Consider the following 143622-nt stretch of genomic DNA (forward strand, 5'->3'; position numbering starts at 1 on the left):
GGAAAAGCTTCAGACCTGGGGAGGGGGCGGCGGGCGAGGGAGGGAGGGGGCCCTGCTGGAAGCTGAGCAGGCCGCTGGAGGGAAAGCGGGCGAGTGGGATTTCCAATCCGTCTCCCAGCCCCCCAGATCCTTCCTAGCTGGGTCCCCGGCTGTTGAGGGATTTGGGGTGGGGGAGTCTCTCTCCTCCTTTTCCTGAAGACCCCCGGGGGTCGTACATCGACACGAAATTTTACGAATTTGGCAAGGAATGGGATCCTTCCTTGCACCTTTTAAAATAAAAATAACATTTTTGCTGTAGCTTTTTAACGGTAACGTTTAGCCACCATATAAAACGTCGATGGTGGTTTGTGAGCCCCTCAATCAGCCAGATGTGGAGACTGGATGGGACCTTTTGTATCCAACCGCTGGACCCGGGAGAGGCAGAGAGGGTCGCGCGGTGGTCTCGTGGAGGATACAAGGGTGGCCCCAAGGACAGCTGGAGGTTTAGACTGGAATTATGGGCGTTTTTAATTATTATGTTCGTTCCATTTCATTTTCGTGAGTTCATTTCACAAATAATAAATATTATGTGCCTGGTGGATGTTTTTATTGCTTTCGTGTGTGTGTGTGTGTGTGTGTGTGTGTGTGTGTGTGTGTTTTAAAAAATGTGTTCTAATTTTAGAATGATCAGGCCGCCTGGAGTCCCTCCGTGGAATTGGGTGGCTCTAGAAATAAAATGAAAATAATAAATAAAATGAAATAAAATGAAACAGAGAATAAGATAAAATAGAGAATACAATAAAATAAAATAAAACCAAATATAATAGAGAATACAGTAAAATGGAGCATACAATAAAAGAGAATAAAATAAACGAAACAAAATATAAATAAAATATAATAATGAAATAATATAATATAATTGAAATGAAATAAGTATAAAATAAATGAAATGAAATAAGTATAAAATAAATGAAATGAAATAAATATAAAATAAATGAAATGAAATAAATATAAAATAAATGAAATGAAACAAAATTGAATAATCCTCTCTCTTCTTTCTCTTTCTCTCTCTTTCCATCTCTCACCCCCTCTTTCTCTCTCTTCCTCTCTCTTCCCGTCTCTCTTTCACCCCTCTCTTTCTCTTTCTCTCTCTTTCTCGCTCTCTTTTCTCCTTCTCTTTCTCTCTCTCTCTCTCTCTCGCCCTCCCTTTAAAAAAATTAGTTCCCCCCCCCCCCCGTTGGCAGAAAATCCGGCGAAAAAAAATAGATAAAAACAGTTCCTATGATGCAAAGAGGCAAGAAAAGTCGGGGCGAAAACAGCTCACCGGGCTGGGTCGCCCCCTGAAAGAAACAGCCATCGCTTACAACACCCCCCTTTCCCCCAGCCACGCTTCTGAGCTGCTATTAAAGCCGGGGGTCCCTCCCCCCGGGGGGGTCTTTACTGGCGAGGAAACCGCCGGCTTTCTACGCCCCTCTCCTCTTCCCCCTCCTTGGGGGTCTCAGGTGCTTCCCAAAGCCACCTGAGTGGGGGTCCCACCGTTTTCCTGAGCTGAAATGCAACCCCCCCCCTCCTCCCCTTTGCAGGCTTAAATTGCAACGGGAGGAAAATGCACCAAGAAGCCATTTACGAGGGGGGGGGAGGCGAAGGGGGGGGGCGTGCAGAAACTCAGGCCGAAACTTCAAAGTAAAAGAGGTGTATTTTTTTTTCCTGTCCGTTTCTATTAGCTTTTTGGGGGGGGATTCCAAAGAGGGGATGTAACTGACCTTCTCTTCGAAAACCAGAACGTTTCGGCTAGTTAGGATACTGACATCAATAAAGATTAACGGCGCGAAACCTGGATATTTTAGTGTGCATTGAAGCGCCCGGTGAGGTTTTGCTTCACCCTCTTTACTAAATTCCAGAACTACATTTTAGAAACGATTAAATTTCGGAAAGAGAAACAAAACGGAGTCCTACATTTTTTTAAAAAAAAGAAACCTGGAAAATTCGGCGCCTTTTCAAGAGACAAGAGAATTTCTGTAGACAAAACACGTTCCGTTCTATATTTATTTTTTAAAATAAATGTTATTTATTTATTTATTTATTTATTTATTTATTTATTTATTTATTTATTACATTTATTCGCTGTCTATCTCGCATCCATAAAAAAACATTTTTAAAAACACATTGAAATCATCAAATGTAATGTGACCAAGCCATAAAAAATATTTTAAGAATGTTGCCTTCTATGATTTCTATGTATTTTACCTGGGACAAGAATTAACTGATCTGTTGGAGGCTAAGGATCCATTTACCCTTCAAATGATCCTTCAAATGATTGCTTAGCCTTTCGAATTATTAAAAGATAAATTATCTTTTAGTCTGTAGTTTAAGGATCATTGTAAAAAAGCGAGGCTCTCTTTCCTTGTATGTCAAAATTCGAAATTTTAACGTTTGCAATTGCAAAGTTAAACGAGAGCAAAGATTTTCAGCAGAAAAAAAATTGTGTACGCACATACACACACACACATACAAACACACACACACACACACACACACACACACACAGGGATTAGGATATCCCTCTGGATCTGGTGATGCTGCCAATAACAAAGTAAACCCCGAGTATGTACAGGATGTTTTTAGATTCCCACATTTAGCTTAAATTCTTTTTCCGTGAACGATAGCCACAAACAACCGTTGCTTTTGGCTGAAAACCACGTAAAGGAGGTTAAGGTTAAACAAAGGTTAAAGCAATTTGGGTTGTTTGGATAGAAGGCTGTAAACCCAGGTTTGTCGAGCGAGGTCTGATTCACACAACCTGTTATGACGATGGTGGATTTCCCCCCCCCCCCCGGGTCATTCTGAAATTTCTTTGTATCCAGCTAGCTTTCTATGGGCTGTATTTTCTTGGCAGGATAGCAAATACGTTTGCCACTGTTTCCGGAATTGTTGTTGTTGTTGTTAGTCACACAGCCAGATGTTCAGATCGGATTTGGCACTTTGGTCCACCTACCGAGCCCTTCCCAAATACCTGGGATCGCCAGATGTTGTTTGATGGGGTTAAAAGGATCCTTGCAGGATGCCAGCTGCTCCCAGTCCAGCTGCCTTCTGCAATTGACTGCAATTATCTTGTCAATGCTGATACTGTGGTTGGTGGCGCAGTCAGCCAGATGTTTGGACTGGATCTGGCATTTTGAGTCCCTCCCAAGGACCTGGCATAGGCAGATGTTCCTGTTTAATCATATGAAAGGTATGCAGGTTGTCAGCTCTTCCAAGCCCAGCTGCCTTCCGCAATTGACCGATGGGGAATTTGGCCAATCGGTGTTCCAAGTGGGGCTCCAGATGTTTTTGAGCTTGTTCCACTCAAGGCGCCTATGAGACTCTTGGGACTATCTGTGCTTTCTTCTGCCACGGCTGTTCTAGTCCTATCAGAAGGTCTTCGTTCTTCCTCTTCTCTTCTGCTGTCTCCATATTGTCATTTCCTCTTTCTCTGCTTCTGACAAGCAGATCGAGAAGGGTTGAAATGTTCAGATCTCCAATTTTGTTAACTGCCCATCTGTCTGCTTGCTCCAATTCTAAACCTCTAGTCGGAATGGAATGGGACAGAAATAGAATAGAAACAGGAATAGAATAGAATAAATAGAACAGAATAATAATAGTCAAACTATTCTCCAAAACACCTGAGGGCAGAACAAGAAGCAATGGGTGGAAACTAATCAAGGAGAGAAGCAACTTAGAACTGAGGAGAAATTTCCAGACGGTTAGAACAATTAATCAGAGGAACAGAAGTTGTCTCCAGAAGTTGTGAATGCCCCAACACTGGAAGCCTTTAAGAAGATGTTGGATAGCCATTTGTCTGAAACGGTGTAGGGTTTCCTGCCTAGGCCCCAGGGGGCTGGACTAGAAGACCTCCAAGGTCCCTTCCAACTCTGCTATTGTATTGTATTGTATTCTATCTATCTCTATCTATCTATGTATCATCTATCTATGTATCATCTATCTATCTATCTATCTATCTATCTATCTATCTATCTATCTATCTATCTATCATCTATCTATCTATCTATCTATCTATCTATCTATCTATCTATCATCTATCTATCTATCTATCTATCTATCATTATCTATCTATCTATCTATCTATCTATCTATCTATCTATCTATCTATCTACCTACCTACCTACCTACCTACCTACCTACCTATCTATCATCTATCTATCTATCTATCTATCTATCTATCTATCTATCTATCTATCTATCTATCATCTATCTATCTAAATTAATCAGTGGAACAGAAGTTGCCTTCAGAAGTTGTGGATGCCCCAACACTGGAAGTCTTTAAGAAGATGTTGGAGAGCCATTTGTCTGGAACGGTATAGGGTTTCCTGCCTAGGCAGGGGGTTGGACTAGAAGACCTCCAAGGTCCCTTCCAACTCTGTTATTCTATTCTATTTTATTCTATGGATGGATGGATGGATGGAAGGAAGGAAGGAAGGAAGGAAGGAAGGAAGGAAGGAGCAAGGGAGGGAGGCATTCTCCAAGGCACCTGAGGGTAGAACAAGAAGCAATGGGTGGAAACTAATCAAGGAGAGAAGCAACTTAGAACTGAGGAGGAATTTCCTGACAGTGAGAACAATTAATCAGTGGAACAGAAGTTGCCTTCAGAAGTTGTGAATGCCCCAACACTGGAAGTCTTTAAGAAGATGTTGGAGAGCCATTTGTCTGAAACGGTATAGGGTTTCCTTCCTAGGCAGGGGGTTGGACTAGAAGACCTCCAAGGTCCCTTCCAACTCTGCTATTGTATTGTATTGTATTCTATCCTATCTATCTATCTATCTATCTATCTATCTATCTATCTATCTATCTATCTATCATCTATCTATCTATCTATCTATCTATCTATCTATCTATCTATCATCTATCTATCTATCTATCTATCTATCTATCATCTATCTATCTATCTATCTATCTATCATCTATCTATCTATCTATCTATCATCTATCTATCTATCTATCTATCATCTATCTATCTATCTATCTATCTATCATCTATCTATCTATCTATCTATCTATCATCTATCTATCTATCATCTATCTATCTATCTATCTATCTATCATCTATCTATCTATCTATCTATCTATCTATCTATCTATCTATCATCTATCTATCTATCTATCTATCTATCATCTATCTATCTATCTATCTATCTATCTATCTATCTATCTATCATCTATCTATCTATCTATCTATCTATCTATCTATCTATCTATCTATCTATCATCTATCTATCTATCTATCTATCTATCTATCTATCTATCTATCTATCTACCTACCTACCTACCTACCTACCTACCTACCTACCTACCTACCTACCTAAATTAATCAATCAGTGGAAGAGAAGTTGCCTTCTTAAAGACTTCCTTCCTAGGCAGGGGGCTGGACTAGAAGACCTCCAAGGTCCCTTCCAACTCTGCTATTGTATTGTATTGTATTCTATCTATCTCTATCTATCTATGTATCATCTATCTATGTATCATCTATCTATCTATCTATCTATCTATCTATCTATCTATCTATCTATCTATCTATCTATCTATCATCTATCTATCTATCTATCTATCTATCTATCTATCTATCTATCATCTATCTATCTATCTATCTATCTATCTATCTATCTATCTATCTATCTATCTATCTACCTACCTACCTACCTACCTACCTACCTACCTACCTACCTACCTACCTACCTAAATTAATCAATCAGTGGAAGAGAAGTTGCCTCCAGAAGTTGTGAATGCCCCAACACTGGAAGTCTTTAAGAAGATGTTGGATAGCCATTTGTCTGAAACGGTATAGGGTTTCCTGCCTAGACAAGGGGGGTGGACTAGAAGACCTCCAAGGTCCCTTCCAACTCTGCTATTGTATATTGTATAAAATATAGAACAGAACAGGACATTAGAATTGGATAGGACAGGAGAGGACACGACAGGACAGAATAGAACAGAACAGATTAACAGAGTCGGAAGGGACTTTATAGGTCATCTAGTCCACCCCCACCCCCCACAAATAGGAGACCCTACATCCTTTCTGACGGAGGGCAGTGCAGTCTCCTCTTGGAAGCCTCCAGGGATGAAGCTCCCACAACCTCTGAAGGCAACTTCTGTTCCATGGGTCGATTGTTCTCACGGTCAGGAAACTCCTCCTTATTTCCCGGTTGAATCTCTCCTGGATCAGTTTTCCATCCATTCCTCCTTGTCCGTCTTCATGGATTTGAATAAATGTATTTCACTTATTCCCCTTCTATTTCTATTCCTGCTCCAAATTATATCGTCCTCAAGTTCTGCTATTTTCTGAGCTGGCTTGGACAATCAGATGAACAGAAATCAGTTCTACGGAGGCCTGAAGTGGGCAGTGGAGATTCCCCTTCTTGGAATTAATCTGATTTCATTCCTCGTATTTTCCAAAGGAAAAGAAACATTATTTTTTTCCTTTATTTTTCTCTTCCCTCATTTCTTCTTTTCCATACCCTTTTCTTCCCTCCCCCCCTTACTTCCTTCTCCCCTGCCTTCCCTCCTTTCTTTTCTCCTTTCCTCCTTTCCTTCCCCCTCCTTTCCCTCCCTCGATCCCCCCTCCTTCTCACATACCTTCCCTCCTTCCCTTCCTCTTTCCCTCCTCCTTCCTTTTCTCTTAATCTCCCTCCTTTCCTCCCTCCTTCCTTCCTTCCTTTCAACTCTCCTTCTCTCTTTCTTTCCCTCCCTCTTTCCCTCTTTACTACCCTCTCTTCTTCCCTCCCTCCTTCCTCCCCCAGTTTCTTCTCTTTCTTCTCTCCTTCTTTCTTCCCACCTCCTTTCCCTTCTCTTCTTTCTCTTCCTCCTCTTTATCCCTCCCCCCTTCTTCTGCCTTTCCTTGAAAAGAAACATTATTATATAGCAAGGAAGGTACATCAAATAAAGTGTGAGATTCTTGCAGGTGGGTCGCACAGGGAAGCCTCAACATAGGACTGCAATTGAGCCCCAAATATCTGTTGCTAAGCGAGGCAGCTGTTAAGCGAGTTTTGCCCCATTTTACCACCTTCCTTGCCGCCGTTGTTAAGCGAATCCCCGCAGCTGAGAAGTTAGTAACACGGTCGTTGAGTGAATTGGGCTCCCCTGTTGACTTCTGCTTGACAGAAGGGGATGACGTGATCCTGGGACACTCTTGACCGTCACGAATATGAGTCAGTTCCCAACTGCCTGGATTTTGATCACATGATCACAGGGACGCCACTTACGACACCGTCGTAAGTGTGACAAAACGGTCCTAAGTCACTTTTTTTCAGTGTTCACTGTAACATTGGTCACTAAATGAATGATTGTAAGTCAAGGATTAACTGCAATTCACTTTGCAAAAAGGGGGATGGCTTCAGTTATATGGCCGTGGACGCCATTTTGACTTTTTTGCCTCTTATGGACACACCCGGCAGACGGGAACCCAGGGAGCAGGTTTTACCAGGGTCTTTTGACCCTGGTACTGAAGACTGCGCAGTAACAAAGACTTGGAGAGAATGCAGCCACCGCCTGGGTCCGACAATGTGGACTAGTCTCTTGGCTCCAGGAGTCAAATTTAGAGGCAGCAGGCTGCTGGGAAAATAGGGCTGGTTTCCCCCCGCTCTCCATCCCCAGAAATAGAAACAGAGTAAATGGAAACATCGGTGTCTTTTTCCAGAAATGCGGCTTTTTCATCCCCTATTAAGCCCCTGATAGACTGCTCCTGTACATGGAGGCTCTCCTGAGCAGAGTGCCCCGAACACAGTGTCCCCCCTCGTGTCCTGCTTAAAACAACCCAAAATTTCCCCAATTTTGCCCATCCTGAAAACTGCTATCCCAACCCACATCTACAGATAGTCCTCAACTTACGACCATTCATTTAGTGACCATTCCAAGTTACAACGGCCCTGGGGGAAAAAAGCGACTCAGGACCGTTCTTCACGCTTACGACCTCGGCAGCGTGCCCCTACGATGATGTGATCCAAATTCAGATGCTGGGCCACTGACTCGTAGCTACGACCGTCGCTGATTCGTCACATGATTCCCTTTTAGCGACCGTCCGACATGCAAAATCAAAGCAGGAAGCCAGATTCGCTTAACAGCCAACTCGTCAACTGCAGTTTTATCTAACAACCGCAGAGATTCATTAAACGACTGTGGCGAGGAAGAGTCATTAAACGGGGCAAAACTCACTTAACCCTTGCCTCGCTTAGCAACAAATATTTGGGGCTGAATGGCGGTTGTACGTCGAGGATCACCTCTGCAATCCGCCTGCAAGACGGTGGCGAGAAAAAGCCGTAAAGTCTCACATCGCAACAGAAATTCTGGGCTCCGTGACGGTCGTAAGTCGAGGACCGCACCGTACAGAGGAACAATTTCAGGCAGTGGAAATTATTCGAGTTATTATTTTTCTCCCATTTCTTTGCTTCCTGAAATTAGATCGGAGCCTCAAAATAGGGGCTGGAAGGAAGATGACGGACAGCTTCATCCCTTGCTGTACATCCGGCAGGTTGCATTCTCTGCCCCCCTCACCCCCCCCACAACCCTCACTCCCACCCCTGCAAGACCTCCCCCCTCTTTCTGGGATAATGTTACTGCAATCCTCCAGCTTCCTGCTCCCTTGGCGAGGCCGATGGCAGATGTCGCAGGGGAAGCATTGAGAGCCAGGGAAGGGAAGAGGGGGGGGGGGGAGGCAGGGAATTGACCGCCTTCCAGATTATGGTTTTCTCCTAAGCCATGGTTTGCTTTAAAGGGAGAGGAGCTGGTTGGGGAAGGGGGGGCTTCAACTGCCAGCGTGGATAAGATGGGAATGTCAGAGGTCTCATCCCACCAAGCGGAGAGGATGGGGACATATGGCAAAACCAGGGTCTTCTTGGTGATGCCAGGATAATTCTAGGGTTGGAGAGCTTTGCAGGAGAGCTGGGGGGGATGAAAATTAAGAATATGGTAGTGCTTCCCCCCCCCCCCCGACTCAACGTTTTTATTCAAACAAAGGGGATTAATTGTTCTCCCTGTTAGGAAATCCCTCCTTAATTCTAAGTTGCTTCTCTCCTTCGTTAGTTTCCATCCTTTGTTTCTTGTCCTGCCTTCAGCGGCTTTGGAGAATAGCTTCCCCCCCCCCTCTTCTTTATAGTCTTCTGCTTTTCTGGATTAGAATAGGAATAGCAGAGTTAGAAGAGACCTTGGAGGTCTTCTAGCCCAACCCCCTGCTCAGGCAGGAAACCCTGCACCATTTCAGACAAATGGTTATCCAGCATCTTCTTAAAAACTTCCAGTGTTGGAGCCTTCACAACTTCTGGAGGCAAGGAGTTCCACTGGTTAATTGTTCTAATTGTCAGGAAATTTATCCTTAGTTCTAAGTTGCTTCTCTCCTAGATTAGGAATAGAATAGAATAGAATAGAATAGTTGAAAGGGACCTTGGAGGTCTTCTAGTCCAACCCCCTGCCTAGGCAGGAAACCTTATACTGTTTCAGACAAATGGTTATCCAGCATCTTCTTAAAGACTTCCAGTGTTGGAGCATTCACAACTTCTGGAGGCAAGGAGTTCCACTGGTTAATTGTTCTCACTGTAAGGAAATCTCTCCTTAATTCTAGATTGCTTCTCTCCTTGATAGGTTTCCATCCATTGCTTCTTGTCCTGCCTTTGGAGAAAAGCTTGACCCCCCCCCCTCTTCTTTGCAAATATTGGAAGGCTGTCTCCCCTGTTAGGAAGTTTCTCTTGAAATTCCCAGTTTTCGGCGGCTAAGCAGAGCAGCTCAGAGTGAAGTTATTTCAGCTGCTGCATTTTGGGGTCTCCTGCCCGTCCCCCTCATCCCATCTGACTCCTTCCTCCCGGGGAGCCTCCCAGCCTCTCTCTGCAAAGCGAAGCGAGATAAATATTTCACGATTGCAAGACTATCAGCTGGAGGAGAGAAAGCTAAGATGTTGATCTTCTTTGGTGACAGCTGGGTGGCTGTGGCATCACATCTCCCAGAGAGAGAGAGGGAGGGGGAGAGATAGAGAGGAGAGATAGAGAGATGAAAGACAGACAGACAGACACACAAACACACACATATATATGTTAGCTAGATATGAACGAGTGAGAGATGAAAGAATGATAGATAATAGATATAGACAGATAGAAAGGCAGACAGACAGACATAGATAGATATCTATGTCTACCTATCTGTCTGTCTTTCTATCTGTCTATCTATCTATCTATCTATCTATCTATCTATCTATCTATCTATCTGAAAGAATGGTAGATAGATAGATAGATAGATAGATAGATAGATAGATAGATAGATAGATAGATAGATAGATAGACAGACAGAGAGAGATGAAAGAGAGAGATGAAAGAATGATAGATAATAAATAGATGGATAGACAGACAGACAGATAGGTAGATATAGACAGAGAGAGAAAGAGATATGAAAGAGATAGACAGATAGAGAGAGAGATGAGAAAGAGATGAGAAATAGATAAATAGACAGAGAGAGAAAGAGAGATGATAGAGAGATATGAGAGATTAGAGATAGTATATATATAGAGAGAGAGATTAGAGAGAGGGGGAGAGGGAGATAGAGATTAAAGGAAGATGAGAAAGAGAAGAAAGGGGGGTAGGAAGGAGGGAAGGAGGGAGGGAAGCAAGGAGGGAAGCAAGGAGGGAAGGAAGGAGAGAAGGAGAGAAGAAAGGAGGGAAGGAAGGAGGGAAGGAAGAAGAGAAGGAGAGAAGAAAGGAGGGAAGGAAGGAGGGAATGTAGGAGAGAAGGAAGGGGGGAAGGAAGGAGGAAAGGAAGGGGGAAAGGAAGGAGGGAAGGAAGGAAGGAAGGAGGGAAGGAAGTAGGGAAGGAGAGAAGGAGGGAAGGGGAAGGAGGGAGGAAAGGAAGGGGAGTAGGAGAGAAGAAACGAGGGAAGGAAAGAGGGAGGGAAGAAGAAGTAGGACCGTTGTAAGATAAGATGGATCTATGGGATGTTAAAAAAGCAATCTTCAAGTATATTGTTAACAGTAGGGAAAAATTGTTATAAATACATATTATTAATAACAGTTATGAGATCATATAATTGTGAATGTATATATGTAATTGATAAAATAAAATAAATTTTTTTAAAAAAAAGGAAGATGAGAAAGAGATGTGTGATAGATAGATAAATAGATAGAGACAGAGAGAGAGAGAAAGAAAGAGATGAGAGATTAGAGATAGTTTGTTTATATATATATATATATATATATATATATATATATATATAGATAGATAGATAGATAGATAGATATAGATAGATAGACAGACAGACAGAGCACAAATAAAAACACACACACACACACACACACACACACACACACACACACACACACACACACATATATATATATATATATATATATATATATATATATATATATATAGAGAGAGAGAGAGAGAGAGAGAGAGATTAGAGAGGGGGGGAGAGGGAGAGAGAGAGGTATGGGAGAGGGGGAAATAGCGCAAATTCACATGTTCCAGCCATCTGTCAAGGAAGTCTTCATTTTGAACCTTGCTCTCGAAAAGCAGCTGAGGGTGGACTGGATGGCCTCACAGGCCCCTTCCAGCTCTATGGTTCTCTCTATGCTGTGTCCAGTGCAGGAGGCTTTGGACTTTGCTTGTCAGAAGGTCCCAAAAGGGGATCGCACGATGACCCAAGGACATTTCAACCGTCACAAGTATGAGTCAGTGGCCGGGGGTGTCTGAACTTCGACGACGTGACTCACGGGGGTGCTGCGACGGTCATTAAATGTGAAAAACAAGTGTGGCAAGGAAATTCATACAAGGGGGCCAAAGCTCACTTCACCAGGGTCTCCCCCAGCAACATAAATTTGGTCCTCCCTTGTGGTTGTATCTCGAGGACTCCCTGCATCGTAAATTGCGGGGGGCGGGGGGGAGGTGTTTGTCAAAAAAACACCAACCGGAAGGGACTTTTATCTCACTTTGTGAAACTTTTTGTCTAAATCGGAGCCTGCCCAGGGATCCACACTTGGGGAAGGGGCCTGAGCTGGCCAGATGGCACGGCTAAACCCCCCCTCCTCTTCCCCAGCGACACCCCTCCCTCCCGGCTGCTGGCATCCATCTAAGCCTCATCCATTAATCATGGCCACCGATCTGCTCCTCTCATTTTCCAGCTAGGCGAAAGGTTACTCAGCGTAACCTGAACTCGTGGCACTGAGCCTTGTTTGACTATCACGGAACGGTCTCGGGTTCCTGGCGGGGTTTGAATGGGAGAGGCTCGGCATCCAACCCGAGACTTGCATTTCGGCAGCTGCCAGCCTTGGCAGGGAGAAACTTGCAGGCCCGAATCAGGTGTCTTCAGGGTATATATTAAAACAGGCCCCGGGAAGTGGACACCCCACAGATGTCCTGGGGTTCGGTTTTGTGGGGTGAAGTAGCCTTCCAGTATTGGGGAGGGGGCTGCTCCAAAGAAGAGGGGGTCAATTATTTTCCAAAGCACCCGGAGGCAGGACAAGGAGCAACGGACGGAAACTAATCAAGGAGAGAAGCAACTTAGAACTAAGGAGAAACTTGCTAACAGTGAGGACAATTAACCAGTGGAACTCCTTGCCTCCAGAAGTTGTGGGTTCTCCATCCCTGGAGGTTTTTAAGAAGAGGCTGGAATGGAAAAATGGGCAAATCCACATGTTCCAGCCATCTGTCATTTGTGTGAAATGGCACAGGGCAGGGGTGAAATCCAGCAGGTTCTGACAGGTTCTGGAGAACCGGTGGCGGAAATTTTGAGTAGTTCGGAGAACCAGCAAATGCCACCTCCGGCTGGCCCCAGGAGTGGGGAGGGAGTGGGGATTGTGCAGTATCCTCCCCCTGCCACGCCCACCAAGCCACGCCCACAGAACCAGTGGTAAAAAAAATCTGAATTTCAGCACTGATCTAGGGTTTCTTGCTTGAGCAGGGGGTTGGACTAGAAGATCTCCAAGGTCCCTTCCAGCCCAAGGTCTCTATGATTCTATCAGACAGATAAGATACATATGATAGATGGATGGATGGGTGGGTGGATGGATGGAAAGGTAGGTAGGTAGGTAGGTAGGTAGATAGATAGATAGATAGATAGATAGATAGATAGATAGATAGATAGATGGATAGATGGATAGATGGATAGATGGATAGATGGATAGATGGATAGATGGATAGATGGATAGATGGATAGATGGATAGATGGATAGATGGATAGATGGATAGATGGATAGATGGATAGATGGATAGATGGATAGATGGATAGATGGATAGATGGATAGATGGATGGATGGATAGATGGATGGATGATATAGTTATGGGATAGATAGATAGATAGATAGATAGATAGATAGATAGATGGATGGATGGATGGATGGATGGATGGATGGATGGATGGATGGATGGATGGATGGATGGATAGATAGATAGATAGATAGATAGATAGATAGATAGATAGATAGATAGATACGAGAGAGAGAAAGAGGGATAAGAAACACAGACAGACAGATACATGGATAGATGGAATAGAAGTTGCAGAAGAAGAAACCATGGGGGCTCCATCACTGGAGGTTTTCAAGAAGAGGCTGGACATTTGTCTGGAGTGGTAGAGGGTCTCCTGATTGAGGAGGGGGTTGGACTAGAAGACCTCCAAGGCCCCTTCCTGCTCATTCTCTGTGTGTGGGGGTTCCCACATCTTCCTCTCTTCAGCCTTCTCCATCAAGGGACTCCACCGGGGGGAACTTAGAGGGCGTCCGAATGAGACAATGACAGAGTTGGAAGGGACCTTGGAGGTCTTCTAGTCCAACCCCACTGCTCTAGAAGGAGATCCTGTATATCATTTCAAACAGATAGTTGTCTGTTCTGGTTCTGGTTCCTGTTCCGAATCCGTCCTTGTTCTGTTCCTGTTCTGTTCTGTTCTGTTCTTGTTCTTGTTCTTTTTCTGTCCTTGTTCTTGTTCTTGTTCCTATTCTTGTTCCATTCCAATCCATTCCATATTTTATTATTCTATTCTATTCTACTCTATTCTATTCTGTAGAAAGAGTTGGAAGGGACCTTGGAGGTCTTCTAGTCCAACCCCTGCTCAGGCAGGAGACCCTAGACCCGTGATGGCGAATCTATGGCACGTGTGCCAGAGATGAGACACAGAGCACATGTGCCATCGCCAACTGCTCTTTTAGTTTCTGGCACATAAATGCACCCTGGCAAGCTGGTCTTCGCGGGCACTGGAACACCAGAAAAAGGGCCTGAGAACGGCCTGAAAAACAGCCTAGAAACAACCTGAAAAACAGTCTGGAAATGCCCCCCGAATGCCCCAAAACTAGGCTTGGTTTGGGGGTTGTTTTCACGCCTTTTTCGGGCTGTTTTAAGGCTGTTTTCGGGCCACTTTTCAAGCCAAAAACTGTCTGAAAATGGGCAAAAAAGATGGGCATAAAACAGGCCTGCAGGGGTGCCAGCCAGCTAGACTTCAGGTTTCTGGCACTCCGGCACATGCACGGTGTGGCACTCGGTGCCGAAAAGGTTTGCCATCAGTGCCCTGGAGCATTTCAGACGGAGGACTGTCCAATCCCTCCCGGGATTGAGCCTCCACAAGGTCTAGTGGCAAGCAGTTCCGCTGATTAATTTTCTTAGCAATAGCAGTTAGACTTATATACCGCTTCATAGGGCTTTCAGCCCTCTCTAAGCGGTTTACAGAGAGTCAGCATATCGCCCCCAACAATCTGGGTCCTCATTTTACCCACCTCGGAAGGATGGAAGGCTGAGTCAACCTTGAGCCGGTGAGATTTGAACCGCTGACCTGCTGATCTAGCAGTAGCCTGCAGTGCTGCATTTAACCACTGCGCCACCTTTTTCCACTATCAGAGTTCCTCCTTAGTTCTCGACTTATAACAGCTCCTTTAGTGACTGAAGTTACAAAAGCATGTGGGAAAAATAGACTCATAACTGTTTTCCACACTTAACGACCATTGCCACCACCCGTGCTCATGCGATCCAAATCCAGAACTCTTGGGAACGGACTCACCTTTGTGACGGTTGCAACGTCCCGGGGTCAACCTTCCGACAAGCAAAGTCAATGGGGGGGGGAGCCAGATTAACTTACCGACCGCCTGACTCACTTAACAACAGCGGCGATTCGCTTAGCCACCGTGGCAAGAAAGGTCGTCAAACAGAGCAAAAAATTCACCTACCAACCCTTCGGGCTCCATGGCGGTCGTACGTCGAGGACCGGCTGCGTCGGGCCACAGGTCAAGTCACTGTCTTCCCCTCTTGATGACCCCCGAGGTGGCTTCACCTGACCCCCCCCCCCCTGAGTCCCCATAAGCCACCTCCACACCACCTGTTCGTCATTAGGACGCCGGATTGAGCAAGGAACCAGGTTAATCTCCTATCCTGGCATGGGTGTGGCTACACACACACACACACACACACACACACAACGCAAGCCCATGGCTGTCATTTTCTGCAGGAGGCTAATTGGTACCTTTTGGCCTCAATCTTCCCAATGCGGCGACCCTTTAATACAGTTCCTCGTGTTGTGGCGATCCCCAGCCATCAAATTGGTGCCTCGGTTTCTAAGACCATCGAAAATATGTGTTTTCCTTAGGCGACCCCTGTGAAAGGGTCGTTCGACCCCCAAAGGGGTCCCAACTCACAGGTTGAGAACCGCTGCAATGGGGGCTTCGGCTGAAGTGACCTGGACATACCCCCCCCCCAAAAAAAGATTTCTGGGGAATCTTAACATTTTTAGCCAGCTTGGGAAGTTGCAAATATATATATATATATATATTTAAAGTCACAACCCCCAGTATGCCCAAATATGGGAGGAAATTCACTACTTCCATTCTCTGTCTATCGGCTCGTCACAAGAAACCATCCAGACAGAAACCCAATATTTTTACTGTTGCCTTTTGTTACATTTGTGTTGTATTTGTGCTGATAAGTAAATAAAGGGAGACTAGTATAGATCTATTTCAAGCTATTTAGCTCTCGTCAGCTAGCCATACCCTTACTGGGATTCGAATCTGGGCTGTATTACATATTAGGCAGATGTGTTAACCACTAAGCCACAAGGTTCTCCTCCTTTATCAGCTGAGCCAGAGAAATAGGTATGTATTTAGTGTCACAACCCCTGGTATGCCCAAATATGGGAGGAAGCCTACTGCTTCCTTTCTCTGTCCATCGGCTCGTCACAAGAGACCATCCAGACAGAAACCCAATATTTTTACTGTTGCCTTTTGTTACATTTGTGTTGTATTTGTGCTGATAAATAAATAAAGGGAGACTAGCATAGATCTATTTCAAGCTATTTAGCTCTCATCAGCTAGCCATACCCTTACTGGGATTCGAACCTGGGCTGTATTGCATCTTAGGCAGATGTGTTAACCATTAAGCCACAGAGTTCCTCTCCTTATCAGCTGAGCCAGGGTGATAGGTATCTATTTAAAGTCACAACCCCTGGTATGCCCAAATATGGGAGGAAGTTCACTACTTCCATTCTCTGTCCATCGGCTCGTCACAAGAGACCATCCAGACAGAAACCCATCAGAGAATGGAAGTAGTGAACTTTGGAAAAAGGCCTGGAGACCAAAATATATGAAGAACGGCTGCAGGAATTGGATATAGCTAATCTAGAGAAAAGAAGGACTGGGGGGGGGGGGCATGATAGCAGTATCCTATTATTTGAGTGGCTCCCACAAAGAAGAGGGAGGTTAACTTATTTTCCAAAGCACCAGAAGGTAAGACGAGAAACAATGGATGGAAACTAATCGAGGTTAGAAGCAACCTGGAATTAAAGAGAAACTTCCTATCGATGAGGACAATTAACCAGTGGAACAGAAGTTGCCTCCAGATGTTGGGGATGCTTCAAGAGTGAAGGTTTTAAAGAGAAAAAAAATGGACATTTGTCTGAAATGGTATCTGGTCTCCTGCTTGAGCAGGGGGTTGGACTAGAAGACCTCCAAGGTCCCCGCTGTTATTTTGTTATCCTTTAATCTCGTATCAATTACAGTTACAATTATACAATAGCAGAGTTGGAAGGGACTTTGGAGGTCTTCTAGTCCAACCCCTTGCCTAGGCAGGAAACCCTATACCGTTTCAGACAAATGGCTATCCAACATCTTCTTAAAGACTTCCAGTGTTGAGGCATTCGCAACTTCTGGAGTCAAATTGTTTCACTGATTCATTGTTCTCACTGTCAGGAAATTCCTCCTCAGTTCTAAGTTGCTTCTCTCCTTGATTAGTTTCCACCCATTGCTTCTTCTTCTGCCCTCAGGTGCCTAGGAGAATAGTTTGACTCCCTCTTCTTTGGGGCAGCCCCTGAGATATTGGAAGACTGCTATCATGTCTCCCCTGGTCCATCTTTTCATTAAACTAGACATGCCCAATTCCAGCAACCGTTTTTCATATGTTTTAGCCTTCAGTCCCCTAATCCTCTTTGTTGCTCTTCTCTGCACTCTTTCCAGAGTCTCCACATCTTTTCTACATTGTGGCCACCAAAACTGGATGCAAATATTCCAAGTGTGGCCTTACCAAGGCCTTGTAAAGTGGTATTAACCCTTCACGTGATCTTGATTCTATCCCTCTGTTGATGCAGCCTAGAACTGTGTTGGCTTTTTTGGCAGCTGCTGCACACAGCTGGCTCCTATTTAAGTGGTTGTCCACTAGGACTCCAAGATCCCTTTTCACAGTTACTACAGTTGAGTAAGGTGCCACCTATACTGGACCTGTGCATCGCTGTGTTGCCTCCAGATGTTGTGAGTGCTCCAACACTTGGGAGTTTTTAAAGAAGAGATTGACAACCATTTGTCTGAAATGGTATTAGGTCTCCTGCTTGGGCCGGGTTCCACCACAAAATCGCGGAGGACAAAATCGCGCTCGACGAAAGCGCACATTTGACGTCATCACAGCGCGACGAAAACATCGCGCTGTGATCGAAAAATGTAAAAATAAAGCGAAAACCTTACCCTAACCCCCCCCAAACCTAACCCTAAACCTAACCCTTAACCTAACCCTAAATCTAACCCTAAACCTAACCCTTAACCTAACGCTAAACCTAACGCTAACCCTTAACCTAACGCTAAACCTAATGCTAACGCTCTAAACCTAACCCTAACCCTTAACCTAACCCTAACCCTAACCCTAACCCTAACCTTTATGTGAATCGGCTTGCTTTAATTTTAATTTTATTTCAATTTTTAATTTTTTTCGTCGTGCTGTGATGACGTCACATGCGCGCTTTCGTCGAGCGCGATTTTGTCCTCCGCGCTTTTGACAGGTCACGCTTGGGCCGAGGGTTGGACTAGAAGACCTCCAAGGTCCCTTCCAGCTCTGTTCTGATGGAGTCGTTGAAGCTGCTCTGAATCCCATCTGTTCGCCAGAAAAGATGCTAGCTACCGTGTCATTCTTGATTCATGCTCCGTGCACGCCACCTGTCGACCACTCTGAATATTGCTGGCATTCATTAGTGGAGAGGAAAAAACGTTGTTTTCTGGAATTAGCCTTGCTGGGCTCCAGCCCAGCCCAGCTTTTATTTAAATTTATTATTATTTACAACCTTTCGTTGAGTGACCGTTCAAAATAACGATGCCACTCATAGCGGTGTTCCAATATTGGAAGGGCAGCCAGAAGGAGGAGGCGGTCAACCCATTCCCCAAAGGACCAAAGCCCTTGATTTCTATGTGTGCAGCTTCTCTCAATGACCGAAAACCCTGTTGTCCGCCCACCTTGCATAGAATGAGTCAGAATAGAGCTGCAAGGGACCTTGGAGGTCTTCTAGTCCAACCCCCTGCTCAAGCAGGGGACCTGATACCATTCCAGACAGGGGCCTGTCACATCTCTTCTTGAAAACCTCCAGTGTTGGGAGCAGTGACAACTTCTGGTGGCAACTTCTGTTCCATCCAGTCATGTATCTCTGTCTAATATATCTTATCACTCTTTCACTTTCTGTCCTATCTATCTATCTATCTATCTATCTATCTATCTATCTATCTATCTATCTATCTATCATCTATCTATCTATCTATCAATCATCTATCTCTATCTACTATTTTCTATCTACTATTTATTTATCTATCTAATCTATCTTCTATGTAATCTATTTTCTATTTATCTACCTACCAACTACCTATCATCTATCTATCTATCTATCTATCTATCTATCTATCTATCTATCTATCTATCTATCTATCTATCATCTATCTCTATCTACTATTTTCTATCTACTATTTATTTATCTATCTATCTTCTATGTAATCTATTTTCTATTTATCTACCTACCAACTACCTATCATCTATCTATCTATCTATCTATCTATCTATCTATCTATCTATCTATCTATCTATCTATCATCTACCTACCTACCTACCTACCTATTTTCTATCTACTATCTATTTATCTATCTTCTATGTAATCTATTTTCTATATCTATCTATCTATCTATCTATCTATCTATCTATCTATCTATCTATCTATCTATCTATCTATCTATCTATCTATCTATTATTTTCTATCTATTATTTATCTAATCTATCTTCTATCTATCTATCTATCTATCTATCTATCTATCTATCTATCTATCTATCTATCTATCTATCTATCATCTATCTATATCTATCTACCTACCTACCATCCATCTTATTTATCTATTATTTTCTTTCTTTCTATTTTCTATCTACTATCTATTGATCTAATCCATCCATCTATCCATCCATCCATCCATCCATCCACCCACCCACCCACCTACCATCTATAACATATCTATCATCTATATATCATCTCTCTCTCTCATATATATCCCTCCCTCCCTCCTATATGTCTTATGCAATCATAGAGACCTAGGCCTGGAAGGGATCTTGGAGGTCATCTAGTCCAACCCCTTGCTCCAGCAAGAGAACCTAGACCATTTCAGACAAGTGGTTGCCCAGTCTCTTTCTAAAAACCTCCAGTGATGAAGTCCATGCAACTTCTGGTGGCAAGCTGTTCCACTGGTTAATAGTTCTCACCGTTAGGACATTTTTCCCAAATTCCAGGTTGCTCCTCTCCTTGATGAGTTTCCACCCGGTGCTTCTTGTCCTGCCCTTCAGGTGCTTTGGGGAATAAGTTGACCCCCTCCTCTTTGTGGCAGCCCCTCAAAATATTGGAAGACTTCCTTTCTATTCCTTTTTTTCTAGAAAAGATTTTTTTCTTAGCTTCCTTCGTAGCATCTTGATGAATCAGCGGTTCACGCAACTGATTTAAGGTAAAAACCAAATGAATTGCATTAAAGCTCATCGCCAGCTTAATCCCGGAATTGCAGGGGGTCTCCATGGATTTCTGTCCCCCTAAGATTAAGACTGTTGAAATCCATTTTGACCTGGTTTCGTTATTTCGCTGCCGAAAGCTGGCTTCTTAAGCCTCCGCGAGATCTTTTTAAGCCTATTTTCCCAGCCAAACGTTTCTTCTCATAAATAAATATTCCTAAATATTTAGTTCTGCCTGCTTCAAATTGAAAACCAGCCTGCCTCTTTCAAGGCCTGGCTTGCTTCTAATAATAATAAAAATCACCCCAAAAGGTATTCGTCTGCAGAAAAGATTATTTAAACCCTGCTTCAGGCAATGCACGAACCCCACCAATCAATAATCCCCGAAAACGCACCCACCTCCTCAAACATAGAACCACAGTGGCAGCTGCTAGTAAATCCGGAGTATCCGTGTTTGTATGTTACGTTTTAGGAAAACTGTAGTCCTCCACTTAAGACCAGTATGGCAACCAGAATTTCCACAATGAAGCGAAGTGGCTGTTAAGGGACTCGTCCCATGTGTTATGGTCGTTTTGCCCCAGTTGTTAAGTGAATCCCTGCAGTTGTTAAGTGAATCAGGCGGTCGCTAAACGAATCCAGTTTCCCCCATTAACACTAATTGTCAGAAATTATCTGGGTAAGGTCCCCAATAGTGATTACGTGACCCCCCTGGGATACTGCCGTCATTTGTAAAGATGTGCCGATTACTATGCACCCCAAATTTTTTGATTCCATGAACGTCGGGATGAGCCAAGAGTCCGTAAGTGCGAGGACTTGTAAGCCTCTTTTTTCGTTATAAACCGAGGACCCTTTTTTTAAAAAAAAAAAAAGCAGAAAAGTACTCAAGGTTTTAATCCCGCTCGCAGGAATTACTACCAGTCCAAAGGGGCCAAGGTATATACATATTTTATTTTTTAAAAAGTTTACAGTTTCTTTAATTATACACAACTATTCTGAGAGGTTATAATCCTTAGAAGAGGCATTCGCCACGGGGGTGTGTGTGTGTTTCTGCCCACCCACCACCCTCAACGCCGCCGCCAGCCGCATCATCGCAATGCCAAGAAGGGGAAGAGGGCAGAGGAGAGTTGGGCAGCCAAGGGGAAGGGCCCAGGCATCCCATTTGACCTCTTCAAGTATTCACACAATGTACCAAATACACTCCGGGAAATTAAGCAAAAACTTAAAAAAAAAACAAACACCTGGCAATTTTTAAGGGGGCATCCGTTCCCCCCCACCCCCACACACGCAAGAAGGCGACGCCCCAGATCCCAAACTGGAATGGCACACGATGCGGCAACCACCCCTCGTTCCCAAATCTGAGCTGAAGGACACCCAAAGCTGAAATATTTTCCATTTGTCTCGTCCAAATCTCCTCTTCACTGCGAAAGACACCAATCAACCAACCAAACAATCATCCAGGAGAACTTCTCTGAAGTTCTCAAACCATCCAGAACTTCATTGAAGTTCTCAAAGCATCCAGGAGACCTTCACTGATGTTCTCAAACCATCCAGGAGAACTTCTCTGAAGTTCTCAAACCATCCAGGAGGACCCACTGAAGTTCTCAAACAATCCAGGAGAACCTCACTGAAGTTCTCAAAGCTCCAGGAGAACCTCACTGAAGTTCTCAAACCATCCAGGAGAACTCACTGAAGTTCTCAAACCATCCAGGAGAACCTCACTGAAGTTCTCAAAACATCCAGGAGACCTTCACTGAAGTTCTCAGGAAGACCCATCTCTCCTCCGAACCACAAAATACAAAATCTCCAACTTGAATCAAAGGCTCATCTAGTCAGTGTGACTTGTGGCGTCGCATTATTTTTAACTTGCTAAAGTCAAGAGCGGCTTGAGAAGGTTGCTCGACAGATGAATCGGGGAAGGTGGTGAAGAGATGGATAAAAGTTTGGTGGCCTCCAGAAAATAGTCCCCGGTCCCCCTGAAGACAGGTCTAGTTTGCAATTCGAAAAGGATGCGGGAAGCGTCCCAGACGGAAAGCAAGACATTCCGAGGAATTCGTTCAGTCACGGTCAACTATGGATCGTCATCTCAACAAGGCCGTCTGAAGAGGGATGTCAGCTCCGCCGACGGTTGGCGGTTTGGATGACGGTGTCGTGAAATGAAGACAATGTTGGCGATTAAACCACCCGGAGAAAGGAAATGGAGAAGGTGCCAACTTGTCTCAAGATCAAGGATGGGAAGGAGACTGAGCTGAAACCTTCTCCGTTCTAAGTCAAAGCTGCTGAGATGTTTCCTCACCAAGTGTCTCCTTTAAGCTCCCTCTCACCAACCTTTGGCCAACCCTAATCGCTGGGTCAACTCAACGCTACGCCAAGGGACGTCGGAAAGGTTTGCCACGGGGTGCGTGCGTCCCTGCATCCGCGTGGGATATCTACCTCCAAGAACTAAATTTCAGAAAGGAGGACCACCTTCAACCTTCATCCCAGCCATGAATGTTCAAGAGAGGAGATGCCCCAAAAGGACCTTCGCGAATCAAGAGAGTTGGCAGGGCTAATTTCGGGAGGTGGCAGGGGGGCAGACAATGGCGAGTCATCTTTCTATCGGAAATGTGGGTTAGTTTTCGCTCCTTAATTAAAACCAGAATTGTGGTTTCTGCTTGGGCGGAGGTAGGGGGTTTAAAAAAAAATAATAATTTATGAGCGGTCAAAAATCTCAAAATATCACACTTTATTGTTTCGGGGGGGGGGGGGAGAGAAAAGGTTTGCCTTCGTGAAGGGAAATTAGAACACTAGCGTATTAATATATCTATCTATCTCTATATATGTACAATCTCGGAGGGGAGGGGAGGAGGAGAATGGTTTATTTTTGCTCAAAAGTGGTAGTCCTACCATGATAGATAGCTTGGCACTCAAAATCTAGAGATCATTGCACAGGTCAACCAATTAGCAGCACATTTAAGGCAGACCAAGCCCATCGTGCACTCCTCCCTGCCGGCTGGGGAGGATGGGGATGGGGGTGGCGAATTCAGGAGGGCGCCAGGAGAGGGACAGGAGGTCAAAATTCAGTTTTCCTCCATTTGGGCCGCTTTGAAGATGGGGGGGGGGGAGAGGACTTCAACTCCCCAGAATTCCCCGCTGGGGAATTCTGGGAGTTGAAGTCCTCTCCCCCCCCCATCTTCAAAGCGGCCCAAATGGAGAAACGCGGAGTTTTAAAGATCCTTCTCATCTTCCATCAAGATCGAGAGTGACAAAAAACAAAGAACCCCCCGAGGGTCTCGTATTCCACTGTCGGTTCAGCTGCTCACCACAATTCCAATATCACGGCTTCCCCCCCCCCCCTGACATTTTCAAGGAAAAAAAGAGACGACTGTGAATAATTTTTGAGGGTCATTGGATTTCCCCCCCCCTCGCTCTCCACCCCCAAGATGCAATCAAGCTTTTTGCTTTAATCGAGTGAAAATCATCGTGCCGATTCAATATCTACTTTACAGCTCTTTTTCCACGTGGGGAAGGAAGGAAGGAAGATGGGGAAGGAAGGAAGGAAGGAGATGGGAAAGGAAGATGGGAAAGGAAGGAAGGAGATGGGAAAGGAAGAAAGGAAGGAGATGGGAAAGGAAGATGGGAAAGGAAGAAAGGAAGGAGATGGGAAAGGAAGGAGATGGGAAAGGAAGGAAGGAAGGAGATGGGAAAGGAAGGAAGTGAAGGGATTGCGGTTGACGATCCGATTCGTTCCATCAGCTTGCCATCCCCAACACACACACACACACACACCTACGCACCCACAAACTCCCCAATTTCAAACTCCGATGGCATTTAAGAAGGAACGGGTGGAAAGGAAGAGAAGGACGCCATTCTCTCGACAGTCAACGTTCTTCTTGATTCACCCAAGTTCTGATGACGCTACTAGAAGATGCACCAAGGCCTCAACTCAATCATCGTCCCCAACCCCCCCGCCCCTAAATCTCTAGAAATCCAGAGGAAGCAACATCCATCTCAAGGGGACAACCTCGCCAGGGTGGAAGCTCCATCTCAAGGGGACCTTCTCGCTATCAACCATAGACAACCATCATCATTTCTGGCCGAAGGCTCTTGACCCTCCCCTGTCGAAGGGGAAGGGCGGTACGGAGCTGTCAGGAAGTCAATTCGTCAAGGAAAGGAGGAAATCTGGAGGCCCTCGGACGCCTCCTTCGATATTAATCCCCCACCCCACCTTCTTCAAAAGGCGCGCGGCGTCCCGCCCAGCGTGGTGGAAATTTCTGGCCAGCTCACGGCGAAACAGAGAGGAAGGGATGGCGAGAGGTGAGTGAGGTGGTGAGGAGAGCGTTACCAACCAAGTGCCTTTTTCAGCTGCTCGGACAGCACTTTGGTCAAATCCACCTGGAGCCGAAAGCTCTTCCAGATGTTCACCTGGACGGTGTTTGCAGAGGGTCTCAAGAGAGCGAGAGGGAGTGAGAGAGTTGTATGTAGAACCCCTACTGCTGGTGGTTTGGATAAAGAGGACCAGAATGGACTGGGTTCAAGGTAGTCTGAGTTAAGAGACCATCTCACCGCCCCTTGGGACAGGACTGGCTCGCTTCCTCGAACCCTCGGAAAAGAGAAGACCAAGACTCCAGAGGAAGACGAACGGCTGCCTTTGACTTCCCACGCTGGTCCTTCCAACCTTTCTCCCCCCCTTCCTCCCCTCCCCTGGCCAAACTTTTTTTAAAAAAAAAAAAAACCACACACACCAGTAGCATCATCACCGCCATCACCAGTTCTAAGCAGACAGGAAGTCCGTTAAGGGAAATTTCACAGCTGCTTCGTAAACAAAAAAAAAATCGGACACGTCAAGAAGAAACTCCATGCATTCGATTGGTGGCTCCGGTTGGGGGGTCTTGCTCTTTGAAAGACCACACCAAAAAAAAGGGGAGGGGGAAGAAGAAGAATGAAAAATTGAAAAGGTGAACTCCATCCAAAAAAGGCTTTTTCGAATAAAGCAGCCAGGCTGAAAAAAATAAAATAAACAAACAACGAAGCACCGTTGACTTCACGGCCTTATCATTTTCCATCGATTAAATCGCACGCGTCCCCCCTCCCTTCCCCGCCCCTCCCCCCCCCAAAAAACCTTCTACTTTTACATTCTCAAAGTGCTGTTCCGCGTTTGCATCCAAGGGTGTCTTTGCTTGTCTTTGGAACGCTCGACTTGGGAAAAAAAAAAAGAAAAGAAAGAAAGGAGGAAAAAAAGGGGAAAAAAAACAGAGAGCGAAGTTTAAAAATTAAAAAATTGGGGAGGGGGGAGGCATTATCCGGTTTCCCTCCCGAGCGAAGCAACGGATTTTGGGGGGTGGGGTGGGGAAGGGCAGGGGGGGGAAAGGGGAGGTTTGAACTCAGCTGAAATGGAATCACGAAGATAAGATGCAAGCATGCACCGGGGGGGGGGGGTGTTCATATTGCTACCAAGTGGAATGTCGGAAACGCACCGCGATGCATTTTTTTTTTTTGGGAGGGGTGGGGAAGGGGAGGCTCTCAAGAAATGACCAAAAAAGAAAAAAAAAGAAAAATCAAGATCTAAAGGGTGATATATATATATGTATATATATCTGAATGCTATTATTCATAAAAACCTTGTTTAGTAATAAAAAATTGCTTTGTTTAAATATGAATGTTATAAGTCTGCTTCTTCCTCAGCGCATGGTTAGGAAGCCAAGTCTCTCCGAGGAAGCAGGAGGCAGCTCCTACTACAATTCCATGTCCTGGGCCTCATCCTCTGAAAAGTCAGACATGGAGCTCTCCGAAGAGCTGTCGCCGGTCCCTTCTTCCTGCTCTTTGAGGGCTTCCTCTGTTGCATATTTCTGAATGTATTCTGGAGGAAGAGGAGGAGGAAGGAGAAAACAGAGGTAAACGTCAACTCCGATGGTCCAAGATCTTACAAAATCCATCTGTCCATCCATCCATTTCTATCATCTATCTCTCAATCTCTCTATCTTCTCGATTTTTCTTTCTCTCTCTCTCTCTCTCTACCTCTCTTTGTCATCTCTCTACCTACCTACCTACCTTCCTACCCATCCACCCAGCTCTCTCTCTCATCTCTCTCTTCATCCATCCATCCATCCATCTCTATCATCTCTCTTTCCATCCATCCATCTATCCATCATCCATCCATCTTTATCATCTCTTTCCATCCATCCATCCATTTCTATCTGTTATCTGCAGTTCAGTGGTTCAAATCTCACCGGCTCAGGGTTGACTCAGCCTTCCATCCTTCGGAGGTGGGTGAAATGAGGACCCGGATTGTTGTTGGGGGCGATATGCTGACTCTGTAAACCGCTTAGAGAGGGCTGAAAGCCCCATGAAGCGCTATATAAGTCTAACTGCTATTGCTATCTCTCTCTTTCCATCCATCCATCCATCCATCCATTTCTATCATCTTTCCCTCTCATCTCTCTATTCATTCATCCATCTATCCTCCATCCACACACAAACATCCATCAATCTCTCTCATCTCTCTCTTCATCCATCCATCCATCTATCCATCTTTATCATCTCTTTCCATCCATCCATCCATTTCTATCATCTTTCTTTCTCATCTCTCTTCATCCATCCATCTATCTATCCATCCATCCATCCATCTCTATCATCTCTTTCCATCCATCCATTTCTATCATCTCTCTCTCTCATCTTTCTCTTCATCCATCCATCTATCCTCCATCCACACCTACTCCAATCCATCCGTCTCTATCATCTCTCTCTCTTCATCAACCCATCCATTCCTATCATCTCTCTCTCTCGACCTACCCACTCACCCATCCATCTATCCGTCTGTCATCTCCGTCCTTCCCTCTTCTATCTATGTGATCTCTCTCTTTCTCTCTCTCTCTCTCTCTCTCTTTCAAATGTATTGGTTTACCAGAGATTTAACTCTGGGCAGGTTTACAATATTAAAAGATAAAACTATATACATGCAACACTACAAAAACATAAAAGTGCAAAAGACAATAGCTTAAATGGGGGTATTTTTACAGGAATGTCGTTCAAAGACTCAACTTACAACTCTTTGACTAGCGACCGGCCCTGGAAAAAGGTGACTTATGACATCTTTTCACACTTAACGACCGTTGCGGCATCCCTGATCAAAATTCGGACGCTTGGCAAATATGGCTCATATTTATGATCCTCTTTTGCGACCTTCTGATCAGCAAAGTCAACGGGAGGGGAGGGGATTTGGATTCGCTTAACGACCCTGTGATTCACTTAACAGCTGCAGTGATTCGCTTAACAATTGTGGCAAGAACGTAAGTTGTAAAATGAGGCAGGACACACACCGCTGCCTTGCTTCGCAACTGAAATCTGGGCCTCGCCCGTGGTCGTTAAGTCGAGGACTACCTGCCGTTCAGTCATAAACTGAGGGCCACCTGTCGATGTTCCTCCTAAGCGTCCTTACCTTTAATTTTCTGCTTGTATTCTTCTGGTCGGTGAAGGTACATGGCTGCGGCGTCTCCATTGAGGGGGTCTATGGGGTTGGGATAGGCCAACAACTGGGGCAGGAACGACTCAAATATATTGGTAAGATCTGGAAAAGTGGACAGAAAACGAAGCCTTAGGCTCTGACAGTTCGGGAGGCTTAGAGGGCACAGAAAGGGCTTGAAACGCAGCGCAGAGACGGTGCCACGCTTTCCAATATTTTACTCCCCTGAGGAAAGTTGGGAGTTGAACCTTTTTCTCTTTCTTACTTTATGAACCTCTTTTGGCATTTTCCCTTCTCTTTCTCCAACTTTCTCCCTCTTCGCTTGTACCTGTATTTAATTCTACGATAATCTTTTTTTTAAAGGGGGAAACCCCCACCCCACCCCAAGAAAGGATGCGGAATACGGCTTATGGTGTGTCCCCCTTCCCATCTTGGAATTCCCAGGACTTGAATTCCCAGGTGGGTGGGAAAACTTTCCCCCTTTTGTGTTTGTATTTAATTTTACAATCTTCTTCCTATCTATCTATCTATCTATCTATCTATCTATCTATCTATCTATCTATCTATCATCTATCTATCTATCTATCTATCTATCTATCTATCTATCTATCTCTATTCATCCGTATCTATTATCTATCTATCTATCTATCTATCTATCTATCTATCTATCTATCTATCTATCTATCTCTATTCATCTGTATCTATCTATCTCTATTCATCCGTATCTATCTATCTCTATTCATCCGTATCTATCTATCTATCTATCTATCTATCTATCTATCTATCTATCTATCTATCTATATTCATCCGTATCTATCTATCTATTCATCCGTATCTATCATCTATCTATCTATCTATCTATCTATCTATCATCTATCTATCTATCTATCTATCTATCTATCTATCTATCTATCTATCTATCTATCATCTCTATTCATCCATATCTCTCTCTCTATTCATCCGTATCTATCTATCTATCTATCTGTCTGTCTGTCTGTCTGTCTGTCTGTCTGTCTGTCTGTCTGTCTGTATAGTGCAATAATAATGCAGTATCAGAGGTTTTCAATTCAGTTGTGTGGATAGTGAGGGATGCGTGCTTGTGTTTTCTTTTTATAGTTTTCTTTAAAAAAAATATATTGTACATTTTCCTTTATTCTACATCACGATTTCATTTCTACATCCCCTCGTAGCCTCCAGGCACTGAGATAAGATGGTCATGGAATTGCTTAATTTACCATGGATACACAATTAAGTATCACAAGGATTATCCGAGGTGGGTGAAATGGATTATCAAATCCTTTTTAAATATACATGATGTTACACACCCCAATCACTGCCAATATTCTCTTAAGTCATATAGTATTGTCTCTTTTTAAATACATAATATTGCACATCATAATTGTGTCCATTGTTTCCACGGTTATAACTTAACACTCTATACATTTATCACTATACATTTTAATTTACAGTTGTGTACAGTCCGATAATGACATTACTTGCAATATATATTCTTCTATGCAGCATTATACCTGTATTTGGTTCTAGTTTGTTAATCTTCTTTCATTATTAACTTTCTAATCTCTGCATCTATTATCTAGCCAGTTATACCATAAGTCCCCGTTTCTCCTTTATCTTTTCCATTTTTAACCTGTCCATTTCGGCACACTCTTAATATTTTCTTTGTTATCACTTCATCTGTAGGTCTGCTTGCGTTTTGCCAACTTTGTGCATACGTAATTCCAGCTGCCGTTGTTACGTGTAACATTAAATATATAATTATTTTATTGTGTTTTCCCGGTTATGTGTGATGCACCCTGAAGAGGGCGCATTTAACTTCGTTGTACCAGGTGCAACGACAATAAAATAAATGAAACTTTAGTGTGAAGATGGTAGGCACAAGGGCGCACACCAAGCCCTTTTCTGCGCCGTGTTGTGTGTGTGTGTGTGTTGTTTGATTCCATCCTTGTGGCTGTCATCTTGACTTTCTAAAGGCAAGGGAGGGATACACTTTACTGCTACATTTTACAAACCAGCCACAATTTCTCGTTTTAAAAAAACTCACCGTAGAGAGCTGTCCAAGTCTGATTAATTACATCTAGACATACAGTTCCTGACCTGGAAAAAAAAATCAAATAAGAATAGTTGAATGGCAGCTCAACCCTGCCCTTTGCCCCATGGTAGTTAAGAGCAGCAGCTGGCCTGATCACGCAGTTGGAAGGGACCTTGGAGGTCTTCTAGTCCAACCCCATATAGAATTAGAGAATCACACAGTGATTCCCTATAAATAAATACCCACGGATTGCTGGGTTATCGGATAGTTTAAAATAAAGCAGGGTGCAGATTAAGCGAGGTTTCTATCCTAAATACCACCAAACATAGTGGATTTGGGAGAAAAAAAAATTGCACAGCTGTTCCTGAATTCCAGATGCGGGCTAGGTTGAAATTTGGGAGGTGTGGGTTTTTTTTTTGGCCTAAATAGGCATTGTATAAAAACGGCTAGTTGCAGGCCCCGATTTTCAGAAAGGAAACTGGTTCCTTTCCTCCGGGAAAACTATCTCCCACCACGGCTAAGCTGCGATTTTTAAATTTTTAAAAAAATTTGCAATTAAGACATCTGGGCGTAAAGATGACGCCAGAGGAAAGGGAAGCTGGCATGGCTCTCCTTGATGCCAAATTCCGGCCCTTCGTATCCGACAGAGCTGCGGGCGCCAGGAGACTGCCTTTAAAATCAACTCAAGGTGAGTTAATAGGTTGTGACAGCTGCGCTCCCAGTTGGCATTTTAAAAATAACTCATAAGCCAAGTCACTTCCGGTATCTGTCTAAGACTAGCAAGGTTTATCCGAAGCCAAGATCCCGTATTTCACGAAGTTGGGAGATCAGTTTAGCTCCTTGAATAAAAAAAATATGCTTAAAATCTCTTTTAAGTCAGTGTTTCTCAACCTTGGGGACGTTAAGATGGGGGGGACTTCAGCTCCCAGAATTCCCCAGCCAGCATAGCTGGCTGGGGAATTCTGGGAGCTCAAGTCCCCCCCATCTTAAGGTCCCCAAGGTTGAAAACTACGCCTTTACATATATTTTTACACCTCCTGTTGTAGGCCTGGAGAAATTTAGGAACCAAACTTCATTCCCACCTCCAACAAAACACCATGTCAACGCAAACGAAAGTCACTTACGCTTCGTCGATGTTGGGATGAAAAATTTTATTCATGAATCCTAAAGAGGAGAGAAAACGCAAGGGGTGTTAAGACGGCTTCACATTCAAACAAAAATTCAGCATTTGCCGAAAGGAGATAGAAAGGGGGGGGGAAAATATCATCTTGAATCCTGTTCTCTAAATCAGGGATCTCCCAGCTTGATAACTTTTAAGATTTGTGAACTTTTAACTCCCAGAATTCCTCAAGATAAGAGAGTGGGAAGGGACCTTGGAGGTCTTCTAGTCCAACCCCTGTACAGAATTAAGAGAATCACACAGTTGGAAGGGACCTTGGAGGTCTTCTAGTCCAACCCCTGTACAGAATTAAGAGAATCACACAGTTGGAAGGGACCTTAGAGGTCTTCTAGTCCAACCCCGTACAGAATTAAGAGAATCACACAGTTGGAAGGGACCTTTGAGGTCTTCTAGTCCAACCCCCTTACAGAATTAGAGAATCACACAGTTGGAAGGGACCTTTGAGGTCTTCTAGTCCAACCCCCGTACAGAATTAGAGACTCACACAGTTGGAAGGGATCTTTGAGGTCTTCTAGTCCAACCCCCTTACAGAATTAGAGAATCACACAGATGGAAGGGGCCTTGGAGGTCTTCTAGTCCAACCCCGTACAGAATTAAGAGAATCACACAGTTGGAAGGGACCTTGGAGGTCTTCTAGTCCAACCCCCTTACAGAATTAGAGAATCACACAGTTGGAAGGGACCTTGGAGGCCTTCTAGTCCAACCCCCGTACAGAATTAGAGACTCACACAGTTGGAAGGGACCTTGGAGGTCTTCTAGTCCAACCCCTGTACAGAATTAGAGACTCACACAGTTGGAAGGGACCTTGGAGGTCTTCTAGTCCAACCCCCTTACAGAATTAGAGAATCACACAGTTGGAAGGGGACTTGGAGGTCTTCTAGTCCAACCCCGTACAGAATTAAGAGAATCACACAGTTGGAAGGGGCCTTGGAGGTCTTCTAGTCCAACCCCCTTACAAGTCTTAAAATTGCCATGTTTGGAGACCTCTGCTAAGTGACTCTCTCTCACCTTTTTTTCATAGCCATCATCCTTATTTCTGGAGTCAACCCATTCCTCTATTTCTCCAGTTCTTGAAACCACGAGATTTTAGGAAATCCTCGACTTACAACAATCTGTTTAGCGACGGGTCTGGAGTTACAACAGACGGCTGCAAAAGGCGACTTACAACCAGTCCTTGCACTTACGACCCCTGCAGCATCCCCACGGCCACGTGGTTAAAATTCAGGCCGCTTTTTGGCCACTGGCATGTACTTACGACGGGTTGCAGGATCCTGGGATCATGTGATTTCCCCCTTCTGCAGCCCATCAGTTTCGGGCCAGCAAAGTCGACGGGGAAAAGCCAGATTCGCTTAAGAACGGTGTGCGAGAAAGGTCGTAACCTGGAGCGAAACCCGCTTAACAACGGCTTTCCTGAACGATGGAAATCTGGAGCTTAATTTATGGTCTTAAGTCGAGGACTTCCACCAAAAGAACCGGCAGTAGATTCCAGAGGTGAATTGCCGGGTTAAGGAGAAACTGTTCAGAAAACAGACTCCAGCATTAATGACTGAATATATCTAAATAAGCTTTTTATTTTATTTTTTAAAGCAAATTATCTGAGATTTCCAACAGCGAAGGAAGTAACACTCCAGTTGGTTGAGCCATACACTCCTGGGGATGAGGCCGGGCCCTGGAGCTCAGCAGATGGTCAAATATCTTGAAATTAAAACACGGGGCGGAAGAGTGGGATCAAAAGACTCGCTAAGGTACCCGGATCGAATCTCTTACACCTGAATAATAATTTTAAAAAAAACCTGAAATGGTTAAAGCCGGTTTGGTATAATGGTAAAAAGGGGATTGCCGAGGAAGCAGGCGAGGGTGAGTTCTAGTCCCGCCTTAGGCACCGAAGCTGAATGGGTGACTTTGGGCCGATCGCCAGGAGATGGCGAGTTCTAGTCCTGCCTTAAGAGATGAAAGTCAACTGGGTAACTTTAGGCCAATCATGAGGAGATGGTGAGTTCTAGTACCGCCTTAGCCATGAAAGCCGGTTGGCCAATCACCAGGAGACAGGGAGTTCCAGTCCCAACTTAGGCCTGAGAGCTGGCTAGTGGCTTTGGGCCAATCACCAGGAGATGGTGAGTTCTAGTTTCACCTTAGCCATGAAAGCTGGCTGGCTGGGCCAATCACTAGGACAGTGTTTCTCAACCTTGGCGACTTTCAGTCCTTTGGACTTCAACTCCCAGAATCCCCCAGCCAGCATAGCTGGCTGGGGGAATTCTGGGAGTTGAAGTCCACAGGACTGAAAGTCGCCAAGGTTGAGAAACACTGCACGAGGAGATGGGTGAATTCTAGTCCTGCCTTAGCCTAGAAATCTGGCTAGGTCACTTCAGGCCTATCGCCAGGAGACGGTGAGTTCCAGTCCCAATTTAGGCACAGAAGCTGGCTAGTGACTTCGGGCCAATCACCAGGAGATGGTGAGTTCTAGTTCCACCTTAGCCATGAAATCTGGCTGGCTGACTCTGGGCCAATCACTGGGAGATGGTGAATTCTAGTCCTGCCTTAGCCTAGAAATCTGGCTAGGTCACTTCAGGCCTATCGCCAGGAGACGCTGAGTTCCAGTCCCAATTTAGGCACAGAAGCTGGCTAGTGACTTCGGGCCAATCACCAGGAGATGGCGAGTTCTAGTTCCACCTTAGCCATGAAAGCCAGCTAGCTGACTTTGGGCCGATCACCAGGAGATGGTGAGTTCTAGTCCCATCTTAGGCCTGAGAGCTGGCTGGGAGACTTTTAGGCTGGTCTCTTTTTTCACAGCCCAATCCACTTCACAGGACCGTTGTTGTGGGAAAAGTAGGAGGAGGAAGGAGTATTAAGTACTGTTGCCAACTAAAGTACAAAAGGCAAGATTAAGAAAAAAAAAACATATAATAAATAAAGCCCTTTTTAAATCGCTGCTCCCTAAAGCTTGTAAAGAGCAGCAGAATCAACATTCAGAGGGAGGCCATGCTAAATGCCTTCTTTGTGACATTGGGGGCACACTTAAGTTTAAGTTAAGTTAAGTTTATTTTGTTTATATGCCGCCCTTTTCCCCCAAAGGGGACTCAGGGCGGCTCACAACTCAACTAAGGGAGGGGGAATAGCAAAGCAATATCGATCAAAATAAGTGTGAACAAGAAATGCAACAAGATATGTTCTCGTGGCCCCTTCCCCAGCTCCGTTTCTGCTGGCAGAGGCACCGGGGGGCCAGATTTAAGCACCCTGCAAGCCGGATGTTCTGACCGAGACTTCCCATGGAGCAAACTCCTGGTCCCGACAAAAAAACAACAACCTTTTATCAATTTGCTGTGAATTCTGCTCCTTCACATCCAGCAAAGTCTTTCAAAGGAGGATTTACGGTCACAGACCTTATCTGGCTTGGAGAGCTGCCAGGCCGAGATCTGCAAAACTTGGCCAGGAGCCTCGGAGAGTCACGAACCGAACTAATGGTCTCCTGCAAACTCCACTCCCCTGTCGCTCCTCTTATATCCTCTGGGAGGGGCCATTCATCGTCCACCTGTGGCCTCACTCCCAAGTCGACCCCTGTTCTTTAGCTGTTCATCTGGCAACTCTATGTATGCGCACACTGGGAACAGGCTCCAGTTGTTCTTCTGCCTCACTGATGTCCGACTCCGAAGGCAGCTGATAACTGTCCGACGGCCCTGGCCCCCTCTCTGCCTCCGACACAGAGCCCTCCTCAGAGCCCTTCCCAGACTCCAGGACTGACCCAGGTTCCTCCCCAACCCTCCTCACTGTCCGAATCTGCTGCTCTAAAGCAGCCTTTTCTCCATCACCGCACCCGTGTGGACTTCAACTCCCAGGATGCCTCAGCTGAGCCCTGCCTGGAAACGCAACCCCAGCTGTGTCCTGATTCCAGTTCAAATGTTTTTAAGGGTGTGATGTGCAGGTCACATATATATCTAAGCCGCTTCCCTAAGCGAATAAAGAGAACCTTCTTCACGTCTCTGCAGATTAGGGTTCGATTTGGGTGATTTAACAGGAAGGCGTCTTTATAAGCCTCTCAAAACCGTTCCGTCAGGATTTGAACAGGCTGAACTCAAAAGACAGCAGGAGCTGCGTTGGGTCAAGAGGGGAGATTTGGGTAAATTTTGGAAGTTTGCCTCCTTGCAAGATTAAAAGGTTATTTTTTTTAATTAAAAAAAGCGATTTAGCAGAGTGCGGGAATCCAATACAGCTACTCCTCAACTTACGACCACAACTGGGCCCAAATGTTTTTTCTTTTTTTGGGGGGGGGGGGCACGGTTCTCGAGCAAATCGCTGCGGTCGTTAAGGGGATCCCATGGTTGTTAAGCAAATCCTGCTGAACTTGGCTTGTCGGGAGCTGGCTGGGAAGGCTCCCGCAAAGGGCGATCATTCGGACCCAGGACTCTGCAACCAAGTCGTCCTCGGCTTACGACTGCAACCGAGTCCACAATTTCCGTTGCTAAGCGAGGCATTAGTTCTCAAGTCCACATTGCCCCATTTTTTTACCACCTTTCTCGCCACCGTTGTGAAGGGAATCGGTGCAGTTGTTAAGTGGGGAGCATGGTCGTTAAGTGAATCTGGCTTCCCCATGGACGAAAAGAGGGGTGATGTGAAACACCCCCGGGGACGTTGCGACCGTCATAAATACGAGCCAGTTGCCAAGCGGGTGAGTTTTGATCACGTGACCTGGGGATGCTGCAATGGTTATAAAAGGGTCACAAGTCACTTTTCCCCCCCAGTGTTGTCGTAACTTCAGACGGTCATTAAAAGTACTGTTGTAAGTCGAGGACTACCTTGAGGAGCCGAGGTGGCGCAGTGATTAAATGCAGCACTGCAGGCTACTTCAGCTGACTGCAGTTCTGCAGTTCGGCTGTTCAAATCTCACTGGCTCAAGGTTGACTCAGCCTTCCATCCTTCCGAGGTGGGTAAAATGAGGACCCAGATTGTTGTTGGGGGAAAATATGCTGACTCTGTAAACCGCTTAGAGAGGGCTGGAAGCCCTAGGAAGCGGTATATAAGTCTAATTGCTATTGCTATTGCTACCTACCCAAAGATTTATATCGAGCCATCTAACATGGTCAACATTCCCCCGATCGGATTAGTTTCCTGGGGACAGAAAAGCTTTTTCCTTGCTCAGGTTTAACTCTGACGTTCCCAAGCAAAAAATTATTCCATCAAATCAGTGGGGGTTTTCCCCCTCCCAAACTTGGCAAGGTTAAGACGGGTGGACTTCAACTCCCAGAATTCCTCAACCAACGTGAAAAACACGGCTTCAGATTTTAACAAAATACCAGAGCTGGAAGGGACCTTGGAGGTCTTCCACTCCAACCCCCTGCTCAGGCAGGAGAGCTTACGCCACTTCAGAAAAATGATTATCCAACATCTTCTTAAAGACTTCCAGTGTTGGAGCATTCACAACTTCTGGAGGCAACTTCTGTTCCACTGATTCATTGTCCTCACTGTCAGGAATTTTCTCCTCAGTTCTAAGTTGCTTCTCTCCTTGATTAGTTTCCACCCATTGCTTCTCGTTCTGCCCTCAGGTGCCTTGGAGAATGCCTCCCTCCCTTGCTCCTTCCTTCCTTCCTTCCTTCCTTCCTTCCTTCCTTCCTTCCATCCATCCATCCATCCATAGAATAAAATAGAATAGAATAACAGAGTTGGAAGGGACCTTGGAGGCCTTCTAGTCCAACCCCCTGCCTAGGCAGGAAACCCTATACCGTTTCAGACAAATGGCTCTCCAACATCTTCTTAAAGACTTCCAGTGTTGGGGCATTCACAACTTCTGGAGGCAAATTCTGTTCCACTGATTAATTGTTCTAACTGTCAGGAAATTCCTCCTCAGTTCCAAGTTGCTTCTCTCCTTGATTAGTTTCCACCCATTGCTTCTCGTTCTACCCTCAGGTGCCTTGGAGAATAGCTTGACTCCCTCTTCTTTGGGGCAGCCCCTGAGATATTGGAAGACTGCTATCATGTCTCCCCTAGTCCTTCTTTTCATTAAACGAGACATACCCAGTTCCTGCAACTGTTCTTCGTATGTTTTAGTCTCCAGTCCCCTAATCTTCTTTCTTGCTCTTCTCTGCACTTTTTCTAGAGTCTCCACATCTTTTCTACATCGTGGCCACCAAAACTGGATGCAAATATTCCAAGTGTGGCCTTATCAAGGCCTTATAAAGTGGTATTAACCCTTTACGTGATCTTGATTCTCTCTCTCTGTTGATGCAGCCTAGAACTGTGTTGGCTTTTTTGGCAGCTGCTGCACACGGCTGGCTCCTATTTAAGTCATAAGCATTTTAAAAAAAGTTTTTAAGTGGGTTCCTCATAAACTGAACTCTAAACTTGCTCTTGTTGGCCTTTCAAATTTGTCTTAGATGGATCTTCTTTTCTTTTTTTTTAAAAAAATGACAGTTTTTCATCTCTTACCTATAGATGGGGATTTGAAAGGGTATTTGTCAGGAAGGTCCACGCGAACTTTCCACACGCCACCTTCGTACGGTGCTGTAATTTTGAAAGATTTTAAAAAAGGAAGGTTAGTTGTATATTTCCTTGACGCTTTGCAATATAAGATTATTTAATTAGACGTACAAGACAAGACACCCAATTCTCACAAACAGGGTGGAAAGAAAGAGCTTCCATTACTAGTTTAGCATTTTTCTAGTTTAGCATTTTACTAGTTTAGCATTTTAGAGCCGAGGTGGCGCAGTGGTTAGGGTGCAGTACTGCAGGCCACTTCAGCTGACTGTTATCTGCAGTTCAGCGGTTCTAATCTCACCGGCTCAAGGGTCAAGGTTGACTCAGCCTTCCATCCTTCCGAGGTGGGTGAAATGAGGACCCAGACTGTGGGGGCGATTTGCTGACTCTGTAAACCGCTTAGAGAGGGCTGAAAGCCCTATGAAGCGGTATATAAGTCTAACTGCTATTGCTATTGCTATTCTCAACCTTGGCAACTTTAAGATGGAGGGATGTCAACTCCCAGAATTCCCCAGCCAGCCATGCTGGCTTGGGAATTCTGGGAGTTGAAATCCATCCATCTTAAATCTGCCAAAGATTGAGAAACATTGCACTAACTACATATAAATTGCAAATCTCAGGATTAAGAATTACTGTAAATAAATGTAAAGCATCAAAATAGTAACACTGCATGGGGATATTAAGACAGTAAAACCTTATCAGACCTAAACACCTTATCAACAAAGATAGTTATAGATTATCAATTTTGGAAGCCCTAAATCTAGTTTAAATTAAAAACAAAAACCACCTACTATTCTCAATTTTCTATAATTGCAGGGGGTTGGACTAGAAGACCTTTAAGGTTCTTCCTTCCAACTCTGGTACTCCGTGAATCCGCCTCCATTTAATATTTTTCCCTCCTTCTTAAATTTTGCTGTTTTGAAACCTGCTGTGAAAGAATCAAACAAGCCACTACTTTTTTTTGGTGCGTCTGTAGATAGATGGGATTTGATTATTGTTCCTAATAAATGGATTTGAAAAGGAAGATGGATGCCTTGGACTTTATTTTTTGGGACATGTTACTTGGAGGCTTGGCGATAGATAGATAGATAGATAGATAGATAGATAGATAGATAGATAGATAGATAGATAGATAGATAGATAAGATAGATAGATAAGATAGATGGATGGATGGATGGATGGATGGATGGATGATAGATGGATGATATATATATATAGATAATAGATGATAGATGGTAGATAGATAGAAGATGATGGATAGAAAGAAGATGGATGGATAGATAGATAATTGGGATAAAGAAATAGATAGATAGATAGATAGATAGATAGATAGATAGATAGATAGACAGATGATAGATGGATGATATATATAGATAATAGATGATAGATGGTAGATAGATAGAAGATGGATGGATAGAAAGAAGATGGATGAATAGATAGATAATTGGGATAAAAAATAGATAGATAGATAGATAGATGATAGATAGATAGATGATAGATGGATGATATATATAGATAATAGATGATAGATGGTAGGTAGATAGAAGATGGATGGATAGATAGATAATTGGGATAAAGAAATAGATAGATAGATAGATAGATAGATAGATAGATAGATAGATAGATAGATAGATAGATATAGATAGATAGATAGCTAGATGATAGCTAGATGGATGATATATAGATGATAGATGGTAGATAGATAGAAGATGGATGGATAGAAAGAAGATGGATGGATAGATAGATAATTGGGATAAAGAAATAGATAGATAGATAGATAGATAGATAGATGATAGATAGATGGATGATATATAGATAGATGATAGATGATAGATAGAAGATGGATGGATAGAAAGAAGATGGATGGATAGATAGATAATTGGGGTAAAGAAATAGATAGATAGATAGATAGATAGATAGATAGATAGATAGCTAGATAGATAGATAGATATAGATAGGTAGGATAGATAGAAAATGGATGGATAGAAAGAAGATGGATGGATAGATAGATAATTGGGATAAAGAAATATAGATAGATAGATAGATAGATAGATAGATAGATAGATAGATAGATAGATAGATAGATAGATAGATAGATGATGGATGGATAGATGATAGATAGATGGATGATACATTTATAGATGATCGATAGATAGATGATAGATAGATGGATGATAGATAGAAAAGCTATACTGTCTTTCCACTTGCATTTCAAGAAATTTGCAAAAAAAAATTAAAGTTGTGTATGTATGTATGTATGTATGTATGTATGTATGTATATACACATACATACACACATAAACATATATCTTAAAGAAACTTTTTAATAATAACAACAGATTAACAGAGTTGGAAGGGACCTTGTAGGTCATCTAGTCCAACCCCCTGCCCAAGCAGGAGACCCTACACCATTTCTGACAGAGGACAGTCTGGTCTATCCTTGAAAGCCTCCAGTGATGAAGCTCCCACAACCTCTGAAGGCAACTTCTGTTCCGTCGGTCGATTGTTCTCCCTGTCAGAAAATTTCTCCTCATTTCCAGGTTGAATCTCTTTGCAAAAGCTTCTTCAAATGCAAATGGAAAGAGGGCAGAGCTGAATGAGAAAACAAAGGTTTTCTATGAAGAAGATCACAGGAGCTTTTGCAGTAAAACTGGATTTCCAAGGTTGCAGAACACTTTTAAGGTTCAAGAATTTTGACAGCTACTGGCAGCCAGAGAAGGCAATGGCCACTTCAAGGGATTTGAGGCTTAACCCAGCCTAAAATACATAAAATATATCTCCTGTGTCTTAAAAGGCACACGGAACACAGCTATTAATCTTTTCCCCAAATTATCTTTCATTTTCCCCAGTTCTTCCCTCTAGCCCCCAGCCCACCCCCTCACCCCCAAAACCAATCAGCAAGGAAAAGGGCTTCCTTCCAACACCTTTAGGCGACCCAGGAGTATACCTACTTCCTTGTGGTCCATAAAACTTCACTACAAATTCGTTGAGTCCTCCGAGGATTGTGACTTCGTGTTTGCTCTCGATACTGGAGGCGTCGGAGTCAAGGAAAAGGTTGGAAGCGCAGAAGGATTAAGAAACCTGCTCACTTAAGATAAGCCAGCGGTCCAGGAACGGAATTCGTTCAGATACTTCACAGTCAGCCCGAAATAATTACTGAAAACCAATAATATTTAAAAATATCTGCCTGCCTGTCTAGAATATTTGTAGTTCAGGATTGAACGGTGGCACCCTTGGTGCTCTTTGAGCTTGGCTGTTTTCTTGCAGACATTTCATTACCAAACTAGGCAATGTCATCAGTGCTAGAAAGGAGTAGGGTTTGCTCTCTGTTTACCATATTATCTATCTAATCATGTTCTCTCTCTCTCTGTATCACACTATTTGTCTGTGTCTATCTATATCATATTATCTATCTATCTATCTATCTATCTATCTATCTATCTATCTATCTATCTATCATCTATCCATCCATCCATCCATCTCATACTGTCTGTCTGTATCTATCTATCTATATATTATGTATGTATGTATGTATGTACCTACCTACCTACCTATCTATATCATACTGTCTGTCTGTATCTATCTATATCATGTATGTATGTATGTATATATGTATGTGTGTATGATGTATGCATGTATCTAATCTATCTATATCATACTATCTGTCTGTGTCTATCTATCTATATCATATTAACTATCTATCTATCTATCTATCTATCTATCTATCTATCTATCTATCTATCTATCGATATCTATCTATTTATCTAATCTATCTATCTATCTATCTTATTTATATCTGTCTCTCTGTGTCTATCTCATATTATCTATCTACTCATATTATCTATCTATCTATCTATCTATCTATCTATCTATCTATCTATCTATCTATCTATCTATATCATACTATCTATCTGTTTGTCTTTCTATTTATGTATCTATCTATCCATCCATCCATCCATCCATCCATCCATCCATCCATCCATCCATCCATCCATCTTGTCTGTGTGTCTATCTATATTGCATTTTCTATCTGTCTGTCTGTCTGTCCATCATTTATCATGTCTGGGCCCAGAGTCAGACCCTACTTAGTGACTGAAAAACAACAACAGGTAATGTTGAGAATTCCATCCAGAGAAGACCACGTTTCTAAACTTTTTTCTTCTAAGCTGGAGTTCTCGTGTCTCTTCAATTGCAGCATCTCATTCTAGAACCGAGGCCAAGGGAGGAAACTGTTGCTTTAACGTCTCCAAGACTTGGTGGGGCAAATTATAAGCTTGAGTCACAAGAGTTGGAGGGTTGGTAGAACTTTGGCAAAGATCTCCAGATATGATGCCTCACTGCTCAGGGGTTGAAGTGTTTAAACTGATGAATCCTACCCCTTCATCAAAAGGAGGGAGGGCCATCTCAACGAGAGCTGGGAGAGTCGGAAAAATTCTATGTTGCCACGAAACATCCATTTGCAGAAGAAATGCTCAGAAGAAGCCAACCGGGGTAGATTTTACCAAGGCAAAACAAAGTGGGAGAAGGACGTGGAGGAGAAGAGAGGGAGAAGAATGAAGAAGGCCAACTGCAGAAGGCTCAACCGGGGCCCAGAAACCACTGAGCAAAATGGCCAAAAAAACCCAGAGTCATTGGAAATGGGTCATCGAGACAGGACCTCCGTTTCCCATCAAACTCACAATCCTGGCTTGGAAACCACCAAGCCATAATAAAGAGACAATTTGGCCTCGTTCACACAGTCGAGACATCCATGTTTCTCAAACTTGGCAACTTCCAAGAGGGATAAGCTCCGACTCCCAGAATTCCCCCCCCCCCCATTCACCATGCCCATTGGGAAATTCTGGGAATGGAAGGCCACACATCTGAAAAGCATTCTGGGAGTCGAAGTCCATGAATTATTAAGCATACCGGCTGAGGAATTCTGGGAATCAAAGGCCATATATCTTAAAGCATTCTGGGAATTGAAGTCCACACATTGTTAAGCATGTTGGCTGAGGAGTTCTGGGAACTGAAGTCCACCCCTCTTAAAACTTGCTGCCTGGGGAATTCTGGGAGTCGAAGTCCAGCCGGTTTAAAGCCCGCTGGCTGTGGAATTGTGGGAGTTGATGCCCACAGATCTCAAAGTTACCAAGGTTGAAAAATGCTGCTCTATACAGTAAATAAGTCGGGTAAATTGAATTTGGCATTCTAACCTGGATTGGGGGTGTGTGTGTGATATATTGGACAACTGCAGAAAAGCTAAGATGACATGCAGTACTGTTCTCTGAAGGGTGCAGATTTCAGCATTTCGGAAGGTCTTGGCTTACTTCCATCTTACTCCAAGCAATTCCAAATATTTAAAGAATCTCCACTTGCTGATACTGGTAATTCCCTACCTGATATTCATTTTCCTAGGGCCTCCTATTCATAAGAGCCAAGGTGGCGCAGTGGTTAAATGCAGCACTGCAGGCTACTGCTAGATCAGCAGTTCAGCGGTTCAAATCCCACCGGCTCAGGGTTGACTCAGCCTTCCATCCTTCCGAGGTGGGTAAAATGAGGACCCAGATTGTTGTTGGGGGCAATATGCTGACTCTCTGTAAACCGCTTAGAGAGGGCTGAAAGCCCTATGAAGCGGTATATAAGTCTACTGCTATTGCTATTGCTATTTTCCCAACTGATCCGTCTTCTATTTCAGCAAACGACTCACTGCCCGATAAATGAGTTTTCTTCTGCAAGAGCTATCAAGACTTCATGCGGAAAATCTGAACTGGAAAATACAAAAACATTTGCAAATCTCTCTCTCCCCCCCCCCCTCCCCATTACCCAGAGGAAAATGTGATGTAAAAGCCCAGTTACAAAAAAGAAAGAAAGAAAACAAGCTTGTTTCTGAGTCTAAAATATTCCTTTGGCCTCAAATAACCTACTGAAAGAAACATCTCCCGAAGCTCGGATTGTGCCAAATCTGAAACTGGGCCCTAGACAATAGACGTGTTATTTTCAGAGAGGGCAGCTGCTGATTTCAGTTTTCTTGAGACAATTTGGGAGGGAGGGGGGGTTAGGAGGAGAATGCAGAAGGGCTGTTTTTCTAAAAAAAAGTGCTGTAAAAAGACTGGCTTTCAGGGACAGGATTGAAAACAACAAAGGCAAAAAAGGAGACCAAAAAAACAACACCTTTCTTTTTATCCCTAAAATTCTTCATAGCAATTTAACCTGGAAATAGAGAATTTAATCTGGATCAGAATGAGCAAGCTCCTTCGAGCACTGATGGTATTACCTAGCTGGGTCTTGAAATGTCTGCAAGAAAACTATCATACTCAGAAAGCACCAAGGACCTCACAGTCTTCCTCCTCCTCTTCCCCTCCACCTTCTTTTCCACTTCCCAAATCCCCTCCCTTCCAGCACTGATAATGTTACCTAGTTGGGTCATGAAACGTCTGCAAGAAAATTATCATACTCAGAAAGCACCAAGGACCTCAGTCTTCCTCCTCCTCTTCCCCTCCTCCTTCTTTTCCACTTCCCCTCCCTTCTAGCACTGATGATGTTACCTAGCTGGGTCTTGAAACGTCTGCAAGAAAACTATCATATTCAGAAAGCACCAAGGACCTCACAGTCTTCCTCCTCCTCTTCCCCTCCTCCTTCTTTTCCACTTCCCAAATCCCCTCCCTTCCAGCACTGATAATGTTACCTAGTCGGGTCATGAAACGTCTGCAAGAAAACCACCAAGCTCAGAGAGCACCAAGGACCCCCACAGTCTTCCTTTCTTCCTCTCCTTCATTCCATGTTCCTTTTCCTCTTCTCCTCCCCCCCCTCCCACAAATCCCCCTCCCTTCCAGCACGGATGATGTTACCTAGTTGGGTCATGAAACGTCTGCAAGAAAACAAGCTCAGGGGGCACCGAGAACCCCACAGTCCTTCTCCAAATGCCACCACTCTGCAAACCCTTCTAATACTGATGATGTTCCCTAGCTGGGTTATGAAACGTCTGCAAGAAAACCACCAAGCTCAGAGAGCACCAAGGACCCCACAGTCTTCCTTCCCCCTCTTCCTTTCTTCCTCTCCTTCATTCCACGTTCCTTTTACCCTTCTCCTCCCCTCTCCCACAAATCCCCCTCCTTTCCAGCACGGATGATGTTACCTAGTTGGGTCATGAAACGTCTGCAAGAAAACAAGCACAGGGGGCACCGAGAACCCCACAGTCCTTCTCCAAATACCACCACTCCGCAAACCTCCACACCCTTCTAATACTGATGATGCTCAAACAGAGCAACAAAGACCCTACAATTCCCCCCCCCCCCCCCACTCCTCCAATAGAAGCACCGCAGCTCTTTTGGGGTTCCTCCCCAACTATAAGTCAGAAATGTGCAAATTGCTATCCCCCCCAAATACCAATGGACACCACACTGCCATTCCAATCTCTTTCCGTTCAGACAAAAATGTCAGGTTTTACTCTTAGTTTAATTGAACTCTGATGCATTGATTTGTTCAGCGTTTGTCCTGCGGAACCAACATCCAGCTGGCAAAGTGCCGAAGCTTGGAAGCGGCATCTCCCGTTAAAACGTTCACAGAGAAAAGGTCAGTCGGAATAGAGCTGGAAGGGACCTTGGAGGTCTTCTAGTCCAACCCCCTGCTCAAGCAGGAGACCCGATAACATTTCAGGCAAGTGACCATCCAGTCTTTTCTTGAAAACCTCAGAATAACAGAGTCGGAAGGGACCTTGGGGGTCTCCTAGCAGGCATAATTCTCAAGCAGGAGATGTTAGACTATTCTGGAGAAATTCTGGTGCCAAGCTGTTCCATTGATTAATTGTTCTCACTGTTAGGAAATTCCTCCTCAGTTCTAAGTTGCTTCTCTCCTTGATTGGTTTCCATCCATTGCTTCTGGTCCTGCCCTCAGGTGCTTTGGAGAATAGCTTGACTCCCTCTTCTTTGTGGCAACCCCTGAGATATTGGACTAATGCTCTCATGTCTCCCCTAGTCCTTCTTTTCATTAAACTAGACATACCCAGTTCCTGCAACCGTTCTTCATATGTTTTAGTCTCCAGGCCTTTAATCATCCCAGTTTCTCTTCTCTGAGCTTTTTCCAAAGTCTCAACATCTTTTTTTACAATGTGAGATCTTACAGACCCACCAAAGGTCTAACACAGGGGTGTCCAAACCTGGGGACAATTAACCAGTGGAACAACTTGCCTCCAGAAGTTGTAAATGCTCCAACACTGGAAGTTTTTAAGAAGAGAATGTCTGGAATGGGAGCAGATCTAGTCCACCCCCTGCCTAGGCAGGAAACCCTACACCACTTCAGACAAATGGCTATCCAACATCTTCCTAAAACTTTCCAGTGTTGGGGCATTCACAACTTCTGGAGGAAAATTCTGTTCCACTGATTAATTGTTCTCACTGTCAGGAAATTCCTCCTTCCTTCTAAGTTGCTTCTCTCCTTGATTAGTTTCCACCCATTGCTTCTTGTTCTACCCTCAGGTGCTTTGGAGAATAGTTTGACTCCCTCTTCTTTGTGGCAGCCCCTCAAATATTGGAAGGCTGCTATCATGTCTCCCCTGGTCCTTCTTTTCATCAAACTAGACATTCCCAGTTCCTGCAACCGTTCTTCGTATGTTTGAGCCTCCAGTCCCCTAATCCTCTTTCTTGCTCTTCTCTGCACTCTTTCCAGAGTCTCCACATCTTTTCTACATTGTGGCCACCAAAACTGGATGCAAATATTCCAAGTGTGGCCTTTCCAAGGCCTTATAAAGTGGTATTAACACTTCAGGTGATCTTGAGTCTATCCCTCTGTTGATGCAGCCTAGAACTGTGTTGGCTTTTTTGGCAGCTGCTGCACACGGCTGGCTCCTATTTAAGTGGTCGTCCACTAGGATTCCAAGATCCCTTTTCACAGTTACTACTGTTGAGCAAGGTACCACCTATACTGTACCTGTGCATTTCGTCTTTCTTGCCTAAATGTAGAATCTGACTCTTTTCACCATTGAATTAACCATTAACCCAGTGTTTCTCAACCTTGGCAACTTGAAGATGTCCGGACTTCAACTCCCAGAATTCCCCAGCCGTCTGGACATCTTCAAGTTGCCAAGGTTGAGAAACACTGCATTAACCTATCCATTACAGTGATTCACTTAACAACTGTGGCAAGGCAGGTCATAAAATGGGGCCTTCACAAATGGTTCACTTAGCACCAGAAACGTTGAGCTCAATTTTAGTCGTAAGTCGACTTACAACAGTTCATTTAGTGACCGTTCGAAGTTACAACGTCCCTGAAAAAAGCGACTTGAAAATGTTGCCTTGGCTTTAGTACATCTAGTCTTCAACTTACAACGGTCTGTTTAGCGGCGGTTCAGAGTCACAGCAGCACTGAAAAAGTAACTTACGACCGTTTTTCACACTTACGACCGTTGCAGCGTCCCCATGGTCACGTGATCCCAATGCAGACGCTCGGCAACTGACTCATATTTATGACGGTTGCAGTGGTCTCTGATCCCCTTTTGCGACCTTCGGACAAGCAAAACCAATGGGGAAGCCAGATTCACTTAACGACCAGGCTTGCTAATTCACCAACTGCAGTGACTCGCTTAGCAACTCTGGCAAGAAAAGTGGAGCAAACGTAACAGATGTTTTCACTTAACAACCAAAACTTTGGCCTCCATTATGGACGTTACGTCAAGTACTACAGCTCAAACCAGCAAAGTCTTGGCCCAGCCTTGGTGAATTTTATCCAATTCTTCCGATCCAAAAGGATGATTTTTTAAAAGCCTCACATGGTTTGGGGCTAATTGCTTTTGCAAAATGCCCTTTCCACCACCACAAAACAGATTTTTCCATAAGGCACCACAACAGCAACACACACACACACACACACACACGCCCTTTGGCAAGATGAGAAATCTGACCAAGCTGGCGTGTCGGTGACTCCCGTCTTAAAGAGTAAAAAACAAAAAAACCCATAGGCCCAGTTCAAATATCCTAAGATGAATTCAAAGGCAGTAAAAGGCCAGCTGAGAGCCACATCTGGAACTTCTCCAGATACCTTGTGGCCCAGAAACGGGACATGAGTTCCTAAAATTGTGAAATGTTTACTCAGGCTGGTGCAGCCCTAGGAAATATGGCTTCAGGTTGGAGGAACAACTATTTATGCTGCCGTATGGAAGTGAAAAACAGGAAGCCTGAATAATTAAGATGAGGTTTGCAGCAAGATTCCCCCTTTGCTGTTCCAATTTAAGGCCTGCGCTTAAAAAATTGTTATTTCTACTCCTGGAAAAATTCCCTGCCCCCCCCTCTCTCTCCCCCCGCCCTCCCCAATTTGGCCATTTTAAGATGCGTGGACTTCAACTCCCAGAATTCCCCAGCCAGCCTATTTAGATGGGTGGATTTCCAACATGCCAGCTGGGGACTTCTGGGAGTTTGAAGTCCACCTCTCTTGAAGTTGCGATCCATTTTCTAAGGCAGTGGGGCCCAATCTTGGCAACTTTTAAGAGCAGTGGACTTCAACTCCCAGAATTCCTCAGCTACAGAATGTTGGAAGTCCATTCATCTTCAAATAATGGCTGGGGAATTCTGGGAGTTGAAGTCCACCGCTCTTAAAATTGCTATCCACTTTCTAAGTCAGTCTGGTGCCAATCTTGGCAAATTTTAAGAGCAGTGGACTTCAACTCCCAGAGTTCCCCAGCCAGTGTTTAAAAATAGGGGGACTTCAAGATGCTAGCTGGAGGAATTCTGGGAGTTGAAGTCCACCCTCTTAAAATTGCTACCCACCTTATAAGTCGGTATGGACCAATTTTGATTACTTTAAGAGGGGTGGACTTCAACTCCCAGAATCCCCCCAGCCAGCCTTTTAAGATGGATGGACTTCTATATGCTGGCTGGGGGAACTCTGGGAGTTGAAGTCCGTCCACCACTCTTAAATTTGCTATCCACTTTCTAAGTCTGTATAGACCAATTTTGGCTGCTTTTAAAAACAGTGGACTTCAACTCCCAGAATTCCCCAGCCAGTCTTTTAAGATGGATGGACTTCTACATGCTGGCTGGGGGAATTCTGGGAATTGAAGTCCACCCCTCTTAAAAGTTTCCAAGTTCGGATCCCAGGGCTTTGGAAAGTGGACAGATTCACGTTTTTTTGCTTCCTTTGCAAGCAGCCTTGTTGTACCGAAGGGAGAATTAACACTCACGTCGCCTGCACCAGTGGCTTTTTATGGAAACACCCGGGTGGCTGATCTCTCTCAGGTCTCAAAGCACATTTTGTTCAAGGAGGCAAGAAAGGTTTACAGCCAGAGTGAAACCATCTCTCAAAACCCCCGGCCGTATTTCTTCCCCAAAGAAAAGTAACTGAAGTTAAAATGAGATTGCAATTAAGGATGTGGAAGCTACTGGCCTTCGGTATTTTGAGCTCAGCTCGCGTAACTAGGAAGCAACAGCGTGGAAAGATCACAAATGATCCGGATCCCATTTGAAAGGTCTCTAGAAAGTGGGGACAATCTAGAAAGAGTGCAGAGAAGAGCCAGAAAGATGATTAGGGGACTGGAGACTAAAACATACGATGAACGGTTGCAGGAACTGGGAATGTCTCGTTTAATGAAAAGAAGGACTAGGGGAGACATGATAGCATCTTCCAATGTCTCAGGGGTTGCCCCAAAGAAGAGGCAGTCAAGCTATTCTCCAAGGCACCTGAAGGCAGGACAAGAAGCAATGGATGGAAACCAACCAGGGAAAGAAGAAACTTAGAAATTTCCTGAAAGTGAGGACAATTAATCAGACAATTAATCAACCACACAACTTGCCACCAGAAGTTGCAAATCCTCCAACACTGGAAATTTTTCAGAAGAGAATGTCTGGAATGGGAGAAAATCTGCTCGATCTTCTCCCATTCCAGGGGGTGGGGTTGGACTAGAAGACCTCCAAGGTCCCTTCCAACTCTGTTACTCTATTCTATTTCCAGGATCAGAACAAGCCAACTTGTCAAATAACTCAGGGGGATCTGCTGACTTCCCGCAGGCTTCCCCAGTGACAACTCGACTTACGACCACAATTGAGGCCAAAATTGATCTTGGTAACTTGTCTAAGTGAGTTTTCCCCAGAACAAGCCAACTTGTCAAATAACTCAGGGGGATCCGCTGACTTCCCGCAGGCTTCCCCAGTGACAACTCGACTTACGACCACAACTGAGGCCAAAATTGATCTTGCTAACTTGTCTAAGTGAGTTTCTCCCCCTCCCTCCATGTTACGATTTTTCCCGTCGCGTTTGTTAACCGAGTACACTGTCAAAACCGTAATATAAAAAGCGAAAGTTAGAATATTTCGGACATCGATGTGACACACGGAACAATACGCCACCCTTCACTTAATCCTCCAAGGAAAAATTGAAAACAAACAAGATTCCAGGCAGAAGAACATCATGGCTTCCCAATCTAAAGGACCGTTTTGGGCAAAACTCAGTGGCACTTTTTCATGCGGCTGTGGATAAAAAAGATTGGCAGCATGATCGCCAATGTCCGGTGACGGATATGGCACAAGAAGAAGTGTGAGTCTGTGTGTGTGTGCATACATAACTGTCATAAACCACACACACACACACACACGTATGTATATCGTCAAACAAAAGCACAGGAAATGGTTTATGATAAGGTTTATACCATGTTTCATAAATTTACTATACGATGTAATGTTTCACTAAGCTAAAAGTTGTGGGAATTTAAGTCGGATAGTATAGTGGTCTCCAACTTTGGCAACTTTAAGACTTGTGGACTTCAACTCCCAGAGTTCCTCAGCCAGCTTTGCTGGCTGAGGAACTCTGGGAGTTGAAGTCCACAGGTCTTAAAGTTGCCAAGGTTGGAGACGGCTGGGGTAGTACATACATTGGCAGTGTGGAATGTGTTCTGACCCCCCGCTTCTTTGCTCGTTCAAAGACGACAGGCAGATAGACTTAAAAGGAAATAACTTTATCAGTCCTTGGCTCAGACTGGCTGCGAGCCCAAAATAAACATAAATAAAGTCTCTGGCAAGAAAATAACAGAATGCAAAAACGAAGATCTCTTACGGCCAAACCAGGTGTACAGAAAGAAAGCAAATCACTTCTCCAAGTGCCTCTCACAAACAAACCACGACTGATGAACGATGAACGATGAACGAACGTTGACTCCTGCAACCAGGGCGTGGCACCATCAGTCCTTTTATCTCCAGAAGACCACACTAACGAGCCCCAGCTGCATTGTTACTCCTGCATCCCAACTCAACTCACAGCAAACTTCTGCTGAGTCACAACAGGAATGATGGGCCTTTTATGACTGAAGGACTTCAACACCCATCGTTCCCCACCTCTGGCATAGCAAATAGCACCCGTGAATACTTCGCTCTTTTACCACAGGGAGCCCTCCGACTTACGGCCATTCATTTAGTGCCCATCTGAAGCGAGGACAGCCCCGAGAAACTCACGATGGTTTTTCACACTTACGACCATCGCGAAAAGGCAGGCGCTTGGCCACCGGCCTGCATTTACGACACTGCAGGTCGTGTGATCACCTTTTGCAACCCAAGTCAACGGAGAAGCCAGATTCGCTGAATGACTCAAACGACTCGCTTAACAACCAACACGATTCACTTCACAAACTTTGGCGAGAACAGCGGTAAAATGCGGCAAAACTCACTTAACACAACTGCGGCTTAGCAACAGAGATTTGGAGCTAGCGGTGGTCGTAACTCTGAGGACTAATGGCGGAATGCAATGCAGTCTCCATAGAGCTGAAGCTGTTGAAACCTGGATGGCGTAACCACCATGATGTAAACAAAGCTTGTTGGTTTTTTTTAAATCAAGTTATTCACTGGCCAAACAAGTTTTTCCGGCTTTGGAGGAACAACGAGACGGGAATGGAAACTTTGCAAAAGTCATTTTAGCAATATAAGTAAGCACAACAGTTAATGTTTCTAAGATTTCAACATTCTTCCCAGCAGAAGGAAACTTTAACCCGGGCAGTCCTCGACTTACGACAGTCCACTGAGTGACCACTCAGCGTTACGTCACTGAAAAAAAAAAGCCTAATTCTCAGGATTTCTTTCCTATCCTCGGAATTGAAGTTCCAAAACGTAGGTTCATCTAAGAAAACTCAGTTCCTGATGGGACAGTGTTAAAAAATTCAACACCCCCCCCCCCCCAAAAAAATAACTACATAACCCATCTCTTTCTGGCCCTGCGCAGGAAGACGCTTTTGTCCAGAAATCTGTTCATTTAAAAACAAAAATCGAGACTCTTCCTCACCCAGCTAGTTCCATGCCAAAAGGAAAAGAAATAATATTACTGGATTAAAAAAAAAAAAAGATTACAATTTTAATACAGGCAGTCCCACACTTATAACTATTCGTTTAGTGACCGTCTGAAGTTACAACGGCAGTGAAAAAAAATGACATGACCGTTTTTCACGCTTATGACGCTTGCAGCGTCCCCAAGAGTCGCGTGATCAAAATTCAGACGCTTGGCAACGGACTCGTATTTATGACGGTTTCAGGGTCCCCGGGGGGTCACGTGACCCTGTTTTGCGACCTTCTGCCAAGCGAAGTCCGTGGGAAAGACGGATTCACTTAACAACCACGTTACGAACTTTAGCAACTACTTAGCGACTGTGGCAAGGCAGGCTGAAAAACGGAGGAAAATTCGGCGAACTGCCTAGTTTAGCAACATAAATGCTGGGCCCTGTTGTGGTCGTAAGTCGAGGACTGCTTGTCATCCCAAGGTCGTAGAAATTCTCAGTCCTCAGGAAGGTCGTGATTGTCCCAAAGGTGCTTTTTTCAAGAGGCTACTAGATTTTCTTGGAGTTGTTTTTTTTTGAAGACTTTTCGCTCCTCCTCCAAGGAGCTTCTTCAGCTCTTCCATTCTCTCCCATCCAGTCTGAGTTGAGGAAACTTTTAACAGATTAAGAGGCTTGGAAGGGATCTCGTAGAGTCATCGAGTCCCAACCCCTGCCCAAGCAGGAGGTAAAGGTTCTCCTTGCACATCTGTGCTGGTCGTTCCCGACTCTAGGGGGCGCTGCTCATCTCCGTTTCAAAGCCGAACAGCCAGCGCTGTCCAAAGACGTCTCCGTGGTCATGTGGCCGGTATGACTCAACGCCGAAGGCGCACGGAACGCTGTTTCCTTCCCACCAAAGGTGGTTTCCTATTTTTCTACTTGCATTTTTTTTACCTGCTTTCGAACTGCTAGGTTGGCAGAACCTGGGGGAAGTCGCGGGAGCTCACTCCGTTATGCGGTGGTGCTAGGGATTCGAACTGCCAACCTTTCTGATCGACAAGTTCAGCGTCTTAGCCATTCCTGACAGAAGGCGGTCCAGTCTCTTCTTGAAAGCTTCCAGGGATGAAGCTCCCACAATTTCTGAATAACAGAATAATAACAGAATAACAGAGTTGGAAGGGACCTTGGTGGTCATCTAGTCCAACCCCTCACTGCCCAAGCAGGAGACCCTACACCATTTCTGACAGAGGGCAGTCCAGTCTCTTCTTGAAAGCCTCCAGGGATGAAGCTCCCACAACGTCCGAAGGAAACGTCCGATGCATGGGTTGATGGTTCTCACGGTCAGAAAATTCCTCCTTATTTCCAGGTTGAATCTCTCCTTGGTCAGTTCCCATCCATTATGCCTTGTCTGGCCTTCAGGAAAATAGATTGTCCCCCTCCTCTCTGTGGCAGCCCCTCAAATATTGGAAGACTGCTCTCCTGTCTCCCCTGGTCCTTCTCTTCCCTAGACTAGCCATGCCCGGTTCCTATAACGATTCTTCATACGATTTATCCTCCAGTCCCCTCATTATACTGGTTGCTCTTCTCTGCACTCTTTCTAGCTTCTTGGATGAGAAGCGAAACGTCGTCAAAGGGAAAAAAACCAACAGAAAGTCCAATTGCCTCTTGAATTTTTTAAAAAAAAAGCAATTTGGCATTACCAAATATGGATAACTTGAGAATCTCCCTAGAATATTTCCCTGAATCATACTTTGATATAATATGGGGATAAGTCAGAACTTCAGCTAGAACTGAAGAAGCTTCTTTGGAGGAGAAGCGAAACGTTTTCAAAGGAAAAGGAAAAACCAGAAAGTCTGGTTGCCTCTTGAAACAAACAAACAAAAAAAAAACAACCTTTGGAATAATTGGGAAACAAACTTGGACAGGAAGTCTGAGGAACGAGGCCGTCATGCCGAAAGCAGCCATGAACAACCAGCCGAGAATGAAAAGAATGAGAAAATCTTGGTCCAGGACGACCGAACAGCGTCAACAAACCGAGGAGAACGCCAGGTGTCAAGAAAAGGAAAATACAGGGAGTCCTCAACTTACAACAGTTTGTTTTAGCAACCTTTCAAAGTTACTTTTATTATTATTAAAATTATTTCAAAAAAAAAAAAGTTACAATGGGACTGAAAAATGTGACTTATCACCGCTGTTCTCGCTTACGACCGTTTCCAGCGTGCGCTCAAAATTCAGGCGCTTGGCAACGTGACTCGTATTTATGACGATCGCCGTGTCCCTTTCGCGACCTTCTGATAAGCCAGTGGTTCCCAAACTTGGCAACTTTAAGACTTGTTGGACTTCAACTCCCAGAATTCTCCAGCCAGCAGAGCTGGCAACTTTAAGACTTGTTGGACTTCAACTCCCAGAATTCTGGGAGTTGAAGTCCACAAGTCTTAAAGTTGCCAAGTTTGGGAACCACTGTGATAAGCAAAACCGACCGTGGGGGGGGGGGGGGGGAGTCAACCGGATTCGCTTAACAACGGTGTCACTGCAGCGACGCACTTAACAACTGTGACAAGGAAAGTCGTAAAAGGGGGCGGAACTCATTCCGCAAATGTCTCGCTTAGCAGCGGAAATGTTGGGGCTCGGCTGTGGTCGTGAAGCCGAGGACGATCTGCACTGACGACGGCTGCAGAGGCCTGGCTTCAAACGGTTGCCAATTGTGGCCTTCTGGCAAGCTACGCTAAGTGTGGATTTGTTTAACGACCACGTGATTCACTTAACAACCAAGCAAGGACCTTCTTCTTCTCCAAAGCACCTGAAGGGCAGGGCAAGAAGCAATGGGTGGAAACCCATCAAGGAGAGAAGCAACTTGGAACTAAGGAGGAAATTTCCTGACAGGGGAGGACAATTAACCAGTGGAACAGCTTGCCACCAGAAGTTGTGGGTGCTCCATCACTGGAGATTTTCAAGAAGAGACTGGACAGCCACTTGTCTGAGATGTTTCAGGGTCTTCTGGCTGAGCAGGGGGGCTGGACTAGATGACCTCCAAGGTCCCTTCCAACTCTGCTATTCTCCGATCTGCTCCTTAAAACAGGGGTCTCCAACTTTGGCAACTTTAAACCTGGAGGACTTCAACTCCCAGAATTCCCCAGCCACCAAGGACCAGCACGGGTCTCCCTTCCTTCTCCCTCCTCCCAAACCCTTCCAGCACTGATGATGTTACCTAGCTGGGTCATGAAACGTCTGCAAGAAAACCACTAAGCTCAGGGAGGTTCACGAAATCTCAGTTCCTCATGGTCTTAAAATCCCCCCCCCCCAAAAAAAACCACCCCTATGTGACCCATTTCTCCGGCCCCACGCAGGAAGACGCTTTCCATAAATCTGTTGTTTTAAAAACTTTTCCTGGCTGGGGAATTCTGGGAGTTGAAGTCCTCCAGGCTTAAAGCCACCAAGGTTGGAGGCCCCTGCCTTAAACCCCACGGGGGGGGGGGGGAACGGGGACTGCTCCCATCCCCTTCTGAAAGACTCCTGTGGGGAAACTGAGGCTGGGCAAGGATGTCCTTTCTCCATGCCACCTGCTGAACCAACACAATGAGGCAGGAAGCTGGCATGACATGAGACAAAGCCACCCGTCCATCCAAGGTGACAGGACATCCAAAGTCAACCCAAATGGAAAATCAGGCCTCCTCCTCCTCCTCTTTTCCTTCCTCCTGGGTACAGACCAGACAGGAATGTTTTCCAACACGTTCCAAGCCATGATGGCAGGAAGCCAAGCCTCCCGCGTCCAACTAGGGACGTCCCTTTCTTCACCAAGGTATCTACCAAGCTTCGGTGTCAACAGAATGGAAATAATTTCCTACTCCGGCCTTCTGGTTTTGTTTGCTTTACAGTCTAGCCCACTACTGGTTGGAGACGCAGCCTACTTGACATGTCGCGACGAGTAAGGTCAACTTGGTACATACAAGTAGGTGGGCATTCCCTTGGCTTCAAGGCAGAGGGTGTTTTAATCTCTCTCTCTCTCCTGGACTGGATCATCTCGGGCTGGTTTTTGACAAACTTGGTTACGTTGTAGAGAGGCGGGGACTTCAGCTCCCAGAATTCCTCATCCAGCAATGCATAAACCAGGATGAAAACAAAGATAAATGCCACAGGGGCCAATCTGGAATAAGTTGAAACCCATATGTTAAAAGTTCCCAAGCACTGATGACGTTACCTAGTTATGAAACGTCTGCAAGAAAACAACCAACCTCGGAGAGCACCAAGGATCTCTCCCTCTGTTTGTCCGTCCATCCTTCCTTCCTTCCTTCCTTCCTTCCTTCCTTCCTTCCTTCCTTCCTTCCTTCCTTCCTTCCTCCTTCCCTGCCACAAATTCTCCTCCCTTCTAGCACTGATGACATTATCTAGTTGGGTTATGAAACGTCTGCAAGAAAACAACCTACCTCAGAGAGCACAAGGATTCTTTCTTCCTTCCTTCCTTCCTTCCTTCCTTCCTTCCTTCCTTCCTTCCTTCCTTCCCTCCCTCCCTCCCTCCCTCCCTCCCTCCCTGCCACAAATTCTACTCCCTTCTACCACTGATGACATTATCTAGTTGGGTTATGTAACGTCTGCAAGAAAACAAGGATTCCTCAGTCCTTCCTTGCATCCGTCCGTCCGTCCTTCCTTCCTTCCGTCCGTCCTTCCTTTCCTTCCTTCCCTCCCTCCCTGCCACAAATTCTACTCCCTTCTAGCACTGAAGACATCTAGTTGGGTTATGAAACATCTGCAAGAAAACAAGGATTCCTCAGTCCTTCCTTCCGTCCTTCCTTCCTTCCTTCCTTCCTTCCTTCCCTCCCTCCCTCCCTGCCACAAATTCTACTCCCTTCTAGCACCGATGACGTTACCTAGTTGGGTTATGAAACGTCTGCAAGAAAACAACCCAGCTCAGAGTACACCAAGGGCCCTCCTTCTCATTTCCTCCTTCCTCCCTTCTCCTGATCTGGAATCTATCCCGCTCTTCATGAACAAAGTAGCTTTATTTAAATCGAAGCTTTCCCCCGAAGGCTCCCTTGTCGGGAGCCGGGGTCCCTGGGTGCTGCCAGAACTTTCTCCAGGTTTAATATGGGCTCAGGAGGATTAGCGGACAAGAATGTACGAGCTATTATTTGCACAAAGTAAATTACACCTGGTTAGCTGAACCCGTGGCTCTTGTCGTTTAACCTGGTTTTTCTGAGTTTATCTGCGATAGTGAAGTGGAAACCAGCTCCCTGGGGGGGAATGGAATAGAATGACCACTTTAATGTCACTCTGAATGTACACTAATTTGGCATACACTCTCAATGGGTCACCACCTCCAATATACGCAACATGAACAAGACAAAAGAAATAAATACACAATTATGCATATATCAACATATATTATATGACGCGGAGAAACAACATAGTCGAGTTCGGATGTGTACATGGCGAGAATGCGAGTTTACCAGACAGATGGTATAGGGAACAGATCCATTTCAGAATCCGGTAACAGTCCTGCTAGAAATACTCCGAAACCCCTGCCCAGAGGGGAGCAACTGAAACAGACTGTGGAGTGGGCCTGTGGGGGTCTCTAATAATGGTCTAAGCACATAGCGTTTATAAGCAGCATCCTGAATAACGGGAAGCAAGCGTCTTATAATCTTCTCCACTGTCCTCACCACTCTCTGTAGGGACTTTCTATCGGAGGCACTGCTGGCCCCAAACCCAACAGGGACGCGATTTGTTACAACGCTCTCCATCGTGCCTCTGTAAATAGTGGCAGAAGGGGAAAGAGGTTCTCTCTGCGCCACTGTGGCAAGATTGCCACAGGGGCAAAACTCATGTAGCAGAGGGGAGCAACTGAAACAGACTGTGGAGTGGGCCTGTGGGGGTCTCTAATAATGCTCTAAGCTCTAAGCACATAGCGCTTATAAGCAGCATCCTGAATAGCGGAAAGCAAGTGTCTTATAATCTTCTCCACTGTCCTCACCACTCTCTGTAGGGACTTTCTATCTGAGGCACTGCTGGCCCCAACAGGGATGCGATTTGTTACAACGCTCTCCATTGTGCCTCTGTAAATAGTGGCAGAAGGGGAAAGAGGTGCTCTCTGCGCCACTGTGGCAAGATCGGTCGTAAAATAGGGGCAAAACTCATGTAGCAAAGGTTTCACTTGGCAACAGAAGTTTTGGCCGTCAATTATGGCCGTAAGCCGAGGACTAGCTGTACAGCAGCCAGCTCGGGAGATGCCCTGTTTCTGCTCTGGGGTAAAGGATCATCCCCAAACGTGAGTTAAGCAAGACCTGAAAGAATGTCGAGACTGGATTATTTAGTTCTCTCTTTGGCACGCTGTGTAATCGATATTTGGCGGGTGCAATCTTTGGCCCAGCCAGGTTGAAAGATTTTGAGAAGGTCAGCAGGATTGCATTTCTACCAGAGTCATTCTCTCCCCCGGCAGAGATTTTTTTAAAAGGAAGCCGGGTTTTTTTTGGGGGGGGGGGTGAGAGGGAGGGGAAAGACCTGTATGCAACCGAAAAACTTTGGGATTCAACGGCACTGAATTTTGAGACAAGCCAAGGAAGGTCACCTTCATTGTCAAGAGGATCAGTCAGGATGGACCGTTCTCGATTTACGAGCACAACTGAACCCCCCCAAATTCTCACTGCTAAGTAAGGCGGTTGTTTGAGGAGCCTCACTGTACGAACTTTTGCCACCGTTGTTAAGCAAATCACTGCAGCTGTTCAGGGAAACGCGGGGCCGTTAAGCGAATCTGGCTCAAGGTCGGCTCCTCCTTCCGAGGTGAGTAAAATGAGGACCCATATTGTTTGGGGGAGGGGGGCGATAGGCTGACTCTGTAAGCCGCTTAGAGAGGGCTGTGAAGTGGTATATAAATCTAGGATCTATTGCTAAGAAGGAAGGAAGGAAGGAAGGAAGGAGTTAAGAAAGGGAGGGTAACTGGAGGAAGGAAGGGCTGTAGTGGCACAGTGGTCAGAAAGCAGTATTGCAGGCACACTCTGCCCACTGCCACCAGTTCGATCCTGACCAGCTCAAGGTTGACTCAGCCTTCTGTCCTTCCGAGGTGGGTAAAACAAGGACCCAGATTGTTCAGGGGCGATAGGCTGACTCTGTAAGCCTCTTAAAGAGGGCTGTGAAGCGGTATATAAATCTAGGGTCTATAGGAAGGAAGGAAGGAAGGAAGGAAGGAAGGAAGGAAGGAAGGAAGATGAAGGGAGAGGTGAAGGGAGGGAGGGGGGGAAGGAGGAAGGAAGGGCCGTAGTGGCACAGTAGTTAGAATGCAGTATTGGAGGCCAACTCTGCCCACTGCCTGTAGTTCGATCCTGACCGGTTCAAGGTTGACTCAGCCTTCCGTCCTTCCGAGGTGGGTAAAACAAGGACCCAGATTGTTTGGGGGCAACAGGCTGACATTGTAAACCACTTAGAGGGGGCTGTAAAAGCACTGTGAAGCGGTGTATCTAAGCCTGAGTGCTATTGCTATAAACCACTTTTTTTTTTAGTACCGCTGTAACTTCGAATGACACCAAAGGAATGGCCGTAAGTCAAGGACCTGTATCGCACGCCTGACAGAAACAAGATCGGCTTCAAAAAATGCAAAAAATTCAAGTTACGAGGATAAAACTTTGGCCCAAGAATTTATCCGCCTCAATCGTCCCTAATCTTTTTTAATTCTACCCATTTCTTGGCCTTCTCCCAAGGACAGAATTTCCACCTTCAAAAAGCCTTCCAACCAACTCTTGGGGGGAAAAAATGTATTTTTCTTTTCCCCAGCCGTGATCTGTACAGTTCGCACGCTATCGTTGTGGCCCGACACAAACCAACAAACTTGGCAAGTTCAGGCGCTCCCAATAGGGCACGCCGACGGGTTTGTCCCCCCCGAGCCTCGGTTTTACCACCTGAAAAATGGGAACGCTGACCTATTTTGCAGAGTCACCGCAAGGGAAGCCTCGACCGGCCCAGGAGAAGCTCTGTAATTAATGATGATTAATGGCCTCATGCAGGTTCTCCTCCCCTGCCGTTCCAACTTGAGAGAGAAAATATTTTTGCTTTCCTGGTTTGTAAAATAAAGTCCGCGAGAAGACGAGGAAAAACGGAGCACCGCGGAAGGCAAACAGGGTGTTTTTAGGGACAGGCACAAAACAACTTCGACTGACAATTATACAAATTTTTTTTTTACACAATACAGAGGGTCCTTTCTTTACAACAGGGACCTCAAGTGATGAGCGCTGAAAAAAAATGACTTACGGCCTCAAGTTATGACAATAAATTTACGTTGATTAGTGAGTTCGACCCTAGGTAGAGGCAGATATTTCTCTCTCTCTCTCTCTGGGCAGAATGAGAATGTTGTCTGCTGAACAAAACTCCACATTGGCGACAGGGAAGGGCATCCGGCCAGGCCAGTAAACACTCTGCTAGCTGCATTCAGTTGCCCAGACTCCACCCCGCAAGGGATTATGCGGCCGTTAAAAGAGGATGAAGAGTGAAACATTTGTTTAAAGTGAATTCTGCCCTGTTTTTACGACCTTTCTTGCCGCAGTTGTTAAGGGAGTCACTAAGTTGATAACATGGTTGTTAAGTGAATCTGGCTTTCCCCGTTGAGTTTGCTTGTTGGAAGGTCGCAAAAAGGGACGACGGGACACTGCCACCGTCATAAATACGAGTCAGTTGACAAGCGCCTGAATTTTGATCCGGGTGAAAGACGGTCGTAAGCCCCTTTTTCAAGTGCCGCGGTAACTTTGGTCACTAAACTAGAGCCGTGGTGGCGCAGTGGTTAAATGCAGCACTGCAGGCTACTTCAGCTGACTGCAGTTCAGCAGTTCGGCTGTTCAAATCTCACCGGCTCAAGGTTGACTCAGCCTTCCATCCTTCCGAGGTGGGTAAAATGAGGACCCGGATTGTTGTTGGGGGCAATATGCTGACTCTGTAAACTGCTTAGAGAGGGCTGAAAGCCCTATGAAGCGGTATATAAGTCTAACTGCTATTGCTAAACAAACGGTTGTAAGTCGAGGACCGCCTGTAACGACGCCTACCTAAGAAGCAGCCCTCTTGTAAGTACTAAGTGTTGAGCTAGGTGTCAGAAACCTATAGGGCTTATTTATCAGGGAGCAGATTTAAAAATAACTCGCAGCCACCTCTCTCCAAGTCATGCCGAATACACTTAAGCGTTTACACCAACGTTAAATCCGGGGCCATCTCTTCCCTATCTCATGTTGCCCTTGGGGGTGGAGGGGGGGACGACAGCTCACGGGTTGTATCCTGACACTACTAGGCTGGTTAAGGATCACACGTGGCGTGAATTCCTATCCCTTTCAACCCAAGTCTTACAATCCTGAAAATCAAAAGTCGAACTCCGGCTGAAACGAGCCTGCTCTGGAGAACAGCAGTGAGGTTGGAGAGAGAAAAGTGAAGAATTATTTCAGGCTCTATATTATATATTATTTATAAATACACCTTATTTTTCGGATTGTTAAGGTGCACCTGACTATAAGACGCACCTAAATTTAGAAGAAGAGGAAGACAACAACAAAAAAAGGGTTTTGGTCTCTGCGTGGCCTAGGGTCTATTTAATTTGAAAAAAGAAAGAAAGAAGGAAGGAAGGAAGGAAAGAAAAAGAAAGAAAGAAAGAAAGAAGGAAAGAAAAAGAAAGAAGGAAGGAAGGAACAAAGGGAGGAAGGAAAGAAAGAAGGCAGGCAGGCAGGCATGGCCTAGGGTCTACCTAATGTGAAAGAAGGAAGGAAGGAAGGAAGGAAGGAAAGAAAAAGAAAGAAAAAAGGAAGGAAGGAAGGAAAGAAAGAAAGAAAGAAGGCAGGCAGGCATGGCCTAGGGTCTACTTAATGTGAAAAAAGAAAGAAAGAAAGAAAGAAAGAAAGCAGGAAGGAAGGAAGGAAGGAAGGAAAGAAAAAGAAAGAAAGAAGGAAGGAAAGAAAGAAAGAAGGCAGGCAGGCGTGGCCTAGGGTCTATTTAATTTGAAAAAAGAAAGAAAGAAGGAAGGAAGGAAGGAAGGAAGGAAGGAAAGAAAGAAAGAAGGAAGGAAGGAAGGAAGGAAGGAAGGAAAGAAAGGAAATTCTAAAGGAGTATTTTTGAACATCAGATACTTGAGAGATGAATGGACAACAGTGTTGTTTTACCTTGGCAGTATGAACATAAGTAGACTTCAACTCCCAGAATCCAGCCTTGCTAGCTGGGGAATTCTGGGAGTTGAAGTCCGCCCATCTTCATGCTGCCAAGGTAAAGCAACACTGTTTTTAAGTGGTTGGAGACATCCTGGTCCTTTTGGGAAGTCCTCTGGAGATTCTGGCCATCCTGGACACCCAAAACCGGACGTACCTCTCTGATCCAGGGAGAGGGACTTCTCCCCCTGACTCCGAAGCCAATCCTCCGCTACCTACCAAAATACCCCTTATTTTAAAAAAACACAAGCCGGCTGCCTCCCCCATATAATTACCCAGTGGTTGGAGGCAACGAAGGAGATCCAGCCACAAATCAACAACTTCCACTTAGTCAATTAGAAGTACCTAAACAAACCAGAAGCAGGAAGTAGTCGCAACCCTTATTAGCTAGATCGCGAAGGTGGGAAAACTTGTAAATAGTCCTGATACCTGAGTTCGAGGCCCTCGGGTGCTCATTTTTTTAATTCTCGCTCACACGCCGGAGAATTTGGCTTGCGGGAATACAGGCGGTCCTCGACTTACGACCGCAGCTGAGCCCAAAAGGGATGTTGCTAAGCGGGACAATGGAGTGGGAAAGCTTGGCTTCATTTTGCAGCCTTTCTTGCCACGGTTGTTGTTAAGTGAATCGATGCAGTTGTCAAGTTAGGAACACGGTCGTTAAGTGAATCGGGCTGCCCCACTGATTTGGCTCGTCGGAAGGTCGCAAAAAGGGGGAAATCACGTGACTCCGGGACTCTGCAAAGCATCGTTAAGTACGTGCCAGTTGCAGAGTCTACAAATTTTGAGCACATGACCATGGGGATGCTTCAACGGTCGTTAAGTGTGAAAAATGGTCATGTCAATTTTTCCAGCACCGTTGTAACTTCGAACGGTCACTTAATGAACTGTTGTAAGTCGAGAACTACCTGTATTACAGTTATATCCCTACCTTTAAGTCATTACATACAATTGGTTTTTAAAATTTGTCCGTACAGAAGGAATAGGAAGTGATAGATAGATAGATAGATAGATAGATAGATAGATAGATAGATAGATAGATAGATAGATGATGGATGGATGATAGATGATACGATAGATAGATAGATAGATAGATAGATAGATAGATAGATAGATGATAGATAGATAGATGATAGATAGATAGATAGATAGATAGATAGATAGATAGATAGATAAGATAGATAGATAGATATAAGATAGATAGATTGGTAGATAGATTGGTAGATAGATAGATAGATAGATAGATAGATAGATAGATAGATGATAGATAGATAGATAAGATAGATAGATAGATATAAGATAGATAGATTGGTAGATAGATTGGTAGATAGATAGATTGGTAGATAGATAGATAGATAGATAGATAGATAGATAGATAGATAGATAGATAGATAGATAGATGATAGATAGATGATAGATAGATAGATAGATGATAGATAGATAGATAGATAGATAGATAGATAGATAGATAGATGATAGATAGATAGATGATAGATAGATGATAGATAGATGATAGATAGATAGATGATAGATGATAGATAGATGATAGATAGATGATAGATAGATAGATGATAGATAGATAGATAGATAGATAGATAGATAGATAGATAGATAGATGATAGATAGATAGATAATAGATAGATGATAGATAGATGATAGATAGATAGATGATAGATAGATAGATAGATGATAGATAGATAGATAGATATAAGAGATAGATAGATAGATAGATAGATGATAGATAGATAGATAGATAGATAGATCTCATTCATGTATCATTTATCTGTCTATCATCTTTATCTGTCTCTGTCTGTCTAACTGGCAGACAGACAAAGAGGATAGACAGATAAATGATAGATATAGATGGATGGATGGATGAGAGAGAAAGAAAGGATAAATGATAGGTAGGTGATAGATAGATAGATAGATAGATAGATAGATAGATAGATAGATGATAGATTGAGATAGGTAGGTATATAATAAAGGAGAGGGGGGAAGGAGAGGGAGACACACACACACACACACACACACACAAACTGTTGTGACTTGAGGAGCACTTGTAAACTGACGCAACCTGAGAATTCAGAAGTTGTTGCTTTTTTTAAAAAAAAGGAAGTCTAGATAACAAACATGTTCTAGGGCAGATCTCCCACCTAGAAAATGCGTAGAGAGATCAAAGCCCGTTTCTAAAATAAGCCACCATCTAAACCCACCAGGATTTGAAGCGCCTTGAACAATGTGGGAGTTCTGATACACACAACACACGCTTTGTCAAGTGACAAAGACATAGTAACCAGTGGGGGGGGGGGGGGGGAGAGTGCCAGCATCTGAGCTTGGTGGGTCGACTTCTTCAGGCAACTTCTCCCACCCACCCCCTCCTCAAAATAACCTATTTTTAAAAGAAAACCTGAAAAATAAATCCGAAGGGCCCCAGGATTAAGTCTTTCTACCAAGAACAGGCCTGTCAATCTCAATTCCCCAGGAATAAAATCCGCCACTGAAAAGGAATTAAATCTTCTTGGAGCACTTATAGATTCAAGGATGATCGAATTCAGAGAGAGCAGCAACTCTTTTCAAGGATGCTAGGCCAGGTTCACATATGCTAAGGTTATGGTTTGTATTAGCTGGGTTTTCTTAACAAGCTAGCATACCCTAGTTGGCCCGCAAGAGCTCAGACATATAAAGAGCTACAGGTCGAAACTGAACTGCTCCAAATTTAAAAAGGCTCAACATGTTGAGGGAAAAACAGGCCATTTCTCAAACAGTGGTCCTCAACGGAGTCCCAATTTTCTGCTGTTAAACGAGACCTTTGTTAAGTGAGCTTTGTCCCCATTTTACGACCAACCTTGCCACAGTTGTTAAGCAAATCACGGCAGCTGATGAATTAGTAACTTGGTTGTTAAATGAATCTGGCTTCCCCCATTGATTTTGCTCGTCAGAAGGTCGCAAAAGGGGATCACGTGACCCCGGGACCCTGCAACCGTCATAAATACGAGTCAGTTGCCAAGCGACTGAATTTGGATCACGTGACCCCGGGGGGGGTGATGCAAAGGTTGTAACTCTGAGGAACAGCTACCAACTTGACATATGCAGTGATTCGTTTAACAACGGTGGCAAGGAAAGTCGGTAAAAAATGGGCTGATACTCACTTAACCTATGCTTCACTTAGCAACATCAATTTTGGGCTCAATTGTGGTCATTAAGTCGAGGACGCCCTGTATTTCATGGGAATGGGTGGAACATAACAGAGAAAAGACAGGTGACATAACTAAGGGTTGATTGTGTGGCTAGCCAAAAACACCTCGCTTGTTCGTTTAGTGCAACCTGAAGAATTCAGAACCATCCAAGTTGACAAAATAGGATTTTCATGCCAAAATTTCACTTGCCCGTTGGCAAATATTCAGCCTCCGGAGCCACCTTTCTTAACCTCAGGGACTTTTAAGATGGGTGGACTTCAACTCCCAGGGTTCCTCCAGCCAGCCCTGGAAGAAATGCGGCCGGGGGTTTTGAGAGACGGTTTCACTCTGGCTGTAAACCTTTCTTGCCTCCTTGAACAAAATGTGCTTTGAGACCTGAGAGAGATCAGCCACCCGGGTGTTTCCATAAAAAGCCACTGGTGCAGGCGACGTGCGTGTTAATTCTCCCTTCAGTACAAGGCTGCTTGCAAAGGAAGCAAAAAAACGTGAATCTGTCCATTTTCCAAAGCCCTGGGATCCGAACTTGGAAACTTTTAAGAGGGGTGGACTTCAATTCCCAGAATTCCCCCAGCCAGCATGTAGAAGTCCATCCATCTTAAAAGGCTGGCTGGGGAATTCTGGGAGTTGAAGTCCACTGTTTTTAAAAGTAGCCAAAATTGGTCTATACCGACTTAGAAAGTGGATAGCAAATTTAAGAGTGGTGGACGGACTTCAACTCCCAGAGTTCCCCCAGCCAGCATGTAGAAGTCCATCCATCTTAAAAGGCTGGCTGGGGAATTCTGGGAGTTGAAGTCCACTGTTTTTAAAAGTAGCCAAAATTGGTCTATACCGACTTAGAAAGTGGATAGCAAATTTAAGAGTGGTGGACGGACTTCAACTCCCAGAGTTCCCCCAGCCAGCATGTAGAAGTCCATCCATCTTAAAAGTCTGGCGAGGGAATTCTGGGAGTTGAAGTCCATTGATCTTAAAAGTAGCCAAAATTGGTCCATACTGACTTATAAAGTGGGTAGCAATTTTAAGAGGGTGGACTTCAATTCCCAGAATTCTCCCAACCAGCATGTTGAAGTCCGCCCTTTTTAAAAGTCTGGCGAGGGAATTCTGGGAGTTGAAGTCCACTGATCTTAAAAGTAGCCAAAATTGGTCCATACCTTCTTAGAAAGGGTACAGCAACTTTTAAGAGGGGTGGACCTCAACTCCCAGAGTTGCCCCCTCCAGCATGTTGATGTCCACCCATCTTTAAAGGCTGGCCAGGGAATTCTGGGAGTTGAAGTCCACCCCCCCCCCTTTAAAATATAACCAAGATTGGGACCACACTGACTTAGAAAGTGAGGATTGGATTTCAACTCTCAAAATTCCCCTAGCCAGCCTTTTAAGATGGGCTGCCTTCAACATGCTGGCTGGGGAATTCTGGGAGTCGAAGTCCACCCTCTTAAAAATAACCAAGACTAGGACCTAAAATATAACCAAGATTGGGACCACACTGACTTAGAAAGTGAGGATTGGATTTCAACTCCCAGAATTCCCCTAGCCAGCCTTTTAAAATGGGCCGCCTTCAACATGCTGGCTGGGGAATTCTGGGAGTCGAAATCCACTCCTCTTAAAAATAGCCAAGACTGGGACTTCACCAACTTAGAAAATGGACAGCAACTTTTAAGAGGGGGGGATCTCAGCTCCCAGAATTATCCCAGCCAGCCTTTTAAAGATGGGTGATGGCTGGGGAATTCTGGGAGTCGAAGTCTGCTCCTCTTAAATTCGCCGAGATTGAAAAACGCTGCAACTTGGCTAAGATCTCCTTGTCTGGAAATTTCTCCCACTAATTAAGCAAGAGTCAAAAAAAAAAAAAAGGCTTAGAAGAAAATGCTCTCCTGGCACCAGGTTTCCCCCCCCCCCCCAGATTAATGATCAACCCAAGGTCCCAAATTACGACCAGTCACACAATGGCTCAGCTCATATAGTCCATCAGAGACAAAAAAAAAACCTTCGTAGGGTTCACCCACCGTTGGAGAGGGTGGGGGGGGGGTCTGGTTTTTTCCCCTTTCACGTTTCTTTCTCCAGCTAACCTTCTCCAGGGGCTCAAAACTCACCCCATGGATGGCCAGAGGTCACTTCCCCTGCTCAGGGCACCCCCTGAGTGATTAACCAAGCCAACACACAACAACTCCTTGAGAAGGGAACACAGGCCTCGCAACGAGCCACTTCAGCATCACAGCCATCAGCCGTGGGAAAAAGAAAGGGGGGAAAAACACACACACACTCCACAACCCCCCCTGTCCCAGCAACAGGACAAGAGGAAAAACACGTCAAGGATTTTTCTTCTGTATGAATGGATCTTTCAGAAAGCCTTTTGGGGGAGGCCAGGCTCTTGTTTTCAACTTGCCTTAAGCTGGTTGTTGTTGTTGTTGTTTCTCACTCCTCTGTAAGATAGAAAGCAGCAAACTCCAGGGATATATTTGTCAGGATTGCATTGTGGGATCCTGGGTGGTGTTTTCTTGCAGACGTTTCATGACCCAACTAGGTAATGGCATCAGTGTTAGAAAGGAATGGAGGAGAAGGAGAACTGTGGGGGTGCTCTCTGAGCTGGGTGGTTCTACATTTAGGCAAGGAAAGCCAAATCCACAGGTCCAGCATAGGTGGTACCTTGCTCAATAGTAGTAACTGTGAAAAGGGATCTTGGAGTCCTAGTGGACAACCACTTAAATAGGAGCCAGCTGTGTGCAGCAGCTGCCAAAAAGGCCAACACAGTTCTAGGCCACATCAACAGAGGGAGAGAATCAAGATCACGTGAAGGGTTAATACCACTTTGTAAGGCCTTGGTGAGGCCACACTTGGAATATTTGCATCCAGTTTTGGTGGCCACGATGTAGAAAAGATGTGGAGACTCTAGAAAGAGTGCAGAGAAGAGCAAGAAAGAGGATTAGGGGACTGGAGGCTCAAACATAGGAAGAACGGTTGCAGGAACTGGGTTTGTCTAGTTTAATGAAAAGAAGGACTAGGGGAGACATGATAGCAGCCTTCCAATATCTCGGGGGTTGCCCCAAAGAAGAGGGAGTCAAACTATTCTCCAAAGCACCTGAGGCAGAACAAGAAGTAATGAGTGGAAACTAATCAAGGAGAGAAGCAACTCAGAACTGAGGAGGAATTTCCTGACAGTGAGAACAATTAACCAGTGGAACAGAAGTTGCCTCCAGAAGTTGTGAATGCCCCAACACTGGAAGTCTTTAAGAAGAGGTTGGACAGCCATTTGTCTGAAATGGTGTAGGGTTTCCTGCCTAGGCAGGGGGGGTGGACTAGAAGGCCTCCAAGGTCCCTTCCAACTCTGCTATTCTATTCTAAGAGAGCCTCTCCTACTGAAGGTTAAAAATAAGCACGAAGCCACGCTCCCCCAGTTTAATCAATAAGCTGCAAAGTCCAAACAACTCCATTCGGAGCTTCTGCGGCACCTTTACCCAACTTGGCACTGTGTCGGGACTGCATCTCCCAGAATTCCCTGCAGCACCCTTAAGAGATTTGGAAAAATACCTGGCTAAGGGCCTCCAGCTGCCATCACGGGCTGTCATTAAAATGTTCCTATAAACCTCTCTCCATTCCAGGTAGTCCTTCACCTATGTGACCTCAAAATTTCCATTGCTGAGAAAGGGGAAAATCTTAAGGGAGTTTCCCTCCCACCCCCCATTTTACGACCTCTCTTGCCACTGTCGCTAAGTGAGTCGCTGCTGCGGTTCGCTTAGTGGCACGGCTGTTAAGTGAATCTGGCTTCTCTCCCCCCCCCCCCCGCCTTTCTAATTTTGAACAGTCGCTAAACGAATAGTCTGTAAGTCCAGGACAATTTATACCCCCCCCCTTTTTTTTTTAGCTTATCTTGAGAATCTAACAGGAACAGACCTGGATAGTCCTCAATGTTTGATTTCCTGAGCAAAACCAGGGTAACTTACAAACCACAATTTAGCAATAGCACTTAGACTTATATACCGCTTTACAGTGCTTTATTTAACAGAATAACAGAGTTGGAAGGGACCTTGGAGGTCTTCTAGTCCAGCCCACTGCTCAGGCAGGAATTTCTATATCACGTCAGACAAATCCCATTCCATTCCTATTCCTATTATTCCTATTTCATAGAATAACAAGAGTTGGAAGGGACCTTGGAGGTCTTCTAGTCCAACCCCCCAGCTCAGGCAGGAAGCCCTATATAATATTGCATTTCTGGCTCGTACGTATTGTGCGAATATTCCACAACCCCATGCGCACACAAAGGACGGACTAGATCTCTTGTGATCTTTCCTGCCGTTGCGCCATCCCCAATCAGGGATTGCCACCCCGAGTATCTTGAAAAAGGCAGCTCTCCCCATCTTTTATCTAGTTAATAAATTAACAAAACAAAAATGCCCAAATCACGGCCCGCATTTATTTTTGGAGAGCAAAGCCTTAGCTTTTCAACACAGCAAAGTGGGTTTTTTCCCCCTCTAAATAAAAATAAAGATGCATTTTCCAGACCTGATTAATGCATTAATTGCTCTCATCATTCCATTCCTGCTCTCCACTTAATTAGGCTGAACCTAATTAACACACACACACACAAACAAATCCTTATTATAAAAGGGGTGAGAAAGAAAGCTTGAAAAAACTTTGGACTGCAAGCTGTTCTAAGCCAATTCTTATTAAGCCATTCCGGCCCCCAAATATCCATTTTAATGATATTATAAGTAGATGCAGGAAGCCTCTCTTGGAAGTCTGCTTTGCAAGGCTTTGGGGGGGGCGGGGGACACAATCGAACTGACAAAGCAACGAGACAGTGAATTTAAAAATCAAAGCCAAAGGCCCTTTCAGCAGGCCAGAAACCCAGAAAAAAAAACACCAGTAATTTCATTTCTTTTTCCTTTTTTAAGAGCAACAAGGTAAAATCTTGGAAAGATGCAATTCATGCACAGCTGAGATCACACAAGCAATTAATCAGCCTGCTCAGACAACTCATTAATCGCAGATTAAAAATATGAATTTTTAATCAGAGAGCTGCCCCTCTGCGAAATGATGTTCAGCGCTTAAGAAATATTGTTGTAAACGCACCTCTTCTTTGCTATTCAGACAATAAAGTTTGGCCACATCAGTTGCGCTTTCCCGAAATTATTATTTTTTTTTAAACAAATTTGAAGAAACAATTCAAATTTAAATTAGGAAGCCAAATTCACCCTGGGCCACAAAATGAGAGTTAGGTAAATTCATAAACAGGTTGATTTACTCTGCAATTCTTCTTCAATAAATTCCATGTATCTGGATGTTTAAATGAGCTGGGATTTATTGAAGAAGCATACAGAGTGAATCAACCTGTTTATGAATGATCTAACTATCATTTTTGGCCCAGGTTGAATTTTGCCACTTATGTTTAGGGTGATTGTTTGGTGAAGAAGCAGACTGAATTCGGGAGGTGTCGGATTGGCTACAGATTGCATGGCAGTTTTGTTCCACAAAGAGAAAAATAAAGACAGAATTTCTTCAACGTCTGACTCACTCGGGGGTATCTTGTGTCACCAAAACCGAGCGTAACGTTGCACAAGGAAGGACGAGCGGGTGTAAAAAAATCTCTAAGCATCTCGACGCTGACAAAGCCATTGACAGAGGCGTCACAAAGAGGGGCCTCGCCCAGCCAGCCCCCAAGTTTGCATCTGTTCACAAGGAAACGTCCAATGCACAAAACGTTAAGCCGTCAATTTTCTCATTTTCTTTCCAAAATATCCTCTAATAACTATGATCTGTTCTCCCTCAACAAATTCACTTCTGCTCTCTGCCTTATTTCTTTCTTTTTTCCTCCCAAGCAAATAATCCACTTCTTAGTTTTCAAAGAAATCTATCTATCCATCCACCTAATCTATCATCCCCCCTCTCTCCATCTACCTACCTGTTATCATCTATCTTATCTCCATGTCTATCATTTTATAATCTATCTATCTAATCAATCTATCTATCTCTATCTATCTATCATCTATCTATCTATCTATCATCTGTCTCTCTATCATTTATTTATAATCTTATAATTTCTCTCTCCCTCTTTCTCTCCCTCCCTGCCTCCCTAATCCATCTATCCATCCATCCATCCATCCACCTAATCTATCACCCCCCCACTCCATCTACCCACCTGTTATCATCCGTCCATCTATCTTATCTCCCTGTATATCTATCATCTTACAATCTATCTATCTCTATCTATCTCCATCTATCATCTATCTATCTATCTATCTATCTATCTATCTATCTATCTATCTATCTATCTATCTATCTATCTATCTCATCTATTTATAATCTTATAATTTCTCTCTCCCTTTTCCTTCCTTTCTCCCTCCCTGCCTCCCTAATCTATTCATTCATTCATCCATCCATCCACCTACCTACCTAATCTATCATTATCTACCTACCTACCTACCTACCTACCTACCTACCTATCTCTATCTATCTATCTATCTATCTATCTATCATCTATCTATCTATCTATCTATCATCTATCTACCTACCTACCTACCTACCTGCCTACCTACCTACCTCTATCTATCTATCTGTCTCTCTATCATTTATTTATAATCTTATAATTTCTCTCTCCCTCTTTCTCTCCCTCCCTGCCTCCCTAATCCATCTATCCATCCATCCACCTAATCTATCACACCCCCCACTCCATCTACCTACCTGTTATCATCCGTCCATCTATCTTATCTCCCTGTATCTCTATCATCTTACAATCTATCTATCTCCATCTATCTCCATCTATCTATCTATCTATCTATCTATCTATCTATCTATCTATCTATCTATCTATCTATCTATCTATCTAGCATCTATCTATCTCTCTGTCTCTATCATCTATTTATAATCTTATAATTTATCTCTCCCTCTTCCTTCCTTTCTCCCTCCCTGCCTCACTAATCCATCCATTCATCCATCCACCTACCTACCTAATCTATCATTATCTATCCATCCATCCATTTCTTTCCTTCCTTCTTTTTTTCCGGGTACCTTCCGTACGCACAAATTTTAAAGCCCACCAATTGTAATACAGGTAGTCCTCAACTTGCAACAGTTCATTTAGTGACCAAAGTTACAACGGCACTGGGGGAAAAAAATGACCATTTTTTCACACTTATGGCCATTGCAGCATTCCCTTGGTCACGTGATCAAAATTAAGGCGCTTGGGAACGGATTCACATTTATGACGGTTGCAGAGTTCCCGGGGTCAAGTGATTCCCTTCTGCGACCTTCTGACATGCAAAGTTAACGTGGGAAGTGAGATTCACTTAATAACCGTGTTGCTAATTTAACTGCAGTGATTCACTTAACTATGGCGAGAAAGGTCATAAAATGGGGCACTTTGCCACAAAAATCGGGGGCGCAACTGTGAGTCAAGAATTACCTGTATATGGGTACATAGCAGGCAGGAAATGAATTTATTTATTGAATTTATATGCTGCCCATCTCACTACTAGAGCAATTCTAGAATGAATCTTGGTTTAGAGCAGTGTTTCTCAACCTTGGGGACTTTTAAGTCCTGTGGACTTCAACTCCCAGAATTCCCCAGCCAGCTTTGCTGGCTGGGGAATTCTGGGAGTTGAAATCCACAGGACTTAAAAGTCCCCAAGGTTGAGAAACACTAGAGGTTGGTGCATTCTCATGGCTCCACTATTTACAGTGCATTTTCACTCAGTCCTGCAAAGGATGTTTTAAAAAGATAAATAACCAGAAGATTCTAGAGAGCCATTAATACAATTGTGGTTGGTGTTTTTTTTAAAAAAATAACACCATTTAGGGCTTCAGGAAACCCATCACTTTTCCTATTAACCCCTGAGAGTAAAACAGAAGGAAAGGCAACTGACGCATTGAGAGGAAAAGTGGCCTATAAATATAACCAGCAATATTGGGAGACATTGTGCTACTTGCCAATAGTTACCATTGACTTGGGTTCTCTATAAATGAGTATAAATGTTTTTCCTGGTTTAATATTCAAATAATATTTTGTGCCTCTATGGATCTGGGATGAGGGTTCAAATGATTGATTTCTCCTTTTAATGATATAGTTACATGTTTATTGGGCTAGAATCGATGGGCAGCAAACAAGTCAAATAAATAAACATTTTAGGGAAAACAATTCCAGGCTGAAGCCATTTCCTAGAACAATTCTGTTGATTCTCTTTCCAAACACACACACAGAGAAAGTCCTTGACTTACAACAGCTCATTTAATGCCTGTTCAAGGTTACAACGGCCCTTGAAAAAAAGGGACTTATGAGTTTTGCACACTTACGCCTGTTGCAACACACAGACCCCCCAGTCACGTGATCAAAAAAATCCAGATGCTTGGCAACTGGCATGTACTTATGACGGTTGCGGTGTCCCAGGGTCAGGTGATCCGCTTCTGCGACCTTCTGACAAGCAAAGTCAACGGGGAAGCCGGACTCACTTAACAACCGCATCGCTAACTTAACAGTTCCAGTGATTAACAACTTAACAACGGTGGCAAGAAAGGTTAAATAAAATGGAGCAAAACACACTTAATAACAGTGTTGATTAGCAATAGAATTTTTGATGGCTCAATTGTGGTTGTAAGTCGAGGAATGTAGATAGATAGATAGATAGATAGATGGATAGATGGATGGATGGATGGATGGATAATTGGGATAAAGAGATAGATAGATAGATGATAAATGGATGGATAAATAGATAATTGGGATTGATAGATAGATAGATAGATAGATAGATAGATAGATAGATAGATAGATAGATAGATGGATGGATGGATGGATGGATGGATGGATGGATGGATGGATGGATGGATGGATGGATAATTGGGATAAAGAGATAGATAGATAGATAGATAGATAGATAGATGGATGGATGGATGGATGGATGGATGGATGGATGGATGGATGGATAATTGGGATAAAGAGATAGATAGATAGATATAGATAGATAGATAGATAGATAGATAGATAGATAGATAGATAGATAGATAGATGATAGATAGATAGATATAATTGGGATAGATAGATGATAGATAGATAGATGATAGATGATAGATAGATAGATAGATAGATAGATATATGGGATAGATAGATGATAGATAGATAGATGAGAGATAGATAGATAGATAGATAGATAGATAGATAGATAGATAGATAGATAGATAGATAGATAGATGAGAGACAGAGAGAGATAATGGATGGATAAATGATATATAGAGAGATAAATAGATGATGGATGGATGAGGGGGGGGAAGAGAGAGACAGAGAGACAGAAATAGATAGATGTTGCATAAGGTTATTAGGAGTAAAGTGGCATATAAAATATTAACTATATCAATAACAAATAAACCAGAAATGACGAAGAATCATTGTTTTGGGAAGAGGGCTTAAAGACGGAATCATGTCCATTAAGATGTGGGTTAAATCTATTCACACTGACAGAAGCACCAATCCTTCCAGAGGCCTCAGAGGCCACCCAGAATGGTACCATTCCTGAAGCTCAGGTGCATATTGGGTATCTAAGGTTTAGAGGTCTGCCAAATATAAAGAACATACTTAAGGTAAGACTTAAGGGTATCCTTAAAAATGCTTCAGCTCTTCCAGAAAACCAACTCCTGTTCCGAACACGACCACAGGGGCCCTCTCAAAACATAGCATGGGACTTTTTAAAAAAAATCATTTCACAATCTAGGAAAAAAGGGTGCCAACCAGCACCAGGAAATCCACACCACAAAGGAAAGAAGGATGCACCTTTCTCACATCGGTCCCATCCGCGCAATGAAAGCCAAATCTCATCGGGTGACGCACTGTCCATTTTTTCCCCCTCTATTTTGCAGGCTGCGGACACTTTTATCTAAGCACCCTTCTAGTGGAAATTGTGCAAAATAATCCACAGACAAGGAGGAACCACGTTGGGTTCCTCGTGCGTAAGAGAGTCCGTTGCATCATTTCCTCTGCAGAAAACCTTTTGGGGCTGGGGCTGGGTGAGACGCTAACCTACTAAAGGTAGTCCTCAACTTACAACAGTTCATTTAGTGACCATTTGAAGTTACAGCACTGAGAATAGTGAATTACAACCATTTTTTTCCACACGTACGACCGTTGCGGCATCCTTGTGGGTCAGGTGATTTATATTTGGATGCTTGGAAACTCATATTTATGACGGCGCAATTTGCAACCGCCTTGCTTTAGCAAGGGAAATTCTACTCCCAATTGTGGTCGTAACTTAAGGGCAGCCCATGTGCTGCTTTTTAGAATCAGGGAGCTTTTTGTTAACGATCTGTTCCCTCTTTTGAATTAACTGGCATCTATTCTCAGCCCCATTTCAGAGAAAAAGAGTGGAATAAAATCAGGAATGGTCCAAAACTGTCCCTTTTCTGAGTAAAATGGAGTCAAATAAGCATCAGTTTGGCTATCGTGCGGACAAGAAAACCCATGCAAATCTATAATTGGGATTTGATTACAAAGGCTAAGCCAAGAACGGAAATCCTCTATTAGGCTAGCATTCCCACAACACATCTACAGCTGTTTGCAACCCAACTTTCCGGATAGATACCATGCACAAATCCTCTGAACTTTTCAGAGTTTCAACCCCTTCTTCATCCCAGATATTGAAAAAAAGTAGCTCGGAGTAAAATGGAATTAAGGATAAGCACCAGACATCTTGCAACTGGTTGAGAGACAGGCTAGAAAGAGGGAGATGGGTGAGTGGTGAGTTCTAATCCCACCTTAGCCATGGGGAAGCCGATTGGGCGACTTTGGCCCAGTCACCAGGAGATGGTGAGTTCTAGTCCCGCCTCAGCCATGAAAGCCAGATGGGTGACTTTGGGTCAATCACCAGGAGACTGTGAGTTCTAGTCCTGCCTTAGCCATAAAAGCCAGATGGGTGACTTTGGGTCAATCACCAGGAGACAGTGAGTTCTAGCCCAGCCTTAGCCATGAAAGCCAGATGGGTGGCTTTGGGTCAATCACCAGGAGACTGTGAGTTCTAGTCCTGGCTTAGCCATAAAAGCCAGATGGGTGACTTTGGGTCAATCACCAGGAGACTGTGAGTTCTAGCCCAGCCTTAGCCATGAAAGCCAGATGGGTGACTTTGGGTCAATCACCAGGAGACTGTGAGTTCTAGTCCTGCCTTAGCCATGAAAGCCAGATGGGTGGCTTTGGGTCAATCACCAGGAGACTGTGAGTTCTAGTCCTGCCTTAGCCATGAAAGCCAGATGGGTGACTTTGTGTCAATCACCAGGAGACAGTGAGTTCTAGCCCAGCCTTAGCCATGAAAGCCAGATGGGTGGCTTTGGGTCAATCACCAGGAGACTGTGAGTTCTAGCCCAGCCTTAGCCATGAAAGCCAGATGGGTGGCTTTGGGTCAATCACCAGGAGACTGTTAATTCTAGTCCTGCCTTAGCCATAAAAGCCAGATGGGTGACTTTGGGTCAATCACCAGGAGACTGTGAGTTCTAGTCCTGCCTTAGCCATGGGAAGCCGATTGGGTGGCTTTGGGCCAGTCACCAGGAGACGGTGAGTTCTAGTCCCAATCCTAAGCATGAAAGCTGGCTGGGTGACTTGGGCCAATCCTTCTCTCTCAGGCCAACCCACCTTACAAGGTTGTTGTTGTGGGGGAAATAGGAGGAGGACGGTGGGATAGATTAGCTCTCGAGTTATTTGTAGAAACAACAAAGGCAGGAAATAAATAAACACCTCTTTAGATTCAAGCTGAAAGATGGCCACTCTACCATCTACATACTCTTCCTTTAAAAAAAAACCATCAGCCTCAAAAGTTTAATTTTAACCCGACTGTGGGCCATAAAAGGAACATTGCACATTACAAAAAATAAAAATAAAAAATAGAGACTGTGGAAAAAGCACAGAGAAGAGCAACGAAGATGATCAAAGGCCTGGAGACTAAAACATAGGAAGAACTAAGTATGGCCAGTCTAGAAAAAAGAAGGACTAGATGGGACATGATATACCAGTCTTCCAATATTTGAGGGGCTGCCCCAAAGAAGACCCCCCCCCTATTATCCAAAGTACCCGAGGGTAGGACACGAAGCTACGGGTGGAAACTCATCAAGGAGAGAATCAACCTGGAACTAAGGAGAAACTTTCTAACCGGGAGGACAGTTAACCAGTGGAACTGCCTGCCACCAGAAATTATGTGTGCTTCATCACTTGGAGGTTTTTAAGAAGAAAGTGGACAGACATTTGCCTGAAATGGTTCTAGGGCCGTCAGGGCGAACCTATGGCACTTCTGGCACGCGGAGCCATATCTGCGAGCTGTCAGCTCCAATGCGCATGTGCGTGCCGGCCAGCTGATTTTCACCCTTCTGGAGGTCCTGGGGAGGTCATTTTCGCCCTCCCCAAGCTTCAGGAAAGCTGCCGGAACTTGGGGAGGGCAAAAAACGCCTCCCCCACACCAGAGGAAATACCAAGCTCAGCTTGGAGACGAGCAGTATGGTGTGCATGGGAGGGAGGTTGTGCACGCATGCCCAGGGGGGGGGCACTTTGCATTATGGGTGCCGGCACGCACGCGGGCTATTGCACTCACGCCCTCGCCTTTTTGGCACTCAAGAGCGAAACGGTTCGCCACCACTGGTCTAGGGTCTCCTGATTGAGCAGGGGGCTGGACTAGAAGACCTCCGAGGTCCCTTCCTGCTCTTATTCTGATTGAACTCAAGAATAAAGCTGAGCAAATGCTGGCCGTGCTTCCAGGCCTCAGCTAAACCCGGCACAGATTGTTCTCGCTGGCTGCAACCTTCAGGGAGGCCTCCCCCTCCTCCCAGCCCCCTGCTTGGGTATATAAACACCCTCTTGTCACACACTCCATCAGCTGTTTGGGCTATTCCGCCCAGGGCTCAATTTCCGGGTAGTAACAGAACAGCCAATCAGCTGATTTCTACGCTCAGCCCAGGGCCTCCTTTTTTTTGGCCTGCAAACACTTTTCCAAAACAAGCAAGTTCTCCGTGCACTTCCGGACTAGGGAGTAGAGGGGGGGGGGGGGAAATCCATGAGTCGGTGGGGAAGGGGAGAAGAAGAGAAGGAATTCCTCCAGTGACCAAGCTTCAAGGCCCAGTCGAAATTCCCCAAACCTTTCCAAAAAAAACAAAGGGAAAAAAGAAGGAGAGACTTGGAAAACTTATTTTTTTAAAAACAAATCTGCATGCATCCACTCCGAATTCTCTGTATTAAGAGAGACACACACACACACACCCCGCAGAAAGAGGAACAGGGAAAGCAGCTGGCTTTTTGACCCAGGTAACAAGAGTGGGGAGAAGGTAAACCCCCCCCCCCCAAAAAAAAAAGAATGATGCATGACCCAAAACGTCCGGTTTCTTCTTTCCGGAGTTTTGCACAACTGCGGCGTGAGAGAGAAGCGTTCAAAAAAGCAAGCCCGATGACTCAGAGCAACTCAAGAGCGTGCAATTACTCAAATGAGGTGTGTTTTTTTTTTTTTTGGTCTCCCTTCCCTTTAAACACGGGAAGAAGTTTTGCCACCCGTGATGGAGGAGGAGGAGGAAGAGGTAGCCGAGGAACCAACCTCAAACTCCTGGCTTGCAAAGGAAGGGGTGTAACACAAGGCCTTGCTTGGCCCAGCCAGAGGCAAAAATAGGAAGGCAGAAGGGGGGAAAAACACACACACAAAAAACCAGCCCAAACTAGCAAAGAGAGAGACACACACACACACAGCCCCAAAAGGGCTGTGCTGGCAAGGTTTGTTATTCTCTCTACCCACATCCCGTCGCTGTCGTTGCAAAGTCAAAATACTGGCTTGCCAGCCCAAAGTCAAGATTATAGGGCAAAAAAAAAGGCTGTACGTTCAAAGCCAGGAACGGCAGAATGAAAGTCACAATAAAAAGGAGGTAGCTTTTCACCACAACACCTAAGGAGCAACATCCCAGAGTGGTGGGTATTATCCAGGAAATTAAGAGAGCCTTCTTTGGAAACTAGACCTGAATCAAAATCCGTGGCACCTTCCTAAACCCGGTTAAGGATTTCAGGCTGGGTTGCAGTCACCCAAGGCCTGCGCCCAAAATCGAACCTTAAACTATAAAGAGAGAGAGAAAAAGTAAAGTGGGCAAGCCACAGACAACAAAAGAGATCTATTTTTTGTCATTCCACACAGACACAAAAACTTGCAGATTTTGCTGGAGAAATTGGCCTAGCTAGCTCACTTAAAAATACCAAGAATTATAATCAGAGGCCTGGCCGGAGAGCTTTTTTATTTCAAAGAATCTGTATGGTTCTTTTGTTGAACAGGGGGGGAAAAAAAGACCAGCAATTTAATAGTCCAACGGGGGAAGAGAAGGCCAGACTATTTCCCTTCTTTTTTTCAACCCACCTCCCTCTCTATCCACCGTCGAATTAAATAGCGACAGCGCCGATCTATGCCACAAGGAATCTCACAGACACATATTTCACAGGTCCCTATTTCTTTTGTCTCCAAAAAGATATTTTAAAAAAATAATATAAAAGCCCAGTGTGATCTCTTAATATCACAAGCCACAAAGTGAACCAGAGGGGGGGGGGGAGATCGGTAGACGAGAGAGAGAGAAAGAAACGAGGGCCCAGTGGGGCGCGTCTGCCTCCCCCCCCCCACCGGCCTCGAATCTCGCCACCTTTTCAAAAATTTTAGATATAATGAGAATTTTTTGTCACCGAACAGCTGGAGTCCTAAGCCTTCTCCCCAACCAGCAGAAAAGGAACCATCCAATGCCATTTGTTATTTGGAGGGAGGGACATACATATGCAATAATTCTCCCCTGGATAAAAATAGCTTTGATTTCCAGAGCAATCACGAGCCACTTCCTATTTATTAAAAACATTTTTTTAAAACAAAAAGGTAGAGCTAGGCATGTTATCAAAGGACTGGTTTCTGTTGCCTTTTTTTGTGTTGTTGTTGTTGTATTTATTCCCCAAACAAAACACCGGGAGCGCACGGCCATAAAAAAAATATAACAATTTGACCCCGGCAAACCCCAATCTAAATAAGTTTGTTTTATCTCTCCCAACTAAAGGCTATTTGTAAACCCACCCACGCAGCCCCCCCACCTCTTTACATACCTAATTCCTTCACGATTAAATTCTCCAGGGAGAGGTTAACACATTCAATAAACATCTCCAAAGTGCATTTCTGGCCTACTCTTGTCAATTGCAAAGCTAGCTCCTCTTTCCCTCCCCAACACCTGATAAACAGGACGATTAACACAAACAATTTCTACAAACCAACATAATAATTCAGCAGCTTTCTGTCTGCCCCCACCGCCCCCCCCCCACCCCCAAATCCCAGGCCACGCACCACGGTAAAAATTATCTTATTAGGCCGAGAACAAAATAAGGGGGAAAAAATAAATAAATCCACCTTCTTTAGGAAGAAATCTCCAGCGAAGTGTTACATAAACACCACCACCACCAAAACAACAAAATAAAACAGCAGCAGGACGAAGGAAGAGTTTTTCCCGCATCGTTTTTTTTCAAGCCTGGTTTAAACCAGGGATACTTCCAAGCCCACTAACCAGGTTTGATTTCCAACAACAACACCCCCTCCTCTTTGATTCTGCTAGCATCAGAAGCTTCCCCCGAACAGCAGGCTCGAACTAGTAACAACAACATCAGACAAGGATCCTTTGATGGGAACTGTCAACAACCTGCACCCCCCCCCAAAAAAAAAACCCTGGTTATCCCCAACTAATCCTGGCCTGTAGCCATCCTTCCCCAATCAGGCTATATTCAAGCTAGGTGACGAGGGTGGAAGCTGCTGGAGGAAGTTGTGTATTATTTTATTATTATTATTGATTTTATTATTGTTATTAAATGGGTTGTTATACTATCCCCCACCCCCCAAAAAAATGGAAGAGGGGTTGGAAAAAACTGGTGAAAATAGACCAGCTTTCTTGCTTTTCTCCCTCCATCCCGGGTTGTTTAATCTAAGATAAATTCTCCACCACAAGAGGGGATACGGAGGACAATAAAATGCCCCCCCCCAGCCACACACACACACACACATCAGCCCCAAAGAGACCCGTGCAATAAGGAGAATTGTGATATATCTTCCCCTCCCCAGGATGGTTTCCATAGGGAGAAAACCAGTGTTAGGGGGTTGAGGGGAGGGGGGGGGAGGTGGCTAGGGAAGGTGAGGATAGGTGGGGTTCCATTATTTGCTCATTTGTGAGGAGGGGGGGGGGTTGACACCTCAGCAATTTCCAGGGAAATGGTGAGGGGGGGGAAGGAGGAATGGAGAAATATATATATATATATATATATATATATATATATATATATATATATATATATATATATATATATATATATTTAATGGTCTCTCTCTTTGCAGGCCAAGAAGGGGTGTTGTTGACACTGAGCAGGAGGGAAAATGTCTCCCCGGTTCGGGCTGGGGAGGGGGAAGATAGGCTTAAGCCCACCCACCCCCCCTTTCAAAGGGGGAAATAGGAAGGAGTCCCCAACATTGGGGGGTTTAATTTGGGGAGGGGGTTCTTCCAACCACAGGAGCTAAGGCTATGCCTCTTTTGAGGCCTGGTGGGTTTACCCCCGACATGGATACCCCTGAAGGAATTTGGGGAGGGGGTGGCCAATTTCTCTCTCGGTGTTTCTTTTAATGCCTCGGCTACCTTAACACCCACCCACCCCTTTAAAAAAAAGGCCCCCCCCCCAAAAGAGACTTCCCCCCCCCTCCAGCCCTCTTGCTAACTCTCCTTCCTTGCAAACCTGTGACAACTTGGCTCTCCCCCAACCCACCCACCCAATTCGGCAGCCCCCTCCCCTGCCAAAGGGGGCTGGTTCTCCCCCTTTTGGGGGGGAGAGGAGGCAAAGTTTGGGATATTGGGGAGGGGGGGGGAGAAAACATGGCCTGTTTCCTCCAGTTTGGATGGAGTAAAGGGGAGGGGGGGGGGTTCCTGTTTCCCCCCCCCAGGCTCTAGTTTTTTTTTGGGGGGGGGTCCCAGCACCTGGACCCTCCCCTCCCCAAAAAGGAGGTCTCCAGGAGCCCCCTCCCTTTCACTGCTTCTGCAAGGGGAGCCCCCCCCCTCCCTCAGACCTTCTCCGAGGAGGGGGCTCCCCAATTGTTACTTCGACCCCCCCCGTCCCACGCGAGAGGGGGGGGGCTCCTTTCGTTCTCCCCCACAAAACAGCCCCCCCTTTTCTCCAGGAAGGATACAGCTTGACCACGTCGGTGTCCATCCGCCTCTTGCCCGGGCTGGGGGAGGACATGGTGCCCCCCCGGCCGGCGGCCCCTCCCGGGCGGAGTCTCGAGCGAGGCCTGTCAGGACCCCTCGGCGCGCGGGGACTGTGTGGGGGGGGGGGGACGCTTCGTCGGGGAGGGGGCCCGCGGTGCGCCTGCGCGGAGGCCTCCCTCGCGGCCCCTCCTTTCGCGAGCCGGCTCTTCCTGCCCCGCGGCTGGCCCCCCCCCTCCCTCCGCTGCCGCCGCCGCCGCCGCCGCCGCTCGGCTTCTCCTTCTCCTTCCTCCGCCGCCGCTTCCTGCGCCCGCCCGCACCCCAATCGCCGCTTCTGCCGCTCGCTCGGCCGCTCGCTCGGCTCTGCCAAAGCCTCTCGCTGGGCTCCTGACGTCACCCACAGTGACCTCATCGCCCGGGGCTGGCCTCATTGGGCGGCGGGGGGAAAGCCACGCCCTCCTGGGGGCGGAGGCTTCCTCCTCCCCCCCCTCCTCGAGAGGCATGTCGGGAGAGGTAGTTTTCTCCGCTTGGTGCTCAAGGCTTCAGAGCTCTTTCCAGGCCTCTTCCCTGTCAAGGGAGGCGGGTTCAAATCCTTATGGTCCTCGACTTACAGCCAAACGTATTTGTGGCTAAGGGAGACGTTTGTTAAGAGGGGTTTGACCCGTTGGATGGCCTTTCTCGCCACGGCTGTTAAGTGAATTGCTGCAGTCGTGAAATGAGTAACACGGTCGTTAAGTGAATCTGGCTTCCCCGTTGTCAGAAGGTCTCCAAAGGGGATCCCGGGGCACTGCAACCGTCATATCTACAAAGTTTCCAAGCATTTCAGGTGGTCACAAAAGGGGAACATACGACACTGCAACCATCATAAAGATGAGTCAGTTGCCAAACGCCTGGATTTTGCTCACTCAGATGCGGCAACGGTCATAAGTGTGAAAAACGGCCATTAAGACCCTTTTTTCAGTGTCGTAATGACTTTGAACAGTCACTAAGTGATCTGTCGTAAGTTGAGGACTACCTGTATACCCCTCGCCCTCTTTCTTTTCAGGCGAGGCTTCTTAAATTCCTTTAAGTAACTTCCTGCTCCAACCACTGAACCCACTTGGTAAATTGACTACCAGCCATTTCCTCTGGGCATGTGCAGAGTGCCCAGCACCTGACGAGAGGGAGGCATGTGCAGAGTCCATCAAGATGGGCTCTGGGATTGTCCAGCCTTTGCAGCTTCATCATGTCTTTGAAAACTTCTTGATTTGATCTTTCGCAAGCTGGCAAGAGCGCCTCTGAGCATACAAAAAGAGCCAGCCTTTTTCCCCAGCCACGGAAAAACCTTCTTCCAATATGGGAATAAAAGAGCAGAGACTGGACTGCCATCTGTCAGAAACGGTGCAGGGTCTCCTGCTTGGGCGGTGGGGTTGGGCTAGATGACCTACAAGGTCCCTTCCGACTCTGTTAATCTATACATCTGTATACTCGGGGGGGGGGGAAATTAGCATGCTGAACAGATTAAATGATTCAATAATGGCCGTATTGGACAATCAGGCTCAGACCAGCTGGCTGATACCAAAAGGGGTTTTGCAGAACACCCGTTTCGGGGGGTTCACACAACCTTGAGGGAGCTGCATTTCCCGCAACTACAAAATGCAAAATCAGCGCAATCCCTTGCTTACCCCAACACCATTCCTATCAATTGCCCAGGGATTTTAGTACAAAGCAAAAAAAAACCCACCCCCCCAAAAAAACTATTTGGCATTTAGCAATAGTTAGACTTATATACTGCTTCCTAGGGCTTTCAGCCCTCTCTAAGCGGTTTACAGAGTCAGCATATCGCCCCCAACAACAATCCGGGTCCTCATTTTACCCACCTCGGAAGGATGGAAGGCTGAGTCAACCTTGAGCCTGGTGGGATTTGAACAGACGAACTGCTGAACTGCAGTCAGCTGAAGTAGCCTGCAGTGCTGCATTTAACCACTGCACCACCTTGGTTCAGTGGTTTGTGCTGACCCTCCAATGGGCACCGCTTGGCATTTTTTGGGGCAGGGGGAACGTGCCCATCTGGCACTGCAGGTCTTTTAGTCTTCAGTCCCCCCCAAAAAACATGGGGAAACCCAAGACCCTCTCCCCAAAATCTTGGCTTCCTTTCGTGGGGTTGGCCCTGTCAATCAGGCATATCAGCCATGCAGGGTTAAAAAAAATGTCAAGATGGCAGCAGCGCCAGCGTGACAGATGCTCCAGCTGGGTTTTATTTTTTTGTGATCGCAGCGTTCATTTGATCTCATCGTTGTGGCCGCCATCTTGACTTTTCTGACCATACCTTGCTGTTGTGACTCAGCAGACGTCTTCTGTGAGTCTTTTCGGGATGCAAGATTACCAATGCAGCTGGGGCTCATTAGTGGCGTGTTCTGGGGATAAAAGGACGGATGGTGCCACCCCCTGGTTGCAGGAGTCAACGTTCATTCGTGCGTTTCAAGATTCATTGATCATCGGTCGTGGTTTATTTGAGATACACTTGGAGAAGTGATTTGCTTTCTGTCACCCTGATTCAAGGAGACCCTTGGAGAAGTGCATTGTTTTGTAAGAGTTTTTGTTTGGTATTCTGTTATCTCTTCAGAGACTTTATGTTTATTTTTGGGCTCGCAGCCAGTCTGAGCCAAGGACTGATAAAGTGAGTTCCTTTTACGTTTGTCTGCCTGTTTTCTGTTAACGAGCGGAGAGGGGGGACAGAACACCTTGCTAGTTGAAAAGTTTGTGCCTTAATTCAATAAGTCAAACCAGCGTACACATTTCTGCGGCTAAACGAGGCGGTTGTTAAGTGTGTATTGGCCCATTTTACCTTCCTTGCCACAATGGTTAAGTGAATCAACTCCGCATTGGTGACAGGGAAGGGCATCCGGCCATTAAAACACGCTGCTCGCTCCATCCAGTTGCCGAGACTCCCCCACCCCTGCAAGGGATTAGAGGGTCGTTAAATGATGACGATGAGTGAAACGTTTGTTAAAGTGAGTTTTGCCCCGCTTTTACATTTTTCTTACCGCAGTTGTTAAGTGAATCGGTCTTCCCTGTTGTCAGAAAGTTGCAAAATGTGACCTCGGAAATAAATATGACCGTCATAAATATGAGTCGGTTGCCGGGCGCCTGAATTTTGATCGCGTGACCATGGGGATGCTGTGAAAAACAGCCATTGCTTTTTTCAGTGCCATTGTTAATTTTGGTCACTAAATGAACTGTTGCATGTCAAGGACTACCTGTATAGTATTGGAAGTCGTTGAAGTGGTCCACGATGAACAATCAATAGAATAGAAATAGGAATAGGAATAGGAATCGGAATAGAATAGAATAGAATAGAATAGAATACGAAATAGAAAAGAAAAAGAAAAAGAAATAGAATAAAACAAAATAGGAAAAGAAATAGAATAAAATAAAATAATAGAAATAGAATAGAATGCAGAATAGAATAGAAATAGAATAGAATAGAAATAGAAATAGGAATAGAATAGAAATAGAATAGAATAAAATAGAAATAGCAATAGAAATAGAATAAAATAAAATAATAGAAATAGAAATAGAATGGAATGCAGAATAGAATAGAAATAGAAATAATAGAAATAGAAATAGAATAGAATAGAAATAAAAATAGAAATAGAAATAGAATGGAATGCAGAATAGAATAGAAATAGAAATAGAAATAGAAATAGAAATAGAAATAGAAATAGAAATAGAAATAGAATAGAAATAGAAATAGAAATAGAATAGAATAGAATAGAATAGAAATAGAATAGAATGCAGAATAAAATAGAAATAAAATAGAATAGAAATAGAAATAGAAAAGAATTCTTTATTGGCCAAGTGTGATTGGACACACAAGGGATTTGTCTTTGGTGCAGATGCTCTCAGTGTACATAAAGAAAAATGAAATAGAATACATTCATCAAGAATCATAGGATCCAAAGCAGGAAATGAATACAGCATAAAAATTACATAATTTGGAAAGCAGGGGGGGGGGGGGGGAGAAAGGAAAAATTAAACGAAATTAAAATAATTCCTTGGGCACCTCTGCAGGCCCAAATCAAGAAATCTCCCAACAGGTGCGGGAAAGATCTGGCTAAAAACCTTTTTTTTTTTTAAAGGAATGGAGACCTCAAGGAAGGGCTGTATGAAGGCAACTTGGTTTAAATAAAGGGATGCCTTATTATTAAAGCCACCACAGCCAACAGCTGCCTGAGTCTTAAAACGCTTGCAAATGCCGGATGAACAAGGCTTACGAGTGCGCTGCTGGAGGGAGCAGCCCGGATGTAGGCTTAAGAGGAAAAATAAATACAGGTTTGTTATCTCACAGGGCCATAAGCTGAACATCTGCAATACTCCCTCGCAGGCTTTCTTCCCAGCGGGGCCTCCAACCAAGCTGCTTGCCGAAGTGATAATTGGAATCGGTCTTACAAAGAGCAAACTAGTCACAAACCGGAATGAACCTGGTTTGTGAATGGTCAGGTTGCGGAAGCCAGGATTCCTCTCTGATCGTGGTTAGCGGGATGAGAACGGTTACCATACAGTGGGAAACGGTCTGCAACGTGAATCGATTTGCAGCTATGTGCACGATACTCTAAACCAGAAAGTGGGGCCTATGGTGGCTTACCACGCATGTTGGTTTAATGTTGGCTTTCCAACAAGAGTCCACGGGTCGTTTGGACAGGAATGTCTGTATTGCACCCAGATATTGCTTTGTTAATGTTTGCAATCTTTACCCGTGTTTACTCATCTTGGTATATATCACATGCGAAGCCTCCTTTTGGTCTGTTCAACAAACCACGATTGGATGGCTTGTTCACACATGTTAAGCTGGGGGTTTCTAGCAGCAATGAAGACAACATGCAGGAAGACCCCCAACTTGCAATCACTCGTTTAGTGACCATTCAAAGTTACAACGGCGCTGAAAAAAAGTGACTTATGAAAAAGTTTTCGACACTCCCAGGGTTCCGTGGTCCGAATTTGGATGCTTTGCAACTGACTCATGTTTATGACGGTCTCAGTGTCCTGGGGTCATATAATCCCGCTTTATGACCTTCTGACAAGCGGAATCAAGGAGGGAGACCAAATTCACTTCACGACCGGGTTACTGATTTAACAACTGCAGTGATTCACTTAACAACAAGGAAGGTCGTAAAACGGGGCAAGATTCACTGAATAAGCTCCATTGCGGTCGTAATTCAAGGAATAGGATGGCCAGAGTCATCTGTGAGTGAGCTGGATTCAATTCAATTTATTTCGTAAATAAACACAGGTGGTCCTCAACTTACGACCACAAGTCAGCGCAGCAGTGAGAAATTTGTTCTGCCCCGTTTTAAGACTTTTCTCCCCACGTTTGTTACGTGAATCACCGCCGTTCTTAAATGAGTCACACGGTTGTTAAACCCCCATGGAGTTTGCTCTTCCGAAGGTCGTAAGAGGGGATCACTGCAAGCGTCATAAACGTGAGTCACTTAGCGAGCATCCGAATTTCGATGACGTGATAATGCAGGTCCTGAGAAGGGTGAAAAAATGAATTTTCGCAGGGCCATCGTAACTTCGAACGGACACAGAACGAACGTGTCGTAAGTCGAGGACTACCTGTGAAATGAACCAGCCTTTTCTTCTGCCTGGAGAGTTTATTCCGCTTGTCTCTGAAGGGAGCATAATTCAGGGACCGATCTGTTTCAGAGAATCATCTACCCATCATCCACTGCCCGGGACATCCTGCCATGGGGTCACGACCTGCCTCACCTGGCCACCCAGGTGCCGATGACACGCCAGGCCGACGGGTAGAGGGTGTGGTTGGATATTTGCCCAGAGCTGCAGCCCTGCCGGAAACGGGGAGGATGGAGGAACTGCAACCCGCAGAACCGGCTCCGCGGCCTCGGCCGGCGGCTCAATGCGCCAGCTGCTTTGTACCACACCAGGCCGTCCTCGGCTTACAACCGTTCGCTTAGTGACCGGAGTTAACAACAGCACTGGGAAAAGGGACTTTTTTTTCACACTTATGACCTCTGCAGCAGCTCCATAGTGGCACCGGGAGTCCTCGCTTTACGACAGTCCACTTAGTGAGCGTTCAAAGTCACAATGGCACTGGAAAAAAGGACTTATGGCCGTTTTTCACACCTACGACCTCTGCAGCAGCTCCATAGTGGTACAGGGAGTCCTCGCTTTACGGCAATTCACTTAGTGACCGTTCAAAGTTATGATGACATTGAAAAAGGGACATACGACCATTTTTCACACTTATGACCGCTGCAGCAGCTCCATAGTGATACAGGGAGTCCTCGCTTTACGACAATTCACTTAGTGACCGTTCAAAGTTATGACGACATTGAAAAAGGGACTTACGACCATTTTTTCACACTTATGACCTCTGCAGCAGCTCCATGATACAGGGAGTCCTCGCTTTATGACAAATTCACTTAGTGACCGTTCAAAGTTATGACGACATTGAAAAAGGGACTTACGGCCATTTTTCACACTTATGATCTCTGCAGCAGCTCCATGGTGATACAGGGAGTCCTCGATTTACGACAGTTCGTTGAGTGACAGTTCGAAGTTACAACAGCACTGTAAAAAGGGACGTAGGGCTGCTTTTCACACTGAGGACTGTTGCAGCATCCCCAGGGTGACAAGATTTACATTTGGATGTTTATGACAGGCGCAGCATCCGGAGGGTCAGGTGACCTCCTTTTGCGACCATCTGACAAGCAAAGGCAAGATTCACTTAACAACCATGTTACTCCTTTAACAGTTGCAGTGATTCACTGAAGAAACAGGGCAAGAAAAGTTGTACAATGGGGCCAAACTCACTTAACAACGGTCTCACTCAGCTACATGAACTCTGTGGCCATATTTTGAGGACTGCCTGTATGGTCAAAATTCAGACGATTATCAACCTGCTTCTATTTATGACGGACAGACAGTCCTCACTTTGCAACCAGGATGGAACTCAAACTTCCTATTGCTAAGTGAGGCGTTTCTTAAGTGAGTTTTGCTCCGTTTTTCGACCTCCTTTGTCACCGTTGTTAAGCGAATCGCTTCAGACGTTAAGCGAATCCGGAGCTCGCTTTACCTGAAGGCTGCAAAAGTTGATTGCATGACCCGCGGCACTGCAACCATCATAAATATGAATCCCTTGCCAAGCGTCTGAATTGTGATCCACGGGACCTGACGGTCACTAAATAAATTGTCATTTACTGGCTGGGGAATTGTGGGAATTGAAGTCCATCTTAAGGCTGACAAGTTTTAAAAGACCAGGCTGTAAGGCAGTGTTTCTCAACCTTTGCGACTTTAAGTCCTGTGGACTTCAACTCCCAGAATTCCCCAGACAGCATAGCTGTCTGGGGAATTCTGGGAGTTGAAGTCCACAGGACTTAAAGTCGCCAAAGTTGAGAAACACTGCTGTAAGTTAAGTGGCCCCATCCTATCCATTAAGAGCCGCAGTGGCGCAGTGGTTAGAGTGCAGCACTGCAGGATTCGTCTGTGGACTTCTGGCTGCCTGCAATTTGGCTGTTCGAATCTCACCGGCTCACGGTTGACTCAGCCTTCCATCAGAGGTGGGATTCAGCTGGTTCTGACCAGTTCTGGAAAACCGCTAGCAGAAATTTGGGGTAGTTTGGAGAACCGGCAAATACCACCTCTGGCTGGCCCCGCCCCCATCTATTCTCTGCCTCTCGAATCCCAGCTGATCGGGAGGGAATTGGGATTTTGCAGTATCCTTCCCCTGCCACGCCCACCAAATCATGCCACACCCATCAAGCCGGTAGTAAAAATATTTGAATCCCACCACTGTCTTCCATCCTTCCAAGGTGGGTAAAATGAGGACCCAGATTGTTGTGGGGGGCAATATGCTGACTCTGTAAACTGCTTAGCGAGGGCTGTAAAGCATTATGAAGAGGTAGATAAGTCTATGTGCTATTGCTTGGGAAGGAAGGAAGGAAGGAAGGAAGGAAGGAAGGAAGGAAGGAAGGAAGGAAGGAAGGAAGGAAAAGATGGATGGAAAAAAGGCAGGAAGGAAAAGTTGGATGGATGGAAGGAAAGAAAAGAAGGAAAAGATGGAAGGAAGGAATGGATGATTGAAAGGAAGGATGGATGGATGGATAGATGGATGGATGGGTGGAAGGAAAAGATGGATGGATGGATGGATGGATGGATGGATGGAAGGAAGGAAGGAAGGAAGGAAGGAAGGAAGGAAGGAAGGAAGGAAGGAAGGAAGGAAGGATGGAAGGACGGACCCTGGTGGCACAATGGTTAGAATACAGCATTGCAGGCTAATTCTGCCAACTGCCAGCAGTTCGATCCTGATCTGTTAACTTAGCCTTCCATCTTTCCAAGGTGGTAAAACGAGGACCCATATTGTTGGGGGCAAGAGGCGGACTCTGTAAACTGCTTAGAGAGGGCTGTGAAGCTCTGTGAAGCGGTATATAAGTCTAAGTGCTATAGCTAATTGGGAAGGAAGGAAGGAAGGAAGGAAGGACGGACGGACGGACTCTGGTTGCATAATGGTTAGAATACAGCATTGCAGGCTAATTCTGCCAACTGCCAGCAGTTCGATCCTGACCTGTTAACTTAGCCTTCCATCCTTCCAAGGTGGGTAAAACGAGGACCCAGATTGTTGAGGGCAAGAGGCTGACTCTGTAAACCACTTAGAGAGGGCTGTAAAGCACCGGGAAGTGGCATATAAGTCTAAGTGCTATGCTATTAATGCTTGTTCCAGCTTTATAATGCAGCCTAGCACTTTTTATTCACAGTCCATTAGAAAAAAAAATCTTAAAAAAAAAATCTTTTCTATACATTCTCCTTTTCACACCGCGTTGCTACAAAAGAGCTTTGATTTCATTTAAGCCTTCAAAATGCCCAACGATTGAATTCTTTCAGCGTTTCCTGATTATAGTACTTGAATACCAGGAAAAAAAGAGAGATTTGAATAGAACCAGTTTATAAACCTGAAGTGGAAATTTAGGAGAAAGCATTCTTTTCTTCACAGAAATGTGGTTTCCCCCCCCCCTTTTACAGCAATGCAGGCATAATCCCATAATAACAACAGACTTGTCCATATGCACACAGGCACACAGCAGCCATCAATTAATTAAGATATTGTATGTTATTAATCAACTAAGGTTTAATTAATTGGATTTTTCTAAAGGGGTAAAAGTAAATGTTCCCCTCGCGCATATGTGCTAGTCGTTCCTGACTCTAGGGGGCTCATCTCCGTTTCAAAGCCGAAGAGCCAGCGCTGTCCGAAGACGTCTCCGTGGTCATGTGGCCGGCATGACTCAACGCCCCCAAAGGCGCACGGAACGCTGTTCCCTTCCCACCAAAGGTGGTTCCTATTTTTCTACTTGCATTTTTTACCTGCTTTCGAACTGCTGGGTTGGCAGAAGCTGAGACAAGTAGCGGGAGCTCACTCCGTTACGCAGCGCTAGGGATTCGAACCGATATTTTGCAATATCCTTCCCCTGCCACGCCCACCACGCCACGCCCACCGAACCGGAGGTTAAAAAAATGTGAATTTCACACCAGTGCCTGGAGTGCTCAGATGGAGAACAATCTCGGTGGCTGGTCATAATTGCGGCGTGAAAAGTTGAATGAAGCCAACTCATGGTGAGTTCCTCGCGAGGATAATCATCATACGTTATACTTATGATTGCAATAACACGATGTTGGGAGAACGGGGTAATTATGGCCATGAATAATACTATTAATTACGCCAACCCAGAAATTACAAGAGAGTTGTGTTCATCGGTGGTGGCACAAACATTGGACGGCTCCCCCTGTTACTCACAAATTTGATTCAAAGGCGTCTATGGAAGCCTTTTGGACCAGTATTTATCAACCTTGGCAACTTGAAGATGTCTGGACTTCAACTCCCAGAATTCCCCAGCCAGCATTCGCTGGCTGGGGAATTCTGGGAGTTGAAGTCCGGACATCTTCAAGTTGCCAAGGTTGAGAAACACTGCTTTGGACAAAAGTTTGCGAGATGGAAGAGGTGCTTTCTCATCGTTTGCAAGTCATGCAGTGGTTTAATCCACATTTTGTTGTTTTTATTCTGCATCCTCCATGCAGCGCATGAAACCAGTTGCGGCTTGCAACAGCAAGACACCTTTGGATACAATTTGGGAGGGATTTTTTCCCCTATCTTTTACACACAAACAAACCAGTGGTGGATTCCTACCGGTTCGTACTGGTTCGGCCACACTGGTAGGGGTTTGGCAGCCTGGATCGCTGGAATCGGCAGCGACCCAGGCCCTCCACGCCCCCGAGCCGGTTCTCCAATGGCGGCGCCATCTTGATTTTTGGTTCTGCACAGAGCAATTTTCATGGCACAAATTTATTTATTTTTAACGTTTTGGGCATGTGCAGACCTATTCATGAGCAAATGCGCATGCCTGCGTGTGCAAAAAGTTTGCACGCACCACACCGGCAATAATGCAGGGAGCAACCCACCCCTGGAACACACATATGTATATATGTCTATCACTATAGCTATCTCTACATCTATATATCTGTATATATTTCTATCTCTATAATTTGTATATTTCTCTCTCTCTCTATCTCTCTAATCTATCTTTAACTATCATTTGGCTGTCTGTCTGTCTGTCTATCTATCTATCTATCTATCTATCTATCCATCCATCCATCCATCCATCCATCCATCATCTATCTATCATCTATCAATCTATCTTTAACTATCTATCTATCTAATCTCTTTAACTATCATCCGTCTATCTATCTATCTATCTATCTATCTATCTATCTATCTATCTATCTATCTAATCTATCTATTATCTATCTATCTATCATCTATCTATCTATCCTCTATCATGTCTGTCTGTCTGTCTGTCTGTCTATCTATCCTCTTTAACTATCATCTGTCTATCTATCTATCATCTATCTATCTATCTATCATCTATCAATCTATCTTTAACTATCTATCTAATCTCTTTAACTATCATCCATCTATCTATCTATCTATCTATCTATCTATCTATCTATCTATCTATCATCTATCATTCTATCTTTAACTATCTATCTATCTAATCTCTTTAACTATCATCCGTCTATCTATCTATCTATCTATCTATCTATCTATCTATCTATCTATCTATCTATCTATCTATCTATCTATCTATCTTTAACTATCTAATCTCTTTTAACTATCATCTGTCTATCTAATGTATCTTTAACTATCATCTGTCTGTCTGTCTATCTGGCTCATCTATAACTATCTTCTACCTTTCTATCTGTCTGTCTGTCTGTCTTTCAAGCCAGATTCATTTAACAGCTGTTACTAACAACTGTAGTGATTCACTTAACAACGGTGGCAAGAAATGTCGTAAAATCGGGCAAAACCAACTGAATGTCTTGCTTTGCAACAAGAGATTTTGGGCTATATTTATAATTTTATATTTATTATATTTGTATAGCATAGAATATTATTAATAATATATAACACATGTAATAATATAATAAGAGATTGGGCCAGCTTGATTATCAGAAATCCCCTCATGTGTAATATTTGTTTATTTTATATGGTAGTAATATGGTATTGTTAAATAAGGATGGGAAAGTAAAGCTTATAACTATTTGTAGATCCATTATGTAAGGGAAGGAAAATTTATCAAAGTTTTTCTATATTTTTTATCAACATTCAGCTGGGATGGACTCTTTATGTTTAATGTTAGATTTATTTAATATTTGGGACTCCCCCCCCCCTTTTTTGGTACATTTTTTCTTTTTTTCTTTTCTTGTTAGGCAAGTTTTTCGGTTATGCATTTTATTCTCGCTGATAAAAACAAAACACATACTCAGAATCTAACCAGGGCAGCTGATTTCCTTTATACTCAATTCAGAGCCAAAAAGACGAACATTGATCTTCAGGGTTTTGCAGAAATGTATTATTTATACCAGTGTTTCTCAACCTTGGCAACTTGAAGATGTCCGGACTTCAACTCCCAGAATTCCCCAGCCAGCAAATGCTGGCCGGGGAATTCTGGAAGTTGAAGTCGGGACATCTTCAAGTTGCCAAGGTTGAGAAACACTGATTTATACTACTGCTTAACTATGCACGTTTTTTGGGGTGGGTGGGAGGTAAAGGGGTAGTGATTAAAGTGTAATTAACTAAACATTAATTCAATATATTGCCATTCTGGTTTAAAGTTGGAAATGAAATACGTTAAAGCTCCGTGTTCTAATGCCGCAGATCAAGTTTTTCATCAGTCAAAATGTTGTCGTTTTTTACGATTCTAGTATGTAGAATCATATTTCTACATGCTACATAATTTCATTGAAAAAATAAATAATAGTTCATAGCTCTTCAGAATCAAAATGAAATAAAACACGTACAATATCTATTAAAAACTAAAGGATGCCATTTTGGTGGGTCGGAAAAAATCGACGAGAGAATTTGAGAAGATCCCCCCAGTGTTTTTGGATTCTTCCCGCGATTATTTCCCCAAAACTTTGGCATGCTTGAAACTTGAGTTGATCTCCAGCCCGGGTGATTCCCCTTTCGGGGAAATCTATAACCTTCTCCTGACCTAGTTTCCTCGGTGGGCGTCCCGTGACGCGTGGCAAAGTGCCACTCTGCGTGAGTTGCAGCTGCCACATTCCCTGGTGTTAACCCATTGGATTTCCGGGGTTGTGGCCGACATGAAACATCTCTTAGGGAAATGCTTCACGTGTCGGGATCCGCCTGCCAAGGTGTGTCTCATTATCACGCTGTGAAAAATTGTCCTTTGGCGACGAAGCAGCAAGTGAGTAGCCTGGATGCTATGTTGTTTTGATGCCCTTTCCGGCCAAGGGAACATCCCTGCCGAATGTCTCATCCTTCGACTCACCTGGCAAAACGCCTCTCAGGTGACCCAAAGGTACTTTTTTTCCCCTGAAAGGCAATTGGGAATTCTCAGGGGTTTTTTTTCTCTGAAAATGTTTTGCTTCTAGTCCAAGAAGCTTCTTCGGTTCGGACAAGGAGAGAAATGTTTCCAAAGAAAAGACCGAGAAAGTCCAGTTGCCTTTTAGAAAAAGATTAGAACTAAGGAAGCTTCGTGGATGAGAAGCGAAACGTTTTCAAATAAAAAAACCCCGAGAAAGTCCAGTTGCCTTTTAGAAAAAGATTAGAACTGAGGAAGTTTCACAAATGAGAAGCGAAACGTTTTCAAATAAAAAACCCCGAGAAAGTCCAGTTGCCTTTTAGAAAAAGATTAGAACCGAGGAAGCTTCGTGGATGAGAAGCGAAACGTTTTCAAATAAAAAAAAACCCCGAGAAAGTCCAGTTGCCTTTTAGAAAAAGATTAGAACTGAGGAAGCTTCACAAATGAGAAGTGAAACGTTTTCAAATAAAAAAACCCCGAGAAAGTCCAGCAGCCTTTTAGAAAATGTTCCGATTAGAACTGAGGAAGCTTCGTGGATGAGAAGTAAAAACATTTTCAAAGAAAAAACCCCGAGAATGTCCAGTTGCCTTTTAGAAAAAATTCTGATTAGAACTGAAGAAGCTTCTTGGAGGAGAAGCGAAATGTTTAATTTTGGTTTTGCCTTCTTCATAATTTCTAACACACCCCCCCCCCCCCCCCCGGCATGAGACAGTGACACAGAGCTGAAAATGCTGGATTAAGGGAGATCTGGGTTCAAATGTATCCTCGGTCACGGGATGACTTTGTGAAGTCCCTCTCGGCCTAGCCTGCCCCACAACCCCCGTGACAAAAGTGTGACACACACCACAACACGCCAAATAAATAGGCTTGGATTCTGTTATTTATTTTATACAAACACCGCACAAAATATTAGATTTTAGTGGGGGGGTTTCTTAATAAAAGGGTTCGGCGATGCATGGAACGGGCTTGTTGTCCAGTTGTGATACCGCCTGTCACTTATAACATCCACAAGCTCTGATGCTTTAGGTGGTTGCTAACATACACAACTTAGTATAAGGCTGGAGTGTCCAATTTTGTCAACTTTTAAGGCTGGTGGACTTCAACTCCCAGAATGCCCCAGCCAGCCTATCTGCCTACGGAATTCTGGGAGCTGAAGTCCATCCTGCACAGCTGGCTAAGGGAATTCTGGGAGCTGAAATCCATCCTGTACAGCTGGCTAAGGGAATTCTGGGAGCTGAAGTCCATCCTGCACGGCTGGCTAAAGGAATTCTGGGAGCTGAAGTCCATCCTGCACAGCTGGCTAAGGGAATTCTGGGAGCTGAAGTCCATCCTGCACAGCTGGCTAAGGGAATTCTGGGAGCTGAAGTCCATCCTGCACGGCTGGCTAAAGGAATTCTGGGAGCTGAAGTCCATCCTGCACGGCTGGCTAAGGGAATTCTGGGAGCTGAAGTCCAACCTGCACGGCTGGCTAAGGGAATTCTGGGAGCTGAAGTCCATCCTGCACGGCTGGCTAAGGGAATTCTGGGAGCTGAAGTCCATCCTGTACGGCTGGCTAAGGGAATTCTGGGAGCTGAAGTCCATCCTGTACGGCTGGCTAAGGGAATTCTGGGAGCTGAAGTCCATCCTGTACGGCTGGCTAAGGGAATTCTGGGAGCTCAAGTCCATCCTGTACGGCTGGCTAAGGGAATTCTGGGAGTTGAAGTCCATCCTGTACGGCTGGCTAAGGGAATTCTGGGAGCTGAAGTCCATCCTGTACGGCTGGCTAAGGGAATTCTGGGAGCTGAAGTCCATCCTGTACGGCTGGCTAAGGGAATTCTGGGAGCTGAAGTCCATCCTGTACGGCTGGCTAAGGGAATTCTGGGAGTTGAAGTCCATCCTGCACAGCTGGCTAAGGGAATTCTGGGAGTTGAAGTTCACCAGTCTTAAAACTAACAACATTGTACACCTCCCTGACCAGAGGCAAGCTCTCCCCGATTTTTCACACCTGTCTCCGGAGGAAAGGGATTTTTTTTTTAACCTTTTGAATGACAAAAACAGGGAAGGAGTATTCATTTTTCATTTTTATTTTTTTGCCAGATGGGAGGCTGAATATCGTCACAGGGAATTCTTCTTTTTCTTTTCCATCTAAAAATAAGAAGTTCCACTTCCATCCTAGTTGCCCCCAAGTTCACATTTTGACTCAACTCGAACCCTTGGGGTAGCCATCGGATTTTCACGCGGCTCAAGTAACAAGGATGTCAGTCCCCGGCGGAGTGGCCGGGGGGGTCCTATATTTGTGCTGGTGCCGAGAATGTCAAACCACGTTCCCCCCAACAAATTCTACAGACCGCCCTCCCCCACTCCCGCCCCTTGCAGAGAAGCTGGAGGAAGGAAGACCCCCCAACACCACTCGGAGGATGAACCCAAGATGTCCCACGGGAAGCCATCTTCTCCACTTTGTTGCCGAACGGATCTAGTTCAATTTAAACTGGAAATTTCCCAGGGTTCGGCTGCTGGAGTTCGCCCGGCAAATGCAAGGGAAGCAGAAATGCTCAGGTGCCCCTGCCCACCTCCGAAGGGGCGGAAGGATTTTTTTTGGGGGGGGGGGGATACGAGCCGCAGGTAAGGCATCTTCTTCGAGGGGAGACGGACAGCTGCCCCATGCTTCTGTCTGTGGATGGAGGGGAGGAGGAGAAGGTGCGATTGGGAGGCGGAATGTCGCCGTTTTCTCCCTGGGTCTCTTCTCTGACGCGACGTCCCTCCTGCTAACCGAATGGGGTAGTGTTCTGCTGAGCCTACTTCGCCCCGTCCCGACGCTGTCTCCCGGGCTTCAGGAGGAGCAGGCGGCTTCCCACTGGCGGAAAATCTGGAACACTTTGCGGGATTTGGTCGAGAGACTCTGCGGGGCAGGGAGGAAGAGGAAGAAATGAGAAAGTGGAGAGACACGGATGCCACAGAAATAGCAATAGCAGTTAGACTTATATACCGCTTCATAGGGCTTTTTTCAGCCCTCTCTAAGCGGTTTACAGAGTCAGCATATTGCCCCCAACAACAATCCGGGTCCTCATTTTACCCACCTCGGAAGGATGGAAGGCTGAGTCAACCTTGAGCCGGTGAGATTTGAACCGCCGAACTGCAGATAGCAGTCAGCTGAAGTGGCCTGCAGTGCTGCATTTAACCACTGCGCCACCTCGGCTATAAGGCTATAAGAGAGAAACGGTTCGGTCTAGTGGGGAAGGCAGTGGGTAGAGAAACTGGGAGGCGGTGAGTTCTAGTGCTGCCTTAAGCATGAAAGATGATCGGGTGACTTTGGGCCAATGACCAGGAGACTTTGAGTTCTAGTCTTGCCTTAGGCATGGAAGCTGGTTGGATGCTTTTGAGCCAAAACCACCAGGAGATGGTGAGTTCTAGTCCCATCTTAGACATCAAAGCCAGCTGGGTGAGTTTGGGCCAATCACTAGACGATGGCGAGTTATAGTCCCATCTTAGGCAAGGGATGGGTGAGGAATTCTGGGAACTCACCTCCACACGTCTTCAAGAGGCCAAGGTTGAGAAATGCTGAACTAGATGATCTCCAAAATTCATCCAAGTCCTTCTGATCCAACTTCGTGACCAACATCTGAAAAAGGTAGCATCTAACCAATTCTTGACGTAGCTCCCAGAGTTGGGTCAGAAGGAGTTGGACGGACTTTGTCATCTAATCCGGCGTTTTTCAACCTTGACCTCTTGAAGACGCGTGGACTTCTCTGAACATAGTAGCTAAACTGGCCCCAATCTGGACCGAACCGGCAATAACCCACCTCTGGTGCTCATCCGTTTCAAAGCCGAAGAGCCAGCGCTGTCCGAAGACGTCTCCGTGGTCATGTGGCCGGCATGACTCAATGCCGAAGGCGCACGGAACGCTGTTTCCTTCCCACCAAAGGTGCTTCCCTATTTTTCTACTTGCATTTTTTAACCTGCTTTCGAACTGCTAGGTTGGCAGAAGCTGGGACAAGTCGCGGGAGCTCACTCCGTTACGCGGCCCTAGGGATTCGAACCGCCGAACGGCCGACCTTTCTGATCAGTGTCTTAGCCACTGAGCCTCCGCGTCCAAGCTTTCGACTGCTCACAATTATACAATATGGATCTGTAGGAGTGCCAGACACTGTGGGGGCGGAGTTAAACTGGGGGATTCTGGGAGTTGAAGTCCACAAGTCTTAAAGCTGCCAAGTTTGAACACCCCCACTGTAGACCAATGGGCCGACTCACCTCGGACTCCAGATGGGCTGCCTTTTCTAACTGCCTGGAATCCTGGAGAACTTTGAGGACCACCTGCCAGCCATGGTCGGCCTTCTCCTCCGGAGAGTCCCTTTTAGTTCCGGGCGCTGCCGCTTCCTTCACCTTGTTGACCCACGGGCACCAGTCACGGTGCTGGGCCAGGGGGTCGAAAAAAACACGGGTGCATGAATCCTGTTAGGGGAGACAAACTGTCAGCCTCTGCTTTGCTGTTGCTTCGGCTGCCATGAAACGGGGAGGGAGGGCATGGTATTTGGGAGGGGTTACTAATTGTGCTGGAGGAAGGTTCTGGAGCTCAACTGCCTGTCGGACTACACATGCGTAGGAGATTCCCGCCAGGACTAACGGCACCGCCATTCCATCTTCGTGATGCCTTTTGAAGTTATCTCACACCTGACACTTGGGAGAATTATGACTGGACTGTAACTGTGATGCCAAGGGGAGGGGTATGGGTTATTCTATATATCAATCACTTCCGTGCCTAAATAATCAGACTTCGCTTCGCTATGCCTTTAATCATTTATAATTAGTAAAAGTACACTTGATTTCTACTCATGGAGTCTCGTGGTCTTCTTTCCTAATTATCTAATGGAGAGGATCTGACACAAACAGTCTGTGTTCACACAACCAGATTGCCGTAGTTTTTCAGAGTATAAGACGCTCCGAAGTATAAGACGCACCTAGCTTTTGGGGAGGAAAACAAGGGAGAAAAAAAATCTGCCTCTGGCTCCCAGCAATTTGCCTCCTTGCAGCAAACAGCAAACAGAACAGACGATATACGCCGTTTGTGGTGTTACATTTCAATCTATACTCGTACAGATGCTGTTAAAATTGAGGTGGCTTTTCTGGAAATATACGTCATTCTCTGCCATTTAAAAGAAGATGCAATAGGACTGGGCCCCTTCAGATCAAGCATTTGTTTTAAGAAGCTTCTTCATTTTGTTAACTTGTCTAGAACAATGATAAAGCAGTCTTTAAAAAATGTCTAATAATTTGAACATTCTATGGGCTTTTTTATTTATTGACTTGCCTCCTTGCAGCAAAAGATCAGCACAAGAAAAAAAAAATCTGCCTCCTCCCAACAATTTGTTCCCTGGAGCAAACAGCCTGTTTCACTTTCAGTTTAAGAGGGTCTCCCGATCATCAGCTGTTTCAGGCTGCAGGAATTGTTACAGCCTGTTACAGCCTCTGCAAGCCCCATTTTCCCCATTTGCTGCAAGGAGGCAGAGGCCAAAGGGTTGGGGCAAGTGGGTGGGGAAAAGGTGCATCTTATACTCCAAAAAATACGGTAAGGTGGGTAATGGTATTGGACCTGGGTACTTAAGAGACCGCCTGCTGCCAATTACCTCCCAAAGACCCATTAGATCGCACAGGGTCGGCCTCCTCCGGGTTCCGTCTACCAGCCAATGCCACCTGGCTACTACCCGGGGGAGGGCCTTCTCTGTGGCGGCTCCGGCCCTTTGGAACGAACTCCCCGCAGAGATTCGGACCCTCACCTCTCTCCAGGCCTTCCGAAAAGCCGTCAAAACCTGGCTGTGTCGGCAGGCCTGGGGTTGATGAGTTCCCTTCCCCTCTCGAATCGTGTGGCTGTTGGTTATTTTTAAATGCTTGTATTTGTAGTTTTTGTGTTTCCCTTCCCCCCTTGGGTTTGTGCGCCGCCCTGAGTCCCGCTGGGAATAGGGCGGCATATATTATTATATTATTTATTAGACTTATATACCGCTTCATAGGGCTTTCAGCCCTCTCTATGCGGTTTACAAATTTTTTAGCAAATTGAGTCAACAACTTGCCCCCACAGTCTGGGTCCTCATTTCACCCACCTCGGAAAGATGGAAGGCTGAGTCGACCTTGAGCCGGTGAGATTTGAACCGCTGAACTGCAGATCACAGTCAGCTGAAGTGGCCTGCAGTACTGCACCCTAACCACTGCGCCACCTTGGCTCATATAAATAAAACGAAACCTGAAACCTGTAAGGTAAGGAACTAGCTCATCTTCACCTAAGCCAGGGGTCTCCAACCATAGCAACTTTAAGACTTGTGGGCTTCAACTCCTGGAATTCCTTCTCCAGGCGTGCTGAGTTGAAGTCCACAAGACCTTCAAAGTGGCCAAGTTTGGAGACCCCGGCCCTAAGCTAAGTAGATTCAGATGTTCGTATATTCCATCAAGTCTCCAGAAATTATCCTTAATTGGACCCCAAGTTCTGGGATGGGCCTGACCAAGCTTTTGATCTAAGGCGCAGCGAAGAAAAATGGGACAGGGGACGAACGAGAAGGTATCTACTTAAGCCTTCCTCAAACTGACATCCGTTCTTCTTTTATTCAACTTCTACTGAGCTAAGTAGATTCAGATGTTCGTATATTCCATCAAGTCTCCAGAAATGATCTCTAATTGGACCACTAGTTCTTGGATGGGCCTGACCAAGCTTTTGATCTAAGAAGTAGGGAAGGAAAATGGAGCAGGAGACGAACGAGAAGGTATCTACTTAAGCCTTCCTCAAACTGACGTCCGTTCTTCTTGTATTAGGACTTCAACTTTGAATTGGTTGAGAATTCTTGGGGTTGAAGTCCAAGGCCTTCTGACCAGTTGGAGCCATATGGGTGAGATCTGGATTGCTACTGAAGACCTCCATCCTATCTCTCTTCCATCTTCTCTTCTGTGGGCTAAGGTCCTCTTTTCACCTGGCTTGGTGAAGATCCACCTAGAACCTGGATCCATCTTTTGTTTAGATTAAGGTGTCCAGAACTGGACACGGAACCCCAAGTGAGATCTGACCAGGAGAAACCGAATGGGACCGCCGATTCTTGTGATCTCTTCTTCATAATCCCTAAATCGTATTTGTTTTTTTTGGCTGAATCACCCCACAGGCTCACCTGGATCACCAGTGTGACCTAGTCCATCAGGAATCTGGGAGCACCCGTTCCGATGAACAAGTGACTCATTTCCCCATTTCCTCCTTCTCCGTCCATTTCCTCCACCCATTATATTTTTTCTCTCCCCCCCCCCCCTCCATGTTTTAGAAAGCTCTCCATATTATCTCCCTGTATGGCATTTCCCATTTTGCTGTCCGGGAGGAATTATTTGTGATTTTTTTTCCCCACTTGTCTTTTTTTTTTAAAAAAAGCAGAATTTTTTTTATTGTTTTTCCCCTCTATAACATCTTACAATCATCACATCAACATTGTTATGTCCTCATAACTGTACATATCAGTCTTATTTCGCTTCTATATTTATATACATTCATCTACAGTTCTATACCTTTCTCTATTGTTTCTCGGCTGAATTAATTTTATTCCTGTTATGCAACCATTTATACCAATTATCCCAAATTTCATAGCATTCAGGCTCTTCTTTATCCTTTAATCTTAATGTTAACGTGTCCATTTCTGCACAATCTAGAATTTTCTGAATCACGAATTCATCTGGGGGGAATATTACTTTTTTTCCAACATTGAGCAAACGTTATTCTAGTTGTAGTCAACAGATGTATTAAATTTTCTTTCTATATTTCCTGTTGTGACTCAGCAGCAGTCTTCTGTGTGTCTTTTCGGGATGCAAGTTTAACAATGCAGCTGGGGCTCGTTAGTGGGTCTTCGGACGGATGGTGCCATGCCCTGATTGCAGGAGTCAACATTCATTCGTGCGTGCAACGTTCATTGATCCTCGGTCGTGGTTTCTTGGATGGACACTTGGAGAAGTGATTTGATTTCTGTAACCCTGATTCGTAGAGACATTTGAAGAAGTGCTTTGCTTTCTTTTTCTTCACCTTGTGTTGCCGTAAGAGAGATTTGTTTTGCATTCCGTTATCTTTAGGTTTATTTTGGGCTCGTAGCCAGTTTGAGCCGAGGACTGATAAAGAGAGTTCCTTTTAAATTTGTTTGCCTGTCGTCTGTTAACGAGAGAAGGAGGGGGGACAGAACAATTTCCCCTTGGTTATTCCCAGCCGAAAGAGTTCCGGTTTATATTCTATTTGTTCCTCTGTAATTTGTTGTATCCATTTCCAAATTTTCATCCAATATTTTTGAGTTCCGCTATATATGATAGAAAGTCCCTTGCGGGTTTTTTTTTTTTTTTTTTTTGCAATTCCAGCAGGTTGGATTCATGTCCGGGCATATTTTGGACAATCTCATTGGTTTTTCCACCTGTCTTAATTGCAAGTAATCCTACACTTACATCCATTTGTCTCATGAGTGTCCGACGTAACAATTATCCAGCTTGGCTGGGGAATCCTGGGAGTTGAAGTCCACAAGTCTTAAAGTTGCCAAGTTTGGAGATTCCCGTATTACCCGTTTGAGGGAGGCCAAGTCAGGAAACAGACCTTACAAGGACCTTATGGTTTTAGGGCATAAAAATAGGAGCTTGAGCTGTTAAAAAGTTTCCTTCCGTCCCCTCTGATACCAAAGAGAATCAAGGTGAGGCTTCCTTGAGTTTCTTCCCTGTTCTTTATCACAGCTGAGATTTTGATTGCAGCCTTTGTGAACGGCTTTCGTACTGGTAGTCCTTGAGTTACAACCATTCGTTCAGTGACGGTTGAAAGTTACCATGGCACTCAGACCAGCCTCAGGCATGAAAGCCAGTTGAGTGTTCCTGGCACAACCGCCAGGTGAGTTCTAGTCACACCTTAACTATGAAAGCCAGCTGAGTCACTTGGAGCAATCATCAGGAGACAGTGAGTTCGAGTCCTGCCTTAGGCATGAAATCCAGCTGAATGAACTTGGGCCAATCACCAGGAGAAGGGGAGTTCTAGTCCCAACATAGCCATGAAAGCCACCTGAGTGACCTTGGGTCAATCACTCACCAGGAGAAGGGGAATTCTAGTCCCGCCTGAGTCATGAAAACCAGCTGAATGGGCCAATCACCAGGAGGTGAGTTCTAGTCCTGCCTTAACTATGAAAGCCAGCTGAATGAACTTGGGCCAATCACCAGGAGACTGGAGTTCTAGCCCCGCCTTATCCATGACAGCCATCTGAGGGGCCATAGGGCTTAGGCCAATCACCAGGAGAAGGGGAGTTCTAGTCCCGCCTTAGTCATGAAAACCAGCTGAATGTGCCAATCACCAGGAGGTGAGTTCTAGTCCTGCCTTAACTATGAAAGCCAGCTGAATGAACTTGGGCCAATCACCAGGAGACTGGAGTTCTAGCCCCGCCTTAGCCATGACAGCCATCTGAGTAGCCATAGGGCTTAGGCCAATCACCAGGAGACGGTGAGTTCTAGTCCCGCCTTAACTATGACAGCCATCTGAATGAGCTTGGGCCAATCACCAGGAGACTGGGCGTTCTAGCCCCGCCTTAGGCATGAAAGCCAGCTGGGTGACTTGGTGCCAATCCCTCCCACTCTGCCACCCCAACCCTCTTCACCGGGTGGCTGTTGTGGGGAAAAGAGGCAGGAGGAGGAGGATTTGAGATATGTGCCACCTTGAGTTGTTTATAAAAGTAACAAAAGTGGGGTACAAATAAATGCAGTGAAAGAATTCGGCACCCTCACCGAACTGCTGCAGGAGTAGAGGCGTGGCCGCTTGGCTCTCCGATGTGGGCTGGATGGCACTTCGGCTCCCAGGCCGCAGGCTTCCCCATGGCCCATGCTGCGAGTCACAGGCCGGCTCCGGGTGGTGGGGCTGGCTGCTTCGGCCTCGGGGCGCTCGCTGAAGCTGTCCCCGCTCCGCGTGCGGCTGATCACAGGGGATGGACTCTTCTCGTGCTGCAGGAAGGAAGGAAGGAAGGACGTCAACCCTGAAAGATTCCTCCTCACCCTCGCACATACATGCTGGGCGTTCCCAACTCTAGGGGGCGGTGCTCATCTCCGTTTCAAAGCCGAAGAGCCAGCGCTGTCCGAAGATGTCTCTGCAGTCATGTGGCCAGCATGACTCAACGCTGAAGGTGCATGGAACGCTGTTCCCTTCCCACCAAAGGTGGTTCCTATTTGCATCCTTTTAGAGAGCCATTGAGCCCACTTGGAGGTTGGAGAGAGGGCAGAGATAAAACTTCCAAGTGGCCTCAACGACTCTCTAGGAGGATGCAAATGACTAGTTGTCTGCAAGGAGAATCAATCCTTCTATTTCCCCACCATCCAGTCAGAGCTGAAGAAGCTTCTTGGTTGATAAGCAAAACATCTTTAAAGAAAAAAAACCCCAGAAAGTCCAGTTGCCTCTTGAAAAAAGCACCTTTGGGACAACCCTGACCTGGATGGCTGAGAATCTCTACAGACTTTTAGCTACACAATTTGGGATGAAGATCCTTTGAACGGTGTGAGAGTAGGAATGGATTTCCAGAGGGAAAATTGCAGACTACAGGAACCATTTGCATGACTCAGGTGACCCTGAGGACACAGATAAGCCTGCAAGTGGCCTCAACGACCCTCTAAAAGGATGCAAATGACCAGATGTCTGCAAGGAATATAAATCCTTCCCTTCCCTTCTTCAGTCAGAGCTGAAGAAGCTTCTTGGTTGAGAAGCGAAACGTCTTTAAAGAAAAAAAAAAAAACCAGAAAGTCCAATTGCCTCTTGAAAATAGCTACACAATTTGGGATGAAGATCCTTGGAATGGTCTGGGAGTAGGGATGGATTTCCAGAGGTAAAATTGCAGATTACAGGAACCATTTGCACCACTCAGGTGACCCTAAGGACACAGATAAGCCTCCAAGTGGCCTCAACGACCCTATAAAACAGTGCTTCTCAACCTTGGCCCACCTGAAGATGCGGGGACTTCAACTCCCAGAATCCCCCAGCCAGCAGAGCTGGCTGGGGAATTCTGGGCATTGAAGTCCCCGCATCTTCAGGTGGGCCAAGGTTGAGAAACACAGCTCTAAAAGGATGCAAATGACCAGCTGTCTGCAAGGAGTATCAATCCTTCCACTCCCCACCATCCAGTCAGAGCTGAAGAAGCTTCTATGGAGGAGAAGCGAAACATCTTCAAAGAAAAAAAAATCAGAATGTAGAAGGAGATCCCCCCCGCCCCCAAAAAGAAATCACCAAACAGTAAGGAAGGGAGGAGAATAGAGAAAAACCTGGGGAATGTTACTAGAATAATAACAGTAAATACTCTGAAGAAAAGATACAATGAGCACAAAAATAGGAAAAAGAAAAAGTTAGGGGAAAGGGGGAGAAGAAGAAGAAGAATTAAAAGTAGAATTTTTGAGAGCCCAAGAGAAAATGGTTAAAAGAGGAAGAAAGGGAAAAAGAGTTACATTAGTAGACTAAAGAGAATAGTACTAAGATTGTTATTGTTATGCAACTAAGAAATAAAATTTTTTTATAGTGTATTGTTAATTGTAGAAAAAATTGAAAGAAATGCTCTGTATGTTTAAATTGAATTAGAGGATATATGTTGTTCATAGCAAAATATACCAATGGAGAAAATAAGAAATGAAAATTCTTTCAGACTACAGGAACCATTTGCACCACTCAGGTGACCCCCGAGGACACAGAGAAACCTCCAAGTGGCCTCAACGACCCTCTAAAGGGATGCAAATGACCAGCTGTCTGCAAGGAGTATCAATCCTTCCATTCCCCACCATCCAGTCAGAGCTGAAGAAGCTTCTTGGGAGGAGAAGAGAAAGGTCTTCAAAGAAAAAACAAGAAAGTCCAGTTGCCTCTTGCGGGAGAAAAAGCAACTTTGGGACATCCCTGGGTTGGAGGACGAGAGGCCCAGCACCTCAGGACCCTCCCTCAGAAACTAGGCCTCCAGTGATAAGGAAGATTTTAGAATGTGGGGAGATGGGACAGAAAGACAAGGAAAGGAGGAATCAGATTCCTACCTAATCTGGCAAAAAATGGTACAAATGGTCAGAGGACAGAAATAAGAAACAGGGAAATGTCAAATAACGATGTAGAAGAGCATTAGGACACAGGAATCAGATAGGAGACAGTAAAGATAAGTTAAAACATGTCAATCACATGAGTTTCATGTACAGTTTAAATGACAGCAAAGATGATACTTTGATCTAAACATATAAGTATGGAATTGTACATCAAAATGGGTAAAGAAAGAGAAAACAAGGTGGTGTCACAACAGGCGCTAGGGGTGGTAAACAAAGCAACTCAAACTGTATATTATAACCTTTTAAATGGAATAACAAAAGTATAAGAATGGCAAAGAAAAAGAATAACTATGTGAATGTATACCTATAATTGTATGCAAGAGAATAAATGACAGTAAGAATATAAAGCACAATATAGGTAAACAATATTTGGTTATAAATAGCTAAGTATAAATAAATATAGAATTGTACTTAAAAAAGAATAATGAATAAGGAGACCATGAATACAAGATAGAAATGTACAGGAGGGAAAACACTAACTGCAAAGAAACCGATTCGGAACTGCGGTATGATACACGATGGAACTTCTTGTTCCTATGTTGTTTTAAGTCATGTGTTTGTTTTTGTTGATGTGCTTATGTGTTTAAAATAATTTTTTTAAAAAAATGGGTAATGAATAAGGGGAAATGTAGAAAGAAAATTAAATATATACTAATACACCTTCTGACTACAGCTAGAATAACGTTTGCCCAATGTTGGAAACAAAGTAATATTCCCCCCCCAGACCAATTAGTGATTCAGAAAATTTTAGATTGTGCAGAAACGGACAAGTTAACATTAAGATTAAAGGATAAAGAAGAGCCTGAATACTACAAAATTTGGGATAATTGGTACAAATGGTTGCAAAACAGGAATAAAATTAATTCAGCCGAGAAACAATAGAGATATGTATAGAACTGCATAAATGTATATAAATATAGAAGCGAAATAAGATTGATATGTACAGGTATAATGACATAACAATGTTGATGTGATGATTGTTAAGATGTCAGGGAATAAACAAATCTGCAGTAAAACAAATGATAGCAAAGATGATACTTTGATATAAACAGATAAATATAAATAAGTACGGAATCGAACATAAAAATGGGTAATGAATAAGAGGAACCACGAATAAAATGTATAGGAGGGAAGATATTAACTGTAAAGATACACCGATGTGGAACTGCTAAATGATGGAACTTTTAGTTCTGGGGTTGTTTCAAGTTATGTGTTTCTTTTTGACGATGTGTTCAAAATTTGAAAAAAAGAAATTGGGCCTCCGGCTTCAAATGTTACCTGCTCCGAGCCCAGAGAGACGCTGGTGTCCTGACTTCGGGTGATCATCCGTCGTGGGGAGGTGGGCCCCACCGAGGGTTTCTCGGCCGCGGGAGCAACGTTGGAGGGGTTCTCCAGCTCGGTTTCCGCGGACTCCATCTGGTGGAAACTCCAGAGTCCCACTTTCCTTATGCAACGGCAGCAGCTGATCAAGGGGAGGTGGACGGATCCAGAGGGAGGGCTAGGAAAAAGACCCCCACCCCAAAGAAAATTAACTTGAGGATCCAAAGCCAAGCACAATTTAAATACGTACAGGGAGGTCCTCGACTTAGAACCACAGCCGAGCTGCAACGTGTTCGGTGGCTACACGAGACAAACTGTTCGGGGAGCGTTGGCCCATTGGATGACCGTTCTCGCCGCCGCTAAGTGAATCACTTGCCATTGTGAAGTTAGTAACCCGGTTATTAAGCGAATCCGGTCCCCCCCCCCCCGCAAGGACTCGGCTGGTCGGAAGATCACAAAAGGGGATTGTGTGACTCTGGGACACTGCAACTGTCGTAGGCCCATGCCAGTTGCCAAGCTTTTGAATTTTGATCAGGTGACCCAGTGGTAGGATTCAAATTTTTTTTTACTTCCAGTTCTGTGGGCGTGGTTGGGTGGGCGTGGCAGGGTCAGGATACTGCAAAATCCCCATTTCCTCCCGATCAGCTGGGACTCGGGAGACAGAGAATAGATGGGGGCGCGGCCAGCCAGAGGTGTATTTGCCGGTTCTCCGAACTACTCAAAATTTCCGCTACGGGTTCTCCAGATCCTGCTGAATGCCGCAAATGTGAAAAAAGAGTCTTGTCCCTTTTTTCAGCGCCGTAACTTCAAAAGGCCACTAAACGAACCGTTTGTAAGTCAGAGACTATCCGTACTGTGTGCATTTTTCAAGCACTGGCATTCCTTGAGTTATACCACGACTGAGCCTGGAATTATTACAGTTGTTAAGTTGTGATGATCCTTAAGTGGGCTCATCGTGTGACCCGCCCCTGATCTTACGACCTGTTTCGCGGTGGTCATTAAGCGAAGACGGTGGCCATAACACAAATCTGGCAGTTGTTAAAGAGAATCGTGGTATGAATGTGGGTTTCTATTTTATTATTTTTATTTCTTTTATATTATGCTTTTATCTCCTGGAGTCGCCAAGTGCGAGCAGGCGGCACTGTAAAATTTCTAAATAATGAATAAACGACGAAATCAATTCATTTTCCGCAGGTGGAGTGGTGGCGTGGCCTAGAGGTGGAGCTCTGGCCTCCTGTAACGTTCCCGTGGTTCGCCCATGAGGCCAATGTGGAGAAAAGACAGGACACAACCTTTCTCGGGATGGAGCGACGACCCAGATTGGGGGTCTGAGAGCCCCTTTTATTGAGATAGGACAAAGGCAGGAGGAACAATCAGCATGTGGTTAAAAACAGCCTGTAAAAGTACAATTTCTAATCTACTGCTCAGGGAAGTTCTGTCTATATATGGTCAAATCCTGGGCGTCATTGGTAGGGCACATCTCAGGATGTTATGTTATGAACTATCAGGATGTTATGGGGTTTTAGGAGTTTGTTTTCTCCTGTGTTGTTCAGCGTGGCTCCGCATGCACTGTTATGAACTGGGCCATGGGTGACACACACCTACACAAGGAATTATATTACAACAGCCTCACAATCAGAAGGCTGTGAGTTCGATCCTAGGTAGAGGCAGATACTGTATTTCTCTCTCTCTCTCTCTCTGGACACAATGAGAATATATCTGCCGAACAAAACTCCGTACTGACAACATGAAAGGCATCCGGCCAATCAAACTCTCTGCTAGGTCCATTCAGATGTCTAGACTCCACCCGGTAAGGGATTATGGGGTCGTTAAAAGACGATGGTGATGAGTCCAGTTTCCACAGGGTTTTTGTTTTTTTGCCAATACATTTTTGCAAATAAAGGATAGTTTGGGGCACACACACGCAGAAAGGATCCCCCCACCCCACCCCGATTCTGATTTTCCACTTACCTGCCAGTCCAGCCGCAAAGGGCCAGGATGGAAGCCGTGATGTGGACTTGAAGGAGGTCAGAAGGCTGCTTGGCCGGCGTCTTCTCGGCCTCGGTTTTGCACTTCTCCTCTTCCTCCTCCTCCTCCTCCTCGATCAATTGCAGGAGAAAGCTGACCTTCTCTTCCGTCAAGGACTGAGAAGCAAACAGAGGAAATCAATCTCTCAACCTCCCCCCAAAATGGCAGCCAGCCTCTTCTTGGTAGGTGAACACGATTTCCAGACGTTTCCAGGCTAAAAGAGATGCCCAACCTTTTTTTAAAAAAAAAATCTTTTAATGACCCCATAATCCCATGACAGCGAACTTATGGCAGGTGTGCTGGAGGCGGCACATAGAGCACGCTCTGTGGGCACGTGTGCCATCACCAGGTGGTCTTCGCAGGTGCCGGAGCACCGGAAAATGGCCAAGAACTGCCAAAAAACAGATCGTTTTTGGACCATTTTCTGGGGCGTTTTCAGGCTGGTTTTGGGCTATTTTCCAGGGTGTTTTTCTGGCCAGTTTTGGCCCTGAAAATGGCTTGAAAAATGGCCCAAAACGGTCTGAAAAATGGGCAAAAAATAGGCTGGTTTTTGAGCAATTTTCAGGCCATGTTTGGGCTGTTTTTGGGGACCAAAAACAGCCTGAAAATGGCCCAGAAAACAGCCCCAAAATGCCCAAAAAACAGGCAGGCGCGTGCCGGATAGCTGGTTTCCGGTGTTCTGGTGTGCGTGTGTGCATGCACAAATATTCTAGTTTGGGCCCTTGGTGCTGAAAGGTTCACTGTCACTGCCATAATCCTTTGCATCAGGTTGGACTCAGGGCAACTGAATGGCCCGATGCCCTTCCTATCACCAATGCAGAGTTTTGTTCAGCAGATTTAGCAATAGCAATAGCAGTTTGACTTATATACCGCTTCATAGGGCTTTCAGCCCTCTCTAAGCGGTTTACAGAGTCAGCATATTTGCCCCCAACAACAATCCGGGTCCTCATTTCACCCGCCTCGGAAGGATGGAAGGCTGAGTCAACCTTGAGCCGGTGAGATTTGAACCGCCGAACTGCAGAACTGCAGTCAGCTGAAGTAGCCTGCAGTGCTGCATTTAGCCACTGTGCCACCTCGGCTGTAGTCTCATTGCGCCCAGAGAGAGAAATATGTGCCTCTATCTAGGATCGAACTCACAGCCTCCTGATGGTGAGGCGAGAGCTCCACCTCTTGGCCACCGCCCCACTCATGCCCAACCTGCTCTTCCGGGAATGGAACATTCTGCAAACCTCCCCAAAACAGCCCATTTTTTGCAAAAACGGGTCCTTTTTTTGTCAAAAAATAAATAAAAAATAAAAAAAGGATGCGAATAGCCTTTAGGAGGCTTGTAGAGTGTTGGAGGGGGAATAAAAACGAGCAAAAAGCAGCCCGCTTTTCGTGAAAACAGGCCCGTTTTTTGTCAAAAAAAGGGCACTAGGAAGCTTATAGAGTGCTCAGTAAAAAAAAAGGACCATCAGGAGAGAAGAAAGGAGGGAAGGAAGGAGGGAAGGAAGGAAGGAAGGAAGGAAGGAGAGAAGGAGAGAAGAAAGGAGGGAGGGAAGGGGGAAGGAGGGAGGGAAGGAAGAAGCGAAGGAAGGAGAGGAGGAGAGAAGAAAGGAGGGAAGGAAGGAGGGAATGAAGGAGAGAAGAAAGGAGGGAAGGAAGGAGGGAAGGAAGGAGAGAAGGAGAGAAGAAAGGAGGGAAGGAAGGAGGGAAGGAAGGAGAGAAGAAAGGAGGGAGGGAAGGAAGAAGCGAAGGAAGGAGAGAAGGAGAGAAGAAAGGAGGGAAGGAAGGAGGGAAGGAACGAAGAAGTAGGATTGTTGTAAAATAAGATGAGTTTATGGGATGGTAAGAAAGCAACTTCATTTATATTGTCAACTGTAGGGGAGAAAAATTGTTACAAATACGTATTATTAATAACAGTTATGAGATCATATAATTGTGAATGTATAAAAAAATAAATAAAAAATAAAAATAAAGGACCATCAAAGTGACCTTATCGTTATCTTATCTCATCCCCAAGAGCTTACCACGTTTTTGAGACTGTCCGGCTTCAGGGAGGGCAGCTGAAGCTGCAGCTGGCACAGCGTTTGGAAGCGTTCCAGGAAGTCGCCGAAAAGAGCACGCGGCTCCTCCACCAGCAGCACCGAAAAGCGATCTAGTCCAGAAGAAGCAAACGAGAAGTTGTCCTCGACATACGACCACAACGGAGCCCAAAGTGGCTAAGTGAGAATTCCCCGCCCCCCAACCGAACATGGTGGAGGACCCGTCAGCCTACGCACCTGGAAAGCCTGGAGTCTGTCCCTTTCTCCTATTCTTACCTGGGCAAGGACTGTCTGGCCAGAAGCAGAATTTTTCGTGCGCTCCCAGCAAGGCCTTCTGCAGCTCCTGGCACCTCTGCTTATCTAGGAAGCAAAGTGGCCTGATTAACAGCAAACCCACAATCTGACCGGCGCAAAGCAGAGCATTTTTAAAGATCTCTCTAAGCCGAGTCCCAATGCACCTGCTCTGACAACTCATCTAGCAAATATCTGTACTTCGCGGTTGAACTGGGGGGTCCTTGAGGCTCTCTGAGCTTGGTGTTTATCTTGGAGGCGTTTCAGTACCAAACTAGGGAACTTCATCAGTGCTAGAAGGTGGAAAGGAGGAGGAGGAGGAAGAGGAGGAGGGTTGTGGGGTATTTAATGTTCTGAGCTTGGTGTTTATCTTGGAGGCGTTTCATTACCAAACTAGGGAACATCATCAGTGTTAGAAGGGGGAGAGCAGGAGGAGGAGGAAGAGGAGAAGGTTGTAGGTTCTTTACTGTTCTGAGCTTGGTGTTTATCTTGGAGGCGTTTCATTACCAAACTAGGGAACATCATCAGTGCTAGAAGGGGGAAAGGAGGAGGAGGAGGAAGAGGAGGAGGGTTGTGGGGTATTTAATGTTCTGAGCTTGGTGTTTATCTTGGAGGCGTTTCATTACCAAACTAGGGAACATCATCAGTGTTAGAAGGGGGAGAGCAGGAGGAGGAGGAAGAGGAGAAGGTTGTAGGTTCTTTAATGTTCTGAGCTTGGTGTTTATCTTGGAGGCGTTTCATTACCAAACTAGGGAACATCATCAGTGCTAGAAGGGGGAAAGGAGGAGGAGGAGGAAGAGGAGGAGGGTTGTGGGGTATTTAATGTTCTGAGCTTGGTGCTTATCTTGGAGGTGTTTCATTACTAAACTAGGTAACATCATCAGTCCTAGGAGGGGAGGAGGAAGAGGAGGAGGAGGAGGAAGAGTAGGGTGGAGGTGGAGGGTTGTACAATCCTTAATGCTCTTTGTTTGGTGTTTTTCTTGTAGAGGTTTCATGACCCGACACAGAGGAGGTTCGGCTGTTGACCGGCAGCGGTGCTGGTTGTCAGCCGATCCTCCTCTGTGTTGGTGCAAGCAGGCAGCTCTCTGTCTGGTTGACCACATCCCCCAATGCCCGAGGGTCCTGGGACAGCATCGTCCTCAAACCACCACGCCCCCTGGTGTGCCTTCCCTGTCGGACAGTCCCAGTCCCCTCCTAACCGGGCTCTGAGGGGACCATGACAACCACCAAAGGGCCAGATGTGGCCTGGGGAGTCCCTAAAATGTACAGGCCATTTTTAATCTCTACCCCAAAGGCCACCAAGGTGGTGCAAACTATCCCATCCAGAGTTACCACGTGCCAAGATGGGCAACTCATTTTGCAAACCAACTATTGTGGCCTGTAGGCCGCTGCCCCCACCCCCAGCAGCCGAATTGGAGGAGGAGGAGGAGGAGGCGTGAGAGACGGGGTCAGCATCAAGGCACCCTGGGAGCTCCGAGGGGGGAGAGGAGCTCTGAGGGGGGAGAGGGAATGGAGCTGGCAGAGAGAGGCAGAGGTGAGTCTGGGCTGTCAATCATCCCTCCAATGGAGGGTCAACAGTCCCCAGGTCTGGAGGTGGCTGATGAGGAAGGGGAGGATCAGCTGGGTCCAGTGCCTGACGTGTGGATGCACAGAAGGCAGAGGAGAGGAGAGCAGTGGAAATCTATGGGCCGGTCCTTGGGACGGAAGATCCCTGAGTGCCTGACGTGCGGATGTACAGAAGGCAGAGGAGAGGAGAGCAGTGGAAATCTATGGGCCGGTCCTTGGGACGGAAGATCCCTGAGTGCCTGACGTGCGGATGTACAGAAGGCAGAGGAGAGGAGAGCAGTGGAAATCTATGGGCCGGTCCTTGGGACGGAAGATCCTTGAGTGCCTGACGTGCGGATGTACAGAAGGCAGAGGAGAGGAGAGCAGTGGAAATCTATGGGCCGGTCCTTGGGACGGAAGATCCCTGAGTGCCTGACGTGCAGATGTACAGAAGGCAGAGGAGAGGAGAGCAGTGGAAATCTATGGGCCGGTCCTTGGGACGGAAGATCCCTGAGTGCCTGACGTGCAGATGTACAGAAGGCAGAGGAGGGGAGATCAGTGGAAATCTATGGGCTGGTCCTTGGGATGGAAGATCCCTGAGTGCCTGACGTATGGATGCGCAGAAGGCAGAGGAGAGGAGAGCAGTGGAAATCTATGGGCCGGTCCTTGGGACGGAAGAGCCACCGCTGCTAGCAAAGCTCTGGGGATGAAAGGCAGGGGGCGGAGATGAATAGATGGGGCAGACAACTATTCCTCTCCCTGCCAGACAGACTTGTTAGCCTGCAGTGAGAGAGAAACTTTTTGTCAAGGCTGCTGGCGCTCCTAATAATGGAACCTTTGATTGAATTCATAAGTGTTGTCCTGTTTGGGGAGCTGGGTCAGAACACCAACCAATCAACTTACATTTGCTGAAGTCGAACGACAGCTGGAGACTGGCGCAGAGGTACGCTTGGCAGCTGGAGCATTTCAACATGTCGCACTCCACGTTGGTCCATCCATACTTGGCGCAGATCAGGGGCGACAGCTCGTGGGGTTTGCCCGCCCACTTGAGGGAGTATTTGGCATTAAGGAAAGCCATTCAAGATTTTTTTTGGAGGGGGGGGATGTCAACTTGTCAAGCGTTGCCATTATCAGGTTGGCATTGGAGGGAGGATTCCATGCGTACTTTTGCTCAGAGTCGGATCTCATATTTCTACAACCTAGTTCGTGAATATGATTTATGACGCATGACAGAAGGGAGGAGATTGAGGGGTAAAGTTCAAATGCAATTAAGTGGAAGCCAGTTACGGCTCCACAGAAGATCATGCCAAGATGTTGATCCTAATAAATGAATGGGTTTTTTTTTTTTTGAACTTTGTCTCGAGGCTTGTAAATTAATTAGGTCAACCCTTGGGAACTTCACAGAGTGCTACAGATTTAAGAAAAATCTGGCCTTCCTATCAACTTCTATAGGCCAGCATGGAATTTCCTCCAATTCTCACAGCTCTCAATACAGGTAGTCCTCGAGTTACGACATTTCCTTTTGTTACGTCACTGGGGGAAAAGTGACAAATGGCCATTTTTCACCCTTACAATCACTGTAGCATCCCCAGGGTCATGTGATGTACAGGCCAATGCTTGAGAACTGACTTGCATTTTTAAAAAAAAAACACAACAGTTTATTTATATATTTTAAGAACTGACTCACACTTATGACGGTCGCAGGGTCCCCGGATCCTGGGATCGGCTTTTGCGAATCCTTCTGACAAGCCAAGTCAATGGGGAAACCGGATTCAGTTAAGAACTGGGTTATTAATTAAATGACTGCAGTGATTTCACTTAGATGGGGCAAGGAAAGGCATAAAATGGGGAGAAAAATGACTTAACAAATTTCTCACTTAACAACGAAGATTTTGGGCTCAATAGTGGTCGTAGGTTGAGGCTGAGCTGTATTTGGACAGCTTGTAGCCAGGAAGGGAAAGGAAATGCTTGTATGCTTTCCCCGTCGACACAACCAGCTTTTTATTAAAAATAGCACCTCCCACTTTAAACGCAGGTACTCCTCGACTTACAACCATCCATTTAGTGACCATTTGAAGTTATGGCAGCACTAGAAAAAAGTCACCGCTGACCACTTTTTCACATTTATGACAGTTGCAGCAGCCTCAGAGTCACGTGATCAAAATTCAGACAGTTTGACAACTGTCTCATATTTATGACGGTCGCAGTGTCCTGGGGTCCCGTGATCCCCTTTGGCGACAAGCAAAGTCAACGGGGAAGCCAGGTTCACTTAACAACCATGTGACTTATTTAACAGCTTCAGTGATTCATTGAACCACTGTGGCCAGAAAGGGTGTAAAATGGGGGCAAAACTCACTTAACTGTCTCGCTCAGCAGCAGAAATTTGGGGCTGCAATGTGGTTATAGGTCAAGGACTACGAGTATATTTGGTTTCCTCTGGGAACTGCACCCCCCCCCCCAACCAAAGAGGAAGCTGCTTTAGAATAATTGGGACTCAAAAGGATATGGTGAATGTTTCCACGCGGCTGAAGAAAGCCTCTTTGCTAGTGGATTCAAAATGCTGCTCGTTGGTCGGGGGAGACCCATTGGCCTCTTCAGGGAAGGCCGAGGAATCTTTTCTGAAACGCAAGCAAGAGGATTCCGAGAAAGGATCGTCAGTTCACAAGAGCCAGAAGTAGACGTTTCTCTTCCATCTTCCAGCCCCCCTGAAAAGTGTATAAAACTAACCTGTGGTAGAGGAATTACAGTGGTGGGATTTTTGAATTGGGTTTGGGACCTTTGAGGCCATTCAGTCTGACCCCCTGCTCAGGACAGAATCGGAATGGAAACTCCCCAAATGAAAAGCTGCTCAGTCCTAGTTCTTAGGCTTTCGTGCCTAAAGCAGGACTAGAACTCACTATCACCTTGGGATTGGTCCAAAGTCACCCAGCTGGTTTTCATGCCTAAAGTGGGATTAGAACTCACTATCACCTGGTGATTGGCCCAAAGCCACCCAGCCATCTTTCATACCCAAGGCAGTACTAGAACTCACCATCTCCTGGTGATTGGCCCAAAGCCACCCAGCCATCTTTCATACCTAAGGCAGTACTAGAACTCACCATCTCCTGGTGATTGGCCCAAAGCCACCCAGCCATCTTTCATACCTAAGGCAGTACTAGAACTCACCGTCTCCTGGTGATTGGCCCAAAGCCACCCAGCCATCTTTCATCCCCAAGGCAGTACTAGAACTCACCGTCTCCTGGTGATTGGCCCAAAGCCACCCAGCCATCTTTCATCCCCAAGGCAGTACTAGAACTCACCGTCTCCTGGTGATTGGCCCAAAGCCACCCAGCCATCTTTCATCCCCAAGGCAGTACTAGAACTCACCGTCTCCTGGTGATTGGCCCAAAGCCACCCAGCCATCTTTCATCCCCAAGGCAGTACTAGAACTCACAGTCTCCTGGTGATTGGCCCAAAGCCACCCAGCCATCTTTCATACCTAAGGCAGTACTAGAACTCACCGTCTCCTGGTGATTGGCCCAAAGCCACCCAGCCATCTTTCATACCCAAAGCAGTACTAGAACTCACCGTCTCCTGGTGATTGGCCCAAAGCCACCCAGCCATCTTTCATCCCCAAGGCAGTACTAGAACTCACCGTCTCCTGGTGATTGGCCCAAAGCCACCCAGCCATCTTTCATCCCCAAGGCAGTACTAGAACTCACCGTCTCCTGGTGATTGGCCCAAAGCCACCCAGCCATCTTTCATCCCCAAGGCAGTACTAGAACTCACTGTCTCCTGGTGATTGGCCCAAAGCCACCCAGCCATCTTTCATACCTAAGGCAGTACTAGAACTCACCGTCTCCTGGTGATTGGCCCAAAGCCACCCAGCCATCTTTCATCCCCAAGGCAGTACTAGAACTCACCGTCTCCTGGTGATTGGCCCAAAGCCACCCAGCCATCTTTCATCCCCAAGGCAGTACTAGAACTCACTGTCTCCTGGTGATTGGCCCAAAGCCACCCAGCCATCTTTCATACCTAAGGCAGTACTAGAACTCACCGTCTCCTGGTGATTGGCCCAAAGCCACCCAGCCATCTTTCATACCCAAAGCAGTACTAGAACTCACCGTCTCCTGGTGATTGGCCCAAAGCCACCCAGCCATCTTTCATCCCCAAGGCAGTACTAGAACTCACCGTCTCCTGGTGATTGGCCCAAAGCCACCCAGCCATCTTTCATCCCCAAGGCAGTACTAGAACTCACTGTCTCCTGGTGATTGGCCCAAAGCCACCCAGCCATCTTTCATACCTAAGGCAGTACTAGAACTCACCGTCTCCTGGTGATTGGCCCAAAGCCACCCAGCCATCTTTCATACCTAAGGCAGTACTAGAACTCACCGTCTCCTGGTGATTGGCCCAAAGCCACCCAGCCATCTTTCATCCCCAAGGCAGTACTAGAACTCACCGTCTCCTGGTGATTGGCCCAAAGCCACCCAGCCATCTTTCATCCCCAAGGCAGTACTAGAACTCACCGTCTCCTGGTGATTGTCCCAAAGCCACCCAGCCATCTTTCATCCCCAAGGCAGTACTAGAACTCACCGTCTCCTGGTGATTGGCCCAAAGCCACCCAGCCATCTTTCATCCCCAAGGCAGTACTAGAACTCACCGTCTCCTGGTGATTGGCCCAAAGCCACCCAGCCATCTTTCATACCCAAGGCAGTACTAGAACTCACCGTCTCCTGGTGATTGTCCCAAAGCCACCCAGCCATCTTTCATCCCCAAGGCAGTACTAGAACTCACCGTCTCCTGGTGATTGTCCCAAAGCCACCCAGCCATCTTTCATACCCAAGGCAGTACTAGAACTCACCGTCTCCTGGTGATTGTCCCAAAGCCACCCAGCCATCTTTCATCCCCAAGGCAGTACTAGAACTCACCGTCTCCTGGTGATTGTCCCAAAGCCACCCAGCCATCTTTCATCCCCAAGGCAGTACTAGAACTCACCGTCTCCTGGTGATTGTCCCAAAGCCACCTAGCACTCTTTCATACTTAAGGCGATACCAGAACTCCCGGTCACCTAGTTCTACCCCAGCACCTTCTCCACCTAAACCAAACCGTCCCTCTAATAGGAACCCCCTCAATGAAAACCATGTTCCACGGCGTCCCCATCAACCCCAGCCCCTTCCCTCCCCCACGGCCACCCCAGGCCCAGAACCCTTCTACCCCTCCGCCAGGGACGAAGCCCCGCGCGGGATGCCGGCCGGACTCGGGCGGGCTCCTCCTCCTCCCCCCGCTCACCTGTCCTGCCCGGCTTCCTCCGGGGCGATGCCTTCGTCGATCAGCTCCCGCACCTTCTGCGGCGTGATGGCCGGGGACTTGGGCTTGGTGGCCAGGGCGCCGTTTTCGGCCTCCGGGGTAGCAGCAGCAGCAGCAACCGCCGCGGGGCTGGGCGCCGCCATCTTGGTCCGTCCCTAGAAGGCGTTCCCCCTTGCTAACCGAAGACCGGAAACGGAAGTTCCGCGGAACCTTCGTTCCTACCTGGCTCCATTGCCAGCTCCTGCCATTACCTTGGCCCCGTTAAAAAACAATGCCTGGGGCTGGAAATTGGGGTGGGGGTGGGGGGGCTATAGACTGGGAAAAAAAACCTCCTCCAAGTTGGTTGATGCCACCAATGCACCAGATTGTAGGTGCCAACCTTTTTCAGCCCTGCTCATGAATTCCTGAGAGTGACAGCTTAATTCAGTGTTTCTCAACCTTGGCCACTTGAAGATAGCAATAGCAATAGCAGTAGACTTATATACCGCTTCATAGGCCTTTCAGGCCTCTCTAAGCGGTTTACAGAGAGTCAGCATATTGCCCCCAACAATCTGGGTCAGACCCCAATCTGGGTCCTGGCCAGCGCTGGCTGGGGAATTCTGGGAGTTGAAGTCCGGACATCTTCAAGTGGCCAAGGTTGAGAAACACTGGCTTAATTTACCTCAGGGGTGTCCAAATCTGGGAACTTTTAAGACTTGTGGACTTCAACTCCCAGAATTCCCTGGCTGGGGAATTCTGGGAGTTGAAGTCCACAAGTCTTAAAGTTCCCAGGTTTCGACACCCCTGATGTACCTAGAAGGCACCCAGTTGGGGAAAGTCCCTGGTTTGGAACAAGCCACAAGCCATTCCATTTTTGTTTTGTCTTTTTTTGCAACTATTTTTATTCCATTTCATCAACAAACCTTCAAATGCAAACCTAATACACACGAGAACATGTGTCTTAATGCAGTTAAGTCCTCCACGAATGTCCCTCATTGGTCTCCGAATTCCCATTGCAAGCAAGAAACCGTAGTTGTTGATTTGAGTTTGGACCCATTTTGCGACCTTTCTTGCTAAAGTTGTTAAACCCATCCCTGCGGTTGTTAAGTGGCTTCCCCTGCTGACTTTGCTTGTCAGAAAGTCACACGAAAGGAGCACGTGACCCCCACCCACCCACCCACCCAAGACACTGTAACCGTCATAAATTTGAGTCAGTTGCCAAGCGGCCAAATTATGATCATGTGGGGTTGCTGCAAGTGTGAAATTTGGAGAGAAGTCACTTTTTTCAGTGCTGTTGTGACTTGTGATCTATCACTAAACAAATGGAGGACTATCAATGCAATTGAGATTTTGGAGAGGCTATTTATTGTTAAGAGTGTGGGAAGTTATCATCCAGCCCTCTCCCAGAAAAATGAAATATCCTAGGAAATATTGAAAAGGCAGAATATTTCTCTGGATGTGAAAAGAAAGAAACATGTTTTAAAAGACAGAATAGTTGCCTGTAACTTTCTGCCCATCCCGAGTTAATGGGCCATTGAGATGGCCAGGCTAGCCCACTTTACGTAATAAAGACTTCACCAGCAGTTACAGAAAGGCATGATAATATACTCAACTGCCCACAAGGCATCTGAGAACTCATCACAGCCTAGAGAGTAGCCCCCTGCATGGCACCATGGGAGTCTGACAACCAATCAGAATACATTTCTTACACAGGAACAGGAAACAGAGAGGTGGGACTAAACAGGGTATAAAAAGCCTAGCAAGCCCCTCCCTCAACCCTTCTCTTCTTCTCCACCAACATGTGAGCATGTGATCACCTTTTCTGTTCAGGGCTCAAGCCATGTGGTCCCGTCCAACAATAAACCATCTTTCCAAGCAGCCTCCATGTCTCCAGTGTCTTCTTCCCCACTTGGTGCTGAACCCAGAAGGACATTTCTTTCAACAAGAGTTTTAAAAATCTTTCTCTTTTTATCTATTTCAAAGGAAAAGGATCAAAAAGCGGCCAGAGGCAATAACAGGTGTCAAAATAGAACGGAAACCTGAAGTTTTTTTTATTAGGAATAATGACTGCAAAATACAAAAAAGAAATCCAGTATTTAATATTACATATAATTACAGCGGCAAGGATTGCCTTTGCCCAGAAATGGAAAAACAAATTAATTCCAAGTGAAGATGAAATAATAAGAAAGGTTATGGACTGTGCTGAAATGGACAAATTAAGAAAAGAAATCCAGGGAAAAGAAGAATCAGAATTGATTTATCCCTACCAGATATTTATCCCTACCAGATATGGGATAAATGGTATAGGTGGATGGAGGAAAGAAACAAGAATCAATGAAGGAAGACAGCAAAGCCCCAAAATAGTAGTTAAGGAGAATTTATATATGTATGCAAGTGGTTTAAATTTACTAGAGGTAATCAGCCAATATAGAAGACAGATGAGTAAAATAAGAGGGTTAAGAATGGTGAAATGCAAATGAAATATAGAAGGGGAAATAATATAAGGTGAGCGATATCGATTGGCAATTGCTATTAGAAAGAACAGGAAGCTCCTGTTCGTATTGTATTGGGTAAATGTGGTGTACCTTTAAGTTTTGTGTGTGTGTATTTTACATGTTTGTAAACAAACAATTAAAAAGAATCTTTCTCTTTTTATCTATTTCAAGTCTGCCTTCCCAACCTGATTAGAATGAATGAGCTGGAAGGGACCCTGGAGGTCTTCTAGTCCAGCCCCCTGCTCAAGCAGGGGAACCTTCCATTTAGCAATAGCAGCTAGACTTATATACCGCTTCATAGGGCTTTCAGCTCTCTCTAAGCAGTTTACAGAGTCAGCATATCGCCCCCACAGTCTGGGTCCTCATTTCACCCACCTCGGAAGGATGGAAGGTTGAGTCAACCTTGAGCCGGTGAGATTTGAACCTCTGAACTGCAGATAGCAGTCAGCTGAAGTGGCCTGCAGTACTGCACTCTAACCACTGCGCCACTTCTGACTGTCCAGTCTTTTCTTAAAAGCCTCCAAGGAGTACCCACAACTTCTGGTGGCAAGGAGTTCCACTGGTTGACTGTCCTCACTGTTAGAGGAAGTTTCTCCTTAATTCCAGGTTGCTTCTCTCTTTGATTAGTTCCCATCCATTGCTTCTTGGCTGACTTGGACTACTTTGGAGAATAATTTGCCCCCCTCCTCTTTGTGGCTGCCCCCCAATTACTGGAAGACTGCTATCATGTTAACCTGATGCCTTTCCATGGTGGTAATTGCAATTCCCATCATCCCCAGCCACTGGCTGCGGAAGACAAGACGGGGCAAGGCTTCCAAAATCTGAAATGAGATGGCAGGAAGAAGGGAATTATAAATGTTAAAGGATGATGTATAACGCTAATATTATCTATGAGATATGTATATTTGTGAAATGTACGTATCTACGTATATGAGTAAGAAAAATAAAAAAAACTTTTCACAAAAAATCTGAAATGCACCCATTATTATTATTATTATTATTATTATTATTATTATTATTATTATTATTATTATTATTATTATTATTATTTCAGAGGTGTGGTCCATTGGCTATCGAGTCTATTGAAAATTGCCTGCAATGGAACTACAGCCCCCAGCAGCACTCGCGAAGAGGTCGCGCGGGACTGTTCTCTGGCTTCGATTGCTTCTGTCTCGGCGCAAGGCCGCGAGAAGCGAAAGCTCGGATCGGCCGTCCGGGTCTCCTCCGCCGGTCACGTGGTGCCGCCGGGCGGTCGAGACGACCCACGGCACTCTATGATCATCCGGCCCTTCCCCTCGCGCCTCGCAACAAGCGCGCCTCCTATTGGCTATAGCGGAGTTAGGGCGAAGCCGATTGGCCCGTGAGGGTGAAACGCCGCTGGTCGCGGTGCCTTGAGGCGGCTGAGGTGGGCTCCGCCGGTCGGCCGTTAAGGGGACGCGGGGCGAGCCCAGGCCCAGGCCCGGGGCGGCGGGGAGCATGTCTGCCGCCGACGGAGAAGGCTGGGACGGCAACGGGCAGCGCGGAGGAGGCAGCGGCGACGGGCCGGCCGCTCAGGCCCCGTCCGGGGGGCTCCTCAACCGCTTCGTCCGCCTCCCGCCCGGCCCCGGACGCGTCGGTGAGTCAAAGGGAGGCCCCAGGTCACGGGAAGGCCCTTCGTGGCTCCCTCGGCCTCTTTTCTTCCTAGGCCTCGCACAACACCCCTGCGAGGTAAGCCGGGCTGGGCGTGACCGGCCTAGAGTCCTTCCCGGCCAGTGGGAATATCCGGCTCTCCTTTGGCCTCTGTCCTCCCGCGGGGCCCCGTGAAGGCTGCTCAGGCGTCCTGGAGGAGGAAAACATGGGCGGGGAGTGGAGCTTCCTTGGCCAGGGGCACTTTATCTGGGAAGGACGCCCCCTTGAGGAGGGGCAGGGAGACAGGGCAGCTTTAAAGGTTTGGGGGGGGGGTTAAAGAGTTGGGACTGCAAGTGTGATGGTTCTCAGGAAGGGGGAGTGGCGGCCAGGCCTTTCTAGGGTTGGGGTCTGGATGGGGGACCACCAGGAAATCCTTGGGGGGGGGGAATCCTTGGTGGGCTCTGAGATTTGGAGGGGGGGTTGCAGGCGTTTCATGACCCAACTAGGGAACATCATCAGTGCTAGGAAGGAGGGTGGCTTGTTGACTGGAGAAGGGGTGGAAAAGGAAGAGAAGAAAAAAGGGGAGGACTGTGGGGCCCTTAGTGGTCTCTGAGCTTGATGGTTTTCTTGCAGACGTTTCATGACCCAACTAGGTAACATCATCAGTGCTAGGAATAGCAGCAATAGCAGTTAGACTTATATACCGCTTCATAGGGCTTTCAGCCCTCTCTAAGCGCTTTACAGAGTCAGCATATTGCCCCCAACAACAATCCGGGTCCTCATTTCACCCACCTCGGAAGGATGGAAGGCTGAGTCAACCTTGAGCCGGTGAGATTAGAACCGCTGAACTGCAGATAACAGTCAGCTGAAGTGGCCTGTTAAGTGACCCTAACCACTGCGCCACCTCGGCTCTTAAGGAGGAGGGTGGCTTGTTGAATGGAGGAGGAGAAGGGGAGGAAAAGAGAAGAGAAGAAAAAAGGGGAGGACTGTGGGGCCCTTAGTGGTCTCTGAGCTTGATGGTTTTCTTGCAGACGTTTCATGACCCAACTAGAGAACATCATCAGTGCCAGAAGGGAGGGGAGGTTGTGGAGAGGAGGAAGAAGAGAAAGGAGAAGGAATAAAGGGGAGGGAGGGTGGAACAGAGGAAGGAAGGAAGGAAGGAGAGAGAAAATGAGAAAGAGGGCCCTTGGTGCTCTCTGAGCTTAGTTGTTTTCTTGCAGATGTTTCATAATCCAACTAGATAGTATCAGTGCTCAGGAGGAGGAGGAGGACTACAGAGTCCTTAGTGTTCTCTGAGCTCAGTGGTTTCCTTGCAGACATTTCATTAGCAGACTAGATAACATTATCAGTGCTAAAAGGGAGGCAATTTTGAAGAGGAGGAGGAGGACTGCAGGGTCCTTGATGCTCTCTGAGCTTGGTGGTTTCCTTGCAGACATTTCATCTTCCTACTAGAAGGGAGGGTGTGTGTGTGCAGAGACGGAGAGGAAGAAGAACAATTACAACTTGCTGCTCTGTGACCTTGTGGTTTTGTTGCAGACATTTCATGACCCAACTAGGCAACCTCATCCGTGCTAGAAGAGAGGGGGGAGTGCAGAGAGGAGGAGGACTGTGGGGTCCCTGGTGCCTCTCTGTGCTTGGTGGTTTTCTTGCAGACATTTCCTGATCCAGCTAGGTAACAACATAATGGCTGGAAAGGTGTTGGGTTTGCACAGGAGAAGGATGATGATGATGGAGTCTTTGATGCCCTGTGAAGTTGTTGTTTTTTCCTTGCAGATGTTTCATGACCCAGCTAGGTAACATCATCAGTGCTAGGAGAGAGTGAGGTTAGCTCTCTGTTTATACCCCAATCGAGGAGCTACCAACGCACACAGGCAAACAGTAAGCAATCAGGGGGCTTCCTAATCAAGGAACCCACAAGATCACTCCCACCAAACAAGCCACTTGTACATCAACAGAAAGTAAAACCCACCCTCCCTTCTAACATTGATGAGGTTATCTCCACGGGTCATGAAAGGTCTGCAGGAACACAAGCAAGCTCAGAGAGCTCCAAGGACCCCCACAGTCCTCCTCCTCCTCCTCCTCAACCCCACTCCCATCTGACACTGATGATGTTCCCTAGCTGGGTCATGAAATGTCTGCAAGAAAGCAACACAGCTCAGAGAGCACCAAGGACCCCACAGTCCTTCCTTCTTTCCCTTCTTCCTCCCTCCACCCAACTTCCGGACCCTAATAATGTCACCTAGCTGGGTCATGAAACATCTGCAAGAAAACAACCAAGCTCACAAACCACCAAGTACTCCACGGCTCAACCCTGAGCTACTCATCGTCTTTTCTAAGTAAATCCCAGAGTGTAGAGATAAGGATAGACCTTGAGAGCAGGCCTGAAAGAAAGCAATGGGGCCTCACTTCCCTACTGAGAGCAGGGAAACCGTGTGGAGCTTCCTGACAATCACAGAGACCTGACCTCCACTTAAGATTATGCTTTTTTTTTAAACATCTTCTGCGATTTACTAACCGTGTGAAGGCGATAGGAAGCCACGCTTTTCTTTTCCCGCAGTTTTGGTCAGTGTTGGCTGCAAGGAATTTGGAAAACGGCCACAGGAAGTTTCCCAGTGTCCTCCAGTTTGCTCAGGAAGCTTGTACTGAGACACGATGGGCATCTCTGGTGTGCCATGAGAACATGCGTGCTGTCAGGTTGGAGGCAATGAAGAGAAGTTTTTGGAGATTTGGCTAGAAGACCTTCAGTTACACTTTTGTCATTTCAAACATTGTGTTTCGTCTAATGCACGTTACTGGTATTAAGCTAGTTTAAAAATAATTTATGCGTACGTTATTTAGAATAGAATACCATAACCATTACCATTACCATACAATGCAATAGGAAAGAATAGGAAAATAGAATAGAATTCTTTATTGGCCAAGTGTGTTTGGACACGAGGAATTTGTCTTTGGTGCATAAGCTCTCGGTGTACATAAAACAATACATTCATAAAGAATCATAAGATAAAGAATTGTAAGATACAACGCTTAGTAATAGCCATAGGTTGCTAATAAGCTATCAAGTCACACTAGGAACAAATAATATAAAGATACAAGCAACATGGTTATAGTCATAAGTGGGAAGAGATAGATACTAGGAAGGAAGAGAAGAATAATAGTAATACAGTCTTAGTAAATAATTTGACAGTGTTGTGGTTGTTTAGCAGAATGATGGTGTTTGGGGGGAAACTGTCCTTGTGACTAGTTGTTCTGGTGTGCAGTGCCCTATAGCGTCGTTTTGAGGGTAGGAGTTGAAACAATTTATGTTCAGGATGTGAGGGGTCTGTAGATACTTTCTCAGCCCTCTTTTTGACTCGTGCAATGTTCAGGTCCTTTTTTAAAATTTTTGTTTATGTCGTTTCTATCCCACCTTTATTATATTCTCCTAAACATCTCAGAGTGGCAAACATACCTCAGACTCCTCCCTCCCCTTATTTTCTCCAATACAACAACCCTCGGAGGTGGGTTGGGCTGAGAGAGAAGGACTAGCTAGCCCAAAGTCACCCAGCTGTCTATGATTCTGTTCCAAAACAAATTGTGTTTTGCACGTGTTCAGACCCAGGTAAATGGGGTTACCCTTAACAGAAGCGGGTTTCCCATTTGGCACCGAAAAGGTTATAAATAGTGGAGTTGTATAGGTTAAATTCCCAAAAGTCGAATGAAATGTTAGAGGAGCCGGAATTCCAGCAGTTCTGGAAGAAAGCTTCGATCCTCCAAGGTGTTGAATTGGAGGGAAGTTCTATTTTGGTGCATTTTTGGGTGGTTGAAGTGCTGCGCACAGCCCTAAATAAACCTTAAGTACTAGAAGGTTCAGCTCTGTTTTTGGTACAAGGAGAACTTTATGCTACTTTGAGGAAGAAGTTCCAAATAATTCATCAGCAGCAGGTCACACGCTGTATTCCTAGCCTTGTGCCCCTCCTCTTGTTATCCTTGCTATCCTAGCTACATATCAGTGAAAATTCTCCAGAGATGCTTTCTGATGCAGCGTTACATATGTTATTGATTGATTAATATCCTGGCTTTTATTATTATTTTTATAAATAAGGCAGCAAACACCTAATACTCCTCCCTCCTCCTATTTTCCTCAGAGCAACAGCCATCCGAGGTGCCTTGGGCTGAGGGAGAATGGCCGGCCCACAGTTACACCTCTGGGTTTCATGTCTAAGGCAAGACTGGAACTGGTGATTGGTCCAAAGTCACCCAGCTGGCTTTCATGCCTAAGGCGGGACTGGAACTCACCGTCTCCTGGTGATGGTCCAAGATAGTCATCCAGCTAGCTTTCATGCCTAAGGCAGGACTAGAACTCATCCTCTCGTGGTGATTGGCCCACTAGAACTCAACATCTCATAGTGGCCCAAAGCCGCCCATCTGGCTTTCATGCCTAAACTGGGACTAGAACTCCCCGTCTCCTGGTTCCTAGGCCAGCACCTTAATACTAAACTGGCTGTCGCAGGTACTTCGTTGGAGGATGCTGAGATTTTATCCATGGTGGTATTTGCCCCACAGCCTTAGCGCTCCATTTCCTGCATCACCCAGTTTTGCCCCAGTTGATTTTGTCTCTTCTCTGAGTGACAAGCGGGTCTTTATTCTGCTTTAGGCCTCCGAGTGCCGCCAGCCAGAAGCGGCCACCGCTGCGTGGCAGACAATGCCAACCTGTATGTGTTTGGAGGATACAATCCCGATTACGATGAATCTGGAGGGCCGGAGAACGAAGATTACCCTCTCTTCCGGGAACTCTGGCGATACAACTTTGCTACTGGCACCTGGCATCAGATGGGCACCGAGGGCTACATGCCTCGCGAGTTGGCATCCATGTCGCGTAAGTGCGAGTGGTTGAATTACGGATGACTAGCCCAAAACTGAACTCAAAATTATTTAGAAAGGTTAGGAATAAAACCAAACACAAAAGGAAAACACAACGTACTGTATTTTTTGCACTATAAGTGTATAAGATGCACCAAGATTTTAAAGAGGTAAGTAAGAAAAAAAAAGTTTTTGTCTTCCCTGGCCCCCAGGAACACTCTGCAGGCTTCAGCAGGGTTCGTGGAAGGCAAAAATTCCCCCATTTTTCACCAAAAGGTGGGCATTTTTCCCTTCCCCCAGCCCTGCTGAAGCCTGCAGAGTGCTTATGGGGGGGTAGGGGAAGGCAAAAACACTCCTGTTTTGGTGAAAACGGCCCGTTTTTTGCTTATTTTTCACCAAAACAGGTGTTTTTCCCTTCCCCCAGACCTGCTGAAGCGTGCAGAGTGCTGCCGGAGGGGGAGGCAAAAGCACCCCCATTTTGGTGAAAAACAGCCCGTTTTTTGTCCATTTTTCACAAAAATGGGATACGAGGCATCGGGAGGCCAAAAATGGCTATATTTGATGTATAAGACACACCAACATTTCCACGCTCTTTTAGGGGGGAGAAAAGGTTTGTGTTATACTCTGAAAAATACGGTCATACAATTATTTTAAAAGGTTAGGAAACTCAAGAATGAAATCAGTCCGGTATTCTTGCTTGTTTCATTCTTGTGTTCCTTTTCTTACCCTTTCTAAATGTTGTGTTTTCTGATTGTGTTTGGCTTTATTGTACACTGCCCAGAGTCCACAATTTGGTGACGGCTGGGGCCTAAATTAAATAAGTTAAATTAAACATAACACCCAGCACGTTTCACGATGCAAAAACTATATTAGAATAAGATGGAGAATGAAACCGTTATGTGAGGCTTACGGTTGCAATTTCTCTATGCACGATTACGATGTAGCCCTTGACTGACCACAGATCGTATAGTGACCGGTCAAAGTTACAGCCCCACTGAAATAAGCAACCTATGACCAGTTTTCACATTTATGACCATTGTAGCATCCTCAGGGTGCTTGACAACTGACTCAGACATCTGACGGTTGCAGCATCCGCGGGGTCATTTTTGCGACTTTCTGACAACAAGCTAAGTCGACGGGGAAGCCAGATTCCCTTAATAGCCATCTTCTTCACTTAACCAGTGCAGTGGTTCACTTAAAAACTGTGGCAAGAAGGGTCGTAAAGCGGGGCAAAACTTCACTTCGCATCTGTTTCGCTTAGCAACGGAAAGGTTTGGCCCGGTTGTGGTTGTAAGCCGGGGAGGAAACCTGCCATTTGAAACTTAGCGCATTTGCAGCTGGGTCGTTTTCCCTTCCTGCTTCTCCTGTTCACCAAAGCCCCCCTTCCGGGTTGTCTTTCCGCAGTCGTGCTGCACGGCAATAACCTCTTGGTCTTTGGCGGCACCGGGATCCCCTTTGGGGAGAGCAACGGCAACGACGTTCACGTCTGCAACGTAAGGTACAAGCGGTGGGCGCTCTTCAACTGCCGAGGGAAGAAGCCGAACCGCATCTACGGACAGGTAAAAGGCAGCCACAGGCTCCCTTGCGAAATCCGCTGAGCCTCCCTTTCTATGCGCCCATCTGACCATCCAGGGAGACACTAAAATCATAAATAATAACCTTAACAAAGTTAGACTTTAAAAAATTGTACCGTTAATCCTCCGCGTACGGCCACAGTTCAGCCCAAACATTTTCAAGCAATCAGAATAAAGCTGGAGGGCACCTTGGAGGTCTTCTAGTCCAACCCCCTGCTCAAGCAGGAGACCCTACGCAGTTTGAGGCAAGTTGTCAACTTGTAAATATTTCCATGTCCATTATCAAGTTGGCATTGAAAGAGAAGGGAGGGAGAATTCCACGCATACCTTCGACCAGGGTCGGATCTCAGATTTCTACAGCAGGCCCGAAATTTTACAACCTGCTGCAGCACTCCATTGGTGGATGTGATTTACGACACAGACTGAGGGGAGGGGAGACCCAGGGCTAAAGTTCAGCCAGCATTAAACAGAAATCGGATCTGGCTCCGTGGCAGGCAATGGCAAAATATTGCTCCTAATAAATGACTGGATTTATTTATTTTTTGAACTTTGTCTCGAGGCTCGTAAATTAGTCAGGGCATCTTTTGGGAACCTCACACAAGTGACTGTCCAGTCTCTTCGTAAAAACCTCCAGGGGTTGGAGCGCCCACAACTTTTGTTCCACTGGCTAATTGTCCTCACGGTTTGGAAGTTTCTCCTTAATTCCATTCTGCTTCTCTCCGTGATTAGTCTTCATGCTGTGGGACATTCTTCCCAGACGAGAGGCTGATCCCCCCCCCCTTACAGTATTGCTGTAACGCGCTCTACATGGGGCTGCCCTTGAAGAGCGTTCGAAGACTTCAGTTAGTCCAGAATGCAGCCGCGCGAGCGATTGTGGGTGCACCTAGGTACACCCACGTCACACCTATCCTCCGCGAGCTGCCCATTGGTCTCCGAATCCGCTTCAAGGTGCTAGTCGTTACTTTTAAAGCCCTGCATGGCATCGGACCTGGGTACCTGAGAGACCGCCTCCTGCCGATTACCTCTCTCAGACCAATTAGATCGCACAGGTTAGGTCTCCTCCGGATTCCATCTGCCAGCCAATGCCGGCTGGAGGGCCTTCTCTGTTGCAGCTCCGGCCCTCTGGAACGACCTCCCCGCTGAGATCCGGACCCTTACTACCCTCCCGGTCTTCCGTAAAGCTACTAAGTCCTGGCTGTTCTGGCAGGCCTGGGGCTGTTGAAGTATCCAGCCCCACTTTAATTGTGAATGTTGTTGTATTTTAAATTTTGTATTGTCTTATTTATCCCCCTTCCACTGGTTAACACCCCAAAAGGCCTCTTCACCCCTCTGGCTTTTCATTAATTTTTAACTTTGATTTTAATCATCACTGCCTTGATTAGTTTCCATCTGTTGCTTCTTGTCCTGCCTTCTGGGGCTTTTAGAAAATAAGTTGACCCCCCTCTTTTTTGAGGCAGCCCCCCAAGTATTGGAATGCTGCTCTCATGTCCCCCGTAGTCCTTCTTTTCTCTAGACTGGCCAAACTCAAATCCTGCAAACCGTTTTTGTCTTTAGGCCTTTAATCGTCTTAGTGTCATGCCTGCAAGCCATCTTTTCTTCCGGACTTCGGGCCTGCCACACTTTCCACTGTCTACTTTCTGTTGCGGGGAAACGGGAGGGAGGATTATACCGAGTTGGGTGATATGTAGCCATAACAACATTCCGCTTAGAAACTCAAGGTCATCATTGTCTCTGCACCTGGCCGGAACTGGATGGGAGGAATCTGTCTTCATGGCAGTGGAAGATTGGACTTGTGGGTGTGGGAGCAAGATCTTGAACTTTCAACTGGGTGGGGAAAACCGGGAAGCTTTCAGATTCGGGTTTTCCCAGATGGGCCAACGTGGCTCTCTTATTAAATTGGAACTCTGAGGAATCCTTTGCCTCGGACTCTGATTTAATTTTGGATGCGATTTGGAACCCTGGCATTATCCCGAACCTGGGACCACACATTTAGTTGCTCTTCTCTGCACTTTTCCCAAAGGCTCAACACCTTTTTTGTAAGGTGGTGACCAAAATCGGATGCCCCATTCCAGGTGTGGCCTTCCTAAGGCTTTTTAAAGCGGTACTAAGCGTTCCCGTGATTTTGATTCTGGACCTCTGTTTATACAACCAAGGATCGCATCATCTTTTTTTGGGCTGGCTCCTGTTTAAGGGATCGTTCACCAGGACTCCCAAAGTCCCTCTCACAGAGAACTAACTCTCTTTGAACCAGGTTTCCCCCGAGGGAGCCGACATAAAACACGGCCTATTTCCACACCCCCTTTCCCTTTCTCCCTGTCAGGCCATGGCCATCATTAACGGCTCCTTGTACGTCTTTGGAGGAACGACTGGCTACATCTACAGCACAGATTTGCATAAACTGGACCTCAACACCAGGGAATGGACGCAGCTCAAGCCAAACAGCCTGCACTGTGATATGCCGGAGGAAAGGTCAGTGGGGCCCAAATCCACGGTCTGGGGGCTCCTTCATGCTTAGACTGCCCCCTGGGAGAAAGAAGAGGGCGGCTCGTCTTTTTAAAAGCACCTCACCATTCACTGCTAAAACAAATGATATATTTCCAACAAAACCACCAGCATCATCCTGCATTTCTCCATTTTGTTTATGGGCTTTTTCCGTCTGCAATCTCACTATCCAGGGACCCTCTGTAGTTTACATTGCCATAAAAACAAGGATCCTGTTGTTCAGTTACTAAGCCAGAGCCAGGATGCTGCCAATGGTTAGAACACGGTACAGGTAGTCCTCAGCTTAAGACCACAACGGAACCCCCAAATTTCTATTGCTAAAAGAGAAACATTTGCTAAGTGGGTTCGGCCCCGTTTCACAACCGTTCTTGTCACAGATCGAAAGTGAATCGCTGCAGTTGTTCGGTCAGTAATACGGTTGTTAAGTGATTCTGGCTTCCTCATGGACTTTGCTTGTCACAAGTTACGGTCTTTTTTCAGGGCCGTTGTAACTTTGAACGGTCCCTAAACAAACGGTTGTAAGTTGAGGACTACCTGTGGTACAGGCTGACTCTGCCCATTGCCAGGAGTTTGATTCTATTAAAGAGCCGAGGTGGCGCAGTGGTTAGGGTGCAGTACTGCAGGCCACTTTAGCTGACTGTGATCTGCAGTTCAGCAGTTCAAATCTCACCGGCTCAAGGTTGACTCAGCCTTCCATCCTTCCGAGGTGGGTGAAATGAGGACCCAGACTGGGGGGGTGATATGCTGACTCTGTAAACCGCTTAGAGAGGGCTGAAAGCCCTATGAAGCGGTATATAAGTCTAATAAATAAATGAATAAATATCCTGCTCAAGGGTGACGGCCTTCCATCCTGAAAATGAAGGTCCAGATTGTTAGGGGCAATATGTGACTGTAAACCGTTTAGAGAGGGCTGTAAAAGCTCTGTGAAGCGGTATACAAGTCTATTGCTTGGGAAGAAAGGGAGGGAGGGAGGGAAGGAAGGAAGGAAGGCCAAGTGGTTAGAATGTAGTATTGCAGGCTAACTGCCGACTGCCAGCAGTTCAATCCTGACCAGCTCACGGTTGACTCATCCTTCCATGGTCAGTAAAATGAGGACCCAGATGGTTGGGGACAAGAGGCTGACTCAAACTGCTTAGAGAGGAAGCGGTATATAAATCTTAAGAGCTATTGCTTAGTTGTGTCTGATTCTTTGCAATCCCATGGACCACGGCACACCAGGCCCCTCGTCCTCCACTATCTCCTGGAATTTCCCCAAATTCATGTTATTTGCATGGATGATGCTATCTTACCCACCTCTGCCACCCCCTTCTCCTTCCGCTTTCCATCTTTCCCCAACATGAGAGGACTTCTCCATCAAGTCCTCTCTTCTCATTTGGGGGCCTAAAGTATTTGAGCTCCAGTTTCAGTATCTGCCCTTCCAAAGCGCACTAAGGGTTGATTCCCTTTAGGATCGACTGATTTGATTAACATAGATCTATTTGATGACAACGCCAAGGACCCCCCCGTGTCAGACCTGGCCAGCGCTTAAACCTCCAAATAGAAATGATCCTCGGCTCCATTTGTTGAGAAAGGCACAATTTTATTAGAAATCGAGTGTCCTGGAGTAACGTAAGCATCGCACAGCAAAATCCCTAAGCTCAACCTAATAGCAATAGCAGTTAGACTTATATACCGCTTCATAGGGCTTTCAGCCCTCTCTAAGCGGTTTACAGAGTCAGCATATCGCCCCCCCAGTCTGGGTCCTCATTTCACCCACCTCGGAAGGATGGAAGGCTGAGTCAACCCTGAGCCGGTGAGATTTGAACCTCTGAACTGCAGATAAGAGTCAGCTGAAGTGGCCTGCAGTGCTGCATTTAACCACTGCGCCACCTCCTCCCTTAACTGCCTCCCATCGCTGACACCCCTTCACAGTGGCCAATCAGGTCCAAGCAAGGCGCTTTTAGAACGGAGACTTCGAACGTAGGTTGGTATGCAGCTCCTTTCCTCTCCCACCTGGCCGACCTTGAGGCAGCATCTCGGGGAGATGCAGAAGTTACTTTCACTTCCCCCTCCCAGTCATTCCCCTCTTCCCATACACCTTCCCCAGAGTTCGTGGTAGACTGTCCCTGCATGGCAACGAAGCACGAGCGAGCGAGGAGTGTTAAGGCGCTCAACCCTGAGCTAAGACACGTTCTCCTTTATTAGATCTATTTAACATTAAACAGTTCAATAGGGTGGAATTTTAAATATGACCTCCAGCCCTGTCTTTTCAGGTACAGGCACGAAATCGCGCACGACGGGCAGAGAATTTACATCTTGGGAGGCGGTACCTCTTGGACGGCCTACTCCTTGGACAAGGTGACCTGCTCAAAGGCCTTTTATTGATATTTGTTTGTTTGTTTGTGTTTCTATACCCCCCCCCCCCCCAAAACCACCACGAGCACCATAAATACAAGTCTGGCTTGGGACCTGGATACCTACGGAACCGCCTCCTGTCACACACCTCCCAACGACCTATAAGATCGCACAGATTGGGCCTCCTTAGGGTACTATCGACCGGACAATGCCGGTTGGCGACTACTCAGGGGAGAGCCTTCTCTGTAGCGGCCCCGGCCCTGTGGAACGATCTTCCCGCAGAGATCCGGACCCTCCCCACTCTCCCGGCCTTCCGTAAAGCCATTAAAACCTGGCTGTTCCAGCAGGCCTGGGGCTGTTGACCCCCCAAAATACGGTCCAGCCCCACTTAGAATGGAGTGCGTGATGTGTTTTTTTTTTAAATCTATTTTTTTCTTTCCTCTTCTTCTTTTTTGTTTTACTGTATTGTTAGCTGCCCGGAGTCCCATGGGATTGGGCGGCATACAAATATTACTAAAACTTAAAGTCAGCTGCCAAGGGTTTGGTTTTGATTGCCTACCACGGGGACGCTGCTAAAGTGTGAAAAATGCTCCTAAGTCATGTTTTTTGCAGTGCTGCCGTAACTTTGGACGGTCATTAAAGGAACAACTGTGAGGAGAGGGTATCCGAAAGAGGGTTTGAATTGAATTGAATTGAATTTATTGCATTTATATGCCGCCCTTTTCCCCGGAGGGGACCCAGGGCGGCTCACAATCCAAGTCAGGGAAGGGGATACAGATAAGGGATAAAAAAGACGAACAAAACAATACACAATTTAAAAGCACACAACAACCATACCATTCGAGGGGGGGGGGCAACAGCTCTTTAGCCCCAGGCCTGTCGGAACAGCCAGGTTTTAAGGGCTTTGCGGAAGGCCTGGAGGGTGGTGAGGGTTCGAATCTCCACGGGGAGCTCGTTCCAGAGGGTCGGAGCAGCCACAGAGAAGGCTCTCCTCCGGGTAGTCGCCAGTCGGCACTGGCCGGCGGATGGAATTCGGAGGAGGCCTAATCTGTGGGATCTAATCGGTCTAGTGGAGGTGATTGGCAGTTGGTTAGGGGAAAAAGATACAAGCTTGGTGGTTGAGGAAAAACAGGTGTCCAAGCACCTGAGACCCCCTTTCTTTGACTGTGGGAGCTGGGCAGCGCAAGCGAATGACCGCCAACACCTCCAAAACCGGCCGTCAACGCAGCACCCCCAAGCGACGTCTTAAAAAGCCGCACGCAACAGGCACTATATAAACACACAAGAAGGACCCACATTCCACTAGGCAGAAGTTCCCTGAAGATGGCCCCCAGCACAAGCCCAAAAGCTGGGAAGACAAAACCTCTGGTCCCGGTGACCCACCCAGATTGGGGTCTGTGACACTTAGCCACAGCCAACTCGCTGGAGGAGGAGAGTTGCACTAATACGTATCAAAGAAATGGAGGCATAGAATCGTGAAAGAGAGGGTGAGGAAGGAGGGGGGGGGGGACAGGATGAGATGGGAAGGGCAAAAATTAAAATGTTTTACTTATTTTAAATAATGAAGTTTGTCGTTTAATAACCCTGTAAAATCCCTTGCATCGGGGTGCAGTTGGGGGCAAGTAACTGGAGCTAGCAGTGTTTTACTGGCCGGATGCCTTTCCCTGTCGCCAAAGCGGAGTTCTCCCCCCATCAGTTAGATCCTCATTGCGCCCAGAGAGAGAAATATCTGCCTCTACCCACTCACAAGCCTCCTGATTCTGAGGCGATAGCGCCACCTCTAGGCCACCGCACCGCTCGCATTTCAAGCAGCCGAATAGAACTGTTAAGGTTGTCCCAGGGCAAATTGGCTGTGGCCGGTTGTCCCAGGGCAAATTGGCTGTGGCCAGTTGTCCCGTTCCGCCCGTATTGGACCCTGCAGCCTTTGACCTCCGCCAGAGAAGAGGCAGCTGGTCCTTCACCCCCCTTGGCTTCCTCCTGGCCGCCTTGGCTTTTATATGAAAATGGTAGCTGAATTGTCTTTTCCCTCTTGCCTAAGATTCACGCCTACAATCTGGAAACCAACACTTGGGAAGAAATCGCCACCAAGCCCCATAAGAAGAAAGGTAGGGGGTCTCTCCATCTGTGGGGCTTGGGAGGGAGGGAGGGACGAAGCCCAGAGGGAGGATGAGGGTCTCTTTTCAATGACTTGTAAATCCGGCCACAGAGGCCTCGTTCACAACCGTTCGAGTCTTTCTAACGTTTTCCAAAGTCTTTGTGTCTCTGTGAGGCGCTGGGTGCTCTCTGAGCTTGGCTGGTTTCCTTGCAGGCGTTTCATGACCCAAGTAGGTAACGTCTTCAATGCTAGAAGGGAGCGAGGCTTGGTTTCTGTATACAGGTGGCTACATAAACAGAGAGCAAACACCATCACTCCTAGCACTGAAGATGTTACCTAGTTGGGTCATGAGACATCTGTAAGGAAATAACCAAGCTCAGAGAGCACCAAGGACTCCACAGTCGTCGTCGTCGTCCTCCTCCTCCTCCTCCTTTTTGCAAACCTTACTCCCTTCTACCACTGATGATATTACCTAGTTGGGTCATGAGACATCTGAAAGTAAATAACCAAGCTCAAGAAAGCAGCAGGGACTCCACAGTCGTTGTCTCGTCGTCGTCGTCGTCCTCCTCCTCCTCCTCCTCCACCACCACCACCACCACCACCTCCTTTTTGCAAACTTTACTCCCTTCTATCACTGATGATATTACCTAGTTGGGTCATGAGACATCTGCAAGTAAATAACCAAGCTCAAGAAAGCAGCAGGGACTCCACAGTCGTCGTCGTCGTCCTCCTCCTCCTCCTCCTCCTCCTCCTCCTCCTTTTTGCAAACCTTACTCCCTTCTACCATTGATGATATTACCTAGTTGGGTCATGAGACATCTGCAAGTAAATAACCAAGCTCAAGAAAGCAGCAGGGACTCCACAGTACTCCTCTCCTCCTCCTCCTCCTCCACCACCACCACCACCTGCTTTTTGCAAACTTTACTCCCTTCTACCACTGATGATGTTACCTAGTTGGGTCATGAGACATCTGCAAGAAAGCCACCAAGCTCAGAGAGCACCAAGAGCCCCACAGTTCAATCCCTGAGGCCATAAATATTCTCTTCTATTTTTGCATCAAAAATTGAAACTGCTCATATATTTATTTATCTTAATTGTGAAAATGACTTAGACAAAATAGCTGGATGCACAACAAACTTTTGAGCTTCTGGTTCTCTATTGTGTTATAAAATATTTTTAAAAAATAAAAGAATGTTTCATAACGCTATAGAATGTTTTATAAAACGCTTTATTAAGAATGTAGATTTTAGCCTCTTGTTGAGAATTTGACGTGTCAGATTTCCCCCCCCCCCCATTATTAATTCAGAATTTAAAGTGAATTATTTCAGTTGCTTTGTTCTCTTAATAAATTTGATTCTTAGAATCTGATCCCTCTTTCCAAAATAATATCCGCCGCATAAATAGACTTTATTTAAGTTAGCGATTAATTCAGAGTAATTTCTGCATATATTTCATTGCTCTGTATCCCAATTTTTGCTCTCTTGCTGTCTGCATCAGCTACGTTTCCCAGACGTCTAGAAGGCTTTTCAAAAATCATGTTTTAAAGAAATGGGACATTTTCTGTCATGGCACTCCACTTTCCCACTTCTAAAGACAGTGAAAGTAGCTGATGTTTGAGAGCAGAGATGCCCAACGTTGGCAACATTAAGACCCATGGACTTCAATTCCCATAATTCCCCAGCCAGCCATTCATGTGCTGAATTCCCCAGCCAGCCATTCATTCATTCATGGCTGGCTGGGGAATTCTGGGAGTTGAAGTCCACAAGTCTTAAAAGTTAAATCAAAGAAGCATCTTACGGACTAAATAACTCACATTCAGGCCTTTGACCCACAGATTACCCCGCGGCCCGAAGATGTCACAGCTGTGTACAAATAAAAAATGGTAAGCAATAGCTTAACTTTGGAACGCGTACAACAACAGAATTTCCTGTCTGGGGTGGGGGAATTGCGTATTTTATTATTATTATTTATTTGTCCCATTTTTATTATATATTTTTTTATAAATAACTCAAGGCGGCAAATATATTTAATAATCCGTCCTCCTCTTTTCCCCACCAAAACAACCCTGTGAGGAAAGTTACCCAGCCAACCTGGTGCCTGAGTTGGGACTAGAATTCACAGTCTCCCGGTGATTGGCCCAAGGTCACCCAGCTGGCTTTCATGCCTAAGGTGGGACTAGAACTCACCATTTCCTAGTGATTAGTCCAAAGTCACCCCAGTTGACTTTCAGGGCCAAGGCAGGACTGGAACTCACCGTCTCCTGGTGATTGGTCCAGAGTCACCCAGCCAGCTTTTATGCCTAAGGTGGAACTAGAACTCTCTGCCTCCTGGTGATTGGCCCAGAGTCACCCAGACAGCTTGCATGCCTGAGGCACAGGACTAGAACTTATCATCTCCTGGTGACTGGCCCAGAATCACCCAGCCATTTTTCATGCTTAGAGTGAGACTAGAACTCCCAGTCTCCTGCATGCCGGAGGCAGAACTAGAACTCACTGTCTCCTGGTGATTGACCTAGAGTCACAGGGCCACTTTCATTCTTCAAGCAGAACTAGAACTCACCGTCTCCTGGTGGTTAGTCCACAGTCACCCCACCCGGCTTTCATGCCTTAGGCAGGACGAAAATTCATGCTGACTGAGGCATTTAACTCGCAAGCATTGGGGAAACATTGGGAAATTACCGATGAAAGAAACCATTTCAGAAACGCATTTCTCATTCCACGATTGATACATTGATTGGGGGACAAAAAAAATTCCTCTCTCCTCTCAGATGTCTTTGTCTGCGGCGGATACAACGGAGAGGTGATTTTAGGCGATATCTGGAAACTGAGCCTGCAGACGTTTCAGTGGGTGAAGCTCCCTGCGGTGATGCCCGAGCCCGTTTACTTCCACTGTGCTGCTGTGACTCCGGTAAGAGGTTGCACCCCCTCCCCCCTCCACCTGGTGGCAGCAGTCAAACTGACCTCATGATGGGCTCCCTATCACCCTGAGGTCTCCAGCCCCGCTGGCCATCCCGGATCTTCAGGGCATTTTGGAAATGTTCTGACCCAGCTCCCCAAATACGGCAAACCCTCCAAATATTCCTTTATTAGGAGCGCTGGCAAAACGCTTCTCTCTCACCGCAGGCTAACAAGTCCGTGCGTCCAGAAGATGAATAGTTGTCTGCCCTATAAATTCATCTCTGCCCCCTGCCTTTGATCCCCAGAGCTCAGGTGGGGCTTCTCCAGCAGCGCTGGCTCTTCTGTCCCAAGGACCGGCCCATAGATTTCCACTGCTCTCCTCTCCTCTGCCTTCTGTGCATCAGGCACTGGGCCCAGCTGTTCCTCCTCTTCCTCATCAGCCACCTCCAGACGTGGGGGCTTTTGACCCTCTATCTGAAGGCTGATGGGTGGTCCAGGCTCCGCCTCTCTCTCTCTCCCTCCCTCTCCCTCTCTCTCAGCTCTCAGGCTGCCTTGATGGTGACCCTCTCCCACACCTCTTCCGATTTGGCTGCTTAAGGGGCCGGTAGCCGACAAGCCACGACAGGAAAACTATTAAATTGGGAGCTGATCTTATCTCTGCAGGGATGGTGTTCCACAGGGAGGGGGCTACTACGGAGAAGGCCCACCTTCTCGATCCCACCAGATGGGCCTCCTTAAGAGAGAGGACCTGTAACCTTCCCTCCCTCCCCACTCTGATGAGTCGGGCAGTTGTAACTGTCAACCTTTCAGGCCATCCATGAACTTCAGGCTTGGACCACAGCCTGTTTCTTCACACCTTGTAGGCCAGTGTTTTCCAACCTTGGCAACTTTGAGAATTCCCAGAATTCATGGCTGGCCGGGGAATTCTGGGAATTGAAGTTCATACATCTTAAAAAGGGTCCAGATTCGGAAATGATGCTTTACACAGTCACAGCCTCCATTCCAGGGCAGCTAATCAAACTGCAGGATGCCAAATAAGTAGATGGATGGATGGATGGATATCTAGATAGATAATAGATGATGGATGGATGGATGGATGGATGGATGGATGGATGGATGGATGGATAGATATAGATGAATAGGTAGATGAATAGGTAGATATGTAGATGGATGGATGAGTAGAAAGAAATGATAGGGATAGAGGATGGATGATAGATATTAAGATAATGATAGATAGATATAGAAGATAGATAGATAGATAGATAGATAGATAGATAGATAGATAGATAGATAGATAGATAGATAGATAGATGATAGATAGATAGATGTGGAGACTCTGGAAAGAGTGCAGAGAAGAGCAACAAAGAGGATTAGGGGACTGGAGACTAAAACATATGAGGAATGGTTGCAGGGACTGAATATTTCTAATTTAATGAAAAGAAGGACTAGGGGAGACATGATAGCAGTCTTCCAATATCTCAGGGGTTGTCCCAAAGAAGAGGGAGTCAAACTATTCTCCAGGGCACCTGAGGGCAGAACAAGAAGCAATGGGTGGAAACTAATCAAGGAGAGAAGCAACCTAGAACTGAAGAGAAATTTCCTGACAGTGAGGACAATTAACCAGTGGAACAGCTGGCCACCAGAAGTTGTGGGTGCTTCATTACTGGAGGTTTCCTGCCTAGGGGGGGGGGGGTTGGACTGGAAGACCTCCAAGGTCCCTTCCAACTCTCTCCTCCTGCATTCTCTTTTTGGGGGGCTGCCAGAAGAGGTCAGGTAAGGAGGGGCTGAGAAGCTTTTCAAGACACAATTCTAGAGAAGGGAGGGAGTGTACTGGGAGAGAGGAGTGGTAGAGGGGGAGGGGAAGTAGGGTAGAGGGGAATGATGGAGGGAAGAGGGAAAGTTGGAGGGGGGGCGAAAGAAAGGGTGTATGGAGGGTCGAAGAGGTACATTGGGTTTCTATTTTGGGGGGTATTGTTGACAAGAGGAATGGCTGTGTTTATTGTTTAATGTTATATGGCCCCGGTTATGCACAGTATATATGTGACTACGAAAATGAAAATGGAAAAAATAAAAACACATTTACTGGAAAAGAAAAAAAGACACAATTCTAAAAGTGGTTCCCCCCCCCCTTCTTCTTCTTCTCCTCCTCCTCCGCAGGCCGGCTGCATGTACGTCCACGGAGGCGTGGTGGACATTCACCGGAACAGACGGACTGGCTCCCTCTTCAAGATGTGGCTGGTGGTGCCCAGCCTGCTGGAACTCTGTTGGGAGAAGGTGCTGGCCTTTTTCCCTCACCTGGCCAAGCTCAGCCGATCGCAGCTTTTGCACCTGGGACTGACGCAGGGACTCATCGAACGCTTGAAATGAAAAACGTCCCGCAGGCCGGCGCACTAATTTAAAACACCGTCCTTACCACCACCCCCCTCTCTCCGGCCCTCCCCTCCCTCCCGTTCTCATTTCCTCTCTTATTTATGGTCCCACGGAGAACACCACGGAGGAGGAGGAGCAGGCCGAAAAAACACCCACCCACCCACCCGCTTCTCCAGCCTTACTCGCCAAGAACTCCGGATGCCTTTCCCGTTTTATATATATATATATATACATATATATATATATATATATATATAACATATATGATTTTTTTTTCTATTTTGATTTGAGAATTTATTAAACTCTGTGCTTTTTTTTTTTAATTTATGGAGACCTATAAATGCATCATGAACGGAAAAAAAAAGCTACTGTGGCTGGGATGATTTGTACAGGTAGTCCTCCACTTACGACCGTTCATTGGCTGTGGGAAAAGTGACTTAACGTCCATTTTTCACACTTGCAGCGCCCCCTCGGTCCCCCAATCAAAATTTGGATGCTCTTCAACTGGTTCCCATTTATGACGGTTACGGTGTCCCGTGGGGGGGGGGGTGTCCCTTTTTTGCGACGCTCTGGCAAGCAAAGTCCCTGGGGGAACGTTCACTTAACGTGGGACTCGCTCAACGACCGTAGCAATAAGGTTCATAAAAGTCATTGATCGAATGCCTCGCTTAGCAACAGGAATTTTGGGCACGCGGTTGTGGTTGTAAGTTGAAGGCTACCTGTACTGGGTTTTTGTCACGTGCTTGTAGCGTCGTAAGGCGAGGACCCGGTCACTGCCTTCCGGTTTCAGGCCTCGATTTCCCCTTTGGGGAAAAACGACGTATCGGTTCAACACACAACAGCTGGCTGCCTCTGGGATTCGGCGAGGCTGTTTTCCTGCTTCCTGGCAGGAAATTTAAGGAAATCCTGCACTCTTTTTGTCATGTTGTGAGTGTGTGTGTGTGTTCCGTTTACAGTGGGGGACAACAGAGGCTGCCTCTTGTGACTGTGTGAAGGGGGTCCTCCGTTGTCCTTTTGCGACCAAAATACTCAAAGATTTGACTTTTGTTGATACGCCGGAAACATCCTTGCTAAGCTGTCGTTGCTATCGATCTCCCACAATAGAAAAATGACTTAAAATATAGAATATGGTTAAAAAAAAAAAGAATAAGATACAGGTAGACCTCGACTTACAACAGTGCCGCTTAGTGACAATTCAAAGTTACGACGACACCGGAAAAACGGGGACTTATAACCATTATTCACACTTGCAGCGTTCTGTCAGTGACGCGATCAAAATTCAGACGCTCAGCAGTGGACTTGCATTTACGACAGTTGCAGCGTCCGTGGAGGCGTGGCGACCTTCCAACAAAGTCAACAGGGAAGCCAGCTTCACTTAACGACCGTGTGAATGACGTAACAATTGCAGCCGGTCACTTGACAGCCGT

At 45.8% G+C, this 143622-nt stretch overlaps 3 protein-coding genes and 1 long non-coding RNA gene across 4 annotated transcripts; 1 reads left to right on the top strand and 3 right to left on the bottom strand.

Moving 5' to 3' along the window:
- Positions 1–21131: 21131 nt before the first annotated feature.
- LOC116511125 lies at positions 21132–23774 on the bottom strand. The gene is made up of 2 exons (XR_004255721.1): positions 21854–23774; positions 21132–21822 (listed from the first exon to the last, which is right to left on the bottom strand). It is a non-coding gene; the product is annotated as an uncharacterized LOC116511125 (long non-coding RNA).
- Positions 23775–24900: 1126 nt separating this feature from the next.
- UBE2H (ubiquitin conjugating enzyme E2 H) lies at positions 24901–82437 on the bottom strand. The gene is made up of 7 exons (XM_032220942.1): positions 82046–82437; positions 40287–40363; positions 37288–37362; positions 30815–30854; positions 29703–29755; positions 27617–27745; positions 24901–26038 (listed from the first exon to the last, which is right to left on the bottom strand). The coding sequence occupies exons 1-7, from the start codon at positions 82096–82098 to the stop codon at positions 25914–25916; spliced, it is 552 nt and encodes a 183-aa protein (XP_032076833.1). The 5' UTR covers positions 82099–82437; the 3' UTR covers positions 24901–25913.
- Positions 82438–96981: 14544 nt separating this feature from the next.
- On the bottom strand, positions 96982–119658 carry ZC3HC1 (zinc finger C3HC-type containing 1). Its single transcript, XM_032221904.1, has 10 exons — positions 119482–119658; positions 116720–116831; positions 115117–115267; positions 112654–112737; positions 112363–112490; positions 110297–110469; positions 108284–108503; positions 104675–104887; positions 99167–99367; positions 96982–97817 (listed from the first exon to the last, which is right to left on the bottom strand). Exons 1-10 carry the CDS (start codon positions 119640–119642, stop codon positions 97749–97751), a joined length of 1512 nt encoding a protein of 503 aa, XP_032077795.1. The 5' UTR covers positions 119643–119658; the 3' UTR covers positions 96982–97748.
- Positions 119659–123324: 3666 nt separating this feature from the next.
- KLHDC10 (kelch domain containing 10) lies at positions 123325–142395 on the top strand. The gene is made up of 9 exons (XM_032222162.1): positions 123325–123588; positions 128218–128439; positions 129828–129982; positions 132318–132466; positions 134752–134836; positions 136872–136938; positions 138763–138810; positions 139696–139835; positions 141983–142395. The coding sequence occupies exons 1-9, from the start codon at positions 123450–123452 to the stop codon at positions 142190–142192; spliced, it is 1215 nt and encodes a 404-aa protein (XP_032078053.1). The 5' UTR covers positions 123325–123449; the 3' UTR covers positions 142193–142395.
- Positions 142396–143622: the final 1227 nt, after the last annotated feature.

This window comes from Thamnophis elegans, chromosome 7, assembly GCF_009769535.1.
Source record: "Thamnophis elegans isolate rThaEle1 chromosome 7, rThaEle1.pri, whole genome shotgun sequence".
Taxonomy (NCBI): domain Eukaryota; kingdom Metazoa; phylum Chordata; class Lepidosauria; order Squamata; family Colubridae; genus Thamnophis; species Thamnophis elegans.

What these genes read in the sequence shown, in the direction of transcription:
- UBE2H (XM_032220942.1), bottom strand. Translation starts at nt 82,098, where the DNA reads ATGTCCTCCCCCAGCCCGGGCAAGAGGCGGATGGACACCGACGTGGTC. An exon ending in GTTTTATGGACCACAAGGAA is followed by an intron (nt 37,363 to 40,286) that starts GTAGGTATACTC and finishes TCAAAATTACAG; the next exon opens with CACCGTACGAAGGTGGCGTG. An exon ending in ATACAAGCAGAAAATTAAAG is followed by an intron (nt 26,039 to 27,616) that starts GTAAGGACGCTT and finishes CTCTTCCTCCAG; the next exon opens with AATACATTCAGAAATATGCA.
- ZC3HC1 (XM_032221904.1), bottom strand. Translation starts at nt 119,642, where the DNA reads ATGGCGGCGCCCAGCCCCGCGGCGGTTGCTGCTGCTGCTGCTACCCCG. An exon ending in CGGACAGTCTCAAAAACGTG is followed by an intron (nt 110,470 to 112,362) that starts GTAAGCTCTTGG and finishes TTTGCTTCTCAG; the next exon opens with TCCTTGACGGAAGAGAAGGT. An exon ending in TCTACTCCTGCAGCAGTTCG is followed by an intron (nt 99,368 to 104,674) that starts GTGAGGGTGCCG and finishes CTCCCCTAACAG; the next exon opens with GATTCATGCACCCGTGTTTT.
- KLHDC10 (XM_032222162.1), top strand. Translation starts at nt 123,450, where the DNA reads ATGTCTGCCGCCGACGGAGAAGGCTGGGACGGCAACGGGCAGCGCGGA. An exon ending in TGTGATATGCCGGAGGAAAG is followed by an intron (nt 132,467 to 134,751) that starts GTCAGTGGGGCC and finishes CTGTCTTTTCAG; the next exon opens with GTACAGGCACGAAATCGCGC. An exon ending in CTGTGTACAAATAAAAAATG is followed by an intron (nt 138,811 to 139,695) that starts GTAAGCAATAGC and finishes CTCTCCTCTCAG; the next exon opens with ATGTCTTTGTCTGCGGCGGA.